This window comes from Melozone crissalis, unplaced genomic scaffold (genome assembly GCF_028551555.1).
Source record: "Melozone crissalis strain CALT ecotype California unplaced genomic scaffold, PUWL_Pcris_2 ptg000042l_1, whole genome shotgun sequence".
In the NCBI taxonomy this organism is placed as follows: domain Eukaryota; kingdom Metazoa; phylum Chordata; class Aves; order Passeriformes; family Passerellidae; genus Melozone; species Melozone crissalis.
In genome coordinates this window covers 8955450-9073014 of record NW_026535820.1, presented here as the reverse complement: position 1 = coordinate 9073014, position 117565 = coordinate 8955450, and the positions used below count along the sequence as shown (strand labels likewise).

The window sequence follows — 117565 nt, the reverse complement described above, 5'->3', positions numbered from 1 at the left end:
AACGATGGCCTATAGTAGGGTCATTATGACTATCTTTTGAAATTAATTACTAAATTCTAATTTAGAGTACTGTTCAGGAATCATAGACATGTATAATGTTAGCATAACTACTGCACCTCTGGAAGCTTAGTTATTACTATTACTATATAGTTATTACTATTCAAGAAAGTTATTACTATGGTTGTTCATACATATGGTTATTCAAGAAAGTTTGCTTGGTGTTTTAAGATGAGCTTACTTTCAGCTCTCACACTCTGCTTTAATGTATATTTTTTTCCCCTGTCAGTTGCTTTAGATGTCTTCATTTGGTCCTTAAACCTCATGTGATGCAGTTAACTTTTATATGCCAGCTGTTCCATTGTTTAGGCTTGTTTGCCTAAACTTGGATTATTTGAAATCTCTAATTTACTAATATATTCTTTGAAAGTACTAGAGGCTGTATTCTGCTCAAGCAGCTCCAAAAAATGTGGATAAAGAAGTTGTCATCCTGTTGCTGTTTCCTGAAATGCAGCAATGTCTTTTGCCAGTGGAGATCAGTACGTGAAAAATATATTTTGGTGATACTCACGTTTCTCTGGTCTCTTGCTCCCTGCAATGAAAACATCATTTTGTTCTGGTGGTTTGTTTTGGAGTCATTTAATGATTACATATATAATATTTTTGAACTCGTACCCATGTTTATTCTGTTACCAGCTATTCCAGCTACTTCCTGAGGAAGTTTTCCATCTATAAGTGTTTTAAATTCATCACTCTTAAATACATGACCTCACACAGATCCTGCTGAAGCACTTAGTTTTCCAGTAATCCAGATGGTTCCCAATCAGCAGCCTTGCTGCACGGTTTACTTAGAGCTTTTATGAATGTTCTTAGTAAACTTTATTTCCAGATAAAATACTGAGTACTTTGCTGCCGAGAGCTAATTCCTGTGGGATTCAATTAAAAAGATGTCTGACTGAGACAAACCTGTAGCCTTGGTTTTAATTTGCTTGCTGTGAACTGTAGGTGCACAACTGTGCCAGTTTCTCTGTGTCCTACTGAAAAAGTCAATGTGCAAGTGTGTTATATCAACACTGTTCCTATTGTCCACCAAACAAATGCTGTAATTGCATGAGAAAAAAAAAAAAAGTAATTCTGAAAATATACATTTTCCATACATTTAAGCTGTGTAATTTAAGTACAATTTGCTCATTTATTCCTTATTCCTGTATGAAGAAGTTGGTTTGGGTTTGGTGTTTTTTGCCTGGGATTAAGGCGAGGTTGACCGTAAGTGCCTGAATTTGTTCCTTTCTTACTTATTTTCCTAGTATTGGCATTACCTCAGCTTTCTTTGAGATTTTTCCTTTTTTTTCTGAGCTTCCCCAGATTTCTCAGAGCTTATGGAAAATCCACATTAACAGCACAAAAGTCTCCTTTGCCAGCTCTTAAAATTCTTGGATGCAGGCTATCTGGAGCTGCTGATTTAAAAACCGCCTCACTTCTGTTCCTATGTTTAAGGCTTACCATGGCTATTGTTGGAATTTTCTCATATGTGTTGGTTTTTTCCACAAATGTGCAACAGGAATTTATCTAAACTTTCTGTTTTCTCTGAAACACACTATATATTAAAAAATGCTCCTTCTTGCCATTCTTGTGAGTAAAAAGCCATTCTAAATACAACTTTTTGTTTATCTTGTATTTTTTCATTCTGAGCTTCTAGTTCATATTTTGTACTCTGCCTGGTTTTCCTTTGATTACGTACTGCTTTTGGTGTAGGTTTTTCCTCCCCAGACAATGCTGACTTTAGTTAAGAGATTGTGGTTCTGTGGCTTAAATTAATACCCAACAGCCTGTGCTTTTTAGGTGAAGCTTCCAGGAACGTTTCCCTCATGTCAAGTAATTAAGAGGATAAACGATTAGGAGGCAAGACATGCTCTTGACATGATTTAGTAGTCTGTAGCAAAAAGAACTCGATACCTAATTTAATGACTTACCATGCAGAGTATCAGTCTGTGTGCATTCATGATACTTTCTGACTTTTGGTTTGGGGTTTACAGATCACAGGGGATTTTTTTTTCTCTCTGCCTTTGACTAGTTTATCCTTCAGAAGAGTAAATCCTTGGATGAGTCTCTATGTGACAGAAGGAGCATGTGCTGTAGTCATTCAGGTCTTTTGTAGTAACTTAGTGAAATGCAGATTTTTGTTGTCTTCTGATGAATGTTGAACCTTTCTGATGAACTTTTGGCTGGGTCAAAGGACAGACATACTCTCCAGACTTTGCAGCTTGGGTTGTGAACACCATCCATTTTTTGGAGTAGATTTCTTCTGCTTGTTTCACGCTGGTGGCCCGTGGTTGGTAGAGCTCACAGTAGCTTTCTTAAATCTGCTTTTCATAAATCACTTTTCATAGTGGTTATTTCATGTGGGCAGCTCCCTGGAAGCTGTCTTGTTTATGCCAGCCTAATACCTCTAATATTTGCTTTCAGTGGTGATGAACATATTGCTATTTACTTGTAAATCACTTCCTTCTCCAAGGTCATTGGGATCTGAACATCCTTTTAAGGGTTTTCTTTGAGCTTCTGGTCTTCAAATACCTGTGAAGCAGGATCATAGGAAGCAGGCTTCCACAAAGGTCATCAATAGATGGTTGAGTCTCTAAACCACTCAGGAGAAATCCAATGAAATCTATTTTCAACCCTTTTAAGAATAGCCTTTTAAGAATGGCTACAGCATCTGCTTGGTCTTAATTGTAGGTATCTGCTGATCCTCTTGTGTTAAGTTCCTCAGTTGTATCATGTTGCAGAACTTTCAGCCAAGTTCTTTGCACAGCGATTAGCTTTCTCTACAAGTGCCTGAGCTACTGGAACTTCAGAAAAAAAACCTGAAACTAAAAAATACCCCCTTTTCAAAGACTGATTTGTGTAGATGGGGAGCTGCTAACTGGTATTGCTCTCTGCAGGTAGCAGGCAGACAGAATGCAGAGCTTGAGTTCTCATATTGCACCTAGCCTGTCCATTTTACATTTTGTAAATTTTCATGCCAGTTCTAGCATAAAGCTCAGCATATAAAAATGCAACTACTTCTCAAAATACTATGCTCTCTTTATCTTAAGTCCTCGTGTAGGCATGGAAAACATGAACTAGGTCTGTGATTGAGAAAAAGAGCAACTGTGCCTTGGTGGAATCCTTTACTTTAGACAAACATTGCCACAAATATTGATTGCTAGGAGATGTCTTCAAGTGGGCAACTTGAACTTTTTCATTATCACCACAAGCCCTTTCTTTCTAAATATATGCTTTTTGCCTGGCAGATAATACACTTGGCTTCTAATATTGATGTGGTTAGAGCAAAACTTCTCCCTTGTCAGCCTGTTTTGCCTTTTTTTTCTGACACAGATCGCTGTGACAAAAATACAAAGCTGCTGATATGCTACAGCATTTCTAGTGACATTGAATCTGTGATACATCCTTACAATATGTCATCAAACACTTGGGGCTGAAACAGCATTGTCCATCTGGGAGGCTTTCAGGAGGATATTTGAATTCATCCTGTTCTAGTTCAGTCTTAATTTTTTTTTCAAAATGATGGATTATGTGTTCTCTGCTTTCTTGGGAGAATGTTAGTTTTCTTTCCACTCCTTGCTCTGCAGATGTGATGCTTCTGTCAAACTCATAATAATGAAAAAAACACCTTTGGCAGAAAATGACTGTGTAACTCACACAGCCTTGATGGCAACTAGGGTGGTTTATTGATTAGCAACCTATAATTTGCTGGTAATCAATGAACTATGTATTGTGGGTCAGTATCAGCACTACAACAGAAATCAGAATGCAAGAGGCTTACAAACTGCTGGTAAGCACCTACAAGTTTCATACCCTTCTACACTGATCTCACTTACGTAGTCACACATTTCTTACATGCACTTCCAGTCTCTTGCAAGAAGTGTGCATTAGCATACACAGTCCCACTTTTGGAAGCCTGTGCAGCCATTCCACATACCAGGAGGGGTGTGGGTCCCTACTATTCCTTCATCCTGCCAGTCCCCCCAGTCTGTACCAGCAGTGGGGTGGCAGCTACTTACTGTGTCTGATGAGGAGAGTCTTAGAAATATTAGCACCTGCTTCAAGTTTTCTTCTAATAATCACTAATTCTTATACTGCTTTTCGAGCTTTTTTTTCCCCCCTCAGAAGGCTCTTGTTAATCTAATTCCCTGGTTAGCATTTAATCTGGGTGGTCATTGTCTTAAGCAAGCATTATTATTGTTAATTTCCTCTAAGTGTTACCAGGTTTTGGGCAAGCATCCTCTCAGAACATGCCAGTTTGGGTATTCTGTTCACACACACTATTTATACTTGCATTCCTACCCTATCACCTGTCGTTATCCAGGCCAGGTTACCAAAAGTGGGGCCATGCAATTCCTGTACAAAAAATCCCCAGTATCAGCCCAGTGAACGCTGAACTAGTGGGCATACAAACAGAACTGTGGGATTTTTGCATCCAGTTTTCAGTTTAGAAATCACCTCGGATGACTTCATGTGGGTAAAAGTTAATCAAGTACAAAAAATAATAAACTCCACAAATCTCTCCAGTCTGGATTTGGCCACTTGAGGCAGCACCACTTGGCATTGCTTGTTGTGGTCTTTTCCCATTGTGAAAATAATTCAAGAAGGCTGCAGTAGTTCTTAGAACACATTGAAAACTTGCACCTACCCAAATAATATCTGTGTGACTTATTGAACAGAACAAGCTGGTTTAATACCAGAATTGGAAATGGCTTCCAGGACACAGGTGGTTTTGCTGCTCTTACCTCACTGGCTTCTCTATGGATGCTTTGTACTGACAGTGTTTAGGCACTAGTGGCACATACTGGTGCATGCAAACTCTCACAGGACTGTGCTGTGAAAGACTTTGGAGTTGTCTTTCCTCCTCATGTCTGCCTCCTGCAAAGACTGTGGGAAGCTGCCAGCCTCAGGGTATTCGCCTGGTTGGATGTCTGTCCTGGGAGGAAAAAATGGGGTTTAATTTTACAGCAATTCTGTTTACCAGTATATGTAGCCCATATACATGTTTGCCCATGTGTTTCAGAGCTCAGATATGGAGTTGCTGATCATGGCTTTTTTCATCCAAAGACCACTTTAATCTAATGTAATTCTTTGGCGAGACAGAGTAGTAGGGAATTGTTTCACGGGGCTTGTGCTGCTTCTCTTCATGGAACAGGGATAATTTAAGGAATGGTTCTTGCCTCACACTGCCTTATGACTAGAAGAAAAATTTCTCTTGGTATGGAATGCATCATTCCCTATATTTGCAGTTTTTTAATGAAAAGTTTATCCTCATCTCTTTAGGACTGGTGTCCCTTTGTGATATTCTTGATCCAACGAGTTTTCAGATTGTGAATGTCTGCAAGCACAAAATTTAGCAAATCCTTCCCACAGATGATGAAGAAACTTAAAGCAAGGGGTGGTTTCCACCTTGATGTTACAGGACTATTAGAGCCGGATATTAGTTGCAACTTGCAATTTTATCTAGATTACATCCAGGTGTCGGCCTTCTCTGGGACTTGAGGTGCTCTTCCCAACCCTGGCATCTGGAAAGAAAGATTAAAGCCCATTCAGCAATGCTTCTCCTGTTGTGACCTGACCCTGTGTGAACCAGCCAAGCTAAATTACTCAAAACCTGACAGAAACAGGAATAGTAACACAGAACTTAGGACCTGGAACTAAAGGAGATACTGTGGTGTTAAAGATGTGCTTTAGAAACAGGAGTCAGTAGCCACTGAGGAAATCATCACGCTGTGATTGCTCAGAACAGCTGGTCAGATCCACAATATAACATGAAAGTGATCCAAGAGGCATCAAATATGAAGAAGTTTTGGTTTCAAAGGGTTTACTAACTTCTCCACAAGGCTAATGTGGCAAAGTGGCAGCTGCAGTTTACTGCATGGAAGTTATGAGGTTGCAGTAGCAGGGCTGTGCAGGGCCATAGAGTTTGTAATATCATTCATAGAAGGCCCAGAAGTTTTGTTTAAGAGAATATCTTATTAGTAGATTACAGCAAGTCTATTAAACTTATCTTTCACCTAAATGCATGCCAGAAGTTCCTACTTCATGAAAATGGGGCTTGTGCATGGCCTTGCACGCCAGTCTACAAAATGTGGTTGTAAATGTGGAATATAGTTTGCTCTATTTTTCCCCTAGGAAATGATATAAAACAGAAAAGTATTTTTCCCCTGCAGCAATCACTTAAAAACAGCAACTGTATGTAAATTAATGTGCACTAATGTGAAACGATTGCACATCCGACATTCCTGCCTCGTACACAGTGAAATCCCCAGCAACAGATCATCCAGATCAAGGGAGGCAGTATTTCCTACAGGTTTAAAACTGAGGAGGAGATAATATTAACATTTATTAGGGTTATGGTCAAGAATTGAATTTTTAGGCAAATAAAATTAGGTATTGTGGTAGATGCAGAAGGTGGGTTTGAGTATGGTACCTATATCCCCTGGAAAAATTAATAAATATTAATACTTGTCATTTTTAAGCATTATGACCTCAGGTTTTTAGTTTATGTATGAAACACATATGTTTAAAAGTACTGTTTCAATAATTATGACTGCTGGAAGCTGTTTCTGAGAGCATCCAGCAGTCACTTCATCCTACCAATAGCCCCTTACCACACTGACACAGGTGTATTTCGTTTTTGAGAATTCCTTACCTGTTCAGAGAAATAACTGATTCTCATACACTCTTGGGAAATGGTGTGAGGGAGACCCAATCCCTTTGTTCTGGCAGGAACAAATGCTTATGCTAATACCTAGAAATTATTTCTCATTTTTCCTACAAAAAAAGGACAAAAGCAGCAACACACCTTTGATGCAGAAAATGGAGTTTGTTACTCTTAAAAATCTTTTGTATATAAAGGAAATTTCTTTTCCAATGAAAAATCTACCATTTCTTGTGTACTAGCATGTACAGCAAGTCATTGGTGCTACTTAAATATAGCACTAATTAATCACAATTAGTAATAGTACAATTGTAAAGAAAAGGAAATTTAAAAACCCTCTCAGGCAGTCTGGTAATGGCTTGCAGAGCCATTAAAATGAAACAAGTTTTCAAGATCAGCTGGGGTTTTGGGGGGCTGGGAGCAAGAGGAAGTCTGTGCTTCATTCAACAAACCAAGAGACGACTCTGACCTGGTGGGAACAGGTGGCCACTCTGAACTGAATCAGTGCCCTTCTCTGAGGTTAAGCACTAATTCAAGACCTTCATTTAAGTCGTGCAGGACCCTGACAGTCCAGTGGGCAGGTATCTCCAGCATACAACACAGCCACATGCCAATATAAACTTACTTTTCAGTGAGAGCTTCACTGATTGAAAGGGTTGTAGCAAATAGGTTTGGATTTTGGGGTGTCTCCTCTCTCCCTGTCTCTGGCTTATGTCCTTGCCTCCCCTAGCCCCCTCCCTTGTCTCCCTGGGCAAATGGCTCTTTTGCTGTGATCAGTCAGGTAGTGCTGATTTTTCATGATCATGACACTTTTTCAAATGCTGTTTGCAATTCAATATATAACTTTTTAAACAAACAATGCAACCATGAAAACTTTTTAAAAAATGTACTACTACCTACATTTGTTTCCTCTGAAAGTCAGCTGTTGGCAGGAATGATTTATTAAACTCTAGGGATATCTATTTCCCCTTTCAATCACAAAACATTTAACAGAAATCATCTCACTCCCAAAAGCTGTACAACGATTGACAACTTTATGGGAGGTCTGGAGTTCTGTAAGCTTCTTAATAAAGAGAAATCAGTGAGACATTAATCTATTGGCATGTTAGTGAAGTGATACATTCCTTCAAAGGTTTTGCATGTAGCCTTTGTGTTATCTGTAGACCATTTAATTGGAACTGTTAATTAAGAGAAAAACAAGGATGTGGAAAAGGTGTATGGTATCTCTCTAAATTTACTGTACTATGTAATATATACTATTAACTGCTATTAAAAAAGAAATCCAGCCTCCCAGCCTATCAGTTCCCTTATTTACATTCAGCACTTTTACAATCTCTGTTCAGGTACAACTTTGTATACTTATCTCTGGTACAAGCTTCATTTGTGCCCTATCTGAATCAAAACCCTTTCACCATTTTTAAGTGGTTGAGAAAAAATACATGGCTTGAAAATAAAACTGGTTTTCCTTCTGCCCTTGTGGAGGGAGTGACTTAAAAAGAACTGGACATTTACATTTCCAATTTGCAGCCTACTTTGCTCTTTGTAGCCTGGCACATGTGCAGTAGAATATTTATTAAGTTATGAATTGCCCTATTATCCCAGGTGCCCTGCAAAGGCAAATGCAATCACCTCCCTGCTCTGCTGAACACTTGGGCTATTGAACTTCAGGCTGGGTCGACAGCAGAACTCAGCCTCGTGCTCAGAGAACTCCAGGGCTGGGTGGTGCTGCCTCCACTGTCAAATTGTCCCAGGGCATCCCTAGCTGCTGGCAGACTGGGATAGATGCCAGTAAACTTTTTTGTTCCATTTACCTTCTTTAACTGGTTTTAAGGCTTTTCTTTGACAGGCAGACAAATATTTGGCAGCCTGGCTTAACTGAAGCATAGAAAGAGCCCTCTTTGAGCGCTGCATGAAGGTATTTGCAGCAGAAAAATAGCTAGAACAAAGTAAAAGAATATTCCACATACAGTTAATTTTAAAAATAACAATTTCCTATCCCTATTTTCATCTTAGTTGTAGCTGATGAAATTATATACACAGATACTAACACTGCAAAAAATTGATACACGAGTCAAATAGTAAGCATGCATTTAAGTCCCATTGAATTTACAAATGTTTGTGGTGTATTGTGTGAAACAGTTTTTGTTTGTTTTCTTATCACACCACAGAGTACGGAAGCAACCCATACTTCTTCAGACTTATGTTTTCATGCTTCCCATCCTACCTTCTGAATTGATTATGTGCCTCCTTCCAAGCTATGTAGTATTTTTATTGTTTGAAAATAGTGATGTTATCACTTTCTTCCTGGATTGAGATAAAGCATAATAAAAAAAAAAAAAAAAGTAGAACGAGGAGCAAACAACATAAAGAACATAGCATCAAGCATTGTATCTTATGCTAACTTCTTTTAAAACCTATCATGAAATGTCTCTTGATATTTCTACTTGGGATCCAAATACTCTTTAGCAATAGCTATAGTAATTGAAGATTAAAACGGAATTTATAGGCTTTGATGATTTTTCTTTTCCTTTTTTCTCATTTTTCCTAGAAACTGTTTATTATAATTGCATTGTTCCCATGCTTCTAACAATCTTTTCTTGTCTTTCTTGTAATCACTTGACTGCTAAAAGAATTGTTGCATTTTGCAAGACTCAGGATAGTGTGTAGAACTTGCTTTCCACTGCAAGACATGAAAAAAAAAGTAATTTTGACCTAAAATGATTCCAGCACTAATTAGTATTGGCTCTTATCTGGGGATTCAGTTTGAATTAGGTACAATACATAAAATCATTTATACATTAAGTGCATCCTGTCAAGCTTTACACATGAGCCCATTTGAGGAAGGAGATGCGTCAGGGCAGATTGGGATGGTCAATGACATTTTTCATAAATATAAGAAAAAAAGGCCAGAATCAGAACTTTTAACTTATGCTTTCCCTTAGTGGACAATACTCTGTATAACCAAGAAAGCATAAAATACAACACTCTAATATGGATAATATGTCCAAGGCTACTGCTGTTGGTTAGTATCCATGAGAATGCAAGCACTTTCCAGTATCTTCTTTATATGTACTTTCCAAAATTAGAAAATGCAACCAGGTCTGGTAGTTAGGTACTGGGAGACTAATGAGAAGGAGCTGAGGTTTCCATGCAGGCTGTGGCTACCACAGACTGCTGTGAGGCAGGAGCTAACCCACCCAGTTTTGAAGAGTTAGCTCTCAGTGCTGCAGAGCTGGAAGTTTGAAAGGCAGCTTGTGCTGCTTAGGGACAGAAAACATAAAACAAAACAAAAAGCTCACCTTGAGAAGCTGGCTACTGTGACATGGCATCCCAGGGTCCCAGAAACAGCACATAGTACATTAAAAGCAAAACCCAAAACAAACAAATTAACTAACTAAACTAAACACCAGAATAGCTGAGTTTCCAAGGAAAATAATTATATCAAGCTGTGAAATTTGGTTAATAGTAAGATGGATTCTTAAGATCTAATCTGATCTTAATAGAAAGACCTGCCCTTTACATTTACCAGCTGGGAGAAATGAGGCTTTGTTCCTTCCCCAGAACACAGTCAAGATGAGTGGGGATTCTTATTTGAGGAGGAGATTCTTATTTGGAGATTCTTATTTGATGTTCTTAGCATCAGATAGCCTTGAATAGAGTATACCTGGCTGTCAAAGACATTCCAATACCACCATTCCCAGACTTACACTTGCATTATCTGAATTTCTGCAATATTTCAATAAATCTCCTATTTAGGCTGATCAAGCTTCTGGCAATCAGTTCCAGAAACAAAGAGAATAAATAAACTAGGTACAAGTAGCCCTTAAGGGTTGTAACTTAGAACCATGTCTTGCTAACCATCTCGAGCTCTGTTGCATACCTGTATGGGCAAGGAGAGAGAAAGAACAAAACCAGTTTACAGAAAGAGAAAAATCTGGATGAACAGAATCCCCTTAGAGTTGTGACACAATTGTCTGCAACTGCTCTGCTAGCATCAAGTGCCTTCTACTGACACTTTTTTGGGGGTATGCAAGTGTGACAAAGTTAATAGCAAAGGGCAGCTACACTCATCAGCTCCTTCCAGCTTTAGAAGCATGACAGGACCTTTTCAAAACCTGAAGCTGGGTCCAGATGAAGAAAAGAAAAAGGAAAATGTCTGGTGGATTACATATGAAAATGGAGGGAGAAAAAATCCTTCAGGGAACTAACAGAAACTCCATAATTTTTTATTTTCAGAATATCAAGAACAAGAAATCTGCCAAGACTCACTGGCAGATCTATTTATGTCAGGTTTTTAAAAGAAAAACAAAACAAACAAAAAAAGCCCTGAAAACAAGATCAAGACTATTCCAACCTAAACATTTTAACCCCCCAAGATAACAAAGCCATTGTAAAGAAGCAGAGTTGTCTTGCATGTACGTTGTCCTGAAGGAAACACAAAATAGGCTCAAGCTAGAAGGATTTTTGTAGAACTCAGGAGATGTCTGAAATTCAAACATCTGTGAATGTTATTATTGAGGAAAGAGACGCGTCAGGGGAGATTGGGATGGTGAATGCAATTTTTTTTTAAATAAAAGGAAAAAAGGCCAGAATCAGACCTTTTAACTCATGCTTTTTATAATTGGAGAACTTCTGTGGTTAGAAGTGATCTCTGAAGACTGTCTAGTCCAACCCCTTCCAAAGCAGGGTCAACTAGAGCTGCTTGTTCTGTACCATGTCAGGCTGGGCTCTGAGTATCTCCAAGGATGAAGACTCCTTAACCCTTCTGAACAACCTGCTCCAGTTCTGACCACTTTCACAGTAAAAATGTTTTCTCTTGCATTTAAACAGGGTTTCCTGTCCTATTTGTGTCTATTACATCTAGTCCTGCCACTGAGCAGCATTGAGAAGACACTGGCTCCATCTTTATTGGATGATAAATACTGCCTCCTATCAGTATTTCTACAAACTGGTAAGATCCCCCCGAGCCTTCTTTTTTGAGACTGAACACTCCCATCTCTCAGTTTCTGTGATCAACTTAATGCCCCTTTCTGCATTCCTGGTCCAGTACCTCCGTGACATTCTTGTTCCGGCAGAGCCCTGACACACTGCCCTGCGTGTGTCTCACCGGGGCTGAGTGAACGATTGTTATCTCCAATAATCTCCCGTAGCCGTGCTGAGGAGCTGGCAGCAGCCTCCGGAGCGCACCCCGGTGCTGTGGGCCGCCTCTGCCGCAAGGGCGCATCGCTCGCTCATGTTCTGCTCCGTGGCTGCCCGCAGCTCCAGCTCCCTCCGCAGAGCTCCTTCCCAGCCCTCGGCCCCTGCTGCGTCCTGCTGCACGGCCGGACGCTGCGTTCCCTGCACTGGTTGCCATCAGCAATTTCTGCAGCTTGGCGATGTCTCTGAACACCAGCACAACCACCCAAGGTATTGCCTGCTCCGTCCGATTCTGAATCGCCTGCAAACTTGCAGGGGGTGCTCCATCCCATCGTCCAAGCCCTCAATGCAGATGTTAGCGAGCCCAGTGCCGATCTCTGGGATTCACCACTAATTCTCCCACTGGACCTCATGTCACTGATCACAACCCTTTGAGCCCAGGAGCTCAGCTAATTTTCAGTTTTCACTATTTAGTCAGTAGTTAATCAACTTCTCAGTTTTCACTATTTAGTCAGTACTTCTGAGGATGTAATGGCAAACAGTGCTAAAAACCTCCCTAAGGTCAAGATGAGCAACCACCCCTGCCCTCCAGCAGCCAGTAATCTCATGGCAAAAGGCTATAAGTTGGTCAAGCATGATTTCTTCTTTATAAATCCCTGATGACTACTCCAAATCACTTTTTGTCCTTCATACGTTTGGCAATGATTTCCAGAGTTATTTTTTCCACCACTTTTCCAGGGGTTTAGATGAGGCTGACTAGCTCTAAGTTTTCCAGATCCTCCTTCTTGGCCATCTTGCAGACAGGAGTTACATTTGTTTTCTTTCAGACCTCAGAATTCTCTCCTGAGCACCATGACCTTCTAAAGACACCCTAGAGTTGCCTAGCAATGACATTGGCAATCTCCCTCAGCATTTGTGAATGCATCCCATCAGGGCCAATGAACTTCTGTACACCTTGTTTGTTTCAGTGTTCCCTAACCTGATCCTTCTTCATCAATAGTAAATATTCTTTGCTTCAGACCCCACACTGGTCTGGTCTCTCAACTCCTGCATATTTATTATTTATGCTTGAGTTTAATCAGAAGCTCCTTGTTTATCCTTGGAGGCATCCTGTCACCTTTACCTGATTTTCTGCTCATGGGGATGGACCAGTCTTGAGCTTGGAGAAGGCAACCCTTGAAAATCAACCAGGTGTTGTTGGCCCTTCTTCTCTCCAGGTTCATATCCTGGGGAAGTCTTTAAAAAAATCAATTTCCTAATTCCATGAGTGACATGTGTACAAGATACATTAGCAGATTCTATATTAAAGGAAATAACAGATGCATCAAGATGATTTGTTTAGAAGGAGCCAATATTGCTTTCATTGGAAGAATTGCACTTCACAGTTGTGTTGGATTGTATTGGAATTCTTTAGGAGCAGTGATAGCATGTTGATAAGACACTGATTGATATGTTCCCTCAGGGTTTCCAAAGGTATTTAAAAAATCCTTCACTACAAACTTCTGAAAGGTACTAAGCAGCCACATTTAGGAGAGAAATCCCAGGGCTGGGTAAGTCAAAGATGGGCACAGGGGGTAAAACTGCCAGTTCTCCCAGCAGGAGAAAGTGCCCACCAGTGTTTCAGGGAATCCTCTGCTGCCCAGCACATCCACAAATGAAGTGCAGGATGGACAGCCAGAATATAAATAAAAATGCTGATGGTGGGGTTATTTAATTGCAAGGACCAACTACAAACTGGCAGAAAGAAATTCAAGGTATATTGGTGTAGAGTGAGGCAAAAAGGCAAACTTACCATCTCACATGGAACCAAGGATTCTGAGCTGTTAGGATAGAGATATTTCTTGATTAGTATCAACTCAGAGCTCATTAGCAATCAAAAAACAAAACAAACCTTTGAAGTTAATAAAACAGAGACCATCATTATGGCAGCAGAGTATGGTGTGCCTACATCTTGAGTGCTGTGCAGAGTTCTCTCTCACACTATCAAAAGAGAACCCCATAAAATTGACAGAAACATCTGCAGAGCTGATTGTACTTCAAGAGTAGATCTTGGCCATTCAGTATCCTTCTGTCAAGTACGACAGAGAATTTGAAGGGTGCTTGATTTTTCACAGAGGCTCAAGTAGCACTTGTTGATGCTAAAGTATCATTAAGGAAAAAAATCACAGGTTTCTAGCAGTATAAGCAGCAAGCTTCCTAGACTGGCAAAATAAATCCAACACAAGCATTTAGGAACTACTAGAAAAAATTAATTCAATTCTTTATTCTTTTCAAAGCTGCAGAAACATTTTTATTGCTTGATATTGAGGTAAGGCACGTCAATGGCTTTATCTAAAAATTTATCTTGCATGCCCTCAGCTAATCATTTCAAAAGGTAACTGACTTATGATAATAACTTCTATAAAACAACTTCTTTATTAAATAAGTTACACAATACACACACACACAAGTTCTGGTTCTATAGCATAATTATTTTGACAGAGAAACACAGGAAACTTTTTCCAGAATTTACTTCAGGGTTTTTTATTCCAGCCAGCATTTTTTATTTCCACTTAAGGGGGACAGAAGACCAAGAAATAGTTAAGCTCAGATATGCTTTATAAACCATTAATTTCAATTACCAACCCAAATACCATAAAGACCTACAGAATCATCTCAAATTCACATAGTTGCTCATTTCCAGGATTTCACGGGGCTAAGAACAGATGTGTGTCAGAAATCAGGAAACTGGCTCCATTCCTTTGGGATTTTTTTTTCCAGAATGGAAGCAGGGGGGAGGGAGGGTAAAGAAGAAAAACAATTTGACTGAAACATCACTCTTTCTCCTGTCTTAAAAAGAAGCAGAGGCTTTGAACAGAATGGCAATATCAGCTACAGCAGGCAGCTCCAGATAAGGGTGCAGATGTACAATTATCAGTTCTGATAAGTCAGGGATCAGAGCTTTTTGTCTTCAGCGTTGCCTCCAGCACTTCCTTTCCCAGACACACTACAACCAGATTAGGAAAGATAGCAGATAAGACATAACAGTGCACAGGATAGTTCAATAGTGTATGCTTTGAGCACCAGCAGAGGAACATTATTACTGCTGTAAGCAAACTTCCTTTTCAGTACTTCCAGTATCTTGTCCAACACTGAGCCATGTGTTATAAAGCAAAATAATCATCACTTTACCATTCTTCCTCCCGCCTTTTTTTAAACTCTATTCTGCACAAAATCTTCTTATAATGCTTCAAAATTTATAGTGTTCCAACTAGCAAGTTGCTACTGACACACCTGGTAGCAGGGAAGTCTTATAAAAGGACAAGTTGTTAATGCAACTTCCTACTCTTAGTAGCCTTAGACTGACAAAAAGGTTCTTTATTTCAAGGAGTATGTGAGTAGTTCACATTTTCCATATCAGAAGTAGCATACTTACTGAAATTAGGTACATCTAAGAACAATTTAAATAGACTACTGACACCCTGTATTTATTTTTCTGCATTAATTGATTTGTAATACCATTCCTTGGTTAGTGAAGAGGAAAAGCTGAAGTGCACTACCCTAGCTGGTGTCAAGAACTACTCATATTTGACATTTTAAAAATACCAAAAAGTATTATGTATAAAGAACCTTGCAAAAGCAGACCCTTGTTTTACTTCACTTAATTACAACCAACAACTTCTCTGCACATCACATTTCCTAGTGAGAAAGGCAGCACACAACACATCAACCAGAAAAAACCATGTCTGCCAACATCATCTTTGCCACTATCCCCTTCCAGGGTAAAACCCCACAGTTTCATTAAATCTCTTTATTTTTAATTTTCCTATATCAAAACACTTTGGGGTATTTTTTTCCAGCATAAAAAACAGCAACAAAACCTTTAGATCACACAGTGGCTGAATTAATTATGTTCAGAGGAAGGACAGAGGGAAAGAAAAGTCAACAGGAGGAATATAAAGAGTGCTGAGTTTTCCTAGAGGCGCTGCTTGAGGGCCCTGAGGCTGGGGAGCAGCTGGTCTGCACGCAGTCGCTCCTCTGCGTTGGCCTTCCAGCAGCAGCTGATGATGCTGTGCAGGGCCCGGCCCACGGGGGACTCGTGGAACTGCGGGGCAGCCAGCGACGGGCGCAGGTTGTAGGCGACCACGGCGTAGAGCACGTGCTGCCGCTCGCCCAGGTACGGCTGCTCCCGCGTCACCATCTGCCACAGGGTGATGGCAAACGAGTAGATGTCTGCTTTGGCAGTGACCCTCTCCCCCTTGAGGAGCTCAGGGGCACGGTGGGTGTACGTGCCCCCTTGCTGGCAAGCGCGGGCGCTCTGGGACGAGCCCTCCTCCAGTTTCTGGGAGCACCCAAAGTCTCCAATCTTGCACACTCCCTGCTCAGTGATGAAAACATTTGCAGGCTTCAGGTCCAAGTGTACAATGTCCTGTGAGTGCAGAAAGGCTAAGCCTGTTGTGATGTCACAAGAATAGCACACAGACTCTTCCATGCTCAGGGCCTTCCCTCCACATCCTTCTTCCTCATCCTCCCCCTGTCTCCATGCATCCCCAGTGCCATAAATGACATGGTGCAGAGTGATGTTACCCACGTACTCCATGATGATGGTGCCCAGGCTGTTCTCGCTGGCTGGGGCACAGGTGCTGGCAGCCACCACACGCACCACATTGTTGTGTTGGAGCTGGGCCACGTTCAGCTCAGCCCAGAAGCTCTGCCGCGATGCCAGCCGGTTTTTGCTGCTCTTCTTCACCTGCTTCACAGCCACCGTTGCACCATGGTAGGTGGCTTTGTAGACAGAGCCAAAGCCCCCAGACCCCAAGGGCTGCAGGAGGCAGAGCTGCTCCCAGTCAATGGAGCACCAGGACAGGCGTGAGGGCAAGCGGCGACTCCTGGCTGAGGAAGCTCCCCCCAAAAAGCTTTTGCTGTCTCTGCCAGGGATAACTAAAGGGCTGCTGCAGGGGCGCAAGTTTGCAGAGGGGGAATACTCAAAAGAAAGAAAACAATTAAGAGGAATAGGTGATGGCATAATATGAAGGAGAAAACAACAGGCAGCTACTAAGACAGAAGACTACAAATCTTCCCTGAGAGAAAGGACTCCAAACCACCTTCCAAAGCCTTTTATCCTCCCTTCACCATTTTCCCTCCCTCCCCCAAACGAACTGCATCTGTCCCAACTGTCAGAACCAAATCAGGTTCACCTGGAAACATTCTTCTCCAGCCCTGAAGTAAATCTCTAGAAAATCAAGGCAAACAGATTTAAAGCTAAAAAATTATTAACTCATAAGTATTTCACATCATTTCTAATCTCAAAAGAAAAAGAAATATGTTCTGCCCATTGAATGCCTCTAGCAAAATGCCCCAGGAATAAATAAAGCAGTGAGAGGTGATTGCATTTCACCATGGCTCCAGGCAGGAATGATCAGCATCAGGTGCATTAAACAGCTCAAAGTCTTTCTCAGTGGAAGCAGCTGAAGTGGTGAGTGCTAACGTTTGATGATGCTATGGCAGGCATAAATATAAAACTGTGTTTGTAGGACCCTACCACTTAAACATAACTGGGACAAGGGGACTGGTTTGGGTGCTCAGCTTTGCCCATGCAACCTTAATAGCAGCATAAAGACAAATTATTGTTGTGCATCATCCTTTGGATACAGTAACTAGAATTACACATAAGTATTTTGTCATCTTCCCATCACACCCCATGCAGTACTACAGGTGTGTATTTTATTTCTGGATCCTTCTTAGAAAAATTATTGCTCAATTTACACAGCTGTTCTGGCAGAAATCAAAGAAACATAATTTTGTGTTAGTGGTCCATGTGGTTTTTAAAGGGCTCTTTTGAATTTTGACCCTCTCACATATTTGCAGTGCTTGTGCTAACTGCCATAGTGTTTGGTACCAGCTGTACTGCCCAGACAGCAGAGCACCCTTATGGGACCTATACAGGTAAGGATTTTTGAATATTCCAGTATCTTTCTGTACATGATGACAAATATTTTGGTAAGCTTGCAAGCCATTTCCTACCTCCTCACTCTTCAGATTTTTCAGTACAGATTCTGCCATGGGACTTCAGAATGACAGTGCCTCTTTCTCCAGGGTTTCTTTTTGGGCAGCACTGACTGCAGGCAGTCCTGGTGTTTTCTTTTCATTTTTGTTGGTGGGGTTTTTTTGGTGTTTTTTTCTTGGGGTTTTTGTTTGGTTTTTGTTTTTTTTTTTTTAATCTGGATGTGTATAATGTAGATAGCAGGCTGCTGAGAGGGGGTTAGAAGAGTACCCAGACCAGAACTGGAGTGTTCTCCTCCTTGAGATGGGTTCAGTTTTTCACCCTAACACACAAACCTGACGTCTCAAAGTGATTTCCTGACCCTCCCTGAACTCTATATCAGCGGGGCCGAGGAGTCTCAAGACATCACTCCTCAGTGAATCAGTGATGGAGATCTTCCCCAGTATTGACATTTAGGACAATCTGGAGAAATTTGTGGCAGCAATTCACAGGGAAACAAACTTGGGCCACAGCTGAGTGGGAATGGAGAATTTGGGTTATCATCTGGCAGTATGGAGCAGGCTGGGGAAGATCTAGATGAACAGGTGCTAATAGAACTTGATAACAAGTGAGAGTGCAAGGACTAAGGGATGCCGAGAGACCTCCAAGGGTGGGGCAGTTCCTGCAGATGGGACTGCCTGACAACACAAGGCTCCTCTTTCCTGCCCCCTCCCAGAAGGGACTGTGGCAGTGCAAGAGGGCCCAGGACCCACTAGGTGCTGCCACAGCCTGTTGTGCAGCATGAGCCAGCCAAGTAATATCCTACTGCTACCCCCACTTCGGGGCATTTCTCTGGCTCATCATCACTCAGGGATGTTTTGGGGGTGGGGGAGGACCAGAGGATCTTTAGTGTGGTTTTAAATATGCAGTGAAATAAGCCATGGAGACAACAGGTATTAACTTTCCTTTCTTGAGTAGTACTAAGGTGTTAAGCCTGTATGTAAAGTCCTCATTTCCAATGTTTGCAGAGAATGTCTTCTAGGCAGCTAAGTTGTGGTGGAAATGAAAAGCTGCAGAAAGTGGATGAAGCTACATAAGAGAGGAAAGATTTTTATGCCTGTTTTCTGAGTGCTAGTAGGGCTCAAGTTCTTCAACAGGCTTCTGTGCCATACAGCATATAAAAACACCAGAAAGACATTTCTGCTCTAAATTCTCCAAGCCTGTTTTCACCAGGTTATGGTGGCAGTGAAGTTCAAAGGGAAAGCTGAATGTGGAGAGGCACAGGTAGAGGGATGTGTGGATGAAAGGACTGAGCACAGACCTGTTAAGCTGACAACTATAGCAGCCTTTCTGATGATTGTGAATGCTATAAGACAGCAATAAAATCTATGTTCATAAAATAGACAGGATTAGGGTTGTTTCCAAATTTCTTTGATTGAAATCTCATTCGAAAGGCTGTATCAGACCTTCCATATTATTATTTCCAAATTCCATGTCCACATCTGTCAGCTGTCCTTTTGCTGCCATTTCAGGTAATTTTCTTGTTACTCTTTTCTGTCAGAAATCTTTCTGTTTTGCCCTGCCATTGTAGACATTGTTGTATTGTTTTTGGAGAATACACTGAATTTTTGAACAGGAAGAGGGGCATTCTCTGGGATGTAAAGTGCCCCAATGTAACCTAATGTCCTACCTCAATCTTACAGCTGAGGACCAAAGGAAGGGAACATCCAGAGTCTTTCAGTGTGAATATGATTGATTTAAATGCAAGCAGGCTTTTATTCTTAGTGAACACCATTTTCCTTTAATCCGTTGATGATTTGGCCCAGTGACTTCCCAGGAGCCACAATTGCTGCAGGATGTCCATGTTAATCTTCATGGCCCCATTTAGCTCAGGCTTTACTGCAGGCTGGGGAGCCACCTGCAGAGGGGAGCAGGGCTGCTGGGGACACACTGCCCCTTCCCCAGGACAACCCCCAGCAGCCTCCAGCCACACTGCTCCCATTGCACTGCCTTTTCCATGAGGGAAAAGGAAGCTGTAGGAGCCAGAAGTCATCAGTAGAGAGTGCAATAGGAGCTTTTAAAAGGGACAGGGGGAAGCACACAGTCTGTGTCCCGTGGGCTCCAATATGTCACAGCTACGATAAACTGCAGCATCAATGGGTTTGTTCCAAGCTTGTGTGTTGCATTTCTGCAAGTAAAACATACCTGTGCACCCAGTGCTGCACCAGCTGCCCCATCTAGTCTGTGCTTCTGGATGAGAAGGAATGCAGAATCTCACTTGGTTCCTCCATTCTTATTTCACTTGCATATCAGGAATATAGAAACCCTTGGTTTGCCATTGCTCTTAGTTACCACTGCTGTTTGTTTGGTCACTGCACAGGAGGAATCAGCCCTGATACCAAGGGCCTTAAAGGGCAGGCATGGATGTAACCCAGCACAACACAGGGCACGTACCAAACACCAGCTTTGTTTTCATCAAGGTGCATCACTCTTGTGCTTAATAGCCAGTTTTGTCTAAAATAGGAGAGGAACAGGGCTGGGGATCAGAAGTGACTTCAGAGAGTTTAGGAGTGTATAGTTTTATATATATATATATATACATATATATATATATATATATATAGTTCTCCTCAATGATTAATTTATTTGTACATTTGGTGGTTGTACTATGTAACAATCCCTTGAAGGCTTGGCTATCCAGAGGCTTCTAAGAACTGCCTTACAATACAGAGGTAGCATTGTGTTTCTAATAGGTTACTTTGTAACCTTGCTAAAGGAGCCAAGTGCAGCTCTTCAGTACTTAAATTACAGTCCCACTCAAAGGAAGACAGTTCCATAGCCTGTGGCTTAGTGACTTCTGAGAGGTTTTCTTCTCTGTTTGAAACCAAGTTTTATTTTTTCTTCTTCTACTGTTAGTCCCTCTGATCTCAGTTTTAGGATTTGATGATGAACCTACATTCTCCCCATGCACAGAGTTTCATAGTCCAAATGTTGCTTCCGACCACACCTCATAGACCTCAAGTGATATTCAGAGTTGCCTGGAAGGAATTCTGATATGATCAATTGCACAGGTGTAAGTGATAGCATTGTCTGGAGCCAGTCCCTACAGAGGCTTACTCTGAAGATAGGCCACTGATTAACAACTTGTTTTTTTTCTTTTTCTTTTTTTTTTTTTTTTTTTCACTACAAGAACAAGCCAGAAAAGAATCCAGTTCATGTTTCAGAGTTTGGCTGTTTTGGTGAGACAAATGACACCTTGGAACCACAAATACAAGTAAGTTTTCATTAAAGCAATGAAAGGTAAACCCAAATGCAAGGAAAAAGTACATCTGCAAGAACTGTGATGCTGTTTTACTGCTGAGACATAATAATAATAAACATTTTAATAGGTTAAACCCTAGTTTATAAATAATAAGATCAAGTTTCAAACACACATTGCCAAACAGCTGTTTGATGCTTTTTTTCCTTCACACTAAGGTTACTCCATGTGTTCAAGAGCATGAAGCAAAGGCTCTTCTTACCTGAACACACTGAGGTTTTAACTGGAGGCACTGGGAAGGCAGGTGAGGTTTCACAGGTAATTTACAGGGGGCTCAGTGACCAAGGTGGACCAGGGATAACAATCTGAGACCTGCTGCTGCAGACCAATACTACAATTTCAAATGAGCACCTTGTGACGAGCTAAAAGAATCCAAACTTAGGGATAGAGACAATGAAATGTAAACTGCAAGCTCTCACCCACAGCAGAATTTTCTGGCCATGCAAAGACCAATACCTATCCTGGCAGGTTGACTGCTGTTACGTGGCAGGCACCTTGTGCAGTGTTTTCAGCCAAATTGTCCAAGACTGGTTTTGCAGTCTTGCCCCTGGAGCAAAGCTGACTTTGCTGGGTACAGGGAGATGCCAAATATAGTGGTGGAATTTAAGACTTGTAGCTTAAGGACTAGGAAACAGCTTCAATGCTTAATGAGCAAAATTAATCATGTACAGCAAAGGACCCAGGGGGGTAATGTCAGAGCTAAGCCAAGCACTGGAGGCTGCTGATTGCCAGGTACATGGATTTAATGCTGATGCCTAGACTGATGCCTAAAGGGGTGAGTCTCTCCCAGCAGCTTGCACAACCCCACTAACACAGATCACACCCAGCTCTGGGATGTGCATTAAATACACTGCCATGACAAATGTGGTGGCTCCCTGCAAACACCACCTCTTTGGAGGGTTGTAGGGGGGAAGAGGGAAGAGAATCCACTAAATTTGGTGGCTCTGAAGTGGTGGCCTGGGTACTCTGGTGGGGCAAAGCAAATTCTCAGAGGTGCCTTAAGTCAAAAGGTTTTAAGCCCAACATTAAAATGGGTCATACAATTCAAATACATTATTGCAAGGCTTTCAGTGAGTAAGCAGAAGCTTCCTGTAAAAACACTGCTGAACTCAGGCCAAGCCGAACAGAACATATAAAGTATGGGGCAACCCTGTAATACTTCACTGTCAGTCAAACACTGACAAAATAAAAGGAGACAATTTTCAGGTGAGACTTAATAAAGTTTGGAACTTTAGTCTGTGTTTATTTGTCACGAATGTTTGATATTTGGTAGTCTTATGTTATAGCTCAGATGTTGCCCACTTATGGTGTGCCCCTAAACCATAACCAAAGTCTGTATTTTATTTTTATTTTCAATATAAGTACTTGTGAAGGAACTTAAAGGATTTACCCATGACCATGTGTGTGTAACAATTTAACAAAAAGCCAGTAAGCCAGAGTTGAGCCTGGCTTAACTCTTAATTTCAGAGGCACAGCCTATAGAGCTTTTCTGTTGAAATTGTATCTAGGACTACACAAGGAGAGCTGACAAACACCTTCCTCACTGGAGTCTGTGCACCCTTTAGATAAACTGCTGTCTCTCATAGATTAATCAAGTACTTGGAAGAAGCTCTGCCAGCTTGCCTGGGAAGCCACACACTGTGCTAACTTGGGGATACCTCAATAAACAATATGATTCACTTTGGATTTGTAAAACACAAACACTTTAGACTTAAACATTTTGGAGGAAACCAAAATGAAAAAAACCTGAAGTTAATTTAGCAACTGTTCCAGCTTGGATTACTTTCCCATGCATACACGCATGCACACATACATGTGCACACAAAATATTCACCAGAGTTCAAGCAATGTACTGATTTTTAGGAACTGTGGCTTTTCAGGTTTTCTGCACTACTTAGCACACATCAAACAGAGATCTGACACATGAAAGTGACACTAAACCATTCTTTGTACATGGCAGTTCAGTGCAACAGTGAGAATCAGCCCCACAGGAAAAATATCAAGGGATCAATTCAAATGATTTCCACAGCTCAGCCACAGCAGGCATTACCATGGCTTGTTCTCAGAAAGCTCAGCTGGCAGCTGATGTCTTTTCAGTCACCTCTCAGGCAAACCAGCTCTGTAGCTGGTGATCTTGTGATACAAATATCCCCAAATGTAAAAAGGCAGAGTGATGACAATGACAATGAAGAATAGAATTGTTCATTATATTTTTACAAATACTTATTTCTCTGAAAATGTTCATTACTTGAGGACATGCAGATCAATAAATCAATAAATAAATGTATAGAAAGATAAAAATACCAGGCAAAGTGTTACATCTTTATTAGGAGAAGAGCACTTTCATACTGAATTACCTGGGATATAGCACACGAGCAGGAACTTGAAACTTCACACTACTGCTGGGGTCTGTCATTTTCAATACCATTATCTCCAGTGTTGTTCAAAACAGAAATACAGTGTTGCTGTTTATTTGCTAAAGGCCTCAGCTTACACTGATAAGCACCAGTTAATCTTCCAAAATGCTTCTTGAACTATTAAGTACAGACTCAATTTTGTAACAGAGTTTATCTTGCTGTCCTGCTTGCTGCCTGTGTGTGATCGCCAATCCTTGCTGTGCCAACTGCAGCAGCTGCCACTTTGGAAAACTTAATTTCTATCTGGTTTTATAGAATGTTTTGATTTGCAAAGCAGGGAAACCAACAGCATGTAGCTGCTCAGTTCTTGCTCATCCAGCAGTAGCTCTGTATCAGTTCTATTTCTCTGTCAAAAACCAGTTTTCACCCTAGGACTTGCTTGTACGTGGAAAGAAAAAGAAAGTGTAAAGAATGAGGAAAAGTGAAGGGGAAAACTAAACCAACCTTCCTCTTCCACTCCTGGAGGACAGTGAGACCAGCTACAGAGGATACTGCAGAACCATTTTTCTGTACTTTCTTATGCAAGTTTTGGAAAGAAGTGGTTACAGGAGAGACAGAAGGGAAGATGTCTGTGGCTCTGAATTTAACAAGGAAATTCTGGAGGGACTGCATCAAGAGATCTCTATATAACACACAGATGTCATCTGTGCAATCCCATTCCAATTACTGCAGAGGCTGATGGAATTTCTAGAGGCTATCTGCTTGGAATGAGGGCATATTAAATCAGTCACAGTGGGTGAGACCAGCTAGGACAGTAACACAGTGAACGGGGTGGTTTTCTCTTGAGGGTGTGTGTGGGGGGTATGTGTCTGTGGTTGGTTATAAATTGTTTTGCAGAGTACTTCATATCATAGAGCATGTGTTGAGCTTTTGACTCTCAAAATAACAAGGCCAACCCTCTCAAACAAGTTAGAAACCTGTGGCACAGAAGTGATAAATCAGCTCAGAGGAGTGGGGTAGGGATCACAAGAAAGGAAAGATGTCTGCATGTGGAGAAGGTGAAAACCACCAACTCTCTCTAATAATCATTTCTCTCCAGCTGGGTTACAGCAAGGAACCTAAAAAGCCAAGATTTGGGAAAGAAAGGAACTCAAAAGCAGGGAAACCCAGATAGTACTAAAGATGTTAACAAAACATGTTCCAAAAAGCAAAGAAATGTGAAATGCTACTCTTTTACTTTCCTGGCCAACAGTCTATGCTGGGGAACACCTGTGGAATGGGCAGAGGTAACTCTCTGCAGTTGTGTGCAGGCTGCTTGTCTGGCTGCGAGGCACCTCTTCCCCAGGCATCAGCCTGGCTTCTTCAGAAGTCACTGCCAGGCCAGACAGACATCTATGGGATCATCTATGGGATAAAAGCAACTGAGTTTCTCCTGGAAATACTGCAGAGAGGCATCCAACATACTGTGTCTAGCACATGGCACGCCCTCAAAGTTTGTCCTGCAAACTACAACAAATGATGTATGAGACTTGCATGGATCTCAAATGATGGGGAATCACCTACGTGTCCCAAAGGAATGGTCCCACTATGGACACCCCATACTTACCTTCCAGTGTCTCACAGTGTTTCAAAGCACAATTTGATGGCAAACTCAACTGCTTCCTTCAGTTCAGATCTGTCTTGTCACAGACACAGTAGCATCATCCCATTTGTTCCTTGGTGAAATCATGAAACACAGATATTTATGCCTTAAGATTTTCTGAAAAACTGTCATTTTCCCAGCCATAAATTATAAAGACAGTTATGCCTTTGCAAACTACTCCCAGCAAAACTGGATGGACTCTGTAATTACTTCTTGCAATCCCAAACATGCAGATCAAGATTATCTATTGAAATGCCAGGCATAAGTTATTCATTAACTAAAACCATTCTGTAATTTTATTGATATATTTTGTGGAGTTCACATATTTTTGTACAGCAAACATAACACTGTAGGCCACAAGAAGCTGCAGCACTATTGTTTAATAGCAGCAAGGTATATTTTATAATCAGGGTATGTGGACAATAAATAGTCTGTTTCTTTGGATGTGAATGTTTAAAATGAAGTTCTGCTGCAGCTTCATAACGTGATTGCTATTTTACAGAGCTTATACACAAAAATATATATGCAATCTTTTTGTCTATATTTTATACAAATACAACAGTAGTTTGTGAATACATTTTAAAGTACATATACATGATAAGCAACTCAATTTCCCATATCACAGGATAGCAAATTTTAAATGCAAGAAACATATACAAATTCAGTCTGGAATGCAGGGTTTTCTGTGTTCTTTTTTTTTTTCTCTATTTTTTTCCGACTCAAAACTTTTATCATTAAAAACATTTTAGCATACAAGTCCAAACAATTTTTCCAAGTCCAAACAATTATAGCTAAAAATATAATTTCAGCAATCCGAGTCAGGTTTGGGTGTGACATCATTCACCAATATACTCTTCCCAGTTTTTGTCTAAGGCTTTTAGTAACATATAGTATGTTCTTCACTCCACACCATATAAAAAGCCCACATTTAACATTAACTAGCAGTCACCTATTTTTGTGAACAAGACCTGGGCTTGTCAGCGTTTAAATTTGCATGTCCAAAATTTTACTTTTGCAAGTGCATATGAATACATTGTGGTGTTGCACAAAAGTTCATTAATGACAAATTAAGTCACAGTATAAAAATATATCATACAACTATAGGTCTAGTATAGTCCTTTTTTTTCTATGGGTAAAAATACATCTGAATGAGACAGGGAGGTTTGTAGCACCATGAGAGGAGTTGTATCCCAAGTTACATTAGCAGCATGATCCAATATAACAATATTGCAGGAGTGTTTCTGAGGAGATAAACATTCACTCTGGTTCAACTGTACCACTGAAGCTTATACTGAAAAGTGTTTACATATGATTAGCAATAGTTCTGTGTCACTTCCAGGGCTAGATAACTGTTATCAAAAGACACTGCCTTCCAACAAAAGTAAGACACCCTTATTGCATAAAAGCTTTGGGACTACCCAAACACATTTTGAACTACTGTGGCATTACTTGTAAGTTGAGCATGATGCTAAGTAAGCTGTGGTTTAAACTGTACACTGGGGGCAAGCAGGATGGGCAGCTAAGCCTATAATGGTTTACTACATACCAGATAAGTACATATATTTCAGAGGCTTATCTATAGACTGAGAAGAATACAGGAGAAGCTGCTAAACCAGTGTATGAGACAGACATAACAAAGGATGCAGGATCCCCATAGCATTTACGGATGCAGGATCAGGCCCAAAGTTAACTTCAGACAGCAGCATAGCGATAGGATGTGATAAAAAAAAATGTATCAAATACTGCATGTTAAATATTTTTGACAAAGTTTACCATCAAGAACTCCAGAAGACAGTTTGCAAACGGTGAGGACAAACTCCTAATTGTTTTTGACTGGTATTTAAAATGGCAGTAGAAGACAGTGTAGTTTGAAACATGTAAACCTAGTAAAAACCATTGTAAAACCCTTAAGAAAGACACACTGGTTCTGTGCAATATAGCAAATTGATAAGAAAACACTGTAAAAATGTACCTGTTTAAAATTACAATGTCTACCATTTTGTACACAAAGCATTATACCAAAGGCCTACATATATGTAATCTAATGGCACTTGAAACAAATTATAATAAAAGGTTTTATAATAAAAAGCATAACCTGTAAGAAATTTTCTTAAAAGGTTTAGGTTTTCTTTTTGAAAGTGCTATATCTTGTAATATGTGTAACATAGAGGTTGACCAAGCTTTATTTTAAAAAATATTGGCCTATAATACAAGTTTAGCTCACTAGGCAAATGATCCTGAAAATATGTACTCTTAACATTCATTATTAGCTTAATAAAGCAATCAGCTCTGGCTCATGTTTCAGTCAGTATATGGTTTTTAAAAACCGCTACTGCCAAATTAACAATAAATCACTCTATTCCACAATTTACTACTAAATAAAGCACAAGCAACAAGTACACAAAAATATATATATTTAAAAAAAAAAAAAAACAAAAACAACAAAACAACCTTACTAGAAGTTTAGAAGTTGCACAAAGAGTGGTGCATGATCAGCCAGCCCTCCCCCCTCCCACCAAGAATCCACGGGAAATCAAGAAAACGGGTTTTAAAAACTGATGGTTTAGTAGTGGCCAATAGTGACTCTGCCTAAGTGATGCTCAAAAGCACTCTGGTGGTGTTGGTATTGCTTTAAGGGTCAGTCTGCTTCCATGTTACCCTACATCCTAGTTCAGCTGCAAACACTCTGGGTGCAGCCACCCACTGAAACCCTGACTGAATGAGGTTCAATATCTTGTCTGAGGTCTCTATTTCTCAAGTGAAATGTATATCTAACGCCAAGTGAAATGTCAATCCCTTTTCAGGAAGCTAAGGCACAAACAAGGTAGTAAGGGTTCTGGCTACGCACTAAGAAACGGGCGTTGGCAAAGTGTCTGTGGGTTTTGGTTTTCACAAGGTCTTTCAGCAGCTGGGGCCGATAACAAGTGGCTCCAGACTAGAAATTTGTGTGTCCCAGGCTGCCCAGGGAGGGCAGCGCTGCCTGGCCACACTGCTGGGCCAGCTGCAGGATGCCAAGCACCTGCAGCTTTCCTCTGCAGCAGGGAGAGTTGCAGATGCTCGGCTCCACACGGGACATAACCCACTGCAGGAATTAAGTCCATTTATTTTCATCTCAGATTAAAAGGATTGAGAATAAATCCAATGCGTTACGGTCGTTCATGTAAACTAGAGCTACATTCGGTTGCATTCAGCTTGTGCTCTGTTCATCTGTGTTTTTCTTTCCTTTAGAAAGGTGAATGGAAAAAAAGCAATATTGAACAAATCATTCAACTAAAGATGTAAGCAAGAGAGCAATCTGTTTCACAGAAACCAGAGGAAGCAGTCGTGAAGCAGAGCTAAACGCCCACTTTGAGATAACCTGCTCCTTAAAACCAAAATCTTGTAGTTTGCAGAATTTCAAAAGGTATTTTCCTTATTAATACATCCTTATTTTAATGCCTTTGGAACACAAACACATTTATAAAAATGTTATTTTTCAGTAATAAAATTTAAATACAAGTATGTATAAAATAGTAAAACTACACCTGCATATTGCTCCTAGCATTAAAAAAAACAGTAGGAGCTACTGATAAAACATCTGGAGCATGAGCTCCTTAAATGGGAGCAACTTTTGTTTCTGTGAAGTATATTTAGTTTAACCACTTAAAACCTTGTATGAATTCTCATTATTCATAGGTTGAGAGATACTAATGTACTTGAGTTCCATTTTTTAATTCCTTGTACAAAAATGACAAGGAAAATTATGTTATTGTTGAATTACAGCAAATCTAGTTTGCTTTTATGCATCACAGGGTTGGTTGGTTTTTTTAGCGTTTTTTTTTCCTCTTTTGGTTATTAGGGGTTGGGGAATAGAATATATATTGCATTAGGTAAAAGTGGTGTAAGCAATATGCTTTTACTTCACTCCTAAGAGTCCTGTCTTTAAATCTTGGCAATGGGCAAAAAGTCCCTAACCAAGTACCCAGGTGTAGAAAGTGTGATTAACATCTAACTTGTTGCTTAGGAGGACATAACACACCATGTAACACAACTGAAAAGATCACTCCAATAAAAACAAAACAAAACAAACCGGTAGTTGCAAATTTACATTCACTTTCTGACTGCACACTAGTTTTGAACTGAAAATAGGTACACACTTTCTGGCTGGACTTGATCCACCCTTTGGCGGTGGCAGCGGGGAGAAGACTGATGCCTACAAACGTGAACACACTACTGGAAGGTTCCTATGCAGTACTCTCTCTATGCTACTAAAGAGACAAAAACAGCAAGTTAAGAATTCAAACAAAAACTGCGACAAAATATTCTGCATTACTACGTAACAACACTTTTATATTTCAAGATCAGCCATTAATTTTGCCTGTTTCCCTATACCAGAGTCACGAAAGCACAACAACAGTTTCAAATTCAACTTGAAACATCTGTCATTTAGGCAAGCAGAGATTCTCTGTTGAAATTCTGTTCAGCCCTAATTTTAGAGAATTACACTAATTTTTTTTTTCTTCTGTTATCCATAACAGGCCACCAAAATTTAAGCCAGAAAATGGCAAAATTCTTAACAACTTTTATAATGACTTCAATACAAGTCAAATTGCTATATATATGTACATGTGTATATATGGACTTCTATATATACACACACAAGTTTTCAGAAAAATCTGAATTCTATATTAATTTTAAAAATTTAGATTTGTCATTATAGAACAGGTCAGGTGTGTCACCATTTGGGAAGAGGATTTGTTTGGAAACAGAATGCAGATTTATTTTCCCAAATCTCAGGAATCCTTGTGATACATATTTTAAATGGATTATTTGCAAATAGTAGAATATATTAAAAGGTAAAAGTGGCAGTTCTACCACTGACATTAATAAAACAGACTAGCTGCTATGGTTGAAAAAGTTTTAAAAACGGGATGAGTGTTGTGAGTTTGCTTGGGACGACTTTCTACTGAACATTTTAAATGTGTAAATTGGCAGTGAAAATGAAAACAATACAATGAGACTGTTTAAAAAAAAAAACAACAAACCAAAGTAAACACAGCTGAAAATAAACACTTTCAAAACATTTTAAAAAAGTTAATTTAAATTTCTTACTGGCTTCATGAGATTGGTACTGTACAAAAGCAGAGAATTCATAATGTCTTATAGTAGGCACTAAGTTAAAAATGGTCACCTAAGGCATTTCTACAAATAGACAGTTAACAAGCCAGCTTTGTACATCCTATTGGAAAGCTTGATGAAATCGTGGTAGGGTGGTGGTTGTGCTTAGACTGCTTGTGAAAGCTGCTGACAATGAGTGCAGAGACCCAAGACCTATACTATTGCTAGGATCTTGTGGATCCTGGGTTTGTGGCGGGAGTTGAGTCATAGAAGAATGTGCCTCCTCTTGCGTATAACTCATCCCGAGGTTTCCCACTGAAACAGAAGGATTATAGGGAGGGCCATTTACAGGTATGAAGTTGAACAGCTGAGAAAAGTCCAATGATGGGGCATTTAGAGGTTCACTAATAGGAACGGAGCCCTTGGAAAGGGAAACTTCCCCAGACCCATCATCTAGTGGCCCTACTTGTGGATCCAGCCCTAGTTTTGATGAAGATGCTTGAGAATCCTGGGATGAAGAAGGCATACCACTTTGCAACTCCATTAGGTAACTTTCAATTTCCCCTTTCAATGGCTGTTCTTTTTCAGGCATAGAAATTGAGTATGAGGTAGTACCGAGTGGGTATTTCAACGACAGCTGGTGAGAAGGGTGGACAGACTCCATATCTATTGGACAAGGCATTCCCAATGGTAACGATGTGGCAACCATTTGGTGTGCAGATGCAGAACTCTGCATGGACTGAATCTGAGTGTTGTAGAGATTTAATTGCAAAGTGTTTGTAAATGGCTTTGATGTCAGTTCACTGGAAGGTAAAGACATCACTGGAAGCAGCTCATCCTTAATAGGCACAGAAACATTGCAGGTAAAGGGATCTAGAAGGTCCATTGGCTCTGTTTTGACCTTCAGAAGTTCCTGGTTGTGACTTTTCTTCATGTGGCGCGTGAGGTGATCCTTGCGCCCGAATCTCTGTGCACAGTACTGACAGAGGAAGTCCTTTCTTCCAGTGTGCACTACCATGTGTCTGCGGACATCCTTTCGGGTGTAGAACCGACGGTCACAGTGTTCACACTGGTGCTTTTTCTCCTTCACTCCACCCGATGACTTGCCTGCATGAGTTTTTAGGTGCTCCAGCAGCACTCCTGTGCTTTCAAAAGTCTGCAAACATACCTTACAGGTGAGGTCACCACTTGTTGCAGCATGCAAAGCCAGGTGACGTTTGAACCCAAGCTTGGTATTGTAGTTCTTTCCACATTCTTCACACTTAAAGGCCTCTTTGTTGGGATTGTGTGTATGTAGGTGATTCTTTAGGTGATCTTTTCGGTGAAACATTTTCTCACAATAATTACACTTGTGGGTTTTCTCAGGAGAATGAGTAGCCATATGCCTTTAAACACAGATATATTCTGTAAGTAATTATTTTGATCAAAAAACACATGAGCTCATTTTTTAATGGCAGCTATATACTATGCTAAGGGCTGCTTTGCAACAGAACCTTTTAACTGAAAGCATGACACTACAAAGACAGTTTGACAAATTTAAATATAGCAAACCGCGAGCCATTTCTCTTAAATTGACACTTTAGTTTTGGTGGGTCTTAGCTACGGTAACAGGGGTATATGGGCAAGTATGAAAGTACTCGTGTAAAAGTCCATAGCCAAAGAACTTTCAGTCCATACTCTTTTTCTTGTGACAATTCCTTATACAAATGAAAATTCTACGCTCATTAAAAACAAAACAAAACAAAACAAAAACAAACAAACGGAAAACAAAAGCAGAAAACAAACTAAGAAACAAAATCAAAGACATTAGCTTGCAAACTTAGGTAATTTAGAATTCTAGAAACAATCCAATAGCTACTTTAATTAACACATCCTCTCTGCAATCAGCTGAAGGCGTACAGAAATATATACTTTTACACGGCTTAACACGGCCAACATAAAATAGATAATATAATCTGAAAGATAAATAGAGTTTAATACCTTAGTAATTTGTACTTAGAAACAAAGGCCTTGGTGCAGTCTTGTTGTGTGCACTTGTAGGGCCTCTCTCCTGTGTGAGAGTATGAGTGAACCTTTAATTTCTCAACACTGTTAAAGGCCTTGTCACACAGTTGGCAAGGAAAGTTTTTTCTTGGTTTGGTTTCACCACGCTTACGTTTCCCTGAAGGGACTTTCTGGGTATCTCTTACTTCTGACAAATCACCAGGAATGACAGTGGCCATCGCAGCCTAAACCAGGCCTTCTTGTTGGACACTTGGGAATTGCCCAACTCCACTAAATGATTTAGCTTTAGATGGCTTCTCAAGTTTCATGTGGTCGTAAAAGAAAGCAAAAGGGGACTGGAAAAAAAAAATAAGAAACAACTAGTTTGTAACTAAACTTAGATTTTGAAGTTTACTTGCTATGTGATGCTTCTGAATAAAACTTAAAAATAAAGTTAGGTTCAGCTGGTCTAACGTAATACCTACAGGTTTCTTTATACTGTTTGCTGCAACTCTTAAAATGCATTGCTCAGGATGAACAGATCCACATATGCCCTGAAATCACACCTCACAACCTTCCCCTCAAGCACTGATGGAGAAGAGCAGAGTTTCTGTCAGATCAAGAGAGGCATCAGGCAAAGGCCTACCTACCCAGGCACCTTTTGGCAGCTTCCGATTTCAAAGGATTTACAGCCTCTGGTGTTTGCACAGACATCCCCCCCTCCCCCCACACACACAACTATCAAAGCCTGTAAGCCTCAAAATGTTTGAAAACCTGCACAAAACACAGCAGTACCCATGCAAACACTATGGAGGGCAAAGCTCATGTTCCCGATTGGATATACCTCCCTCCCTGTGATTACTGCACATCTACACATCTACACTGGGAAAATGCATGCACTGCCAATAATGCCTAACACCAGGTGAAATTCTCCTGTAAACTCACTCACCCTCTACTAACAGAGACTTGATCTATGAATGACAGAAGTCCCATGGATTAGGGTTAGATTAGACAGATCAGGGTTTTATCAGCCCAGCACTGGAGACCCCCCAGCCTTCTCATGCTACCCTGTGAGACACGAAGGCTTGTAAGCATTCAGACTCAGGCTAGCTCAGGATGGAGGTTCCAAGTCCTGCCCCTGTGGCATAGCAAAATGTCAGGAGGCTTTCACTGTCAGGAAATGCATGACGTGATCCTCGTGTCTGACTTGTGGGTGAGAAGTTTTAAATTTGTCGTCTGGTATCATATAGTGGCAACGGGGCACCTGGCACCACAGGGCACTCAACAGCCCTCCTTTGTCAGGGCTTGCTGACAGCTTCACTTCATCCTTGGAGCACAACTGCTACTATAGATACCAAAATCCTGTGCTACCCAGAGTGGGAAGGGTGGAGCGTGAGGTCTGCAGCAGCCAGGGACAAGGAGGACAGCAGGACAGCACTCAACGCAAGCATTTTTGAGGGCTGGAAAGCCCCAAAATTTAGCCTTTCTCCCTTGAAAGTGCCAGCACCCACCCCCAGCCCCGGTGTCATGGCTGGCAGCTGCTGTCCCCTCTGGTCCCTGGCGGGGCAGCTGTGCAGGAGGCAGCCAAGCTGGGCCGGGTCGGGCTGGGCCGGGCGGCACCAGGGCCGGGCAGCGCCTCAGCCCTGGCAGCAGGGCCGGGGAGGCCGCAGCTGCTGGGACAGGTGGGGCTGGGCAGCTGGAGCCGGGCAGGCACCACCAGGCTGCAGCTGCTCCAGCCCAACGCCACCTCCCTGGAAAACAAACCGGGCTCTTCCCTGCTGGCAGTGAGGGAGCCCTGGCCCTAGCTGTCACCTCACCCCTGCTGGGGCTCAGCAGAGATGGAGGCAGCAATTGCTCCAGAGAGAAGTGGAGAGCAGCGCCCAGGTGTGCCAGGGGGGAAACTACACGGTCCTTGCAAGTGCCCCAGCATGGTCCTGGAAGAAAGCGAGAAGGAAGGAAAGCCTGTGTTTCCCTCAATGCATGGCAGGACAGGAGAAGCAGGGAGAGGAAGGGGAAGGGCCTCTTTAATGTCTGCATTATAAGAAATCCTGAGACTTGAGACCTCCATTTGAAATGTGTATACAGAGTATGTCTTTGTCTAAGCCTTTTCCTCCTTTCTTCCCATTTTCCCTTGTCTTTAGAGGAGGAGAGAAGTACTGGTACACCAAGATGGAAATCTGCTTCCTTTCAACCCTGAAGTCCTTTAATGACAGGTTAAACTATGCTACCTCCTTTAAACTAGCAGTTTTGCAAGACCACTTTATTCCCTTAAACTTCATAAGGAAACACTAACTTCTTTTAAAGATACCTCATGAGAGAAAAGGCATTTCTTTAAGGACTCTCTTGATTTCAGATTTGTCTCAAACTCATTCCCACTCGTGGGATGAAGCCTGGAGACATCAGTTCCATGAGTGGGAAAATGCACAGGTTTTCAAAGTATCAGCTTAATTTTATTTTCTGTCTCATAATCAACAATCTAGTTCACTAATTCTAGTTCAAAAGGAACAGTTGTTTGGAGATCTAAGAGCAATCATTTTCTTCGATAAAAGTAAATGAGGATCAGTTCCAAAGACTTCAATGAAGCCATCAATGTAATCAAAAGGAGAGTCTGATTCACATCAAAGTTGTGATATATCTGTGGATTGAAAGGTTTTTTTTAAATATAGGCTTTAATCAGAATATACATTAATAAAATTAATTTTGTTCTTCTGTTAATGAACACACTGGTCTTCAGTGCATATTGGCCTGAATGTAGAACAAAATTTTGTTTTAGTTTAATCTCTCTTGACAAATGAAGTTCAGGGGGGAGAAGAAAAATCCAACCCGACCTACACTTGTACAGGGTACTTTGCAAGTATACCACACAGGCACCTGCATGAGATGCACCACACAGAGCTGAGAGCACAGCAGTCACAGCCCTCACTGCATGGCCAGGGCACACCTCCAGCCCCAATGGGGTACAAGGGATCCAGCCCCTCTGGCCCCCCTGCCAAATCCATTCCTAGCCTGAGACAGGGAAGGCAGGATTAGCAGAAAAGGCAAAGAAACAGCCTCCACAGTCTGCTGCATAAGAGTGGCACTGCTTCAGCTCAGCAGCAAGCAGAGTCTGTGCCCAGACAGTGACAAGAGAAGCAGGGACAGCAGGGAAGATACAGGGAAGGAGGATGAGCCACCTCAGGGAGGGAGAGTGCACAGAACCAGGATGGGGGTGTGGGGCTAGGGAGGCTCAGGGAGTGCTGCATAGGCATGGGGAATATCTAAGGACATGAGGATAGGGGTGAGCTGGTAACACTGGGGTGGGTGGGAAGGAACTGAAGGTGCAACAAGCTGGGGAGTTGCGAGATATGAGGCCATGCAGAAGGGTGAATCTGATGTGATGTCAATAGCAGCCTATGAAACAGCATATTAAGCTTAACAAATTAACATCTGACAATTTCTCACTCCTTTTCTCAATGCAAAGATCACATCTCAGGCTGGAGACCATCCTACATTCAGGCCAATAAAAGATCACTGTTGTTTTCTCCAAAATTTCAGGCAACCTAGCTGCTGTACCAGTCAGAACATTCACAGGGATGAATAATTTGGGTTTTGCTCCTCTACGATCAAAACTAATTAAGCTGACTTTGAACTGTGTTTAAGTGTCCTTAAAAATGCATCACTAGAACAAATATAGTGTGGATCCAATCTTTCATAATGACAGAGTTCTATCAAAGAACACGTATGCACTATTATCTCAGTATCACTTCTCAATAGGTGAGGCAATTAAGAATGTCAGTATTGATCTCTGAGTAGCAAATAACCACTTTTTTTCCTTTTTTTGGATGTGGATATATAGACTGAGCAATGGAGATAAAACTTTAAAAAAACACTGATCCTCAAATATTAAATTTTCCAAAGACCAGCTGAAAGAATTTTATGAGTAATACTGCCTGCTTGTGTCTCAACATATTATCATTTAAAATCCACATTCTTACTGGTGCTTTCACAACTGCAGGATGAATGATTATATGCAGTATCAAATATAACAAACACATTACACAAAAGCTTATATATAATACTATTTTTAAAGAAGCATATACTTAAAGAGGATTAAAGCAGCCTTTGCTCAATGCACACCTGATGTTTGCCCACTAAAGTCCTCAGATTTTGGTCTTAACCAGTTCCGCTGACTCTTCTTGGAGGAAACCAGAATCCAGTACTTCCCATTTTTACTGGTCTGAAAAACAAAAGGAACAATGGACTAGACTCCAGCGAAACCAGCGCATTCATAAAGGCTCTGATGCAGCAAGACCAGGGATTGGAAAGAATCAGAAAGGAAAAGTTAAAAGGGACAGATCCAACCCATGCACAGAACATTATATACTGTTAATTATAAACTGTAGGAATCATTCTTGCATTATCAGTAGCAATTATGCACTTCAATTTGCAGTATACTTACATAATTTCAACTAATGCTATGGTGGACAGTGACACATAAAGAGATAAAATTAGACAAAAGCAAAGGAGTTTTCATGTAGTTAAAAAAAAATAAAAATCCACAGACCACAAATAATTTAGATGTAACAGCAAAACATGTGAAATGCTGGGCCCAGACTTGAGTTTCTTACTCAGAAAGGACTGAATAAGAGAAGATTCTGGATTAGGCCCAAATTTACTAGAACCTAATGCCTTCATTCTGCTTAATTATACAGGAAATAGCAGCTTAAAAGGTGACCTGCAAAGGAAAATAAAATTAATTTTAAAAAAATAATAAAACCTCTTAATGATGAACATGCTACAGGTAAATCTCAAAGGAGGACAAGTCTAGGTACGCCTGAGCAAACCGAGAGGGCCTTTTTGGAATTTCCCTTGTATCTCCCTTTCCCCTGCCATCATCCTTTTGTAAATTTGCAGCAGGTCTTCCTTGTCTTGCTAGAAGGCCTCCTGGATGACACAGCTATACACAGAAAACATGTTCAGTGCCTCATTGTAATGGGGAGGTTTATCCTGTCCAATTCTTCCAGATGTGTAAGGGCAAAGCCCTATACATACCCCACAGCAGGCTGAAGCTGTTTGGCAGAAGCCCTGTAGTAATGTAATGTTTCTTCCCCCCACACAAAACATTTTCCCTTCTGGCTTTCCATTCATTCCAGAAATCATTCTTCCTTTTGATACCAAGTTCAGCTCTACACAGCCCCAGCATCCTGTGTTGGTGGGTGTGAATGCGAGCAAACAGGTGTCCCTAAACACCTATTGATGTCAGAAGTGCTTCAGAACAACCAACTGAAGCTCTCTGATGGCTGAGGAACATTTATGTGGGGCTTTGTACATACAGGCAGGAGACAGAAACAGCTCCAGTACTCAAACACAAAGCTCTGTTTTCAACTAATGAGCACAACTCTCACCTCCACTTTTTGGGGTTCCCAAATCATCTTGTTTAAGGGAGAAAATGATGATGACTCCTTACCTCCTCTCCCAGCAAGACCCTTATAAATCCATTCCCCTGCAATGCCCATATCAACATCTTCCACCATCACAAAGGAAAAGTTTCATTCCCCAGATATTTCTACTGAGGTACTACTATTGTTAAGTGTTTCTACTAATGCACTACTATTGTTAGGTAGACAATATTAAAGACAGACACATGGATATAACGGACTAAGTCCTCATGGACTTAGCTCCTTCACTATTCACATTTACAGACTATTTCCTGTTTGGAAAAAAGACTCCAACAAATCCTGTTAAAATATTATCAAGTCCTCTCAGCGGCATTTAACATTTTCTCTTAAATGTTTATAGTCCTCAATGCTCACCACACATCTAAAGTCACTCTAGCAAAAAGCAGATGACCTCAGGGACAGGCCACTAGAGACATGGAAGAACTATGGAATCAGGGGAAAATGAAGCAGCTGGAACAAGTAAATAAACAAGATAGACACATGATGTAGCTAAAATGCTGAGGGGAATGAAGGAGAACAGTGAGGTACTCTCATTCATTCATTCATTACCTTACAAATTCAGCAAAATCACAATGCAGTGGATCCAGGTGAGGGCAATGCTACACCTACAATTAGTGGGATCTCAATTTCTACAGGGCCTTTATTATATAAAGAGCTCAACAATGTACACACAAAAGGGGCTACGTTTGCATGAATAATGAAAACATTTACTCCATTTGACAGGATTAAGTGAAAAGATAAAATAATTCCTATTTTACAACAATAAGCATGCTATTGGATAAAAGACTTTTCCTTATGCACAGAAGACAATAGTTGTCCATGACAATGCTGATTTCTAGACCACCTTTCTCAGAAGCTTTTGGTGTTAAAAAATGTCTGAGGCATAATACTGGACAAAGATGTACTACTCTCCTTGTAACTGCTTATAGTCATGGTGTTACTAAGCTTTTCACCCAGATGAGGTAGGAAGAATTTTTAATGAATAACAAAGTTCAAAGTATTCTCCACATGAAGCAGAGACGCATCACACTACAAAATGCATTGTCACATGCATGTGCCCAAAGCACATGGGTATAACGCTTGGGTATAACAAAACACAACTTCTCTAATTTGTCAGAATTCTTAGAATTCTTACAATTTACAGATCTTCCATAATTTGTGAAGCACTAATTTTGCTAAGTCTCCAAACATCCTGATAATTGAGGTTAGATAATATTTCAATTTCAACTAAAAAAAAAAAGTGCCCCAAAACCCTTAGGTGGAAGATAAATAATATAAAATATAAAATAATATATTCCTTTTTATTATTAAAAAGAGTAGCACTTTTTCCCCCAAATTCACAGTTCCTATTCAAAAATCTGATAGTTACACTTGAAAATATTTTACAACATTTGGAATCTCAACTGAAAGGATAATGAAGACAATACAGAAATATAACCAATAATCCTGCTCCTAACTTGTGTTTCATACTTGAGAGGGTTCAAGCACAGTAAAGGAAAACAGCAGTTTCATGGTTATTTTCTTTCAAAATAAAAGAGCAATAATGAGAACACAGTACTGAGAACACAGTATTTGTCATTTCGCCTTTTATACAAAACAGCAAATCTAGCTTCAATTCCTGAAATCAATCAGTTTTAAACCAAAGGAAGGGTCCTAGAAATATTGGAATCATATTAATGGTAGAACTCAGTAAGGAGTTAACAGCATTAGAGTCATCGTGGGTTTCAAATATTTCTTTAAGGAAACAAAATGGAAAGCGGTTACTTACCCTACGGAACTGTGATTCTTTAAGCAGTGCTGTCCGCACAGATCCCAGGTGAGCACGTACTCACACGGACAGGACCAAGTCCTCTGAAGTCAGTAATGTCCATCCAGGCTGTGCCTGTGAACCACCTGAGCTCTGCACAAGGCCAAGGAGTCCCCAGCAGTGCCACCACTGCCCCACCTAGCACAGCCAGCAGCAGTGGCAGCTCCCAGCTCTGCCCTTGGCTCACACCGTGGCACAAACCCAATGGCCCGCACCACTGCTGCCAACGCGCTGCTCTGGCAACCTCCCTCTGCCCTGCTGCTCCCGAACCACTGCTCCCACCTCAGGGGTTTGGGTGCTGATGTGACTTGAGCTGGCAAGGTTTGCTGTGGTTGATGAAGGGGAGCAGGGGCATGGGAGAGCAATACATGGGCAAGAGTTGATGTCCTAGCTGCAATTGTGGTGTGAGGTTTGGAAAGCTGAAACACTGACCGGCATCCTAGTTGAGGAAGAAAAGAGGATGAACAAATGCAACCCAAGGAAGCAAGGAGTTGCTGCTGCTCAGGGTGGTAATGGAGCAAACTAATCTCAGGATGCCCCAGTCCAACCTCTCTCAGGTTTGCCAACAGTAAAGACCCACTCAGAGTAAAGGACAATAGATGACTTCTGGTGCCTCTATTGCCCATGTACCAGAAGAGCCACCATTATTGTAGCATAAGTAATGATTTTTCTTCTTTTCTGTACCAGGTGACTAATAGTCTTAAAAGCACTGACAGGCAGTCACCTGACAAAAAAGTACTGACAAATGAAATCTGCTCTGTTGGAGCAATCAGGGACAGCTGGGGGAGCTGAGTTGGTGAAATCATCAGCAAGAGACAGCTGATCTCATCATTGTGGCTCAGAAGAGCCAAAATGACTATGAGACAGCACCTCCATTTGTAGAGAGGCAGTCACTGGAACAGGTTTCCCAGAGAAGCTGTGGAGGCCCCATCCTTGGAAGTGTTCAAGGGGACAGGTTAAATGGAGCTTTGAGCAGCTTGGTCTAATGGAAGATGTCCCTGCCCATGGCATGAAGGCTGGTACTAGATGATCTTTAAAGTCCCTTCCAACCCAAACTGTTCTATGACTCCAACTACAAACCCCATCCCCGTTCAGCTGGAGCTCTTAAAATGGCACAAATGTTGCCAGAGCTCCTGAAGATGAAAGAATGTAGCCCTACATTAAGGTGACAAAAAGAAGGAGCACCATGTAGGCATCTCTGGCTTTCCCGGTGCTGTGAGCTTACACACAAGCCTCTCACCAGGCAGTTCCATTTTGTGGGGAAGCAGATTCAATCCTCCTCCTGCTGATTTAGCTGCTGGAAGGGGCCGAGGGTAGAAGTGGCAGAGTGCCTGCACTGCTCCAGGACAGCATGCTGGGACCTGCTGCCCTGCAGGCTCAGACACCCTTCCTGGATCAACAAGGACCAACGTGCCTACTGCACACTTGAACAGGCCTCAGAGAGAGCAGGAGGTCTGACTGGCTCCATAGAAAAACACTTGATTTTTTGCAGCAGACACTTCAACTCAGAGTAGCTGCAGGCAGCAGAAGATCCAACTTCCCACCTACGACTTTCAGAGAGAAATTAGAGAGAATTCTCCCTCTTAGAATTAACTTTCCGCAAGGGAGAATCTCAGATGGAGAAGCTGATCCCACCAATGGAAACAGTCAAGCAGGTAAGAAAAATCCATACAAAGATGTTGAAGTATTGATGCTTCAATCTTTTTAGGGTGTCTTTCTCCAGCTGAATTAAAATCAAGTCTTCTGACTAATTCAGGGGTCTACCTCCCTGCTTGTGCTTGGCAGGCCATTTGATCTGCATTTGTTTGAACAGCATGTCACTTTTTAAAAGAGACAGCTGAGGGAGCCTTCTACCTTTGCTCATACTTAGAAAGAGAATCCTGGCTTTGGTAGGAAGATGCTGATCCTCTCCCATCTGGTCTTGGCTGAATAGGGGTGGAGAGGGAAAGGGGCAATGAAGGTCTCTCTGTGCTCCTACATCTGGAAACTTAAGCTGAGGCACTGATGCTGGAGGGCAGAAAGGAAGAATGGGCATTGCTTGGGTGAGACAACAGAAAGTGAGTTTGGCTATGAAGTCTGACTAGGCCAGGAGAGGCTCATACCTGCACTTTCACAAAGTGAAATTTAATTTTCTGTCTGCTTTTTTGTGTAATTTGGAAGAGATCTGAACAGCAAGTAACATGTGCAGACACCTGGCAAAATTGTCCAAAAATAAGGCACTGCCAAATGACAGGAGGGACAGATCTTGGCCCCCAGAGCCCTGTATCTGGCACTGTGGCCTTTTGGATGGCAAGCAGTGAGGGGGGAGAGCTGGCAGGTACCCTACCTCAGAGCAGCTGGGAATCAGCCACGCTTTTACAGCTCCTCTTCTCTCATAAGCTGACAGACAATGTGAAAAGACAAAGGGGTCCAACAGTGAGGCCCCGGTGGCACAAGATGGCATTGAGAGGTGGGTGATGCCACCTGGCCATCTGCATTTTCAGACAACTGCAAAGAACCATTCAAAGATGCAGGCACTGGCCCTGTGGTACAGCGGTGCTTCTCGTAAAGGCAGCACGCACACATATGCAAACTCATCACAAAAGAACAGATAGATTTGCTGTGTGGGTTTTTAAAAAAATACATAAAAGGCTGTATTTATTTTATCCTGAACTTCAGGACCTGCTTATAGCACACAGCCCAATTCAGGGAAATCCTGCTCCAAGGATTCAAGCTCTAGCCTACAGTGCAGAGGGGTGGCTGAGGGAGTATGGCAGGACAGCAGTGAGAACATGCACAGGCTGCAGGAAGACACAACCAAATCCCCAAATCCAGGCATGCAGCAGGAGAACTGCCTGCAAAAGCTGCTGCAGGAAAATGGGATGATGTGGGCAAAACAGTGAAAATATCTCTCCAGCGATCTTAGATATAAACATAAGAATGACTTAGAGATAATAACACATAAGAGTTCCCCCTTGAGGGAAACAGCCTAACATCTAGGACACAATGAAATAACATAACCACTGAAACTGAAACTAGGCAACCATTGTAGTCTACTGTAGGTGACAGCACATTACTAATATCTACTGTGTGCAGAATGATGATTATGCTGAAAAGAATATAATATAGAAGACAGAAAAATGCAAGATTCATCAATATTAGATTTTATTTAAGGCTTTGCTGTTTTGGTTTTTTTTTAAACACCCACAAAACAGAGAAACCTACAGAAAGTGCAGGCAGTAGAGCAAGAAAAAAAATCCCTTCAAACCAGTCTGAAATCTGGGTAGCAATGGAAACAAATGCACTAAAATTATTAAATGTATTTCTTCTCCTCTGGGTAGTAAACACAGGGATTTCAGTAGTAAACATCTGTTAAATATACGTATCTTTTATTAATTAATAAAGCAAGTACCTGGAGGAAAAAACACACTAGATTCCTGTGGGACAGTAACCATCATAGAAAAATAGGTATTTATATAGATATGACTATTAAGTTTAATGTTTCTTTTCATTGTCATAATTCTATGCAATTCTGAGAGCTGTACTACAGTCATGAAATTTGGACAACTAGCTTTTTAATTTTAGAAAGCAACTCATTCTTATAATATGCTACACTAGAAAAAGGATTACATAACTTTTTTTCAGAATATAGAAGAAAAAATTCTATCATGCTTGTCCTTTTTTTTCCCCTTAAGTTTCTGGAAAAGTAGAACATGAACTTACTAATGTTTATTTTAGCATGACCTAATAGTCTGTAATTTAAAGAAAAAAAATCACAATAGCATCCAGCATCTCTTTGTGGGCTTTCCATGTTTCAGATTACTTAGGTCCACTTTAAATCTTGAGAGCTCAGTTTTGGTTACTAAATGTTCCACAGGATTCCTGGTTATATACTAAATTAAAGGAAACAAGAGCTGCCTAGAGCTAACCCATCTGATGATTGTGGTTTTATGGACTTTTTAAGAATCTCCACGGTACTGCATAGATGTTTTTCTAAAAACTTCGGAGAGACTGTGATACAAATAACGCTGTTAGTGTAATTACTGTTAGAATTTTTAAAACCTGTGGAAGTGTTTTTGTGTGTTTTGGAATCACACCATCACCACCACCACCATCCCTCTTCCTCATGAATAATCTGGACCCATTTTTGAAGTAATAATGCTTTTGTGAAAACAAGCTTTGGTTACTGTTTAATCTCCACACTATTTTTATAATAAAATGGAAAGGAGATCACGTAGATGCACATGCAAGCATGAACACACAACCCAAAGGTACATGAGATTATACACTAATATGGTCAGGAACTAATTTGATATTTTTAAGGAAAAGTATTTTCCTTTGCCACAAGACATCTCCAAATGAGCATGGGTGTGAGGGCAAGATTAGTGCTACATCTAGGCCAGTATTCTATCTTCAGTAATAGCCAAAAGTACAGGACAGATCACAGATGTGTGATATTTCTCTGGTTCTCTTCAGACCACCCACTCCTTTGATGTCAGGGACTTTCTGAACCATACGTGGTTTCTGTTTAGCAACTTTGAGCACATCACCCTTCCAAGCAATAGTCCATGATTCTCCTGGAAACCACATCATTTTTAATAATAACCACAACATATGTTTAACAAGTCATCCCATAGGTCTCTCCACCACTGATTTCATGGAGAACCTCTTATTTTTGAAGGCACTGAATGTCCCTTCCCTCCTAACTGAGCATGCTTTTGTTTGAAAGGCAGTGGTCAGTATTCATCTTCCTTGCTCTGCACATGTCCACAACATTGCTCTCAACTAATTACTTCCTCAGACCAAAGTCCCAACTTACAGAAATGTTCTTTAATGGAAGCCACCTATGTAGCTCATAATCCTTACTGATCTTCTCTAAGCTTCTTCTAGTTCTAATACACCTTTGAAGGCTCCAGAAATACACACAACTTGGAAGCAACTCGAACATTCACTCTTGTAATGACATTCTCAAAATTTATTCTGTACTTTTTTACTCTTATACTTGGACTGTGTTTTGGTGACCAATGAGTTCATGATCTCACATGATCACCAATCACAATTCCCAAATCTTACTCCTCAAGGGTAATACTCAGCACAAACTCTTAATCCAATATATAAAAGGGATTGTTCTGCCCAGTTATCCTTCTTAGTTATGGTCATAATTTATCTACACTGAATCTTATCACCCATTTTGTTGCATAGTCCTCAGCACTTTAATGTCCCTCCATTGTTCTCTACAGCTAGCTCTGTTCTTCACAGCAAAGTTGCTCACCCAACTGCTCATCCCCTTACTGATCCCATGCATGAACATGCTCCACAGATCTCTGTGGAAATTAACTGGGACCCTCCTTTAACTGAGAATTGGCCTTCTACCTTTTGACTGTACCTCTTAGACTGTAATTTACTTATGCAAAGACCTCCCCTCTTACATCATCCTAGTTTCCTTAAAAAGTCTTTTTGATAAACTTCACTTTGATTTTTTAACCAGAACATCTTTACTTCTTGCTGATCCTCCCAAAAACTCCAATTGCCCAAGACAGGACTTCCTCACAAATTCTTCTTTGACTCTTCTCAAATTATCATTCCTATGCAGCTGGCCATCAATGCTATGCTTTATTATAGCATCTACCAACCAAATGCAGATTTCAGATTTGCCTGGTACAGGTCTGTCTGGCCCAGACTACCCCTGAAACCATGATTTTCCATACTTGCATTTCAGAAGATTTTTCTGAACCTGAATACTCAAACATGTACCATTTGGACAATGTAATTAGGTAGCAGAACACAAATAGATTGGATATGTGTTAAGTTTTGCTTTTTGAGACAGTTACCTAACAAATCATAACCAAAGATGTTTTTAACAGTTTCAGCTATCATTCAAGTAAGAGGGTTACTGTTGCTCTAGTCCTACACAAGCTCAAATAAGAGGGGCAAGTTGGTGGTTGAAAAAAATCTCAATACGTCATAGAAGCTACAAGGACTGTGCTAGGAGAAGGCTTTCCACAGGAGCTGATTTCTCTCATGATGCTACATTAGATGGTTGAGAAGATCAATTCTGGAACAAAACCACAACTCATGCAGGACAGATATAAAGTGACTGAGGGACAGGGTAGTATCCCCACTACATAACACCACATCCTGGGTATAGGTGGCGACCAGGCAGTAGTGCAGAGCCTGTAGCAAAAGCCCAGTCCTGCCTAGAGTCACACTGTGAAAACAGCATTGCCTGGGGGCAAAACCTGTGACAGGGTTTAGCACTGTTTTTTTGTAACCTTGGATTTCTTTTAACCATATTATTTACTGGAGCTATTCCAACTGAAATGCTGATGATCATGGTTGCTCTCTTTCCCCTGCCTCTTATCCCAGCCTCAAGAAAGGCAACAAGAAAGAATGACATATTTCCAAGCAGTCACTTCTAATACAACCTACAGTCAAGGAACTGGGGTTCTATCTGAAAAGAAAATACTTCACAGATTATTGTAGCTTTACAGTAAATAGGAAGTGCTCATCCAGCCATGATTGCTTTTGCTACTACTGCTACAACTGTGATGCTGGATGATGGTATCAATGACCTTATGAGCTAAAATACAAAAGCCTTAGGGAAGGTTAGCTGAAAATGCAGAATACTTAAGGTAATGCCAAAATCCCTTTTCAAAGCTGCAACCAGTGAGCCTTTCTGAAACTGCACAGCACAGACACCAAATGTATTTCTGACTCTGTTCATGTACCAGCTTTGTGCAATGCTGTTAGTACACACCTAAATAGCTTACTCTGACTGAGTGACTACTCAGAGCCCCCACAAGCCCTGTTGCTACCAGAGCATCCTTGTGAACAAGGTAAGTACATAGCTCTGTATTTGTTCCAATTTCCCATTTGGCATGTTGAGCATTCTGCTTCAGAGCACTGTGATGCCATGCAATGCAATTTGGGATGCACAACTCAATGCATAAGAATTCTGAGATTTGATGCCAGATTAGTGAACAACTGAAAGCAGTCATGCATAATTTAGAGCTACACAACTGAACACTGCAGTGGGAGATAAGGCAGGCAGTTAGTATCCAGAATAGCCACCCGGATTACAATATTTGGATTCAGGTGACCAGAAGCAACAACTGGATCAGCTTCAGCCAGCAAAGCCAGAATCTGCCAGAAGTCCACACAGATTTTGTCCTGGGGCTCCACCAACAGAAAACCATTTTGGGAGTTCCTGTCAGCCTGATGAAATGTCCTAACGATGTGGTCACCAAACAACTTTACCATTAAATCACAAGATAATCATCATATTATTGGCAGGACAAGCAAGCCAGGAAGGCTGACAGTAGCACAAGATTTCTTCATGTCATGTCAAGGGACAGGGATAGGGGTCCCTGCTGTCACAGAAACAGGTTGTGAAATGCATACATGTTCCCCTCCTCTGTCCCAGCTCCACCTCCAAACACACTGGCTTAAGACTTGCTCAGTCTTGCTGGCCACAGTTTACCACAGTAAGCATTCACCAACACTGGCTAATCTACAATGAAAGACCCGAATTTCCTGAAATGTAAATTTTATTCTCCACAGTCTAAGACACCCGGCCACTTACAAACTCTCTTTTTTTTAAAGCAACTTAGTAGACTCTGCTTCCCTGATTTCAAGCCTACATTAAGTGATGTGAGAAAAACACATGCAAGACTTTGCCTTGAACAGCTGCAAACTGCTAGCAGGGCAGGCTTCCAGAAAGGTGGAAGGAAGATGGTGACAAAAAAGATGGAATAAAAATAGTCTTATGACTGTATGGTATGCATCAATGTTTCATGCATGTTATGGGAAAAAATTCTGGAGGGCAGATGGAAACATGAAATAGAGATGCTTTTGTGAATCCCAGAGAATGTCTTCCTCTAAAGTGCTCTCCAACAAGACGCTTGAGCTCCTTTCACGCTGTGGGAAAGGAGCTCTAGGCTAGCAAAAAAATTTGCAATCAAAAAGGTATGTTTAGTTTAATTTTATTTTTAAAAAGTTATGAAGAGATGAATTTTACAATAGTTATGTGTTCAATTCATTTTTCAAACAGGCGTCTAGAGAGATGATTTATTTACTGATTTAGCTGATGGTGAATTTTTTTCAGTGAAAAATAATAACCTTAAAAACAAAGCAAGTCTTGCACAGAGTGCTCCTCTAGATGGTATACATAAGAATCAGAGTAGTCAGGAAACATTTCAGCTCAACTGACATAGAGGTCTCAATCTGAAATACCTTCTATGTTTTGCAGGGTGTTGAAGATAAAATGCTTGACCAGTGTTTTGTTAGAACTGTTTAGGTTTAGCACCTTTGCACTGCCTGTTTCTTGTCCCCTTCCAGAAATGCATAATCCATCACAATCTTCTGGGGGTTCTCCAGGAAACCCTCCTTTCACCATTCTGCTTTTGCTGAGCTGACAATTTCAAGGTTCAGATCCACCTTTTGTTTATCTTCTGAAATCTGATGGCTATCTTTTAGCTATTAATTCCCTCTTCATATGGGCTGCAGCTTTTTTATGTGCTAAGAGAAATCAGAAAAAATAAAGATGTTACTAGTCACCCCACTCAATACTAAGTCTATTTTAGTACTGCTAACTAGTTTCCTCCTTCATGACCACATTTAGACTCTTTTCTTCCAGTTTCTCTTTTCACCGTGTGCCCTTCAAAACTGCAAGATACTTTCCAAATTACTTCCACATACTACATATGCTGCTGTAGGTTTTTCTGAGACATACGTAATGGGCTAAGTTGGTTGCTATTGTTTCAAAACTTGAAATAGTCAGACACTGTTGGATAGGGAATTTGAGTATAAAGAGTTCTGCTTTTGGTTGTTTGTTGGTTTTTAAAGAAAAAACTAGTATGCATTACATATTTAACTGCATACATGGGAAACTCACTGTCCTTATGCTGAAGGACAGCACTCCCTAACAAATTCTCCTGGGAGACCTAAGGACCTCATTTATAAAGACAACAGGCAAATGGTGATAATGCACTGCAAGGTTACCTATCAACAAGTTTCATCCACGAGTGTTACTGTTAGTGTCATTTCCTTAGAGGGAAAAAAAAAACCAGACTCCAAAACAAAAACCCAACGCCTCCTTTACCGGCACTTTTTGTGTCAAACCCCCCTCTTACACACTATTTTCACTCCTTTTATGGCTCCTGAAGATTACTGTAAAATACACTGTGAAGGTAAGAAATTTCTGTTGCAGCTTTTAGATCTACACAAGCTCATTTTACCACACAGAAAATACAGAATAACCACAGAGTTCAAAATTCTTTGTGTACTTCACCTTGAGTGAAGACTGAGCACAGAAATGAAACTCTGCAACAGCACAGCTTTGTATTTGAGACTGCTCTAGGATGAATAAACACTCTGAGCATGACTAAGGTCTGGAGCAGGGGGGCAGCATAACCAAAGCTGGGGAAGGCTGTGATTAGCGAGGAGGAAATGACAGATCAAATCAGTAGAGAAAGGAGGCATGAAAAAGAATCATGTCTGGGACTTGGCACAGCAAAGAAATACATCATTAAAGCTTTGAAGTAAGACTGATGAGAAGATGACATTTCACTGAGGGGAACAAGAGTGAAGAAAAAAGCATGCAAAAGTATCAAAGTGTGATTGAGAGCTCTTGCAATTGTGGAGTCAGGTATTGGACAAACTACAAAACATGAGTCAGCAGCACAGATGTGACAGTCACTGACTGGGAGGAAGGCAAACCAGCACTTGCTAAGCCGAAGGATGTCACACAGGCAGGGGTGCAGGCAGCAGCAGGAGGAAGCAGTCCCATACAACACCATCCATTCTCTATGTCAGTGCACACCCCCTGAGCACATGACTCCCTCCAGCCTTCAAACTATCTCCCCTTGCACCCAACCTGAGGAGCAGAGCTCCAGGGAGCATGGAGGTGAGCCATGCCATGGCTTCAGCTCAGCTGGCACAGGCAGCTCCTTGCTGTGTCTCACTGGGCTGGGCTGCTTTCTGCCTTCCTCACAGCCTCAGGGCCCTCAAGGCAGGGAGCAGGCAGTGAGCTCCACGGTGACATCAACATCAAGAGCAGGGTCAGCACTCTTCTTCTGGAGATCTCCAGACTTTCCAAACAGGGCAAGGTAGGTACCAGACAGAGTTGCAAAGATTTGGACAGTAAGGAGAACTGATCTGGGCAGCTAAGATAATTTGATGCTATTCCTCATGAAATAGGTCTTTTACATGGAAGGCACAGAGCACAGAGAACAAGGGGAAGGAGAAGACATGGGAGGTATCAGGGAGCCGATACAGGAAAGTTTCTGAGAAGTCCTTCTGTATAGCTGGACTGGTAAGAAGGCAAGGCTAGCTGAGCAAAGACCCAGAAGAGGGGTAGGGGACAGTAAAGGTTGATACTCTGGATGACAGAGTAAGAGAAATGAAAGGATGGAGGGACAGTAGTTGGAGTGCACAAGTTCAGAGATGGTCAGTAAGCGACAGCGCATCTGTGTGGATGAGAGCTCACAGAAAATAAATAAAACAGGAGTCTGACATAAGTTTGAGAATGGCTAAGTTAAATTGCAAGGGAAAGGCTGCTACCTGAGTGATGGAGCGATGCTCCAGAAAAAGTAGTTTAAACCCTCCTGTGAAGTTATTTTGCAATTGGGCATGCAATACTTACCGGATCAGTTTCCTCCTCCAGCCTCCACAGGATCCTGTAGCTGTTTCTTGGGTATTGTTCACAGCTGAGGAGACACAATGCTTTGCAGCAGACCCAGGCCAGGAGGACACTATGGTAGAGGTGAGGCTACTGACTTTTTTTTTTTTTTGCTGGTTTGTTGTGTTTTTTTTTTTAATTCATTTACCTCAGGCCTCTGCTGTGGCACTGTGTACCATTAGAGAAAAGAAATATTCACTCCTGGATTTGGTGGCAATGTCACTTGCAAAACCACAGCCCTGAGCACGTATGAGGGCACTGATCAAGAATCCTGCTGAGTTTCTTTGTCTTCTGCTATATCCTTTGTGGTCTCTTGTGCTGGTTCATTCCCGAGGCCAGGTCCAGGTGTGTTTTCTCTCTTTCATTTATGAGTGTACCTGTACCTGCCCATCCCGTTACGATTCATATCCAGGCTCAGCCATATATGAACTGGAGGCCACCAGAGCATTAGCAGACCCTTCAAAACTAATAGATTATTATAACCAACTTTCTTACAACCTCCACCACAAAAACAGCACTCTTGCCTACCTACCAACATGTATGGAGCATCTACCTCTACTCAGAACAATCCTGGAGCAAAGCACGACATCGGTAGTGAGCCAGGTGGGAAGAAATAAGAACTCCAGTGCATTACAAACAATCCAAAAAAACCTTGAGTGGAACCCAGCTCGCCACAACAAGCATTTATTACAGTAAATACTCCTTTGTGATGCAACATTGAGAATTCAGTTCAGCACGGACACATGATGCTGTAAGAGGAACTGCACTGTATTCAAGGTAACATCCTACTGGGGACTAAGCCATAGTGAATTGGATTTGTTAATTATTTCTCAGTAATCATCAGCCTGGAAATTCTTTCTCACTTCATCCATTTTAAAGTTCACAAAGGGACAATCCTACCTATTGACTGCTTGAGTGAATCCTATGTTTCCGTACTTACAAAAGGAAAATAGAAGTAAAGACCGGAAATTTTTACATGCAGTTTCTGTTTGTTAGAGAAAAATCTTTTTCAGTATATAAGAGGAATTTCATAATGTTAAAAAAACCCCAAAAAAACAACAACAAAAACCCCACAATGGGTTATTCCTCATCCTCTATCTTTAAGAGATTACTCTAACAGATAACACAAATGGATTTGTAATTACTGTATTCAAGTATCTTCTATAAGCCACTAAGACACCAAAGGAATGGGTCAGATGGATATGCACATTTCAGATCTGCTAAGTCCTGGTCGCATCTCTCTCACATAAGCAGCTAAGGCATATCAGCTTACACACTTTGATCAACTTCCAGTCCTTGCTTAAAGAAAGAAACAAAACTACTTAACCAAATCCAGCCTACCTCTGTCAAGTCTTCCCTCCTCTCCCAACAAGACCCATCCATTCCTTGTTTCTAAAGTGCAGCCCCAACCACCGTGCTCTTTCAGAGCCTCCACTGCCCATGAGCAGCTGCAGAGCCACACTCCTCCTTCCAAGGCTTCCCTGCTCTGGTGGCAAAACCCAAGGAATCACTTCAGCTCCTTGCTGCCAAAGCGGGTAGGTCACTGTGCATCGCAAACTGAGTCTTGGAGATTTCTATCAGATGCACAGGCTGCTCTTTGTTTACAAAGGCTTGGATATTAAGAAGACATCACTACAAAAAGGAGGAGTATTTATTTACAGATATCATTAGCAATTTACAAGAAAATGAAACAAATAGGTCACACAGGAACAGCTGAAGCACTGAGCAGCTAACTGGATGTTTCAGCTATCGAAAATTCAGTATTGCATCAAATGTTGTAAGAGAGTGACAGATCACAAATGCCAAGTTAGTAATTTTCAGTAACAGTTCTCATGGAATTTTTTCCTTCTAAATAATCAAAACAATTGGTCATTGGTCCTTATAAGGAAAAGTGCCATACCAAACAGAATTTCATAAAATGCAGCTGTTTTAACTTCACAGTTCCCTTTAGCATATCTGCAGCACCTGAATTTTGAGGCTGCATTTTTATGCTTGTGTCTTTGTTGTTTTGGTTTTCTCTTTTATTTTTTTTTAACAAGATAACAAGATAAAACTATTAAAATTATTGGCAGTGGAGTAACTTGTTCAGGTTCAGAGTAACAGGTTTCATCTGTTCTTAGGATAGAGACTCAATAAAGCCACAGCATAGCAAATTTTAAATAAACAGCCACAACTTGTTTTTTAACAGCAATGTATTAGCCTGTGAGATTAATTGCCAGAAGGTAGCTTACAGTCAGACAGAAAAGATTTGCATAGATAACTGCATCATCCAAAATTATAATATCATTTCAAGAGGGCTTCAGGAAAAAATAATAGCAACCCTCTTTCTCTAGGACAAAACACAAATCAGCATAGAGTTAAATAAGAGAGGATCATTTCCTCTGTATCTTACAGTTATACACCCCCTGAGGCATTTGATAGCACCTAATACCAAGACAAAATACACGACTAAACAGAACAGTAGTCAGAATTCCTGTGTTGTACAGATCTAGAGAGGATAAGACCTTTGTGGACTCCAAAGAGCAGCCTCCCATCTCCCCAGAGCATCTTTAAAAACATGCAGTTGAGCTTGCCTCGAGTATAGCAAAGTGTATGTTTTAAAACCTCGGGCACTGGGATAGCCGCCAAGTCACAACAAATATGTATACATAATCTAATCTACTTAAATTCTGAGTGGAAACTCAGTGCCCTCCAGGTATAACCCTCAAGGCTACAAACAGCATGCTTGTCAGACAGGATGAAGTTTCCCTGTGTAAGTAATAACCCAGTGCTTCTGGCATCTAACCACGCCTCCCAGCTTCGTCCAAACCCCAAGATCAGGGAGGGAGGAGTCATCAGCATGAAGGTAAGGAGGTTTGGAAACAGGGGCAAAATGAGATTAAGGAAGAGGAAACCAAGACAAATTACAGTGGATTAGGAACAACAAGGCTCTCTTAATAAAACAGTTATAAGAAAGCTCTCTTTTCACTTCACCTGTAGCAGATGAAAAGTTGGTTAAAAAAAAAACCCAAAACAGGGATCTTGTGAAGAGAAGGGAGCCTAAAAAGTGAAGCAAAGCCAAGCAGAGGCAAAGCAGCAGAGTTAATGAATTGCAAGGCAATGCTGCAGACAGGATTTTTCACATCACTGGTATGGTCACCTTATCTTAGGGAAAAGTGTCTAGAAATAAAGCCAATGAAATCCTTTGGAGCCTGTAAAGGCTTCTACTGCTAAAAATGAAGATAACAAAACAAAAATCAAAACAGTTTAGGATACAGACAAATATAAACACACAGGAGCATCTGTTGACAGCAAAAAGCAGTAGCTGTTGTCTTCTGAAATGATGGAATACAACTATTTTTCTTTAAAAGCAGGTGACTGACATTGAGTATGAAATTTCATACTGCACTTGTTTCTGTGACCTATGAATCCTCTGTTAAGAAAAGCTAAACAACTAGATAAATTGTAATAAGAGATCTTTGCATTTGGACTCTAGAATAAAGATTTCACTGGCAGCCTTACTTCCTACCACTAACCAATCTCTTAAAATATAGTATCTACTAATCCTTTAAAACACTTGGTTTAATAGCACATGATAATAACAGCTTTATCTGAAGCAGATCTAGCGTGTTCTACTTATTTTAGCAGGGTTTTTTCCCCTTTACTTCTGACAGATAATGTTACAATTACAAATTTCAAACTGCAAATGCCCTACTCACTGAAATCTGAGTACCAGAGGGAGGAAAGAGAGATGTGGAGCCTCATGCTCATTCCATCAGTGTTTGTAACTGCCCTCATGAGCAGTCTTCAAGAAAAAAAGCAATACCTGTGAACACGAAGCAGGGATTCATGACCAGCTAACACTGGGTAGTACAGTCTGACAGTGGGGCAGCCACCCAAGCCTTCTATCAGTAAGAACACATGAAAAAGGGACATACCGAAACTCGGCCGTAAAAATGACATTTCTTTCCTGCCTCCTATCACCTCACAGAAATGTGCCAGAGTAAAGGAAGGTGTGCACCCCCTTCTGCAGGAAGAGCTGGAAGCTCATCTTACTAAACCACACTTGCTACATACCGTCAACCACACACAATACACTTATTTATGACCTGCAGCTTCCATCCCTCTCCCCCAACTCACCCGGTCCTGCCACCTTGCACAAGCTGCCACCATGACTAGTGCTGGGGGGAAACATCTGCTGAAGAAAAGGGTACAAAACGGTCAAAAAGAGCTAGGGTTATGCAAATGAATGGCTGAGAAAAAAGACTCACTACCAAAACAGGTACAATGAATGGCCTGATGATTTCAACATGTTTCTTTCTGAAATCATTTGCTTCCTTACCAAAGCAGAGGGATGCTTTTGGAGGAGCCTTTCCCAAATGAAAACACAAGAATGTATCAAACATTTACATTTTAATTTCTCACTGCTACCCTACTTGTCACCACAACTTTGAGGTTTGTACCCAAAAGGCTGCACTTGCCAAGATGAGGGCTGATATTTCCCTTGAATTACACATGAACCAGCAGTCTGAGGCATCAACTTTTCACAACAAAACAAAATTCAACACAAAACAAAACAAACCCCTGAAAAAAAATCACTCAGAATAGATATAGCTACAGTAAAGATAATTGCTGTTAGTTAACCTCAAGGCCTGATCCGTCATCAGATTTGATAGCTGCCTTGGCAAGCAACTTCAGCAGTTACCTTCTCATCTCTGGAACTAATCCCAAAAGCAAAGCAGCCAGAATTAGGTAGCTGCACCTAAGCAAGCACCTTGTTTACTGGGTCAAGCATAGGCAGAGGCAACCATGCCCAGCCAAGGTGCCAATCTGGTCAGACACAAGCCACGTCCTTGCTGGAAGCCAGAGCGTGCAGCAGAAGCAGCTGAGCTTTCAGCTTTTCATTCACGAGCAGCTCAGAGGCAGGGGTAACAGCTCTGGCACAGCATCTTGGCTAATGCTTTGGGATCAGAGATGGACACATCTGTCCAGCTGTCACGCTGAAGACAGCACACGTCAGCACTCTGTTAGTCTGCCCAGAACTTAGTTATTTTCAGCATGCCTCCACACTGACACAGTTCAGTGCTTCTTCCTCCTTCCCTTTCCCCTTCCTTTGCTCTTTCCTTTCCTTTCCACACTCTGTGCCAGGTCAGAGAGCTAAAACATTCAAGTTAACCATAGAGAGCTAAAACAGTCAAATTAACTCTACAGAAAGAATTCCAACCATTTCTATGCAGTCTAAGTCTTTGGAGTGGCTTTGTGCCAGCACAAGAGGAAGCAGAGAAGAACCACCTCATGAACAGGGATGAGCAGTTTGGGATTCCCATATCTCTAGCTCCAAGAGCATGCACAGATTTCCTGTGGTCTCTTGGTACTAACTGTATTCAGTAGCCATTCAGAGTCAGGAACAGCAGCAATTTCAGCACCCTGCTGAACATGGGGATTTGGCACCAGCTCTGTCCTGCAGACCCAACATCCAAGAAGAACCCACCTGATGGAACAGACTGAGCACAGCAGACTAATGGAGCATCACAGCACAGCAAGATGCTCTCACCTTAGCAGGGGTGATGAAAGGTGCTAAATGACCAAGTTCATATTATTATTGGCAGTGCATAGATCTCCTTGAACAAACTTGGTGCAATCTAAGTCTGCCAAACATCTACAATCACAACAGGAAGAGCACTGGGAAACTGTTTGAACTCACTACTCCTACTAGAGTGAAAAAAATGTAGAAGTTTACAGTCCTCTGCACCATAGATGGCTGTCAACCACAGGGACCAACACAGGGCCTTCTGACAGGTGAATTTAGGAAAAAAAAAAGCATCTGCCACTCTTACATAATCTTACCTTTCATACTGAAATACTATCTTCTGATTTAACAGGAAGCAAGGCTGTGATGAGATGGAGCAGTCTCACAAGAGGATCAAATCCAAGTACACACTTTTTTGCCTCATTTCAATATTGAGAAAGGTGGAGAAAAGTTATCTGGACATACAACTAATGATGATAGCATGGCCTCTTGCTTGGAGCACATTTACAATGAAAGAATGAAAACATGAAGGTAAAGAAAAAAAATCAAACAAAATGTCACGCGATTTTTAAAAAAATGAACCATGTCAAACACCCAGTTTTTCTTCAACATTACAAAGAGTCTTTATACAAAAGAAGCGCAACATTTCTAGTCTCACTCCTAAGGAATATTCTACACTATCACTAGTAATTTGTTGAGCTGAGAAGAGAGGAGTTAGTTCAAGAATACTATGACAGGAAAAGCAGCTGATCAAGAGGAGATGACAAAAGATTTCTTTCAGAAAAAGGTGGAAGGATGTTAGCTAGGGACTTCTGCCAAGATTGGTCTTTAGTCTTTTTTGATTCAACACTTCCATTTAGGATTTTTTTATGCCTTTAAGTGAGCACTACAAAAACACGCAGAAAATATGAAAGTAGGAGGTAGCAGAAGTACAGTGCAGACTGAAACAACACACAAGAAAAATTGTAACAAATCTTAAGGACAGAAAGAGGATGAAAAGGAACAACAAACAACAGAGTATTGCTCTCAGAGACAGTGGTTTCTGCTGAGAAGTGATGAACTGTTAGTTGGAAGCAGCAGAGAAGGAAAAAATTTGAGTATAACCCTCCTATAAGCAGCTAAAAAGTCACTAAAGAAAGCTGTTTCAGAAGAAATAAAATATGATTCAAAAAAAGCAGCTGTATTTTCAGTGCAGGAAGGGATACAAAGACACCAGCATAGCAGACTACCAAGATCTCGCTGGGAACACCATGTATAAATCTGGTAATAGATATTCACAAAAAACTTATCTGGGATAGTACAACAAAACATCTGACCAAAGGAAAAAAAAAGACTAAAGTTCTTAATAAGTAAACCAAAGAGACAGTCAGTAGAGCTGGAACAAAGAAGTGGAAGTGTAAGCTTATCAAAATAAGTTTAGGCTGGAAATTAAAAGGCTTTCTAGACAACACAACACTGGCTTTCAGTTTACACGGAAAAAACTTCACTGGTTTGCAAGTGGCTCTATATAGGTTCACAGAGACAGACGTGGTTTCTGTGACAGCGAGGCATCTGGCTCAGCCAGGGTGATTTGTTCCAGTTCTGGGTGATTTGTTCCGGTTCGGGGTCCCTGAATACTCATTGCAACACAACGATGGTCCTTGCAGGCCAGAGCAAAAGTCCAGCAGCCCAGCAGCCTTGCTCCAAGAACAGCCAACAGCAGATCATGAGGAAGACAAATGCCCAGTATTTTGGGGAAGTATCACCACCTGTGATTTAGGGACTTAGATCTATACAGATTTCATACCCCCCTTTTCCACTATTTTAGCAGCTCTCTCTCATGCCCATGTAATCTTTTGTACTGACAACATCCCATGGCAAGGAGTGCCACAGCTTAATTTCACATTTTATTAACAACAGCTCTCTATTAGCTTGTTTTGAGCCCATTTCCCACTACTTCTTTTTCCTCTTAGCTAATGATTTTGCTCACCCTTTATCCCATCAATACCACTCACAGCTCCTTTATCATTTTGTCTGTGATACGAAATCTCTGTTTTCATTACTCTCCCTTTTGTAGTCTCTCACAGAGCTGAAAAGTCTAAACCAACTTAGGCCTTCCTTGAATGGAAACTGTTTCACTACTTTTTTCATTTATCACCTTGTCCTGTATCTTTGCCATGCTACATACTGTATTGTAGCTCTTGCACTGTATTGAGGAGACACACCACAGACTGCTGCCTGTGTGATTTCTTTCCTAAAAAATAATACCCAATATGCAGTGAAGTACTATAGTAAGCCTGACATCTACACCAGGCAAGAAAGCCTTAACTTCAATCAATGAACAACTGGGGTGTGAGTAGGAGGACATAAGAATAAACATATCAGTGAAGAAGCAACATAGTTTAGAAAAGGATGTCAAGCTCCAAGAAGCAAGTGGAGTTTCTGGAGAAATCAATGCAGATGCAGAAAAGGGAGATGCAAATGAATAACATGCAAGTACACCTCAAATGAAGTGGCTGGAGAGACAGAAAGCTGAACAGTCTGGCAGCTTTTCCAATGAAATAGCTGGAGATGTGAAATTAAACAAAAGGACACAGGTATGAGAAGGCAATGCACCTGCCTTTTAAACATATCTGCAGTTTAACTCCTTGCAACAGCCCGTTCAGACACTTTGCAAAAGCTCAAGACATAACACAAAAAAGTTATGGAAAAAGTCCAGTAAAGGTTAGTAAATATAAACTCATTTTGCTTAGCTCAGAAAGCCTTTGACAAGTGGATTACTGAAGATCAGGAGAATATTCTGGGAGTATCATCCCTATTCCTCCTAAATTTTCATGACAAAGTAACTTTGGTTTTGCCAGTGCCAGAAACAGAGCACCAGGTTTTAATATACATACAAGTATAATTATTCTTACTAAATAAAATGCAAGCATAGAATTTGATCAGCATTTATCAGGTTAAATAAAAGTACTGTCATATCAGACCTTGATCAGGCTGCAAAGCCCTCTTGTAACAGTTCTTTAGCCACTCTTGATTTCAAAGCAAGACAATTCCTCTGTTAATCTGCACAAGAACCAGCGCTGCTGTCAGTAAATACAAATGTGAACTCAAATCCAGTATATTTGACTATTTGCAGAATGAGTGGGATCACATTTCACCATGCTGCCAGACACTTGCCATTATATGATAAATTCCTCTATTTAAGCCAACCTGCCATTGTTTAGGCTGAAATTTTACAAATTAGTATCTGCTTCCCTGTTTTGTTTCTTCAGTTTTTATTCATTCCAAATAGTGCATTTCTAAAACATAAAGGTTAATAGAAAAAAAAGTTTTGTTTGTGTCGAAAAATTCTGGCACACATTTCCTACTTTTCCTTTTCCTTTGAACACCTTTCTTTGAGATGGAGATTTAAAATTAGACAGGGATCGTGGTGTAGCTGTCATTCCTGTGAACTCCACCCAAATTCAAGCAGTTTTCTAATTACTTATTCCACAATCCCATTAGTAACTCAGAAATCAATGTTTTGAGTCAGATAATTGAATGCTGTCCTAGAGGTCTCAGATTCTACTAGAGATCTCTGTGTCATTTAAACTAAATGCTACAGAGAAGGTCATTAATTTTCCCAGTCCTTGGCATGTGTCTACAAGGAGTGATTTGCAGGACTTAGTGCCTGAAGCTGAAGTGAAAGGCAGTGAAAGCTGCATTCTAAACAGATTATGAAGACAATGGTTTGGAAAAACGCTGCCTAGTAATCTCAGAACAGGTTCTTCCAAAAATTCCACAGAAATTTGATTCTTAAATAAACAACTAAAAAAATAAAAACCCACAGGAGTAATTTACTTTATTCTCACTGCATTTTATCCTGTGCATGCACTGCAGGCTCTCCTCCTTTGGAATCAAGGTGCTTTACAGTGCAAGCATCATAATGCAGGTGGGGCAAGAGGTGTCTCTCCATCACAAGAGTCAGCAACAGTGCACAAGCAGCTTAGCATTTCACCAGGGCAGGGACTGTGGCTGTAGGGCAGGTTTTCTCAAAGAATCCAAAGCCTGAAGCAAAACATCCAACGTGCTAGAGAGCATACCAGAACTCTGTATAAATATGTTCCATTGTCAAGATCCATGTATAAGTTTCCAGCCAGAAAACTGGCTTGTGAACTCCCATCTGTGGGATACATACTGCTCTGAGAACCAGCATCCCACTGGGTATTTTCCTTCAAAGATCCTCAGCCTGAAAAACAGGATAGCATAGGAGTGCCCATGGTGATGACTGAGAGGAACATAATTTGGCTTTGGGGGCCTCTGTTGTGCCATATTGTTAAATTAACACACAAAATTAAACAGTGTGCACACATGCAACTGCAAGTACTCTAACTGCTTTTTTCCCTTTCCTTTCCACATGTCTCAGTTCTCCTCTTTCAAGCAACACTGTTAGCTTGTCAGGGGAAGGAGAGATGCCTGCTGTGTTTTCCTTTTCAGCCTCTAGTACACTGAATCCTAAAAATGGATGCTATTTTTTTTTAAGACATTAACAAAGCAACACAACTCCTAAAGCCTCCTTTAGTTCTATTTATTCTTCTCCGGTCACCAGTGCCTGGAAACAAACATTCTTCCTGTCCACTGCTCTCCTGTGAAAGACCACAGTATCTACAGTTACTGGAGAAGAGTGTTTCAGTTATCTAGGCTCCAAACCTTCCCATGCTTTACTTTTCAGCTTGCCCCACAGGGCTTGCCCTCTCCAACATCAGAACCAAGATTTCTTGCTTTGGCTACTGAAATTCTCTCTCCTCACCAGGAACCTTGTCAGCTCTTTAGAGAATCAAATACCACGATCACATCTGAAACTGAAGAGCTGAAGAGTCTCTTCTGATCAACTTACAGCTTCCAGACAACTTGCCAGCCCCCCGCTACACAGTGCAAGAAAGAGGTGAGACAGCAACTCTAGCCCTAAGAAATGCTGTCAGAGAGCACAGGTTGAGGCTTTAAAAAAATAAAAATAAAAAAGAACTACCAACTTCCCCAAAACCATTTTTTCTCATTTGTAGGCCTTCCTGCCAAAGAAAAGCATATTGGGCAGGTGGCACACACTACCACAAGTTGACGCTGCGAAACTCTCACCAGAAGGATACAAATAGTATCAGAAGCAGCATCTAAACTTCCTTCAAAATATCCATGATTTTTTAACAGCCCCAAGAAGCAAACACCAGGATAATTCCTGATCCTAAGAATGGAATGGCAAGATTGAGCAGGGGGAGGAGGACTATATCAAGAAAGAATCTTTCCTATGCCTTTCTTAAAGCATGACTGCTTACAAGAGGCAATCTCATACAAATACACGATATTTTTGTCTGATCTTGTTCAGCTGTTTCTCCTTGGACTTTTGAATACCACTTTTATTAAAAATAATTCTGTCTTTTTGGTTAGAGGTGGATTTAGAATTTTCCTCCTTAGAGTCTATGAGAAGATACTTCCCACTTTAGTTCAGTGGAGCAGCACAAACTCGCAGCTAAGAAATTTTGGGTGTAATTCTGAAAGTTACAAACAAACAAGCCGAAGTCCAAGTTCATGCAAAAATCCTCTCGGGGCAGCTGTTTATTTTATATAATTCTTCCAGCTGTGCAAAGGTGCTCTAACAAAACAAAGCATGCTGCAGAAGAAAGGATAAGAGCTCAACACAACTGCAGTATGGCAGAGCTCTTCCCTGGGGAGGGGTGGTGGGGGCGGGGGTAGGAAGTCCAAGCCTGAGAAGCGGCTGTGGCACACAGCACAGGGCAGCAAGACCCAGGAGCTGAAACCCTGCTGGCAGATGGATATTTCAGATGGTTCATCTCAAGGAATGTGTTAAGAACAGTATGCAAGAATCCAGTGAAACATTCAAGTAGTCAGAGGATCGATATATTTTGCAGGTATGTAGATCCTTAGTCACAATCTTGCTAGTGCTTTATCTAGAAACTACTTGACAATACACAAACATTCCTGTTTCCTAGGGATCCTATGTCACAGACCATCATCAGACTAAGAAGTGCAGAAACATTTTTCTTTTGCACCTGATGAGTAATTTAGGAGTGAAAACTGAAAGCAGAATACAAAAGAAATTTGGTACAGAAAAATGGTAAATTAAAAAAAGTAGTAATGAAACATTCAGAAACAATGAATCAAAACAAAACCTAAAGTGAGCTTTTCCTATAAATCAAAGATTTCAAAACACTAAATAAGAGACTTGATTAAGAAGAAATCTAAATGTGCAAAAATAAAAAGGTCAGATGAAGGTGTTTGGAAGCATTATTAAAATGATCATCCGCCCAGAGAAGGTAGTTTTCAGATGCACTGACTACTCTGAACAATCTAATTTTATGCTCTCTCCATCTTTTCTTAGAGATATAACTGAAAACCATTGTTGAGGAAAGCTGCAGAAATTTGGAATAAACAGGGAAGAACAACAAGATGAGAAACAAGTCATTGCTACACAGAAAAACAGGGAAAGCAGAAATCCAGAAAACCTGAAGCAAAATGACAAACAAACAGTTTAACCTTGTTAAGGACACTGGGACACAGTGATGATAACTAGGAACACACATTCTTCTGGTCCTCTTTTACTGTAAGGAATTTATCATGAGCTTGACTTCTTGGCTGATTTGGCATTTTTAAATATAAAAGCTCCTCTTCGGTAAATACATTCTCATCTTTAAAACATAATTATGGTCTGAAAGTTGACACTAAAAATAGCACTAAGGAGCTTCATATTTACATCTTCTTGATTTCTGTATCAATTTACTCGATTGCAACAGTCAAGTGTATGTGCTCTGGTCAAGACTCAAAGGAGTTCTCCCGAGGGTTAATCCTGAAGATAAGTTTGACAGGGTGACAGTTTTCAGTTTAAATCCATAAATTAAAGTTGAAATTCAATGTGTAACTGTAAAAACATTATGTCTAAAGAACAAAGCATTTACAAACGTTTAGCAACTCTCTTAAGAAAAGCAAGCATCTGAACAAAAAAAAAAAAAAACAACCAAAATTAGATTAGGGAAACATAAGAAAAAATAAAAAGAATACATATTCCACTAATCCATACTGGCATGCCAGGAAAACTTAAAGACAATTTGGAACAAACTTCACAAATTCTTACAATTAGGAAATACATGAGGAATAACATCATGAATAAGTCTTCAAATTAGCAAGTGACCAAGAAGTACTCACTTTGCCAATTTCAGTTCAAATCAAAATACTTCATGATACAAGCATATTTTTAGTACTTTTACAAATAAATGAGTTCTTTGGAATAAGATCCTTCACTCACTAACATTCTCATTTTTTTCCCTGCAGTGTCAGAAACAGCCATTTCAAGTTGACTTTTCCAAATATCAAAATTGAGAGGGACACTTCACATGTAATCTCATACGAAGTTAGAGTCTGAAAAAAGGACAAACATCTTTTAAACATGAATCTTGGAAAAGCTGCATTTGGGTTTTTTTTTCCCTTCATTTAATGACTATCTGAAATAACTACTGCACTAACCTGATGACACACTTATTTATTATATTTTCTTATGCCTGTTATTCACTTTCTGGCAGTAATACAACTTCATTTAGCAATAGTTTGGACCCCTCAGTAAGGGAATGTGTACATAGTAGCTCTCTAATCTTGCTGCCCAGCTGCTAAGACAGTCACATGAGTCACTTGCTGCCTTTAGAGCAACACACACCACTTGCTGAATTTAGAGACATTCTCTGTTTCTGCACTGGCCATACATATAAATTGAGTAATACCCTATCCTAACTACATACAAAACTCTCTAGGTATTTGTGTTTAGGTTTTTTTATATTTAAATCAGTGAGTCAAAGAACATATTTTCCTAGTAATGCAGTTAACAACCCAGCTCCACAAAGTGATTTATGCCCCAGTTTTCAGTGTTATCGCTCTCACGCCTGTTGGGATAACTTCAGCAGTCAGTTCAAATGTAGGTAACTGCATCTAATTGTTCAGTGAAAATCCAGCCCTGGAAGAATGAAGAACTCTGTCTGCCAGGACAATTCAGTATATAGCTTCGGAACAAAACACTTTACAACAATTCCCTCCTTATCAGTATTTTAAACTGTGACTGTTTGGAACACCACCATATTCAACAGTCTATTTAAAAACAATTTATTTCAAGACTGGCATAGTTGCTTCCATGCAGCACCTGCTAATACATATAATTCCTTGTGGAAAATACTTTATTTACTAACATAATCCCTAAGTGTTATGTAGGAAGTACTATCTCATGCTATTTGGTGCAGTGCCTTACAAGAAAGCACAGTGAGGAGCCAGTTCTTTGGACTATTGCTACATTGCCAGTGTAGGCCTGATGATGTTTCATTTTTCCCTGCACCACATAATACCTTCTTTCCCATACTCTCCCTGTGTCTCTTTACAGCACTGCTCTTTGCAGATGGGTATACAGGGAGCAGATCAAAGCCATGATGTGTTGTGCTCTGGCCATACGTGTTTACTGGCCACCAGAGTAACAAAACCCTCACAGAACCAAACCCAGGGAGTCTCACACTGTATGAAACACACTTCTACATTCTACAGTCACTCTACACACATTGCAAATTCTACAGTCCAAAACCACACTGGCACAAATTCCAAAAGACGTTTCAGCAGGCCTAAAGAAGAAAGCAGCGTATCAAACCTTAGCTAACTCTGTTAGTTTCAAGTATGGCCAAGTTTGCCTTAAAACAGACTTCTTGCCAGTAGGAAATCACAGTAGGCAATGTCCCAACTTGCCAGTCAGGCAGTAGCACATTTTCAAGTTAAATATTCTAATCTGTCAGATAACATGAAATAGACTTCCATAACTAGCCAGAATAGAATATCACATAGTAGCAACTAACTAAACTTTTCACTGATGTTGTACCATTCTGAATAAGCATTTAAAAAATAAATGAAAATTGTTACTTCTGTGCTGTTTCAGCAAAGCTTGCACAGTAATTTAACTAAATACAAACACATTTCTTGTATTGGTATTTATTACCTATAGTCATTGGTGTACACAGAGCCAGTTAACATACAGGTAAATTTCAGATGACCACACATATATGTACTTTCCTTAAAAGCAACACTTCAGATTTCTGAAGTCAAAAGATAAGACAGAACTCTATTTTTCTGTTGCATTTTTTCCACTTCACCGAGTTTTCTGCCAAGTCAGTACTGCTGTTTCCCACGTCTGTGTGACTCTTTACTCAGCAACAGTATACAATTACAAACACTGAAAAGACAACTTCAGAAAACAAAGTGGCAGGGGAACATGGGGCAAGATTAGCAATTGAAACAACTAATCCAGATGAATCTCAGAGTCTCCAATCCAGCTGGCATAAATTCTCATACTCCTTTGTCTTTTCCCTAATCAGTACAGTATTCTATTCAGGTATTTGGTTATCACAATATAATATTCTCCATCAGAATTAGGAATTACTACCCTCTCCCACTGCAAAAAAAAAATTTGCATATGCTAGTTTTAATCATCAATTTGTCCCCAACAGCCAGAACTCCTTAGAGGAGGCCAAAACATGTTAGTCAGTTCTTGGAAAAAATATCTTTAATTTGATAATGAAGGTATCATGCACTCTATTTAGGACGTTTCTCTCCTCAAGTTCATGGGTATATTTCTGGGCTATCCTGAAATCTCTCAGATGGGCTCTTGTAAGAGGTAGCTGCTTAGAACAAAAACATTGCCTACAGAGTGATGTATGATGGCTTAGTGCATTAGCATGTTAAAAACATAATCTCTTTTGACACAGCTGTTTTTAAGTGTTCTTAAAAATATTACAAAATGTTAATTCTGTTTTCCAGTAAACATAACTTTTGATCTGCTGAGTCAGAGATGTTATGCATAATAATCACAGCAGGAGTACAATACTATTTGTATTTTTTTGGAGGAAAAAGACTGAGCACAATTTTGTGCAAATAATAAAAAGAAAAATCACAGAGCAGAATTCAATTAATGGCAAATCCACCAGAGGGAAATTGTCGTTCTAACAAAACAAAATACTTGTTTTCCTAGGTAATTTCCATATTTCTAGAAAGTTAATTCCAGAGCCATGTAACACTCACATACAGATTTTATAATATGTACTTTCAACACTGGACTAAAATACTTTGTGCTACTAAGTCAGCACAGTATCACTTTCTATGTATCATTTTTAATTCTGAATTCAAATCCCCCAAACCAACACTCACTAACTTTAGAAAGCACTTTATCATGCACTGTCTGAATGTAGCAGAAGAGCCTTGTGTTTGTACAGCTCCCAGAAATCACCATGGAAGCTTCTGAATACCTAGGCATATCTAGGTTATGGATGTATGCAGACACAATGTAATTTTTTTCTGTGATCGAGTTATGATGGTTTTGTTACCAAAAACTATATTCTTCTAAATTATGTACATAATGTATTATATTAACAAATATACTAATATACCAACATTCTTTTATTGAGGGATCCAAGCTACTGCTAAATGAATCTCTCATGACACATAAGTATTATTTACTTCACTGAAAAATACTACCAGATTAGTACAGTAGTTATTTTTCTTTGCTTTCAAGACAGTTTAATATTTTTTTGAACATTTTAACTTCATTTGTGGTTACACTAATTGCCCTTTCAAGTTGACAGGCTTGTAAAAATCATCCTGAAGTGTCCATTTCTGATACTGCAGGAAAAAATTAAAATGCCAGTAAGTAAAGGAAGCACCTTATTCCAAAGAATTAATTTATTTGTAAAAGTCAGAATTAAGCAGTTCCCTGTTCACACTTTAGAAAGCAATCAATCCTTCACTGCTGGTCTGCTCCTTCCACATTCAGGACACTGTAGTTCCATCATTAAGAGCATCCCCTGCCGAGAAGCACGTGAATCTACTGTTCCATGATGTACCCTCAATGACCACCAGCTTCTGAATGAAGCTACAAAAATACTGGGTTTTACTTACTAGAGAAAACCCTGAACAGCTTGCTTCTTGCCAACCTGAAATACCACCCCTTTCAATGAGTGCCACCTGAAACAATCTCAAAAAAACAAAGATCTTGGGGACATACCACTTGCTCCCTGAGAAGCACCTCAGTCTTAGCACAGATCTCCCACTCTGAGATGGGCTCACTATGTTGGCATTACAGACCATACAGTTACTACTACGCATTTACTAGTGACCGACCTAGAATTTGACAGATGGAAATGGTGATTGGAAAGCATGAAATAGAGGCTTCATATCTCAAAGATCCACAGTGAAAGGAATTGTTAGCATCCAACTAGATTCTAATAAACTTTGCAAGAGGAACATGGGCCATGCATTTTTACTAACTGTTTAATTTAATTTGTTTTCATTTATAGCAAAGCACTGTTGAAAAGAACAGGAAACTTTCAAATAATTTGGTCAAGATCAGATGGGAAAACATGTCCCTCTTCCACTTAGAAATTCTATAGTTCAGATCATTCAGTAACTTTGCCAGCCACCGCAACATACTAAAAAAATATATCAAGAAACAGACTTCCTAAACAAGTGATAAACGCAGAAAGTAGAGGTTAAAAAAAGGATTAATTTTTTTACCCCCTTATAACAGTCTAAAAGTACTCAAAGCAAGAAGACGTAACACACACTCTGGGTCAGAACTCTGCCATGTACAGGGAGTGAAGTAATTTTGACTACATTCTCTCTCAGATGTACCCCCAAGGACAAAATCACATCACAAAATGCTAAGTTGCTCAGTAACAGTTAATTCATAAGTTAATTCACAAAGGCAATACAACCTTTGTCCAGAAGACCTCATAACCTTCCTACAAAGGCCTAAGTTACAAAAAGTCTGGATATATTATAGAATTGTAAAATGGTTTGAGTTGGAAGGTACCTTAAAGACCATCCAGTTCCATGGGCAGAGACACGTTTCACTAGACCAGGTTCCTCAAAGCCCCACCAAACCTGGCCCAGAACACTTCCAGGGATGGGACACACAGGGCTTCTCTGGGCAACCTGTTCTGGTGCCTTATCACCCTCACAGTAAAGAATTTCTTCCTAATGCCAAACCCAAACCTACCTTCTGTCAGTTTTACTCCTTGTCTTATCACTACACACCATTACGAAAAGTCCCTCTCCAGAGGCTGTTGTCAGCCAAAATGGTGGGAAATGTTATATATATTTGGGAAGAACTAACAGTTAAGCTCTTTCCTAACTGTTCTTAACTGCTCTAAGCTAAGCTCTTTCTTCTTCAAACTAGGAGTCTTACAATCCCAAAGTAAGAAATGGGATTTAGGTATACTTCACAGGACAGTTACAAAGCACTTGCAACCTGACAGCTAATTTCTGCCTGCCTTTTAGCTTTTCTTGTTAAACTGCCTACATGAAACTTTCACGCCAAAACTACCTTCAAATACCAAGCTACCTCCTTTATGATGAAATTCAGATGCTTAGCAGAAGGGATTATTTGACCTTCAACCACAGTTTAACACCTAAAACTATGACAAGAACAGACAAGAGCATCCATTAAATCTTGGAGGCTTTGCTCACAGTTGAGAGACTTTCTATTGTTTGGTTCCTGATGAAAAATGGAATAAGCAGCACAATACTCAAGTTCTTATTCAGGCAAAACCTTTAGGAAATTTAATCTGCTAATGAAGAATTATGGGGTTCATTTCAAGACAACTGAATATATTATCAGTTTCAAGGTTGCAACATGACTATGTGACTGATATCACAAATTCATATGATTTAAATATTTTGAGAGGACTGAGTGGCAGTGATTTAAGTCACCAGAGCACCTTTTTGACCACATCTGTCTTCTAACTTGAGGATTGAAAAAGATTCAGTCTCTTTTTATGTTTAGTTGTTTTATTAGTCAAACTACAGAAAAACTGAAAATAACAACACATATCCAACCTCCCCAAATGAAAGTATCTTGCTACTCCAATCAAACTGACAAGCAATCAATGTAGTTAGAAATTGCTTAAATGCACTTTCCTTTCAGTACAAATATTTAAGTATAATAAAGAGCAAGAAATTTGTTTTACATGATGCATAGATAAAACCTGTACTAGAAACTGAAATGTATTTTTCAATATGGACTTTACTTACTTGTTCTCAAATATTCTGAAGTGGCCAAGTTTTCAAAGGTGAAATAATAAAGAGGAGACCTCTAAAACCATTCCCCCCCCCCCCCCCCCGCAAAAAACTTATTTCACAGTTTAACATTTCTGAAAGTATATTCTAGATTTCTGTTTGCCTTCTACAGTAATTGACACTAGAAGTGTGCCTGAGTATTTCTTATGAGAAACAATGATAGCACATATTTGACAAGACCTGGCATCTTTTCCTCACAGGTAAGTTTAATATTCATCCAGTTAGGGACCATTGCCATCACCCAAACACCATCATGATTAAGTTTCCTGTATTACTCTGCATTCAGTTTTTCTATTTGTAGCATCACCAGCTCAAGTTAATTTCACAGTACTCCTTGGCACAATTTTTGTAGTACAAAAATTATCAATAGCTAAACTTAAAGGGACACAAATAGATTCTGAGATAATAAAAGAGTTTAAAACAAGTTAAAGAAGTGCTGAGTTCAGAAAAGAGTGTATCCAAAAGAAAAGGATACACTCAGGCAGCTAAGACAAAAAAATCCTTAAAATTATAACTGGGAAAACATTACATTTTACAAGTAATGAGAAATTAAACAAGTTTGATATAAATATTTCATGTATACTTTTTAAAGCAATTTCAACACATACTAAAACCAGCCTAAATAATTAGGATAATTAACATATTAGGATTCTTGGTTAACTTTTAAAGTAAAAAATAATGTAACTTTGTTGTTTAGGAATAGAGCTGATTTCATTGTACTGGTATGCTTATAACTGTACTTAAACACCATTTAAAATAGCATGTAGCAACACCATCCTTTGACAGATGCAATAATATTTTTATTACTTTTTCTGAAACTGATTAAAATATAGCCATAAGCAGTATGTTTGTGCTGGGGCATAATTAGGAGTGGTTTAGTCTGAGCACAATCCTAGTATTCAAAATAATAAAAGAAAACTTCAAATCGCAGATGAAAAAAAAGCCTAAAGATTTAAATAACTAGCATTTATGTCTAAGCTCTTCCTAAGCTAGGTGGTTCAATATTTCCTAGTGTCCTAGGTGAAACAAATTATGTAAGTATTGATCACAGTAACTTCCAGTGAACAAAATAAGCTTGAACAATATTGTGTTTAACTTTTAAACAGAACACAAAACTCTGACACTCTTTTATATTTGTTTTATTTTACTTTAATACTCTTCTTAAAGTACTTGTGAGGAGAAGAGCACCAGTAACTGATAGCAGGCAGCTAACACCATAAATTTACACCTTTGTAATGTATCGTCTTATGAAAACATAAGAACAGCTGCAGGCAATTTCTACTTTTATATATTTATATTTTATCTATACTTGCATGTGATAAATGCAGCATTACTAAGCCTTGCATGTAGGCAGCTGCAGTAAATGCAAAATAGTATAAATGAAAATTCCACACGTGACAGTAGGAGTTTGAAGAAACTTAACATTTACAAACTTGTAAATGTTTTATTACTAACTATACTGGCTTGATTGAAATTTAATAGCAAGCTGCCAGAATCTCTCATTCTGCCTTTCCTTCAAAATGATCTCTTAAAAAAAAATATTTCTATTCCACAACTGATTCAAATACACGATATTGTCCCTAAATGTCTCCTAAAAATGTGTGCATGTCTGTATCTATCCCACATGTAAATGGAACATTCATGATAAATACATACACCCCACAGTAAACAGTTTTATTACAAGTGACAAGCACTTGAGACAGTAAAATCTCATTTGCCTACACAGGGTCTTTCTGCTGCTCAAACATGCAGTACAGTGAGATCTCATTAACTCACAATCAGATGATTTGCAGGGTTTTTTAGAAAACTCATGCACTACAAAAAGAAGGACATACTCAATACATGAAGAGGTAAGCTAAGTTTTCTGACAGCCTCGCTCCTTTTTGGTTATTTGGCAATTCACAGTAAATGTGCATAAGTAAAAATCAGCAATCTACATCTTATTTCCTAAGAAATACTTTACACTTGCAGACTGCCAAATCTGATGTGACTCACAACCATAAAAAAAAGCTTTTAGGGTTAGAGATACCCAGTGTCAGACTACTTGTAAATTACCTGCAGAATACATAAGTAAATCTACATGCAATCTGTATTGCTAAATTGTATTAAATAAAGTACTATTACAGCAATATGGAAGAGATTATTATTAGTTATCCTAACTTGAGTGAAAAAACAACTTTGACAAATAATTCCCTTTAAACACTTTCTAATCTGATTTCTAGGGATATTTTCCTTGAGAGAGGAATTTAGCACATTAAGTGCAAAAGAAGATTATAGCAATTCAGTTTACTGTAACAGACACTTTTTGCATTTTCCCAAGTTTCTTTACATAGTTATTTCTTAATTGCATCTGATGGCAATTCTTGGGTTTTACTTTCCTGATTCCCACTTGACTTTCTCAAATCTGATTTGAGGTATTTTACTTCAGAGTTCTGAGTTACTGTTGTATGCATTACAGCCACACTTGTCTGCATTCGTTTTTTTAATCTCACTTTTTAGTTTTATAACAGTCCAGACCTGGGGGGTTTTTTCCCTCTCTTTCCTTTCCTCTAAACAAATAGCTATTGGGCCACATTTTATTTCCTTTGTGCCCCCCTATAAGTGTACAAAAACCACCAGATTTGGTCATGAATAGAATAGGTCATCACTCTGGCCATGTATTTTAATGTATTTGACAAGGTATCTCTACACTCTGGACAATGAACCAGGAAGGACAGAAAAGAAGGCTACAGAGAAGGATATAATAGAAATTATTTCTTCCTTCAACATGAGAATAATTACATATTCTTTCTCACTCTTGACAGTCAGGTATGTACTTATACAATCACCTCAAAGCCCTGACATATGTGGTGGCTAATTTCAATGCCATGATCCTACAGTAACCGTTTGCTAGACATGCAGGGTCCATTTAAATATTAAAAATTTTAATACATCATATGAGAAGGCCCCATTCTTTAAAACTGTGAGCACACAACTACTCTAAAAAGCATGCTGTATCTTTCCAAAAGTCAAAAAACTCCCTCCAGTTCTATGAATTTCTGTGATTTGTCCTAAGATGAGACAATAACAGGTGAACAGTGATACAGATGTAGATAGAAAACACTTTGACAACACAAACTAAATAAAAATAAAACAACCTGCAGTAATGGTGACCAGTTCTGTTTAATATTAGGTTTTCTGAACTTGCATACAATTAGGATCTTTTGCATTTGATATTTGGTGGACAACTGTTTATTTAAAATGAATTAGTAACTGCAATCTATGCAATTTCAGATAAATGTTCACTATATCCCTTGACAACTAAAAAAAAAAAAAAGCATCTGTGTAAGTGATTATATTGAGAGTTAATCAGTGTTTTACATTCAAGTTACAAGATCACACAATTTAAAAATCAATATAAATTGAATTAAATTCTAGATGTGGGGTTTTTTAAGATTAGATGAAAATACACAATTGTCTACTATCAAATGCCCAGATAACTGCAAAAAAACCCACTCCAATGCTTCAGAAATTTAAACATTTTATGTTTGATCAATACAAGTGTTACTTTGTTCTATTATTTGAATTATTTTAAATAGTTTTTTAAGGCTACCTAAACATTTGGTAATCAGTTAAAGATGCTTAGCAGTTCAGTGGATAAATGCTGCACATTTCTTTCAAAAGCTCTGCAAGCTAAATCCTTACTAGGAGCAGATATTTGGAGAATAACTCCTTGAAAGCAAATTCTCTATCACTTCAGTGGTGGTCACTGCTAGCTCCTTTTAAGTCTACACTGATTTGAGAATGGTCTAAGTACTTGAACAGATTTCATGTTTTCCAGAATATTTCTGCTTGGTAAACATAAAAATTTGTTCAAGAACTCTACCAAAAAGTATTTGTTCACAAAAACTGGTTTTAACAACATAAGGGGTTATAGACAGAAAATTTAAAAACTTATGGTTTAGACTCTGAAGTAAAAACATTTATTTTACCAAATAACCTTGAACAGCTACAAACAGTGGTTTATTTAGAACATGAGTAGTGCCCTCCTTAACCCATATTAATTTTAAAACACATGCAATACTCTGAAAGGAGGAGACTTTAGGGCACCATTTTGACTAACCAGCTGCAGAGATGGACAACCATTAGAAGTGGCTGCACTTTGTGCACAGTGCCTTTTAAGAAACTTTTTAAAAGTTTCTTAATTGAAATCTCAAAAGTTCTACATTGAAAAATAATTTTTCAGGATAATTACTAAATTAAAAGTACACACCAAGAGACACATTTGAGCTAAGCATTCAAGGAAAGCTGAATGCATGTCACTTTAGATTCCTGTATTGGCTTGAACTGTTGTAGAATACTGTAGTTATTAATTTTTAAACATTACTGGATAGGATTGGTAAGTCTCTAAAAAGGATTTCAATACATTTACACCTCTCCTGTTTACCTAGAAAAAGTAGGTTAACTTCACCAACAACAGACCATAGTATTTGTTTCCTCAGGTGTTTTAATTTCAGAAAATATTGAAAAAATCAAACTGTATCATCTATGGAATCAGACCAATACATAATAAAGAAGATTATCTTAACTCTTAGAACAAGGAAGCTTTGAAAGTTACTTTGTATTTTTATTTTTTAAAAAACACTTCTTCACTGTAAGAATTCTGTTTTCTACAAAAAAGTTTGTAAAAAAACAATCCTAAACAACATTCTTTTCTGCTATTATTATCTCCATCTGGATTATACCTTAAAATTAAATCCAGTTTAGAAGAGTATCAAATTCTGAGAGAACACCCTTTCCTCTTTCTCCACCCTAAATCCTGAATTTTGTACTATGCTTGGATACACCAAATTTACTTTGTAATACACAGGTGTAAGTCAAGAAAGATACTTCACAACACTGCTTCTTTCACATTGTTACTATCAGTGTCTATACCTATTTTCAGCATTAAAATATTAATGATTAAAAAGCTCCAAATTAGGTAAAAATGCAGAGGCATGTTAAGCACTTCACACTGATGGTCACAGAAACAGCATTTGAAGAGTTCTCAGTACCATTAACTAGTTTATTTAAGTTAGTTCTGCACATCTAGTACCATCTGTCTCTCTACCCTGGTACATTAAAACTACCAACATATGGTGAACTGCTATTAATTTATCAAATTTCTATGCATTCCAGGGTAATGTTACTTCAGTCAATAAAAATAATAGATCAGTTTAAGAAATATTCAGAAAGGAACTTTAAAGTCTGAATTCTTACTAACTATAAAAAAGATCTCTACACCATAAAAGGCAGTTTTGGAAAAACATTCAATATCATTCCTTTATACAAAAAGATTAATCTTTCTTCCTTAATGACCCTTTTTTCTAACTTAAGAGCAGTTAATGTGATTTAATTTTCACAACTGTGAGTCACTGGAAAACTTCGAGATTTCTGCCCAAATCTTTAACCACAAGGCTATCCCAGGCAACAAGTTTCTTTGGTCACCCTTGCAGAAAGGGTACAGATCATTTGCAAGCACAGGCTATTCAACACAGAGGGCTATCACAACTCCTGCTCAACTTGCACAGATTCACAGCAAACATGTGCTGCAATAGCCTCCATCCAAGTCCAGCAGCCCATCTCCCCTCTCAAGAAGCGCATACCTGTACTCAGTTTTCAATCTAGAACTAAGTACAAAGGCTCCAAAACCAAAGCAAGTGTAAAGGCAACATTGCAACTCCTCATAAAGGTATCAAATTGCCATGTTAAGAGGGGATGCTAATTTTTTAAAATAGGACATTCAAAAATAAAATTAAAATACATAGGAGATAATAGAGACAAGCAGAGCATTTCGCATCATCGGAGTTAAACATTTACAAGTTAAAAATTAAGAAAAAAACCAGTATCAGCCAGAACCCATGCTAAAAGCATGCATGCATACACACATGCACACATATACATGACACCAGACCACAGTTAGAATGACTTTTCTTTCTTTAAATAAAGCCAGAGGCAATTCTTCCAAGTCATGTTTTAACTACACACCTAAGGTGTACTTGTAAAGAGCCCCTTCTTTGGCCAATTAAAACCTACAGTTATTTTTCAGTGTTTTCAAAACCTTTGGGAATGGTTTAGGAGATTTAGGCATAGAATAAACTTTTGAACAAACTCAAGTGTTCCCAACAAAACTGAATGTATTCAAAGTAAAAATAATGCACTTCACAACTTTCACAAAATGTCTGTGAAATTGCCCTACACACAGGGAATTCATCCCCTCCCACAGAATTCGCAGCTAGCAGAACAGCACTAGAACTTAATATTATACAACCTGAGACTATTTCATTTCTGCAGCATACAATCCAAAAAACACTCTCCAAAACACAGCATTTTAATTGACACACCAAGAAAACTCCCCTGAAGACCTGCTACACACAAAAGAATTGCTTTGATCCCAACGATTCTGCACGTTTCCCACTGCTATCCTTCCCTAATTTATCAGACTAGGGCCGATTTGATACCTTTCCATTAAAAAAAAAACAACGAAGCACCCCTCTGCCAGAGGCAGAGGTGCTGCAGAGGTGATGATAACCCCAGGAAAAGAGAAGCTGTCTCTTTAAAATGCCCTGCTATGTCCCTGATCCCACGTGGAACCAACATCAGCAGCACTTTCGCATTAACTTCAATGTGAGGCGAGATGAGGCATCATTATTTCATATAAATAAAACGAGGAGGCTGCAGAATACATTCTTTGTAGAGGACAAACAGGTGAACTGAACGTGCCAGGGAAATCAGCAACCACCCGCAGGAGAGGTGCCCTGCCCCCGAGCCCTCTCTGCTCTCCCTATGGAGCATTAGCTCAACCCCACACCACTCTCAAGAATCCAGTTCAAACAGAGGAGCGAGCCACCAAGAAAACTTGAAATTCAAAGGCAACGAAAATGCACTTTATAAACCGGAAAGGTTTACTCTTTGCCTCACACATCCTAATTAGATCAGGAAAGTGACACTACAAAAGCATAACATTCCGGTCCGAAAAAAAAAAAAAAAAAAAAAAAAAGGAAAGAAAAAGACAGAGGAAAAGAAAAGAGCCCCCATCTCCCCAAATCCCCCAAAAACACACACACAAAAAAAGCATTAAAAAAGGAAGTTATAAAGCACCACATCCAGCATTTATCTAATCTAGGATCACTCCACATTACCCCCAAGTTATACACTTTCTGCACCATCATCTCCCCCTACCTCTCTGTCCTGAAAGGGATTTTCACGTTTTCTCATTGTCGGTGGCGAGTTATAAGAGGCTTTTGCCTTTCCAAAGAATTCATCAACAAAAAAAAATAATAAATATTAACTCCTTGCTCCCTGAAACCTTAAAATGGTCTCGGGAAGACACGGGTTTCATACTGTTACCTTGAGGAAGAAAAGGGGGAGCAGCCCCGATTTTTAGGTATTTTTTGGCATTTTTTTCTGATTTTTATTTTGTTATATGCCTCAGTTCTCCCTCCATTTTGGTTGTTTATGATACTGACAACAAGCTGTCCCTGCTCTCTCTCTCTCTCTCTCCGGATCTCTCCTGCTTTCAGTTAGCAAACCCCCCTCCCCAATGCAACACGACTCAGCACTTACTTGGGTTCACACTTTTCTCTAAACACACACCGATGGGGAAGGGAAAAGCTCCTGGGCTACTCGGAGGGGGAGAGCAGGCAAATTCGTTTCTTTATTACGAAAAAAAAAACTTTTGTCCAAAAAACGACGGGAAAGGGGGGTCGAGTGCCCCAAAGTCACTCCGGATCCCCCCAAAGACGCGGCCGCCAGGTCCGGGGGACACCCCACGGATAGCCGGGTCCACGGGGGAAATTTCTGTGCGAAATTTGTCCGGTTTGAGGCGGCGGGCGAATTTATATTAATTTTTTCCCTCATTTTTCGGCACCGCGGTCTCTAATGTCTTCCGCTCCCTCTCTCGCCGCTCTCGCCGCTGTCACTGCATTCACAGCACAGGCTCCGGAGAGGCGAGGAGGGGAGGGGGCGGCCGCGCCGCTCCTGCCCCTGCCCCTGCCCCGCGGCCCCGGGCCCGGGCCGCCGCGGGGGTCGGCGGCGGGCACCCCGCGCCCTCCTGCCGTCCCCCGGGCAGCCCCGCCGCCTCGCCCGCTCCTCGCGAACCAGCAGAGCGCCGCGGGGAGGGAGGGGAGGAGTGGAGGAAACTCCTGAGAGAGGTTTTTCTCAAAATCATCTCTTTCTCCCTCCGAAGGGGGGTGGGGGGGGGGCACCGCTCGCCTCGGCTCCCCTCCCCTGCTTTTCCCCCCGGGGGGGTCCGACGCGGGGCGGCGGGGGGCTGCGGGAGATGGGGGGAGAGGGATGGAAGGGAGGGATGGTTAACACAAACTTTTCCTCACTGCTCGCTGCTCCTCTCTCCTCTCCCCCCTCCTTCTCCTCCTCCCCCTTCATAATTTAAATAACCCTGATATTTCCCTGCTAAACCCCGGCGCCTGCCCCCCAAACCCGCAGCAGACTCACCGCGGGAGCCTCAGCATCCCCTCTGCGCCCCGTTTCCACCCTTTACAGTGTTCTCCGATTTTTCTGTAATTTTTTCCCCATATTTCGGGCTGGACGCGGCGGGCCTGGAAATTGTTTGCTTTCCCGTCTTTCCAGCAGCCATTGTAGTGTATGCGCTGCGGTGCAGCCCAGCCTGCCGCACACGCCGCGCCCACACCGCCCGCCGCCCACACGCACCGCGGGTTGGACGCCTCCCCCAGTCAGTCAGGGCCGCGGCCGCGCCCCGCCGCCGGCGCCTGCGGCCCGCGCCGCCCGCCCCGTTGGTGGAAGGAGGCGCCGCTCACGGCCGGGGCGGGCGCGGCGCCGCCGCCATTGGCGGCCCGGCCGTGCCACTCAGAGCCGCCGGGGCGTGGGCGGCGGCGGCGCGGGGCCGGGGGGAGCCGCGGGGCCGGGAGCGGGGTAGGCTGCGCCCGTACTTAAGCGCGCTGCCCGAGCCGCTGACGTCTTTCGAATTGGAGACGGGCTGCCCCGCTCCCGCCCCGGGCTCCAGCGGACACGGCCGGGGACGGAGGTGAGTGCCGCCGGCGGCGACCCGCGCTGTGCCCGCCCGCCGCTTGCCCTTCCCGGCCGGCGCAGAAAAGTGTCGCTCGACCTTCGCCGCCCGCGGGCCGGGGCAGCCCCGCTCGGGCCCGACGGCGGCGCGGCCCGGGCACCGCTCCCTGGCGGCAGGTGGTGCCGAGGGGAGGCGGCGGGAGCGGCCGCGGGGAACGGGCCGGGGCGGGGGAAGGGGTCGCCGGGCGCCTCCGGCCGCTCCGCCGCCGGCGGGAAGCAGGGACCGGGCGGGGGGCGCCGGCCTCGCCTCCGCACCTGGACGGCTCCCGGCCTTCCCCGGGAAGCTGAGCTGGGCAAGGCGGCAGCTCCGCGGTGCTGAGCGTCAGGGACCGCCGGCTGCCTCCTCCTGCCTCCGCCGCCGTAATAGCCCAAAGTGCCGTAGGAATTTTTGTACGGCCTTGGCTCCAGGGTTCAGAGTTTTAATGAGCTGGTCTACGTTGCGGCATAATTAGCGAATTTGTGTCTATCTGTGTGCATTTAAAGCAGACCAAACACTTTTCAATGGGCAGGAGCCTGTAGCGAAGTGCCCTGATTGTTTATGAACTGAAAAAGCCCCAGGGTTAAAGAGTGCCAGCAGCAGCCCTGGTTCTCTGTGGTACGGTTTACAGCTGTTAATGTGTTAAAGCATAATTAAGAACTGTGGCATAGACAAGCCTTCGGTTGTGGTTGGGCTCTGACCTGTAATCTGAAAGCAGGAAGGGAAGCCCGTACATGTGCAGAACCTGGGAGGAGGGGGAAGCTTGCTTCCTGCCCAACTGCTCATTCAGTCACACAGCCGCATTTCGGCGTGACCCGCCTGCCCTTCCAGCTGATAATGTTTCAAGTCTGAAGTACTCCGGAGAGGGAGAGAGAGAGCAGCACACGCTGGAGCTATCAGACCTTTTGGGTTGTACTAAGAATGTTTGAGCATTTGCCCGCTCCGAGCTGTGAGTCTTCATTAGAACCTGAACTGCTTATTCGTTAAGTAGGTGTTTAATGGGTTGTGTGCATCGTTCCTTAGAACGGGCGCGGTTGCAGACTCTGGTAGTGTAATCAAGCTGAAAGCGTCAAGTGCAGTTTGTATAAGGAACACTGATTATGACGGCCCATCCTATGACTCCCAAGTATTCTTTTGGAGAGTAAGTCTGAAGTCGGAGTGAGAATGTACACCTTGAGGCATGTCTGCTTAGGCGGCAACAGCAATGAAGTGCAGAGTTATAAACCAGACACATGCAAACAGCGAAAAGTCTTGTATCTGTTGTGGTGAGTTAGGTGAGGCATTGTGGTATGCTGATTTTGCTTCCTACTTCTCCCTTCTCTCCTCCTTTCTTAACTCTGTGATGATGCTAGTGTACATGCTTGTGTTTCCATTTGAGTTGGAAGTGCCTAATCAAAAATGCACTTCCACCCATCACAAAGGAGAAAATTTGCCTGGCTTGTTAAATTAACTTAAGCACTGGATAGTTCTCAAAAGGAAGTGAAAGCATTTCCCCAATGTTGTTAATTAAAAGGCCCATTTGCAGAAGATGATCATATGCAAAGCAGAGAGAACTCCAAGTACCAGGAAGGTATACGTGCACAGCTTGTAAAACCTAGGGCATGTTTACTGGGAATAGTTTACTTTTACCCAAAGAAGAAAACCCATCTAAAGCATGGTTTTCTATGAGCTACAAAGAGCAGTATTTGATTTTTTTTTTAATCTGCTATCAAGCAAAACAGGCTTTTTACTGCAGACTTGCACTTATCATTCCCTAATGTGCACAGAAACAGGTCTAAGTTAAGAATTAACACCGATTTTTTTTTTTTTTTTGAGAAAATAAAAAACAAGATTAAGTTGTGTCCTTCATTAGCAGTACTTGAATTTGCTCCCTGTGATTCTGATTGCATTGATTCAAGCAGTCATCTGGTCAACATTAATTTATTTTTTTCTAGATTTAGTATTTGTTTAGAACACATACCTGTATTGCCATATGTGTGCCGGAGGCAATGTATAGGGAGCTGTAAAGGGAAAGAGGGTCTGCTGTTCATCTTGATGTCATCATCTTGGATCAGTGTAGAGTCTTGGCACTGAACTCTGTGTCTCTCAAGCTTCAGAGTCAGTGTCAAACTGCTAAATGGTAAGAAATGTGATTCAAGCGTTCATACACAGTGTAAGTGGGTCTGGTCCCACCTTGCGGTGAAACCAGTTCTTTTTCTATGAAATATTTGCTGTAGCAACACAGGAGATAGTGGGCACTTGTTGTACCTGGGAAAGCTCAGTGACGATGCAGATGTGATCCAGCTAAGGAGTAGGGACAAATCTGGAAAAATTTACTTGTACATTCCTCCCACACACTATTAATTGAAGTGTCTACAGTGTGTTGGCTGTGAACAGCTTCTATGGAGCAGTTTCTCCTACACGTGGTCACTTATCCACGAGACACAGGCTGGTGTGAGAGCTGCTGCAGTGGCTCCATTCTGTGCAGGAATTTATCAGGGAGTGAGCAGTCTTTGTGGTGGGCTAAACTTGCCAGTGTTGTCTTGCTGTTACTACTTTTGAAACAACACTTTGCAAAAGAAGGTTGGGTTTTGTTTAGTTTTTTCTTTAAGATAACAAAACTGTGTTGCTAGAAGGCCTTTATTACATCCTGAAATTCAGACTTAATCCTGAGTTACTGTTAAAAGTAGATACTTAACCTGTTTATTTTTCCTTTCTAGCCAAGGTACGAGTGTCTTTCTAGAATGTCCAGGCATGCAAAAAAGCTTAGAGATCATGATATCAATCCATGTCTAGCGGTAAGATGATCAAATTGAGATTGATTTCTGTCTGTACATTTCAGTGTTAAATAATGCACTTTCTAGGGGACTGTTTTGTGGGTAGAACACTGGCATTCTAGCACTTTGAATTAAAAGTTTCTTAAGAGTCTGAAGGTGGGAAGGGCTGAAAATCTTCCATTATAATAAGTGTGAAATAACAAGTTAATTCCCTATAAATAGGAGTAATACAACTGCTGACAGTCTCTTAAATTTTCTGTCCCTAAAACCAGAGCCTGAAATCCTGGTTAGACAAGCTTGGTTATTTTTTAAAAGTATTTTGTGAGTTATACCAAGCATCACTGTAAACAAATATTCTGTGGCCTCTGCAATTACTGTCTGAAGTGTACAGACAGTACTCTATTATCTCCAAATTAAATCACTGCTTGGAAGTACTGATGATCCTTTGTAATAGGTGTTACTTTGCTCTCTTTGATAGTGTTCTTTCATCTGAAGAGTTCACTCCTATCTTCATAGATATTCTGGGACTTGTTAAAATATTTAAACACTGAGTACAGTAACTTCGCTCAGCTCTGAAGTATATTTTCCCCTATTAAAGGAAACAGATGCCACTACAAAATGTATGAATGACAACAACTATAACAAGGATATGTGTACTGATTACTTTTTGAAGTACAAAAACTGCAGAAAATTCTGGGTAAGCACAGTAAACTTTCTAAATTTTGCTCCCTGCTTTGCTTTATGTATGTTACTTCTGACATCCTGCTTTCTGAACCCTTCAAACTCAGCTAAGAATGTTTTTATGGTAACTTACCAGCCCAGGTAGTGTCAGCCCAGTATGCATTGCTGTAAGACTTAAGCACATGCACATCAAAGTACTTCACTTAATTGTTCTGGGTTTACTCTCTTGGATTGAGAGTCAGTGTTCTTGCAGTACCTGATGTTTTCCTTAGAACTTGAGTCACATATTTCTAGTAATAATTTCTCTTTTAAACTGATGCAGTGAAAAAATTCTGAGGCAAGTAAGGTTATCTGGTTTCCCACTGGCTTGGATCATGTTTACTTTAACCTGATATAAAGCTTATTTGGTGGTGGAGAAATACCATGAGGATCTACGTGCAGTTAAACTGTTTTCTGCTGTTTCCTTATGCCATTGAAGTAAAGAGGTTTTAGCTTAGCCTTTAAATACTTGTGCAAACTACAAAAAAAAAAACCTGTTTACAGGCAATTGTGCATTGCTCTGGCATAGAGTAATGGGAATACTGATTGCACTCTATTCTGAAGCAGCAAGGTAAACTATCAGATATCTTGAACTAACTATTAGTACATTTAGTTATCAGCTAATCAGGCTTTTAGAGTACCTGAGTTAATATATAAAGCATTTTTCTATTAAAAATCTTGTTCATTCAGAGCTCAGGGAAATCTGTTCTCATGGTCACTTTGTTCTATTTTCAGCATGGCATTATGATGCAAAGGAAGAGAAGTGGTGTGAAACCAGAGATGCCCTCAGCAGAAGAAAGAAAGAAAATCTTGGAATCAATGGGGAAGCCCTACTGACTGGAAATCTGAATTGACTGTTGTCACAATACATATGAAGACTTGGCAGCAGCAAGTTACCATTTCATGAACCGGATTTTACAGTTGCCATATGTTGGATTAAAATAAGATCTTAAATTTTGAAATGTGGGAGCTTTCTAGGATAGAATTTCCTGGGTTTGTTCCTACTTCTTGTCATAGGAACATGGCCTCTTTTATTGGAAGATACGGGTCTCAATGCCACTTGTGTAGAAACTTTTGGAAGTAGAAACTACCTTGCTGTGAAATGCTAAATATAAAATTAATGGGACTTGAAGAAAGCCTGTTTGAAAAGATGGGTTGGTGAGCATTGCAGTGTGGTTCTAAGACTGGAGCAGATTGAGAAACTGGTACATGCATAGTGTTTCTTGCACTCAGCTGTTCTGCTCAATAGTATGGATTTACCATGTATGAATGTTGAATTCTGTATCCCCAGTTTAAATAAGACTGTTCATGAACTAAAATCCTAAGTCCAACAAGCTTGTCATTGGGTCTGCCACTGCACTTGTCAGGGACAGCAGAAGCTTGCAGTAAGTCAGATCTGCAAGCTGTGCTAGTTAGAAGGTTAGAGACACGGGTGAAGATAAAACTGAACTCCTCAGGTCTGAGCTGCGTAGTAATTTCTGTGGATAGTAAATAGATACTTTGGTGGCGGGCAGGCAGGGGGGACTTGCAGACATGTAAACAGATCCTCTGAGTGACATGGCAGGTTTAACTATAGCACATCTATCTAAGACTCTGGACAGCTGAAACCTGGGGTTTGGAAATGCTTACTCATACGAGATTACAAAGCTCAGTTTAAACAGGTACTCTAATCTTTAATAAGGTTGATTCTTTAGCTAAATTGAACAAGTAATAAATGTAAACATGTTGCTGTCTAGGTGAAATAGTGGTTTTTTACCTTTTATCTTCTGGTGTCCTGGCTTAAAAGCTTGTATCCCGTGATAAAACAGAAAAACTACTGTCATGAGCTCAGGTTCCATGTGAAATCCTTTAGTTCATACTGGGATCAACTTGGCAGAACTCTGACTGACCTCATGAAGGATAGTGTAAAAGTGTTGTCTCTCTATTTAGACTTTTTGGAAAGACTCCATGGCTTTCTGTTTCTCCTGTCTGGCTTGTCTTGTTTCTTTCCACTGTAGGCCTATTTCTTTGCTTGCTGTGATTTCCTTGTTGTTTGATCTGACTAGCAACTCCATAAAATCTGCTGTTGCTCTTTCTTTCTGCTCTGTTTACATCTGAGTTTTGAAATTGATTGATCCTACCCTCTCTGTTGGAATGAGTGTGTAACTCTATGCCTTTTGAGTATGCAGTACTCTGAGCAAAGCTGTACAGCCTTCAAACATGTCACAAGTTTCTCTTGTTGGTTCCTGGCAAGGAAAATGTACTTTCTTCCATCAAGACCATAAGATTCTTTATTTCAAATTACTTTCTCTTCACCTAAAGTGCAAACTTTGACATTTTCCTCTTTTTGTAGTTGGGGTTTTTTGTTGTTGTTGTCTTTGGTTGGTTGTTGTTTGGTGGGGGATTTTTTGTTTGTTTTTGTTTTGGGGGTTTTTATTGTTTTTGTTCCCCTGTGTGTGGAGCTGAATATAGTTTCAAGGGCTTGCTCTTTGCTGCCACATCCTTGCTATCTTTTAATACCCTCCTACATACCAATCTTTCCACTTTTTTTGCCCATTGACACCAGTTCTTTTTTGGCTGATTTTAACATTTTGGTCTCTTCTCGTTGCAGTTTTTCCTAGTACCTTTCTTTCATCTCTGATCTAATGGTATAGTCTTGCAGTGACTTTCTAATAGAGCTCCTTTTGAAGTTGTGTGTTCTCTGTTCTCTTTAATAGTGAGAGAACTTGTTGCTTTCATTAAACTCAGCCATAATACTTCCTCATTAACCATGCCTCTCTTTGATCTTCTTGTTCATCTGCAGATTTTGGGGAGCTGTTGTCCTCTTCCTTAGGGCTGTGTCTCTTCAGACTCTTCTGCCTTTGCTGCCTTTCTGGCTTTTTGCCTCCCTTGGTGTGTCTAAGGGCACCTTCTCTCCTACTTGGCACAGGTTTGTCATTTGCCACCTCTGCTGTATCTTGGGACATGTTCTTTGCTCCTATGGCTTCAACTACTATTCTAGTGCTTGCTGTGTTTCTGTTGCTGTGCTCTTAAATTCTGGGCTTATGTTAAAATCTACAGTATATTTTATGTGCAAGAAAAGCATCATCTTATTCTTGAGGTGGGTATGCCCATTCTTCTTTGCATAAGCTCAAGTTCCTTAACATTATCTCATTTATCCTAGGATTTCCCTTCAAGTCTTCTTTGCATGTAGAAATGCTTATAAGTATAGTATGTAGCAGTGCTTATAATGCACTTGTAAGTTGTTTGTTTTTTTTCCTGACAATATTTGCTCAGGAAGCTTCCACTCATGTTATTTTCTTTGAAAGGATAACTGGCCTATCTTTTGGCATTAATAGGTGGCCTGTGTTGCTTTGTAAAGTGTTTGTAAAGAACTAGCACTGGTCTTCAAAAAATCAGCAAAGGAGATACGTTACTGCTTTCAGGTGTCAGTGCCAGAATGTGGGATTGCAGGATGGGCTAAGGCACATGGAATGCAGGAACAGCAGTCTAACATTACACTTCTGATCATCAGTGGATGTACATGGCAAGCTCCCTGTGGATGTTACAACAAAAATCAGTTTAGTGTAGAGCTGAGAGCAATTTAAGCAGTGACCTTGTTGATTTAATTCAGGTAATCAGTAATCTGTTGTAGGGAATGTAATTTATTTCCATTGTATATTCCTTACTGTTAAATAACACGAGTTTATAAAAAATCTTGAGGGAGCAAGGCGTTTTCTTCCTCATGTTGTAATGTCTCTCAGGAGTGATCTGTTACTGAGTATGAGTTTTTATTATTTTTATCCCTCACTTGAGGTTGCTGTTCTTGCTTTCACTGCTGAAGCTCGAGTGGTAAAGTGTGATAGCTTAAACATAGGCTCTTACGAGTTGAGATTTTTCCATTAATTTTTGTAGTGTGATTAACTACCTTTGGTTGTGAGCCAAAGATAATGGTCTTTTCCTCATACCTGAGAGCTTACATTCCACACTTCATGAAACAGAGGTAAGCTGCAGCCTGCCACTTTTACTGGACCAAAAAACCCCAAAACCTGGGCTGCATTATTAATTTCCCTAAAGCACACCCTTGTATGTTAACCCAGAAAGTGTAACACAGTGGATCAATATAATTCATTAAGAAACAGGGAAAGGGTCCTGTGTGTTGGGTTTTGGTTTTGTTTTTTTCTAAATACATGTAATTACTTATTTTGCTTGATACAAGGACCAAATCTGGATAGTGGCATTAATGTTTGATAATGTTTTTGTTTGACAGCTGGATGGTGCTGTTGCACAACAGACTGAAAACAGAAGCACTCCACCCACTACTAGCTCTTTCAAGCTTTTTTGGTCTCTTCCCACGGAGGTAGCAGAATTCATCCAATAGAAAGGAAAGATTGATCCTGTTGTTATAGTGTTGCTGTCTCAACACTATAAACAGAAAAGGAGGACAGGAGTCTAAACCATTGCTGGGAAATAGGGGATTTCTGTGCAGCCTGAGAAGCCCTAGAATATGGTCCTTGATAGATTTTTTTTTTTCAGTGTGGTTATTTGATCACAACTAGGCACTGAACAGCAACTGTAGGCTTTCTCCCAGGTCTAGGTGAATATCCTGATTCCCATCTGTACATTTTTGCCTTCTCATTTTTTCTGTTACTCTACAGTGCAAGGCCTTGTCTGGCTCAGAGTTTTCTGCTACCTCAATTGGGATGAGTCTGTGCTCTTGAAGATATTCAAAGGAAATTCACAGAATTGCAGAGTATCCTGATTTGGAAAGGACCACAAGAATCATTGAATCCAAGTTATCTAGCTCTAGAATCCTGAAAATTTCTTTGGATTTAGCTGAAGCTTTTGAAAGGCAGGGAGTTGAATCTGCTGCTGCTCCAAGTCTTTCATGATCTAGTAATGAAACTTCTGCACTCAAGTGATGAAGAAAATGTGCATAGAGGAGCTTTTGGTAATACTTTTGCAGAACAGATAAGATGAATTTAGAGTGCAAAACATTATGCTGTTCTAATGCATTTGGAGACAGCCCTTAACTCATGTTAAAAGTATCTACATCTTTAAAGTTGGTCTTTCAAAATAGCCATGAAATAATTATTGTGTGGAAAAACACCATTGCAGGTTTTTGTTTTCTTGGAAGAATCTCAGGCAACTGGAAGAAATAGTTCTGTAAGTATTAAAGTAGTAAAAAAATAAAGCAAGCTGGCTATTTCAGAATATTTTAACTTTTATTGCAACCTGTTTGATATGAAGAAGAAAACAGAAGTACTGCATTTATATTAACTAAATGCAGTGGATCACTTAATTGCTTTATGACATATATGATACCATATGTAGTAACTCAAACCATCAGATTGTAAGTAATTTTTCTATATTCTTTGGGTTTCTACCTTGATGAGTCCTATCTCAAAATCCTTTTTTGGAAGAATGGTTCTGAAGATCCTCAGTCATTACTTGCTCTTACAAGTCCCACTACCCTTGAGATATGTCTTTACCTATTTTACTGCTAATAAACTGTTATTATTATATATATTATATATATATTATTATATATAATAAAACTAATAAACTGCTGTGCACTGCAAACACTTCCTGATATCAAGTGACTGGCAGAACACAACAGAATTCTGCATAGAACAAAATTGAGCTAGTGTCTGTCAAAATAGAAAACAATTGTAACAAAGTCATGTGTAATGACAAAAAAAGATTATGCTCAAAATATATTCAGTCAATACCTCATTTCTATAAGCAATTCACAGCTCTAAGACAAATTTACACTAATAGAAATAGTGTAGGGACAGTAGGGGCCATCAGCTCACACCTAACTTTGAAGAATCTAAAAATTTTTAATTGATGATAAAAGATTGCAAGCATTTTGGCAAAAAAAGATTTTGCAGTGTTTTTGTGGAAATAGCCTGCTGGTAATATTTTGTAACTATGTCACACATGAATCTCAAATTTTTGTTTCCCTGAAATGTGGTTCCCTGAGCAGTCCTTGTCTGCAGAGTTGCCTGCAGCTGTTGAAGTTGTCAGCAAATGTGATTGCATATTACAAATAGGGTGGTATTTTCTCCTATTTTTATTAAATAGTGGAATTGAATAAAGTTGCTGCATTGAAATATGTCAGTCATATAGTTCTTGCTTCAATCTGTAGGTTACAAAAGGATGGAATGAAGCTAACAAGATAAATCCTTAGGTAGGGTGTGCACTGTGAATTTACCATATCCTGCAATATCAGTTTTGAGTACTCTCTGCCTATATTTTTCCTGATGCTGTATGAATTTGAATGGATGTTACTGATAATCCAAGAAATGCTGTGTCTTGGTATTTATGTGACAGGTAAACTAAAGTGGTTCTTAAATGTGATAGTTCAAGATGTTGGAAAAACCCCTTTGACTTTCAGATTGAAAGTGAACAGGTCTTGAGGGTTCTGTATGTGTTGACTGTTGTGTTTAGACATCAAAAGCCTATGGATGATGGAAACTTTGATCCCAGAAGTCTGGTGCTTCATGTTCTACCTTGCACTTTGGTGCTGCCAGTGCTGATGGACTGCTTGTTCCTACCTCCACACTGCTGAGATGTATGGAAAAAATATTTCATCAGCCTTGAGGATTGACTGTGAAGTCTGCTAGGGTGTAGGTGAACAGAAGGAAATTTATTTTTCGTCCATTGTTTGAAAGGCCATCTTTACAGCATTCCCTTCAGTAACTGCTGTTCCATGTCCCTGCTTCCTCCCTCCAGCAGGTGCCTCTGTGATCCCCAGCATCAGTGCTAACACAGGCCTCTACCCTGGGGCATGTATCCAGCTGCCCGATAGATAGCAGAGGGAAAAGGGGAATAAGCATTGTTCTGCAGCCCAGCTGGACCTCTGAGCACCTCTCTTGTATCCCTTCCCTGGCTGGAAGGGACAATGTAGGGTGTCTGAGTAAGCAGCAAAGTACAGGAAGCAAATGCTGAGATCACAGCTGCTCTCACAAGTCAGAAGAGGCTTTCTGTGCTTGAAAAAAGGCTTAGCTGTTCAAAGCTGTGAGCACCCAGGGACTGTGATTCTTAAACTCAGAGCTGTAAGACTGGGTCCAGCTGTTAGCCTGGCACTACCCAGTCCACCATTAAATCCTGTCCCTGGGCACATCTACACATCCTTCCAATAGCTCCAGGAATGGTGACTCCACCACTCCTCTGAGCAGCCTCTTCCAATGGTTCACAACCCTTTTGGTGAATAAAATTTTCCAAGTCTCCAATCTAAAGCTTCCCCTGGCAAAACATGAGGCCTTTTCCTCTTGTTTGTTACCTGGGAGAAGAAACTGACTCTCACCTCATTACAAGCTGCTTTCAGGTTGTTGCAGAGAGCAATGAGGTCCCCCACTGAGCATCCTTTTCTCCTGGCAAAACAACCCCAGTTCCATTAGCTGCTTCTCATAAAACTTGTGCTCTAGACCCTTCTTGAAGAATGCCTAGCCTGCCTGGACTTGTTTTCCCCTCAGGACTGCTTCTGAAGCAGTGGAATCAACCAGGCTCCTAAACAGTCCAAAATCTGTCAGTAGGTATCCAATGTGGCAGTTCTGCTGGACACATCTCCCTCCTACTCCTCCACCTGCTCCCTTCCTGAGAATCAAAAACTCATTTCATGACTGCATGCCCCAGATGGTTTCCAACAGTCCTTTTCTGTTCACAAATAGGGTGTCCTCCCTAATTGGCTCCTTCATCAGCTCTGTTAGGAAGTTTTCTTCCACACTCCAGGAATGTCCTGGACTGTTTTCTCTCTGCTGTGCTTTATGAGGTGGCAAGCAGCTAGAAGTAGATAGAACCTAGAAGGAACCATGGTCTCCTAGCACCTTCAGCCAGGCAGTCTAAATAGTCTTTACAGTGTGCTCATCTATTTTGTCATAGATGTGCTCACACTGCAATTGGGTGCTGCAAGCATATGTGTATGAGAAGCAGAAAACCACTGGAAAGGCTCACTTACATCTGCATCAAAAGCAGCTTTCAGATTTCTGTCATTTAAATTTTAATGTTCAAAACCCTGATAATCAATTACAATATTAAATAACACTTCAGTTCTTTTAGTGTCTCTGTGAGACAAGAAGAGTACACTAAATGCTTTGGCTTTCTGTAGTTGAGGAAAATTTCCAGCCAGGAGTTGGTAGAAAGCATCAGTATCTCTTTCTCCTCCAGTTTGGCAGCTGCAGGAGATCAGCCTGCCAGAAAAGCTGCTATAAAGCTGGATGTTAGCAAACAGGCAGCTGCTCCTTGAGTTGGGGAAATCTCGTTCTCTGACCCAAATGGGTACAGATCAACCCAGTTCTGTACAGGTCTGGAAACGCAGGCTGCTCATTTTTCATTGTGCTGGTGAGGTCATTTGTTGCTGATTATTGCTACCAGTTGGCCTCTGTAAAGCCCCAAGAAACTGACACAGTTTCTAAAATCAGAGCAATTTGCTAACTTAAAATATTGATTCATTTGATTAATTTGGTTTTGTTCATATCCTTTCTTGGGTCTAGAATTGCTGTTTACTTGTAGAAAATGATTCTTTGGGCAAGCTTTTCCTCATGAGTTATTTCCAGTTCAGCTTTCATGTTGCTAGACTCTGCACCAACCCAAGAGAAAACACATTTGCTGTTCAGTAAGGGACTAATACCATTGATGAGATGTGCCTGACACAGGAGGTTCACAGATGTTCTTGCACAAGCCTTTAGAAGGACATTCAACATGTGGCATTGCAGGAACATACTCAGCAAATCTCTAGGTAAGGAAATTGACTTAATAAACCTCTTTTCATCAAACTAGATGGAACCAAATCAGGTACTTTGCTGAGAAGTTTTTGTTTATTAGTGCAGTATAATTTGCTGCTTACCAAGCTCTGGTACAGGCAGTGTTTGTGAGGGGAAGGCACGGTGGTGTTGGGAGGTTTCCTGCTGGAAGAGGGCAGCTCTGCTGGGAGCATAGCGGTGCTTGCTGCAGAGATGCTCCTCCTCTGTATCCTTAAGGAAGGGACACAACATATTGCTACACAACCCATCCCAAAAAAATCACTTGACATGAAAACCAAAGAAAGCTGAGCTGTTTGGTAGCCTGTTTGCTGCTTTTCATTTCATCAGTGATAAACATCAGAGAGAAGCTAAAGTAGGAAATTGTCAGAATAGCAGAAGGCATCCCAGGACTCTGCTTCCCGTCTCATAATTATTTCTGGGGTTTCTAACAAGAGGTACCATTCACTGTGCTACCTTCACATGCATAAACCCTTCTGTGGGTAGTGAATGTGTTGGCATATGCAGAGTTCTTTCAAAAGTCCATATTCAATACAGATTTCAACATCTGGACAACAAGTTATCTCTCTGTATCCCCAAGTAGCACAGAAGTTGGCCATGTTTTATAATTAAGTGTGATTTCTCCAAAAAGAGATTATTGCAGGAAAAAGATATTCTTCTTCCATCAGAAGTTGCCTCCCTGTATCTTTTTCTCTGCTGGAAGATATGTTCTCTGCTGGGATATGCTTTTCTTCACAGAGGATCTTGGATTAAGGATCACGTGCTTTGGATTTTGCCTAACAGGTGGCCTGTCAGGTAGCTCACAGATAGTGCTGACTCCCACAGTATTTATCCAAATGACCTTAAAATGACTTATTCAAAGAAACAAAGTGAAGGTCATAGCCTTTCCCACCTCAACCCCCCATTCCAATAGCTGAAGTAGTGACATCTAATATTGGTTTGCCAGATTATTTCACATAATGTCACAAGAGACCCTACCTAACCAAACAGTAGTCAGCATATGCTGGATAATGTAACAAGTGTAGAATTAATAAAGTGGTATCGTAGGTGGTGAAACACAGGGCTTTTGGATGCCTTGCTCTGAGAAAAGCCATGATAAAGACCTGCCTTCATAATAAGGTATGAAACTGTCATTCTGGCAGTCTAGTAAGCTCTGTTTGACACTGGGAGAATGATACCTACTCAGGAACAGCAGGACATAATAGAGAGTTCCTGTACTATAAATAAGGGTAATCTAAACAAAGTTTTCCTCATATACATTTCTTAAACTATTTATGGTATTTATGCAGATCATATTACTAGTACCTTTTTTCCTCAGGTACTAAAAGTCCCTAATTCTTGAGAGAAAAAATAAAGGTGTTTGTTAGTAGCTTGGTGCTTCTTATGCATCTGCCTTGAATTTTTCCCTGCTATGGAGGACAGCTAAGATTTAATTAACTACAAGCAGAAAAATAACTTCTAAATTCCTCATAAAGACCATATTCTGCCAGCTGGGCCAAAAAAAAAAAAAAAACCAAAACCAAAAAATATGCAAGTAATGGCAGCTAATGGCACTTCCAAATAGGCCTTCTCTAATCCTATTACCGAGATGAGTAGTTTGTACCTATACCAATAGTTTAATCCCACTCCTCATGTTCTTACACCTTCATCCAAGTTCCTCAAGGAGTTGCAACACATGGTAAATTCAAGTCCCTCCTCCCATCTGGAGAAGTTGGTGCAAAAAAAGAAGATATAGGAGTATTTTGCCTCTACTCATGTTCCTCAGAAACAGCTTTTCTTGGGAAGCTGGAGCCTAGTTCTAGTCCAGTTTTCTTGTCCTGAGGTAAACCCAAAGTTTGCCTTTGAGAAGACAAGTGTGTTCACTTTTTTCACCTCTACCCTTGATGGCAGAAATTGTTTTCAACCCAGGCTGCATGGTCAGTGGAAGTGCAGTATATGCTCCTGTTCTGTGGAAATGACAGATCAAAGTGATTATTGGGACTTATTTTGACTGTAGCCAAGTGTTCTAAAGCATTACACAGTCTGTGAATTTGTTTTTTCTTCGCTGTTAATGAATAACCCACTGTGTACCTTTATGTTGCAAAGTTTGGTGTTTCAATTGTTCATTGCAGAACATGGAAAGCAACTAATTATTACTAGTTTGTTTGGGGTTTTTTTAAAGTGGTGCCCATGATTAGTAGACAAAACATTTTAAGGTGAGATAAATTGAAGGGCTGAGCTATCTAACAGCTCACCATTGCTCCCTTTACCCTTTTACCCTGTCCCATTACCTAGAACAGCTCATCTTCAGCCTTCCACCAGTTTTTACACTTGCTGGGTTCTTCACTGGACTGCTCTCATTTGCTAACAAAGCAGCTTAAAGGGAAGAGCTTCTCTGTGAGCCGTGACTGGCTGTACATAATTTCACACTTAAACAAAGTGATCATGCAAGCACTAGGACCCATGAGCCTCAGGCACAAAACAGCATCTGCTTACAGATAACCATTTGTGATTGCTGCCCTTCTGTTCAGCTGTGGACATTTGAGCCAAGTGACCTCCCATGTAAGCCTGGGTTACCACCAACCAAAGTGATGAGTCAAGACTGCAACAGCTCACATCCTCTGTGGCTCACCAGAGAGCCCTCTAACACCAAAATACTCTAGCTGCATGTCAGTGACTTCAATTCCAATTTTCCCATCTAATTGTTTAACAACAAAAGCCTGCAAAAAAAGAAGTCTGACTAACTAATCATGAGTATTGCTTCCTGTTTTCTGAAGCTAAACCCAGAACAACGGTTTGTGTAATGATGATGAACTGTTAAATAAAATTAAGTCTCCCTCCCTATGGACCTCATAATAAAAATTGTAAACAATGTTTGGCAAACAAAGCTGCAGGCCTATGGGCTGTCATTCCCAGATGGCATGAATTAGTGGAGAAAGGTTGGTTGTGCTTCCCTTCCCCAGCCACCCACACCTCCCTGGGTTTTGCATGTGCTAGCTTTGGACAGGGATGACTCAGCTGCTGGTGAATCACCTGCTGAAGTGCTGAAAGTGTTGGCTTGGCTGCAGTTCCTCAAGCAACAGTGAGCTGTCAAGGCAGACTGGCAAGAGAATAATCCTCTGCAGCTGGGAGAATTTTTGTGCTTGCACATCTTGATTTGCTGCTAGTAGAGGTTGCACAGATACTACTGTGATTTCAAAAACGCCTATTGAAATCTTGCTTGCTAAAAAACTTCCTTGTGCAACTGTTTATTCATGATAGGGATTTTCATAGCCATTGCTCAAAAGCTGTCTTCATGAGACAACCGGCTGGTGAACGGCTCATGTACAACGTAACTGGAGAAATGCTCCTAAGGGATGTTTCACTGTTTTCCTATTGGTGACCTGAAAATAAGGGAATATTCCAACTAGGGAGATTGTTCCAGAAAAATATATGAGGTCTGAGGTCTATTTCAGAGGTAAATCCTTCTGAAATCTTGCTACTTCAAATTACTGTTTTCTGGATTGGTGGTGATGGAGAAAGACAGAAGGAAAACTAAAAACCACATGGAAAGCTGCCAGGCTCTACATCCCTACATGTCCAAGCAGCTGCTTGGGAGAAAAACATGGAAAACTTGTTGTCACTATGTGGCAAGTCTAAATGTCTTTTACAAGTGAGACTGTTTGAGAGATGATACAAACCAATGTTAGTTTATTACAATAATTTTTAACTTAGGCGAACAATGTGCCTTTTTGACTATTTTATTCAGTGTTGGTATCTTCTTCACCTTAATAGTCAAAGAATCACAGAATCTTTTAGCTTGGAAAAGACCTCTGAGGTCACTGAATCCAACCTATGACCAAACACCACTATGTCAACGAGACCATGGTACTGTCACATCCAGTCTTTCTTTAAACACTGCCAGGGATGGTGACTCTATCCCCTCCCTGGGCATTCAATGCTTAACAGTCCTTTCTATGAAAAAGTTCCTCCTGATGTTCAGCCTGAACCTCCCCTGGCACAGCTTAAGGCTGTGTGCCCTCATCCTGACATTTGTTACCTGGGAGAAGAGGCCAACTCCCCACCTTGCTCCTTTCAGGTAATTGCAGAGAATGATAAGGCCCCACCAGAGCCTCCTTTGCTCCAGGCTAAACAGCCCCAGCTCCCTCAGCCACTCCTCACCAGACTTGTGCTCCAGACCCTTCACCAGCTTTGTTGCCTTCCTCTGGAAATGCTCCAGAACCCAAATGTGACTCCTGATCTGAGGGGCCGAGAACTGAACACAGGGCTCAAGGTGTGGCCTCACCAGTGCTGGGTACATGGGAACAATCACTGCCCTGCTCCTGCTGGCCACACCATTGCTGACACAGGATGCCCCTGGCCTCCTTGGCCACCTGGGCACACGCTGGCTCATGGTCAGATGCTGTTGCCCAGCACCTCCGGGTCATCTTCCACCAGGCTGGTTTCCAGCCACTCTGCCCAGCCTGGACAGGCAGTAGTAGTGTACAGTGTCCAGTAGTAGTGTGTATGCCAGCAGCCTGTTCTCAGCAACAGCAGCACTAGCTGCCCTTGCTGATGAGCAGACATTGTGAGGACATCATCCTCAAGCCTCTCTTGTGGCCCTAAGGAAGAACCAGCATGTGGAGAACAGCAGTGTCATGACTCCTGTTTAGCTGGTTACCCCAGTCACTCTTTCCCAACAGGTATTTCGTATCATCATCTTTGTCAGCACCTTCTGAGCCAAAACCCTCTTTCAAACCAACGACTGCACAATGATGGTTAAATTCCTTGTCATGTAGGGTGGAAAAAACAGAGCCAAAAAAGGACTATTTGAAGTTACATATCTGTGTAACTTCTCATTGTAGCAAAGCCAGAGGGTTCATCACCTGCAGGACCAAGGTAAACAAACAAATCAATCTCTATAAATTCTTATTTTTGGAACAAGTCTGATGTTATTAATATTTATGTGTGGGAAGATCCAAGGATGTGGCAGAATCCCAATATAAACCAGATTTGCTCATATAATCTCTCAATAAGCCTTCAAACTAGTCTTATGATGAGCATATTGTTTGAAAAACAGATAGGGGATTTACTCACAGGCATTCCTTCACGTATTTTCTTATGAGGATTCCACATTAGTAATATTAAAAAATAGCCTATTGTCTGGGATAGCAGACATTGGACTTGATGCTATTTGAGGTTCTTACACACAGGACTAGTGATCCAAAGCATCACCTCATGCAGAATGCAAATATCCATATATATGCAGAAAAGCAAATGCAAGGGTGCACACTCCCCCAGCGCTGCCCACTCTAATCCCATTCCAGCCTCAGTGGAAAGCCACTGCTAAATTCTGTGTGCTTAGTTGCATCAGAGCATACACAAATCTTAACTACAAACAATTATTATCAGCATTGTACTGACTGTGATTTGCCTTTGTTTTGTCTTTCTACCTCAATTTCTTTTCAAACCATCAGCCACTTTAATGTTGGAAGTCTCTATACCACTGAAGCTAACTATTTACATTATGTTAACTGTAATCTAAAGTTAACACATATGTGTGTGCAAGTTTATAGGTATTTATCTTTTTCTTCTAAGACAATTACTTTTGTTAAGAGACAATTACTTTAAGAGACTATAGTCCAGTTACAATCAATCAACTTTGCTAATCTCTAAAAATATCCAAGGTAACAGTAGTCAGTTTATAGCAGTCCTTTCTCCATGCAGGCAAAATACAAAGGTTCTTAAAATTTTCCATCCAAGTCTCATTACAGTCCAGCTAGGGAGTGGCAACAGGATGAAAGCCAAGGAATTTCCAGAAATGTTGAAGTGCTACTAAGTCACTACTGACGCAGTGCCCTGACTATTTGCTTGATGAAAGATGCAGGGCCATTCTGCCCCTAATTAGCAGATATTATCAATGCATCCCAAAAAAAGTAAAAAATTCTTGCCTGCTTACAATGGGGAAAGAAAAAGGATACTTATTTCCCCATTTAGGAAAAAATACAAGATTCTAGCACTCTTTGACCCCAGTCTCTGGAAAAGACTATTTTAGTTACCACATTTTCTAAGTCCCTTCCTCAATTCATTCTTTATTCAGATTATATTTGGTTTATAGTTTAAAAGATTAATGCATCTATTAATGTGAAAATATCCTAAAAATATTAGTAGGTGTATAAAATCCAGAGACCAGTCTTCTGCCAGAATGTCTCCCAAAACAGTTTTAATGGAATACACAGGGGTGGAGCCCTAATGAATCCTGAACTTCATTAACCACCACAGAAGCTTTAATGGTTTACATGCAGGAATGTAAGAATGGACATTGTAGATTTCCTTGGGGTGATTTCCTGGATTTCAGAGTGGCAAGCTCACATGCTTCAACACAGTCATGAGAATTTTTATTTGGTTGCAAAGGCATAATTTATTGCACTACTCTGTCTCCTTCAAAACCCTCAGAAAAAGAATTGGTATATATCCTGAAGTTATCCCTTAGCTTGTTCTCTTGATCTCCTTGGACTTCTACTGCTACTTTCTGGATTTTAAGACAACACTATTAAAAAGAAAAAAACCCCAAACAAATCAATCTATAACTCAGGTGAAGAACACAGGTATTCTGGGTATGTCTTTGTGGCTTTTTCTGCTATTATACAACAACAAAAAAAAAAAGCACTTATATAGAAAATAATAATACAGGACAGGCCTTCACACTGGAAATAATGCAACAGCTCTTCCTGTAGATGTGAAAAATCCATTGTTTACATGCCATGTTCTGAAAAAAAATGTTAAAATGGCTAGGCTTGTGGCTGGCTGAATAAAAATAAATGCTGTGAACATGCCACTGTCTCCTTAGTCTAGGTTCCTAGCAGTCAGGGGTGCTACTCCATAAAATGCTTGTGATAAGACATTATTTCATCTGACAGACAAGCCACTACCTGGCTTCAGATGTAAATCTCAAACTACAGTACACTAAATTGCAAAAACTAATTGAAAAGACTTTTAAAGGGGGATAGGCTTGGAAACCTTCCTGTCTGCCTCCTTATACCTCTGTGCATGCAGAATCAAAACAAAATCTAAATATTATACCTCATATATGTATAATTGAAGTGTGAATACATATATGTATGTTTATACATAGCCTGTATTCCACTCTGCCGAAATGCTTATCCTTTTTACAAAATACCTTGTTTGTGAGACACAATGCAAACCTACCCCTATTTTAGGTCTGGAAATTCTCTAGAGCAGTAGAATTTCAGTCAGCCTTCAAGAATTCTGTGGACCAAAAGGAAGTCTTCTGATACATCCCACAAGGAAAGCATATACCAACTAATTATTCATCAACAATATCACCAATATCACCCTTCCCTCTTTTCTTGCATTTTCCATATATTTAGTGGATTCTCATTTGAACTGGCGAATTAAAGTTTCTCACTTTTTTATCCCTCCTCCAGTCTTCTTTTCTAAGGGGGTTCTCCACTTTGGATACTGTAGTTCTTTTCCAACAAATCTAGCTGCCTCTTTCCAAATCTAGGAAAAAGCAGATGTCAGGACATTATTTCTTGAATGTGAAGCGATTGTTTAAGTGCTCCCTCCCCTTTGAATGGGAGCTGAAAACCTGACCCATTTAGACAGGCAGAGTTACAATCATACACAAATTAAAAGAAAGATACTTTGTTTTTTCAATTATATGAATGCTAAGGACCAATCCATAATCCCTAAAATGTTGCAATAAATGTCATTGCAGATAAAATTATCTGGATCTAAAAGCATGAAAGAGGGCAGTCAGACATTTCATTGTCAACGTGGAAAAAATAAAGGTTGAATAAACTAGTTTCAGAGCTGTCTTCCAAGCCCTTGGCTCAGGAGCAAGGTTGGAAACAGATTTCTGCCTCTTGCTGCCGGTGGAGATAATTGCTACAGCAGGCTCTGCCTGCTTCAAGTACTTTTATTTTCTTTTTGGTGGAATTAACTTGGTATTCCTTTTTTGAGGAAATTTTAACACAGAAATTTCAACTAGGCACATTGACAATTACTCCCATCCTCTGTTAGAGACCAACTAAATACCAGAGAATAGAAATTACATACTTGCTGAAGGAAACACTGCAAACAAGCACTTCACCTGGCTATTCTAGTGATATTTGCTCCTTCTTGATACAACACCCTTGATGTGATTACTTGGAATTGGCAGCTTTCTCTTAATTTGTTAGAAGCTCCCCAAAACACAGGTAGGACATTCTGCAATAACTGTAGCATGATTCAAATCAGTTTTGTAGCTTTATTAGCTGTGCATGGTGCATTGTGTGAGTGTGCTTCAGGGTAAATCATCATTATCATGACAGAAATACACAGACAATCAATAACGCAAAGTGTGTTTTCTAGAATTAATATAGAGAACACCTTCCATGTTAACCTTCCAACAAGAATTCCCATTTCTGGGGAACAAGCATTAAAGACCATGTGCTCAAGAGATTCCTCAGCTATCATATATCACCTTGCATTAATCTCTGAGCAAGGTGCCTGTACAGTAATACAGTTAACAGAGGTGATGCAGATACCTGCCCAGGGGGACTGCACCATCACCCAGCTAGCCTAGACCATGGCACCTTCTAGGCATGAAGTTCATGGTACCAACAGGCCAAACATGTTCAGCAAGAACCTCTGTAATTGTTGTTGGCTGCATATGCTGACAGGGTTGCTGCTGCTGCTCATGCTCTGGCTCTGTTGATTCTTTCTGTGCCAAAGCCAGGGTTGCTGCCTCTGGACCCCAAGAGGTGGGGAGACAAAAGTGTAACAATATGTCTTTAGGGTTCATCCTTCCGGGGCAGGGATTGTGGAAGACTACTCCACTACAAGTCCCACAGAACAATGTTTCCTTAGATGTAGTTATGCCTGACCTTGGATAAGGTGTGAAATTTCTCAACACAGCTGTACCAAGAGCCAAGGTTTGTTTTAATCAAGCAGTAACTACCCAGGAGCCGCAACAACACAGAGCACCTTGGCATAGAACTTCTGTCCTTGTCACATCTTTGTCTTGAACATCTCTGTTGCAATCCTCAGGGCACTCATCTCCCTAGTGTGCTATCGCCAAGGGCAAAGGAAGAAGGTGGGATTTTTTTCCACTTCTCTTCCCTAGGCAGAGCTATGTTTTCCTCAGCCATAGGCCACAGGCTATCTATGAAGTTCTCACAGAACTTCAGGCTGTTAGCTTGGAGGCTTTGAAAGGCAGAGAAAATATCATCAAGCTGGAGACACCCAAGACTAGAGAGAAAGTGTGTAATGCAGTGAGTGGACAAAAATCCCTGCTTGTAGTGCTGCCCCACACACTGAGGCATTGATAACATGTATTAAAGTGTCACCTGAGGGGCAGGAATCCTGCATTTTCCTAGAATATCTGGTAACTGTGGATCCAAAATAATTTCTCTTGATTGTCACAGCAAAGAAAAGGTCAGTGAGAGAAGCCAAGTTATTTTGTTGAAATGCTTATTTTACAAAGCCTATGGCTTTGAACAGCTGCTTAGCAAACTATGCAGTGCACACTGGTGTCTTTGGAAGAACAACCGAACAAAGTTACCAGAGAAGAGGTACCTGCTTGGCTCCTTCCTAAAATGACAACAGACCACCATGAACACCAGATTCCAGGCAGGTGCACATAGCTCCTGGGAATGAATTCCAAATTCATAAAATAATAATGGAGCTTGTATCTCAGCTGCTAGTTTTTTGTTTGCCTTCCTTCTCAATCTTGTTCAGAGGATTTAATGAAGTTAATTTTTCTTGGCACTATGTTCTCCGTATTTTGAAGCATTAGGGGACAGCATGATTTCTGCTACCACAGGAATATGATCCCACATGAAAAAGAAATATAGCAGGCCAAAAAATACTATGGATTGCTTTTGGATGACCATAAACATTATTATTAGGCTAATGCAGCCATCCCAGTCAAATTTGGCACAGTCATTTTTTGGGAGAGACTATTTAAAATTTCAGGCAGTGGCCATGAAACCAACAATTCTTTTGTGGGAGCTGCCTGATATATTGTCCAGCAGTCAGACATTATGCTGTCACAAATGAAATGCTCCTCCTTTTTAAGTTTTATCTTCTTGTTTGGCTGTCACAGTGATCTTTCCATGAGTTTTCTTGTTGAGAGCAGAAGGAAAGACTCTTTTTTGGCATCAGGAAAGTAATCAGTCAAGATCATTGTTATGCTGGAAGTAAGCCACCTTTTATCTTAAGACATTTATATCTCAGATATAAGAAGATCCAAACACTCACTCCAAGCAACCTCCTGAACACAGGGGAAGGATGTGTGCTGTTTGACCTCCAGGATACAACTCCACATCTGTCATGCCATCATAGGAGATAAAAACCACCACAGGACAGGCTGTTATCCTCCAGGTACCTGATGTAATTTACCAGTGACCACAATATTTAATGTGGTAGCAGCGCATTTATGTAAAAGCCATTATTTGTGTACTCCTACTAGGACAGCTAGCAAGCAGAGATTTTCTACTGAAGGTCTGTACGACATATTATGCATGCTCAGTCTAGTACAGAAATTGGTCTCTAAGAGATATGAATATGCTCATAACTAGTTTTTGCATATACTCAGTGAGTCCAGTGAAGGGCTGCAAAGATAACTAAGATACTGGAGCACCTGCCATACAGGGAGAGGTTGAGATTTCTGGGACTGCTTAGTCTTGAGAAAAGGCTGAGCCCCAATGTGTATAAGTACCTAAAAGGAAGGTGTGAAATGCAAACTCAGACTCTTAGTGGTATCCTCTGAAAGGACATGAAATAAAGTACATTGAATTTACACATAATTTTCATTTATCTGTTTTTAAACAGAGTGTGAAAAAACACTAGAACAGAGAGGTTGTAGAGTTTCCAACCTTAGAGATACACAAAACTTAATTGAGCACAGGTCCTTTCCACTGATTCTGTGGGAAAATTCCTCGGAGATGTATTTATCTGGCACAGATTTTCAGGTAAAATTCTCCTAGGGCTTTGACAAACATGAACCTGCTGAAAATCCCCAAATCCTACTGCCAGACTTACTGCTTCTAATTTTCCTCAACAGAAGTTGTTCACAAAGACACTAAAAATGAAAAGCTACTTGCTCTCACTAGAGCTGGAGTTTGATACTCATAGTGTTCATATGCAGAGCTCACTTTTCCCCTTTGCTCCAGGAGGGAAAAGTATGTTCTGTTAGTATAAAAAGGTGAGGTGGCTGAAGACACAGATATACCACATAGTTATTAGTGGTAGAATTTGTGAACACTGCAATGTGTGCATGGATTGCACATTGAGACAATCTCTTTTTTACTTGGTTAACTTCTGTTTCCTGAGGTGTACTGTAAAATGAGTAAAAATTTTGAGGAAGAGAAGCTGAAGATCTGAAAGGAGATTGAAAGAAATCTTTTCTTCATCACTCTGAACTCTAGCTCTCATCAATCCATCATAAAGGTAAGGTGATTTTCTTGTTTTACTCAGTGTTTCTTGCTCATCAGTAGAGTAGTAAAGTAGCTCTATGTGAACCTTTCTCTGCTAAGAAAATTTACTATTTGTATAGTCAAGGGAAATTAAGGTCGTTTCTAGGCCACCATTGAAAGAAAAAAAGACTCCCCATTAAAAAAGTCCCCCTTTTCTCCATACTATTCCAATTGCTATACCAATTGCTAGCAGAGAACTGTGAGATGAAGTGGACTTAGCATGTACAGAAGTCATGTAGACATAAGCTTCCTTTTTCTTGTTTTGGATTACAAAAAGTCAAGGTAGCTTTCTAAGCATCCATTGTCACAAAGGACAACACCTCCACAGCATATGCTCAAAATAAATGGACAGTCCTAAGAGTAAAGGGAAAGTAAACCAAGTCTCTGTAGACACAAGGCAGTCTGTCACCCAACTCAGAGAAGCAAAACATCAAAGGATGGCTGTAACGATACCATTCAGTTCTGTCAACATCATTCCTTTCTGAAACAATCCCAAGAGAAACCCCTATTATACAACACAACACCCTTGCTTTTAGTAGTTCATTGTCTCTTTTGATGAGACATTGAACAGCCCACCTAGACTGGCAGTCTCATGCTTTATAAATACAAATTTATTCTTCTTAGGAGGTGACAATTTAAAATAGTTCTTAAAATACTGTACTTAAAAGATACAAAGACTTCTGTTACAAAGTTGCAGTCATAGTATTAGCTTTTAAAATAAATTAGGCACAAAGTAGATTAGCAGCACAAATGCTTTGTTTACCTTAATTTACATATCCTTCCCTATCCCTGTCCCAACATCCATTGTCATCTGTGAGTTGAGAGATCATACCTCCAAAAATTAATAAATGTAATTGTTTTTTTTCACCAACAGAGTGTGTATTTTTAATCTCCCAAAACTTCCATTTGTAAGAGTTACAATCTGTTGTTTGAGGAAATTCGTGAATTCCTCAGCTTACCAGGGAATGGTAATGGCACCAGCAGTACAGCTCATCCTCATGGTTCACTGAATGGCAGCAAGAAGTCAGATCCACTACAGGCTTTTCTGGATACCTGCTAAATACATGTGGTTTCTTGGTCTTTTCTTCCCCCCAAAGTTGCCAGTTATTGGTTTGTGATGCAGGATCCCTTTTAAGGCATTATAAACCAAAGCAAATAAGTTCAATTAATGTATTTTCATAATGAGGTGAAAAGAAAACAATTCAAAAACAATAGTTCAGGTGAAGGCTGTTGATTAAGAGCCAGTTAAAAAGCAACTCTTAAAAATCTTGTTACTATTGAGAAATGAGGCACCCAAAGTTCACAGCTGTTAGTGAAGCAAACTTTTCCCATCACCACCTTTAACTAACTTCAACACCCACTTTAGAGCTGCTAGTCTCTGAATTTTGTGCTTTTTCACTCCTTCTTTGGTCGACCTTTGAAGGTATTCATCATATCAAGGAGTCCAAAGTAGTCTAAAAGGAGAACTGCTGCTTTCACTGGTAGGAAGCTGTAAGGTAGGGACATGGAAGAAGACAAAAAAAACCAAAGATATCAGAAGAGTTGTGCAGTTTTATCACAGAATTAGTTTAACCTGGTTAATACTGGTAAAGGCAGTATACTCTTTAGAATACAGACCCACTGGTCCTCTCAAAATATCCTTTACACTCATTTGGCAACCTGAGTTATAGACAGATCGGTATTCCAGCCTGGCTTGCAACAGAGTCAAAAGTGCCCAAATGCTTCAGCAAGACACCAGATGGATTTACAGTTGAACTCGGTGATCTTTGAGGTCTTTTCCAACCAATAATTCTCTGACTGCAGTTATGGAGAAGCAGGCGGCCTCTACAGCCCCCAGTAAAACTGCCCCCCAGTGGAGTCAGCAAGGCACAGTTAGACATTTCTGCCATTGTTCTATGGCCCAAGGGTAGACTGGACCCACAGACACAAACAAACAAAACCCTTCCAAAAATGTGCATAACTTAATGAAAATTCAAACCAGCAAGTAGAAGCTTCTTTTATACTTTAAGCATCCCCAAACAGAAAAGAGAGATGGGAAAAGAAACATAACTTACCTTTTTAGAAAAGGTGCAAGATAAGCGATGCGTGGCATAAGCACAACTTCTTGGTTCTGCCGAACAGCACTGACTATCCTCTCGGCCACGTACTCTGGATCCAGAACAGCAATCATACGTGGCCACCTGAAAAATATTTATTGCTATCATACAAATTGCTTTGGATTCACATTTTCTTCAAAGAAATCTCAATTTTACTGTTATTCAACTAAAAAAAGAAATAAATACCACAAGTCCTATGAACAACAGAATCTTCAGTATGTTAGAGTGAGTGGACATGATTATTTCTCCCCTGTATGACCTCTCATAAGACAAAACCAGAGACCTCATATTAGGCCACACCAGACTTGTATTTGGCTCCCAAACTTTGTCACTATACATGCATACTGAGCAAAGCTATACCATCAATTTCAGGAGGAGAATGGGGGTTTAGAAACCAGAGAGGACAAATGGAGCATTTGGCTTCTGCAAAGGAAAGGACACCAATTACGTTTCACATTTCAGCTTAAATTAATAGTAAAGTACCTAGGCCTTTTGAGTTGCCCACTCACTGCATAACACTCATCTGAAGCCTTAAAAATAATACAAGCAGAAAAAAGCCAGGCTCATGATTTTCATAAAGGAAATAAGGATTTATAACATGCTAAAAATTCAGAGCTTACTTACTTGGATTTAACACCATCAAACATTCCCGTGTTTATGACGTAAGGACACACAATTGTGGTTTTAACACCAGTCTTTCTCAGACTTCTCATCTCTATATCAATTGACTCTGCAAAACCAACTGCTGCAAATTTACTTGCACAGTAATCTGTAAAATAAAACATTAATTACAGTTAAATATTTAAATTTAAAAATTAAACTTTATTGTCTAATACTAAACCACTTCACATCAGAATAGGAATGGTTTTCAGGATTAGGTTAAAATTTGCTTTTGATCTGATTCATTCCTCTTGTTTCCTCTCCTAAATCAACTGTTGTTCTAGACTGGCAGACAGAGTTTCTCAAGACATCTCTGCTACCATTTTCTCACTCTCTACGAACAATAGTAAATGAAATTGTTTTTCATACCATTTTTTCTTTAAATCCATGCACTCACTTATTATGCCTCAAACTCACATTTTCAAGACTCTCTAATGTGGTTTCAACTTGAAACTCTCTTGGAGCTAGATTTCTTTTACTGCTATGTCACCTTATTTCATATTCTGCCCTCTTTGTATACATATTCCAGAAATGCCTTCTGAGCTCCCTCTAAATCTAAAGTGGCCTCTCTCCTATCAGAAACCTGGAAGTAAATTTTAACAACATTGAGATTCTCAGCTTCCAAAGCTCTATATGGCTTCTAGATCCTTCTGCCTTGGCAGAAAAATCTGTTTCACAGCACTGCTGAGCTTCTGGAAAATACTTTGTAAAGAAATGATCTGTTTAAAGGCAGCTGTTTTGAAAGTCTGACTACTGGCTTTAACTCTATGGAAAGATCCAAAAATTCAAAATAAGTTTGGTTTTTTTCCCCCCATAGATATTAAAATCAAATTAATTACTTCAATTAATATTAGCCTTAATCCTCTTCAATACACTACCTGAAGCCTGACTGGTTCCACAGAGTCCTGCACAGCTTGCTATGCTAACCAAGTGTCCGTGGTTGGCGGCAATCATTGCTGGGAGGAAGGCTTTGTAAGTCTGCAAAGTAAATCAGAGCTGCAATGTAACATTTTACTAAGGAAGCTACACGCCACAATATTTTGAAGGCGTTTGATGGTTTTAGAGAAATTCTCCCAACAGTTTAAATAAGCCTTCCCCCTCCATTATGGAAAGATGTGTGTATGTATGTGGAGCTTGAACCGCATGTTGTTTGAACTCCAACCTTCAACCATTTAAATGGCGAGTTCCTACCCTACCTGTACTACCCAAGACAGAGGGTAACTTGATGAAAGCTAAACATATGGCTTAATCTAGTCATGAAGTTTCTTTCAAATGAGAATTAAGTGCTCACTGCAAATTTTGTGAAATGGCAAAGATTTCTTTCCGTTAAATTCATTAAATCTTTATGACTAAATTTATTTCTACATAAACTGATACATGATTGAATATTTTTTATACAATTCTTTATGATAGAAACACTATACAGGTGACCAGCCTTCACTGAAAGGAAGAAAATGCACACCAGGTTACTCATTCTGGACAAAAGCTTCACTTATTATCAAGAGGATTATCAGAACATGTGGTGTTTCTTACTGGAATTATCACAGCCACAGAAAAACTACAACATTAACAGAACAGAAGAACTGAAGTAGAACTGAACATTTCTCAGGGCAGCCACTATTAACGTGGGCCTGCTTCATGTCAGTTAATAATGAGACACTGACTTATGCCTAGCCTCAGAATTTAGCAGATGGTGGACTTCAGTTCTTAAGAGAATTTCTAAATGTGAAGTGCTTCCACCTGCCTACACTAGAGATTCCCAAAGAATCCATTCTTCCACGCTTTTAAAATAAATTTGACCCACTCCAGAGCAAATAAATACTTTCTTGTATAATTTCTGACTGAAACTTCCAAAGAGGTCTATATGTTTTCCTCAATTCTAAAAGGCAAAATACATTGAAAACATGTTAAAACGATGTCTTAGTATGTATATGCAAAATACAGGTTTTACCCAGAAGTGTGCCATTGTGTTCACTTCCATGGTTTTTTCTACAAGTGAATCTGGAGAATCAAGAAATCTCTTCCCAACTACAATACCAGCATTGTTGATCAAGATGCTGACATCACCAACTTCTTTTTTAACCTAAAACAAAAAGCATTAAGAGAATGTGCAATAAATCCAAACATTCTTCCCAAGTATTATTTATGAAAACTTAACAGAAATATTACGCATTTAAACAAGTTGAACTTGTTATGGATCCAAACACCTCAGGTTCTTGCAGTCTCACCTGATGCCTTTTTAAATGTGAGCTCTCAAACAGATTTTCTTCAGATTTGTGGAGCTAAACAGCTCCACACAAGCTTTGCTTTCAGCACCTCTGTTTCTGAGGACAAATGTTCCAGATAAGTCTTCAATGGAGAAAGCTTAACTAATACAACAAGTATTTTTCTACAGTAAACACATCTTAAAACTAAAGAGTAATTCTGGACTAGAATCTGGTACACTCTACCCCAGAAATTAAGTTGGCTAAGAAATAATACATATACATTAAACTCAGTAAGAGGAGGTACAGTTTTCATTTTAGCTCCAGACTGAGAGCCTTCATGAACAGACCCATTTGAGAGAACAAGTGTAGGCCAGCTGATTGCAAGATATTATCTCAGCTCTCCAAAGGAGAATGAACATATTTAAAACAGAATTTGAGATACAAGTCATTGATCTGAGCTACCTGGGAAAAATGAAATGGGTAACACAGTGAAGAATTAAAGAATAATTTATCACCTATCCTTTATTCTAGTTCAACTTCCTCGTATTCCTTAAAATTGCTCTAATCTTGTCTATTTTTTTTAACTAAGCTTTAGGAGTTGGGTACTTCTGGAATAGAGACATTAGAAATAAATTTTAAGCTATAGGTTTTAATAGCCAAAAGGCTGTCCTTCATCTGTTGGTACAAGAAAGAAACAATGACCAGATACATGAAGAGCCTTTTGGTTTTCCTCCTACTGAAGTAACTTTTTCATGCTGTCTCTGTGTGGCTGATGAAGCACATATTAAAGATCCACATACATTTCATTTTGGCTATAAAACTCTTTCATCGGGAGCAAAATTTTCAAACACATCCTGCCCTACCAGCATAAATTTAGTTTGCAAGACCATAGTCTTGCAAAACTCCAAGCCTGCATAAAGCTGAATCACCAGCAGAGGAAAAAGGACCTGGAACCATGCTGTCATATCTCCCAAAGATATGAACACTAAGAACCAAAGTCTACTACGCTGCATGAATTAAGCAGTGGCACCAAGCACCACCTATACTAAAGTGTTTTTGTAACTGGTAAGATTGGATGATTCTACATCATCAGCAGGACATGACATTTCTGAAATAATGGTAGTAAGGTGTTTTCTTCTATGCAGATTAGCATGAGGATTATTAGTGAATCTGACAGTTGCTGAACTGCTGACAAAAAGTTTTAAGTGAGGGACCACACACTGGACCCTACTGCAACTTCTTTGTTCCTGCAAGCTCTGTTTGCATCATCCTGAACCCATGTCACACAGATCTACACTCGGTTCTCTTTTTCAAGTTTCACCAGTGTGGCTCAGCCACTGCTTTTCTCCATGGGCCCAGAGTGCTAGCCCTCAATTCAAGTTCTCAAACCTAAAGGCTAATTTTCATCTGCTTCATTCCAGTATCCTTCACACTACAATATTCCTCCTCCAGCTCTCCCAGTTCAATAGGAAGCACAGCTACAGGCCTATGGAGAGACATGCAACTTCTCAGCAAGGACAGCAGATGTCCAGCTCAGCTGGTGTAACAGCTGCAAGGGGGACCAAAGCTGATCAGCATTACTGGAATACAAAACCAATAGCACCAGCCTCTAACGAGCTGCAATTCATACACAAGCTTCATGTATCAGAAAGCCTATCACAGTCATTTTTGCACAGATAGAAAAAGACAGAAAGCTAGAGCTTCTTAAAGAGCAATAAAACATTACTTCAACCAAAAGATGTTCCTGAAGACAGCTGAACTTTTTATTAAAAAAAATCATCCCCAAGCAAGACGCACTGTGGACATCTCTTAGTTTAACAGTTAAGATTAGCAAATTTTAAGTGAACAAGAACAGGTTCTTAGACTTGAAACTGTTTAACAATATTAGCTTTTGGCAACACTGCTAGTCTGCCCAAATTATTTAACCACATGCTATGTTTGCAAAGCTCTTCAAAGATGAAAGAAAGAAATATTTAAGACATCAAGATACATTTATTAATTCAGATAAAGTAAGTCTGCCAAAATCTCTTCACAGCAATGGAATTATTTGAAAATTGCCTAAGCAGTTAATCCTTTTTGCAATGTATGGTCTTTTGGTAAAAGGCTGCCAGAACTTGAAATACTGCTTTAGCTTCAATAAATTGATTTTCCGCACTTCACGATTAAGGGCCTGCTTGGTCATTGAATGAATAAATAAGAAGCCACTCAGTTAAAATGAGCTACTGAAAAAAAGAGCCAGCTTTTTTTATTTTTTAAGGAATAGAGATACACAAGTCAACTCTAAAAACAAGAATTCTTGAAATAGATAGGAAGCAATACATTCAGAATGAATTAACTTTAATCTCTTGCTTTAAATCCACTAGAAAACTTACTCATGCATCTTACACCCATGCTTGCACTCATCTTGGAATAATGTCAAAGCCACAAATATACTTTACCTGGTCAGCTACTCTGTAGATATCCTGCCTTTTGCTACAGTCACAGACATAAGAGTGTACTCTTCCTGCTCCTTTTTCCTTGAGCAGTCCTACTGTGCATTTGAGCCCCTCTTGATTAATGTCCCAGAGGACCACCGTGGCTCCAAGGCTGGCAAACTTCACCGCTAAGAGTCTTCCAATGCCACTTCCCGCTCCTGTTATTAATACGATTTCACCACTAACATTCTTCTTCCGTACAGGAACAACCAAGAACACCAGTGACTCCAGTAAGTAGTAAACAAGAAGTACAATCACTTTTAATGATTCCAGGAAGAAGTTCATCTTCAGGCTATTTCTTCAGATATCTGATTAAAAAAACCCAAAACATTTACCAGATAGGGTAAACCATAGAGAAAACACAAACATCAACATTGCAAAAACATTTTCAGATCCATTCTAAATATTCTCTACCCTGCTTTTGAGTATTGTTTCAAAGAAATATACAGGCATACACCTGCATATGTAATCCATTTGTCCTGTTTCTGTCTCCAGGTTGCTTCCACTTTCCTCTAGGATGCACTATACAATTCATTTACCATTCAGCAGCAATAGGAAACACCTGCCCTCATCTGCTTTAGAAATTCCCCATCCCTCATGCCACAGGTTTCATTCTCTGCTCTGACAGAATGTGGACAAAAATCTAAAATAAATAAATACATACTACTACTACTAATAAAAATCTGCCCACTGAGCATCTCAAACAGAAATGCATGACAACTACAAATCAAAACTTATGGTTTAATTAAAGAACTTCAGTGCTCACACACTAGTGCTATGGGTCAGGAAAAATTCTCCTTTTAGGACCACAATGTTTTTTGCTTCATAGGCACTCCCTGTCAGCATGAAATTATATGCAGAACAAGTCACAGTCCCAATTATGCTGAAAAAACATGAGTATAAGGAGCTTCAGAAGACAATATGCTTGTAAATCTCCAAAGCACACTAAGTAAATACCTGTGTGTCACTACTGACTTTTCAGCTACATGTAGTACCATTATTGAGAAGAGCCTGCTTCTGCAGTTGAACAAAGCTCTTTGGCAATGCACTGCAAAGCTGTTGAGTTTCTTCTCTTCACCTCCCTGCATTAAGAAAATGCCATAGGCATGAATCATACCATCTCAGGTACATGTTTAACCTCACAATCTGTACACATCCCAGTAAAGCCAACACCAAGCAGGCCTTAAATCCTTGGAGGAATGTTATTTCATTTTCCAGCATACAACAGCTGTGCAAGAAATTAATCCTTGCTTAAAACAGGCTTTAATCTTTGACTAATAACATTATGAAGCAATAACATCTTTCTCAGCTAAAGATAGAGCATGCTGGCACCTACACTTCAACCTTTAGCACCTTTAGACATTTAGCATCTTTAGCAACCTTTAGACATACCCAGCCTGATTACACCTCCTAGTTAACATTGCTATCCATGTGTATAGGTAATCATGTTGGACAAGTGTCAGGAGATAAGTAACTCGGGTCTCTGCTACTCTGAGCAAAGTTCATGAAATTGAGCACGCGAACATACACGTGTTACTATGAACCTCAGGTTTTCTACATGGGCCGGTCTTGAAAAGAAAAAGGCCTCTGCTAGAGCAGAGCTAGTTATTTCAGAAAGTTTTCTGGCAGAAACATTGGAACATCTTCAAACTGTTCTGATAACAGAAAAAAACATTTGCCACAGATGTAGTGGGTAGGAAAACAAGTTCTTTCTGGCAAAGGCAGGGGGTGAATGCTTCCTGTTGAGTACTTTCTATTCTTCATTCTCATCAAAATGTGACAAAATGGGTGCAGAGGCAGTAACTCCAGTAAGAAGTGAAACAAATACCAAAACAGCACTGAAACATTTTTCTAGAGCCAATATTAGCATTTCCTGTAACAGGCTCTCTATACAGATATTACAGTTCTAAGCAAAAATAGAGTTATAAAAGAAAAATGTTATTAAATTTAACGCACATAAAAAAGTGCAAGCTTTTGGAAGCCCAAGTTCTTTGTTGAGTCTAAAACAGAAGAAACAAGTCTTTAAAATAAATTCAGCTTCCGAATTTAACTTGATTGCACTAATTTAATGCACTTAATATAAAACCCTCCATTTGCATGCAAGGAGACTGGTATCTCTGGCATAGATAAAGATGTTAAAGTTAATCCCTATGGAAAACCAAGTGAGGCAATTGCCTTCAGAGGCAATACACAATTTGAACTCAGTTGAAAATTTATGACAGTAATTCTTTAAGTAAGAATTAAGCTTACATAGGTCAGAGGCACATTAACTCTTTCAGAAAAGTATGCCTATCACTTAACAAAGCAGAGTTGTTTATGCATACAGACCACAGGAGACTTCCTATTAGAACACCAACTCTGCATCCTTCAACAAGATGCATAATTTCCACGGACACATCTCTCCCCTAGCCCAAATTTGACTGGGCCTCCAATCTCACTCAATGCATCAGTATTGCTAATTAAACCAGCTACTGTAACCAAGCATATCCATACAGACAATTAAATTGGCCGCTCACCTGGCCAATTTTGGTTTGTCAACTAAAGTGAGCAGGGATGTATTTACAAGTTAATTAACCAAGGGGGCCTTTGGCACATATCTCAAATCCCTTCTGATGCCTTGTATTGTTTTTTTTAGTATGCCTATGTCCACAGAGACATAAGTGTGGAGGGCTTTTATGCAGTAGAGAAATATCAGATGCTTTACAACGTTTTATTGTGGTTGCAGGCCCCCAGCTGGGTAATAATTAGCATTGATTCCATGATACTCAGAAGGCTGATCAATCTCTTTATTATATATTTAATTATTAAGAAACCCATTGCTTTTATAGACAGTTACAATACACCTGGACCTAACTGGTGCACCAATCCAAACACCATCACCATTGGCTAATTAAGAAAGCACCCTTTGTTAAACAAATCTCCACAACACATTCCACATGTTCACAACAACACGTGCAGCAAGTGAAGAATTGTTTCTCATTCTTTTCTTTGATCTTCTCACAGACTTTCCCCCCAGGACAATGCCTGGGAAAGTTGTTTCTTTCTGTGGCCAGAGCGCTGCTGCCACATTTTACCAGACAGATTTCGAGTATAGATAATTTGGCCAGCAAAGGCTTGTTGGTACATGCCAACACTCACCACAGACAGGCTCTTGCAGACCTGAGAGAGTCTTAAAGACCATCACTGCTCACGAGTCACAGGGCCAGGACTGAGGCTGCCAGCTGAACGCACACCACCCTTGCTAGTGGGAGGACTAAAGGTTGATCACGCAATCACCTGAGCGGCATTTGGCAAGGATGCAATTTTCTCACTGTACCGGGAGAGCTGCGATCCCACAGAAGTACAGCAGTCCTGTAGCTGAGGCTGCCCAAGCGCAGCAGTAAATTCCTCAGCCCCCGGGGGATGCTGGATAACCTTACTCTGGCTTGGCACAGCGCACCTACCAACCCAAGCAGCAGCATAAGAAAGCCCACAAGCAGCAGTGCCCAGCTCACCGCCCTCAGGCCGCCTGCCCAGGACGCACCACTGCCCCGTAGCGCCCGGCTGCCCACGGCCCTCAGTCCTCCCACCGGGTGCCCGCACACCCTACCCTGTCCTGTCCTGTCCTCTCCCGTCCCCCGGCGCCCGCCCGACCCACAGCGCCCCAGCACCGGGAGTACCTTCTCCTGCCGGCCTGAAGGACAGGCAGGGAACCTCCGCCTCCCACCGTGGCCCAGCGGCTCTGCGGGCGGGCGAGAGCGGTGCGAAGGGAGCAGGAAGCACAGCGGGGCGGAGCCAGGCAGCCCTGCCTTCACAGACAGCCCTGCCTTTATCTGGCAGCCCGCCCCGGCGCGGGGCTGAGCGGATGCTCGGGGCAGGGCCGGTGCCCGCTCGGCCGAACGCCGGGCTGGGCGTGCGGCGCTGTCCGCGCTCCTCCCGGGGCTGCCGGCCGCCGGGCCCAGCTCGGAGCTGTGGGGTCGTCCCCGGGAAGGAGTAAGGAGAGCAGCGGCCCCGGGCGGCCGTGGGACGCTTATGCCCCGTGGGCTCTTCCTGAGACCGGAGTAGGTCAAAAGCTCAAAGGACGGAATAGTTTGTCGGGTGGAGGCCCTCGGGACAACGCCCGGACTCCCACGTACTTTCCGTGGGTTGTTGTTTGTTGTGTTGTTGTTTTTTGTTTGTTTTAAAAAAGTATTTATACGCATGAGGTGGTTATCAGTCCATGCTGAAACCTGCACCTAAAGGCATGGTTGGTGTAAAGAGGTCACCTAGCCTGTTTGAAGCCATGCTGCACGGAAGTGGCTTCACCGGCTGAGTGTGACCCTTTCAGGGTGGTGTCCTTTTGAGAGAATGAATGACACTTCAGTTTAAAAAATGAGTTCTGGTTCTACCCAGACTAGAGTATTTGGTTTGCTAATTCAGTGAAATCCTCTTCGTTTACTGCTATATATTCACATAAGTCCCTTAGGGCAGCATTGTTTTGGAGGGTTTTTTTTAACCATATGCTTATCCTTAGGCAGCAGAGCTCTGAACTGTGAGTTGCTGACCATTCACAACTTCAAGGAAAGTTTATATGATGAGAGGACACTTAGTTCCACCAGAAAAAATATGACTGCAGGCATTTGCTTGGCAAATCATTATCATGATTGCCAATATGTCTACTTTCCAGTATTATTGTATTAAAGCAGTATATTTAGGAGGATAATGATAGTCAAACAGTGACACTGGCTGCTGCTTTCTTTTTAGAAAAAAATCTTTTTAAAGTGGCTCACTTAAAACAACAAAGTGTAAAAAAACCACTTCAGTTATTTAATTTTAAAGATGTTTAAATATGAGCTTTGCAGTAATACTTGGAAGTTAATAGTATTTAACATTGAGAATGACCTTATGATTGACGTTGGAGGCTCGAAGATGGAAGACACATCCCCTTTCCCCACCTGGTATGAAGATTTTGGGCATGTAAGAAACGTGCTGAATAAAACTTGCTGAAACAAAATTCACCGGACAGCTTCACTTTACTAGCCTACATGATGAAAGACTAAAACTAGTTTGTAGAGAAACTATTTTTAAGACTGTCAGACTTCATCTTTCAGTGTCTTGTGTCTGAGAATACACAGATGGAATCATTACTCTTGATTCTAGTCTAGAAATGGAACTATGCTCATTTGTATCAGATGAGGATGTCACTCTCTTGCCACATGTTACTTTTGGACTGATTTTTGAGTGCTGTCAGAATTCCAGGAGTGTAGAACTGGGACTGGTGTTGTTTGTTTGTTTTGTGTAATGTCCCACTGGATGTCTTCAAAGGAACCCAAGGTCATTCAAGTCATAAGAACATGTTTGAGGAGCTTTGTAAGTGCTGTCACTTCTGCTTCTCTGTAGTACTTATGCTGTATAAGTGTACTGCTAGTCTGTAGCATTTTTTACTGAGGGCTGTATTGTATTTTGGCCTACCTTAACTTCAAGAAAGCACTTGGCATCTGTTTTTGGGTAGATATTGGCACCTCTGCTGGAACAGTGTACCCAGTACCATTCTAGAGTGCTGTTTATGTGAATCTGTGATAGATGTTTTATTACATTCACCTGACTTCACCACCACTTCATCTTGATTATAGATGTGTCACAAGAAGCATGGATAAAGCAAATAGAGAGTTAAGGTTGGTCTAAGCTGGATAAATGCATTTGCATGGTGATTAGAACAGTCATCCTCACTTTAGAGTAAAAAACAAGAATGTCCTGTCATGCTGTTGGAGCCATATTATCTTAAAAGCTCTCATATTATTTCTTTTTTTTCCCATCAGAACACTCAAAATGCAATAAATATTTTGATACTAAAGCATCAGTTATCCCCCATGTACCCCAGCTGTTGAAGTGGAGTAGTGTAACGTGCTTGTAAACAGTCTGATCTTTCTGCTTTCTTTCAATGCTTACTGTAGAATTCTAAAATGAGCTCATTGCACTTTTCAACATCTTCACAAGGGGAAGTGGAGGGGCAGAGGGGCAGATACTGATCCCGTCACTCTCATCAGGATTCAAGGAAACAGCATGAATCTGAGTCAGGAGAGTTTTAGGTTGGATCTCAGGAAAAGATTTTTCACCCAGGTGGTGGCTGAGCACTGGAACAGGCTCCCTGGGGAAGCGGTCACAGCACAAAGCTCAAGAAGCTTGGTGCAATCAAGTTTGGACAATGTTCTCAGGCACATGGTGTGACTCTTGAGGTGTCCTGTGCAGGGCCAAGAGTTGGACTTCATGATCCTGATGGGTCCCTCCCAACTCAGTGTATTCTGTAACTCTATGGTTAAGTTTTCATTGGCAGTATGAGCTGCTTTAGCAATTGTAGGTATGTCACTGCAATTGCAGCCTACTCAAACTTGTCCTCAGTCACACATTGCAACTTCTAGGAGAGGAGTGGTCTTCATAAAAACCCTAGTGCATTGCTCATAGTAGTCATATGTGTCCTGTGTTGCCTCTGAAGGAAACAGGACAAACACCACTTTGCCAGAGTTCCTCAAAATTGAGTTCCTCAAAATTGACTTTTCCTTTTTTATTCCTGCAGAAGACAAACAACTGGGGCAAAGGAGATTCCAGTCAAGAGGAAGGATTATCATCCTGAACACATAAGACTAAGTGGCATTCTGAATTTTCATTTACTATGTGCATTTCCTTTGAGTAATTTTTACTGTCTAATGGAGATTTATGGAATTCTAGTTCTGTGTATTAGCAGATTTAAAAATAGAGGAATTGTAAAAGTGACAAACTGTTACTCACTGCTGCCCTATTCATTTCATCTGGGAAAAGTGCCAAGTCCTGTTTTGTGAGGGTGAGGGGCTGAGATGTGCTGCATTAACATCTGTTCAAAGTATTTACAAACTACACAGCAGATACACCAGCAGCTTTGGTGTTCCTCAAACATTAGAAGAGGGACAAATTCTCATTGGAATAGTAACATGCCAACACTAAGTATCACCATGACTTAGCCACTGGATGCTCAGGTCCCATAGTTCAGTGCCTGTTAAGATGTGTTTCCAATGTCAGGACCTGATTGTTTTTAATTCCCTAAGCATTTTTGGCATGAACCTCATCAGAACAAGAAAATGTGTTGATATGAGCCAGCTCTGGCGGTGAAATTTATTGTATGCTCACACAGTGCAGAGGATTGTGTGGCAAGAGGAGTGAAAGCTTGCCAAATATGACTACTTAACTGGGGTTCTCATGCCATAAGAAAGTGTGGTATGGGTGCTCTTGCCTCTAACCATGGCAACAGGTAGTATTATACACAGGGGTGTGTGTGAAATTATGTTCCTTACCACACATGAATGCCTGTTAAATGAGTCTGGTAATGAGGCAGCGTTGGCTAACCTCCCATCTCCAGAGTTAACCCACTTTATTTAGAACAGTGAGATGAATAAAAAAAAAAAAAGGTATTCTAATGTGATGCAGAAATGTTACCGCATATGCTCAGATATTAAATATTTAAATATTAAATATCAAATATTATTATGTGTCCAAGAGCTGGACAGCTCTAAATATAAAAATATAAATATAAAATATAAATCAGCTTTGTTTAGCAGCGTATGTTTTCTGATCCCACACTAGGATTTTATTTGCCAATGTGTAAGCTGTAACTTTATGCACAGTGACACAGGTAATCTGTTGGCTGCCACAAGCAGCTGCCAAGAGACTGCTGCTATGAAGCTGTTTGCTCAGCCCTTTTGCATGCTCCCCTGTGTGCCCATGGCATGTTCTTATTAGCACCCTTACTTACTGGAGTACCTGCCTGTACTGTAGGAGGAAGTGTCCCACAAGAGATTTTTCTGCTTTCTTCAGGAAAAAAATAATTTGTGAATAGTTACTGGAGGAGTCTGGGCTAAGCATCATTTATGATGTACAGGCTGTCAGGATGGATTTAAAGGGAGAAGTTGAAAAAAAAAGGGTAATTAATAATTTTTGGTGAATAGTAAAGAGAATGGGGCAGTTTCCTACCATTTGGGACTTGGAAAAAATGCTTTCTAATAAAGAGTAATGCAAGGTTTCTGATGTGGAAAAATTAGAGACACAGCAGGGAAGCAAAACCACCAAAGAAGGTTTCATGTCTGGGAAATGAAGCAGCAAGGCTGATATCCAGATAACAGAAAGAAAAGTTAGCAAAGTTTTAATTTATTAATTGAATATACAGGAAAGCAGTGGGTTGGAGAGTGTGTTCTAGTACAGGAATATGTAGGGATTGGAGGAGAACACAGAATGGAAACAGCAAGGTATAACCAAAGAACTAATTGAAACCTCCATGTGCTGGAGGGAGGACTCCCAAGTGTGGCAGTCATGAATGTCTCATCTGGGCTTGCAGATCTGTGCCCTTATGGAAAGCCAGGGCAGCCTCACATGCAGGTAGGAGCTAGAAGTGAACATAAATGATAGGGGGAGAAGGAAATGAATAATGGTTCTGTGCCAGACCTAATCTTCATTTCTCTGCTTTTCCTTCTTTTCAAATTCTGTTGCTTTTTGCCTTTTTTTAGATATTTAACAGCCTGGGGAGAGTGAGGTGCAGAGTTTCTAGTGTATTCTAGTGCACTCTGTAACATGTGGCCACTAATTCTGAGTGTTCAGCTTCATTCCATACCTGTATCACTCTAAGCTACCATGAAAAAAAAAGTTGCTCCTTTGCTCCTCTGTTACTTTGGGTTTTGTAGGCCTGAAGGAGATGGGGGTTTTCAGCTCTGCACCATACTTTCTAGAGTATCAGCTG

General features: G+C 40.5%; 4 protein-coding genes across 8 annotated transcripts; 1 reads left to right on the top strand and 3 right to left on the bottom strand.

Moving 5' to 3' along the window:
- Positions 1 to 15794: 15794 nt before the first annotated feature.
- MOS (MOS proto-oncogene, serine/threonine kinase) lies at positions 15795 to 16844 on the bottom strand. Its single transcript, XM_054285368.1, has one exon. The coding sequence runs from the start codon at positions 16842 to 16844 to the stop codon at positions 15795 to 15797; it is 1050 nt and encodes a 349-aa protein (XP_054141343.1).
- Positions 16845 to 28524: 11680 nt separating this feature from the next.
- On the bottom strand, positions 28525 to 77321 carry PLAG1 (PLAG1 zinc finger). Of its 2 annotated transcripts, XM_054284982.1 has the most exons (4): positions 77202 to 77321; positions 36316 to 36415; positions 32197 to 32555; positions 28525 to 31601 (listed from the first exon to the last, which is right to left on the bottom strand). In XM_054284982.1, exons 3-4 carry the CDS (start codon positions 32436 to 32438, stop codon positions 30338 to 30340), a joined length of 1506 nt encoding a protein of 501 aa, XP_054140957.1. In that variant the 5' UTR covers positions 32439 to 32555; positions 36316 to 36415; positions 77202 to 77321; the 3' UTR covers positions 28525 to 30337. The 2 variants fall into 2 exon arrangements, with proteins under 2 accessions (XP_054140957.1, XP_054140958.1); XM_054284983.1 differs by lacking the exon at positions 32197 to 32555.
- Positions 77322 to 77599: 278 nt separating this feature from the next.
- Positions 77600 to 85598, top strand: CHCHD7 (coiled-coil-helix-coiled-coil-helix domain containing 7). 4 transcript variants are annotated; one of them, XR_008483613.1, is made up of 6 exons: positions 77600 to 77751; positions 80469 to 80546; positions 81124 to 81222; positions 81981 to 82403; positions 84028 to 84153; positions 85474 to 85598. XR_008483613.1 is itself a non-coding variant. In XM_054284726.1 (4 exons), the coding sequence occupies exons 2-4, from the start codon at positions 80493 to 80495 to the stop codon at positions 82080 to 82082; spliced, it is 255 nt and encodes an 84-aa protein (XP_054140701.1). In that variant the 5' UTR covers positions 77600 to 77751; positions 80469 to 80492; the 3' UTR covers positions 82083 to 83064. The 4 variants fall into 4 exon arrangements, 1 of the variants encoding a protein (XP_054140701.1); XR_008483612.1 differs by lacking the exon at positions 85474 to 85598 and adding an exon at positions 84563 to 85362; XR_008483611.1 differs by lacking the exon at positions 85474 to 85598 and having other exon boundaries at positions 84028 to 85362.
- Positions 85599 to 97917: 12319 nt separating this feature from the next.
- On the bottom strand, positions 97918 to 112594 carry LOC128942696 (epidermal retinol dehydrogenase 2-like). Its single transcript, XM_054285314.1, has 7 exons — positions 112506 to 112594; positions 108811 to 109154; positions 106117 to 106248; positions 105044 to 105143; positions 104130 to 104274; positions 103464 to 103589; positions 97918 to 102898 (listed from the first exon to the last, which is right to left on the bottom strand). Exons 2-7 carry the CDS (start codon positions 109129 to 109131, stop codon positions 102805 to 102807), a joined length of 918 nt encoding a protein of 305 aa, XP_054141289.1. The 5' UTR covers positions 109132 to 109154; positions 112506 to 112594; the 3' UTR covers positions 97918 to 102804.
- Positions 112595 to 117565: the final 4971 nt, after the last annotated feature.

Bases quoted from the DNA above. Each gene is read 5' to 3' on its own strand.
- MOS (XM_054285368.1), bottom strand. From the start codon at position 16,844: ATGCCATCACCTATTCCTCTTAATTGTTTTCTTTCTTTTGAGTATTCC.
- PLAG1 (XM_054284982.1), bottom strand. From the start codon at position 32,438: ATGGCCACTGTCATTCCTGGTGATTTGTCAGAAGTAAGAGATACCCAG. The intron at 31,602-32,196 runs GTATTAAACTCT...CTGTGTTTAAAG, and splicing joins TCTAAGTACAAATTACTAAG to GCATATGGCTACTCATTCTC.
- CHCHD7 (XM_054284726.1), top strand. From the start codon at position 80,493: ATGTCCAGGCATGCAAAAAAGCTTAGAGATCATGATATCAATCCATGT. The intron at 80,547-81,123 runs GTAAGATGATCA...CCCCTATTAAAG, and splicing joins ATATCAATCCATGTCTAGCG to GAAACAGATGCCACTACAAA. The intron at 81,223-81,980 runs GTAAGCACAGTA...TTCTATTTTCAG, and splicing joins AAAACTGCAGAAAATTCTGG to CATGGCATTATGATGCAAAG.
- LOC128942696 (XM_054285314.1), bottom strand. From the start codon at position 109,131: ATGAACTTCTTCCTGGAATCATTAAAAGTGATTGTACTTCTTGTTTAC. The intron at 104,275-105,043 runs GTAGTGTATTGA...TTTATTTTACAG, and splicing joins TGGAACCAGTCAGGCTTCAG to ATTACTGTGCAAGTAAATTT. The intron at 103,590-104,129 runs GTAAGTAAGCTC...AATATTTTTCAG, and splicing joins TTTGATGGTGTTAAATCCAA to GTGGCCACGTATGATTGCTG.